Source organism: Tenrec ecaudatus, chromosome 15 (genome assembly GCF_050624435.1).
Source record: "Tenrec ecaudatus isolate mTenEca1 chromosome 15, mTenEca1.hap1, whole genome shotgun sequence".
NCBI classification, from domain to species: Eukaryota; Metazoa; Chordata; class Mammalia; order Afrosoricida; family Tenrecidae; genus Tenrec; species Tenrec ecaudatus.
In genome coordinates, this window is record NC_134544.1 from 174,653 (window position 1) to 315,539 (window position 140,887).

General features: G+C 49.7%; 6 protein-coding genes, 1 non-coding gene and 1 pseudogene across 10 annotated transcripts in view; 3 read left to right on the forward strand and 5 right to left on the reverse strand.

Moving 5' to 3' along the window:
• The window catches only part of RBFA (ribosome binding factor A), a 13,862-nt gene extending 9,894 nt beyond the window's left edge, over positions 1 to 3,968 (reverse strand). The window contains exon 1 of the mRNA XM_075532668.1: positions 3,756 to 3,968. Within this exon, the coding sequence (XP_075388783.1) occupies positions 3,756 to 3,925 (170 nt within the window). The 5' untranslated portion in view covers positions 3,926 to 3,968. The remainder of the gene's footprint in view (positions 1 to 3,755) is intronic.
• Positions 3,969 to 7,304: 3,336 nt separating this feature from the next.
• Positions 7,305 to 47,619, reverse strand: LOC142427307 (glyoxylate/hydroxypyruvate reductase B-like). 2 transcript variants are annotated; one of them, XM_075532545.1, is made up of 7 exons: positions 47,505 to 47,600; positions 38,649 to 38,711; positions 34,005 to 34,389; positions 28,244 to 28,415; positions 24,776 to 24,954; positions 23,739 to 23,835; positions 7,305 to 7,511 (listed from the first exon to the last, which is right to left on the reverse strand). In XM_075532545.1, the coding sequence occupies exons 3-7, from the start codon at positions 34,384 to 34,386 to the stop codon at positions 7,355 to 7,357; spliced, it is 987 nt and encodes a 328-aa protein (XP_075388660.1). In that variant the 5' UTR covers positions 34,387 to 34,389; positions 38,649 to 38,711; positions 47,505 to 47,600; the 3' UTR covers positions 7,305 to 7,354. The 2 variants fall into 2 exon arrangements, with proteins under 2 accessions (XP_075388660.1, XP_075388661.1); XM_075532546.1 differs by lacking the exon at positions 38,649 to 38,711 and having other exon boundaries at positions 47,505 to 47,619.
• Positions 47,573 to 58,861, forward strand: TXNL4A (thioredoxin like 4A). Of its 3 annotated transcripts, XM_075532548.1 has the most exons (4): positions 47,573 to 47,726; positions 48,149 to 48,377; positions 57,505 to 57,608; positions 58,449 to 58,861. In XM_075532548.1, exons 2-4 carry the CDS (start codon positions 48,225 to 48,227, stop codon positions 58,618 to 58,620), a joined length of 429 nt encoding a protein of 142 aa, XP_075388663.1. In that variant the 5' UTR covers positions 47,573 to 47,726; positions 48,149 to 48,224; the 3' UTR covers positions 58,621 to 58,861. The 3 variants fall into 3 exon arrangements, with proteins under 3 accessions (XP_075388663.1, XP_075388665.1, XP_075388664.1); XM_075532550.1 differs by lacking the exons at positions 47,573 to 47,726; positions 48,149 to 48,377 and adding an exon at positions 51,435 to 51,485; XM_075532549.1 differs by lacking the exons at positions 47,573 to 47,726; positions 48,149 to 48,377 and adding an exon at positions 52,222 to 52,287.
• On the reverse strand, positions 51,053 to 51,191 carry LOC142428380 (small nucleolar RNA SNORA70). The gene has a single exon (XR_012780294.1). It is a non-coding gene; the product is annotated as a small nucleolar RNA SNORA70 (small nucleolar RNA).
• Positions 58,862 to 59,007: 146 nt separating the features above from the next.
• HSBP1L1 (heat shock factor binding protein 1 like 1) lies at positions 59,008 to 65,071 on the reverse strand. The gene is made up of 4 exons (XM_075532716.1): positions 64,922 to 65,071; positions 63,890 to 63,956; positions 62,462 to 62,555; positions 59,008 to 60,799 (listed from the first exon to the last, which is right to left on the reverse strand). The coding sequence occupies exons 1-4, from the start codon at positions 64,967 to 64,969 to the stop codon at positions 60,772 to 60,774; spliced, it is 237 nt and encodes a 78-aa protein (XP_075388831.1). The 5' UTR covers positions 64,970 to 65,071; the 3' UTR covers positions 59,008 to 60,771.
• A 7,136-nt stretch (positions 65,072 to 72,207) lies between these two features.
• SLC66A2 (solute carrier family 66 member 2) lies at positions 72,208 to 84,306 on the forward strand. Its single transcript, XM_075532577.1, has 3 exons — positions 72,208 to 73,788; positions 80,247 to 80,463; positions 83,180 to 84,306. The coding sequence occupies exons 1-3, from the start codon at positions 73,548 to 73,550 to the stop codon at positions 83,385 to 83,387; spliced, it is 666 nt and encodes a 221-aa protein (XP_075388692.1). The 5' UTR covers positions 72,208 to 73,547; the 3' UTR covers positions 83,388 to 84,306.
• A 3,363-nt stretch (positions 84,307 to 87,669) lies between these two features.
• On the reverse strand, positions 87,670 to 103,181 carry KCNG2 (potassium voltage-gated channel modifier subfamily G member 2). The gene is made up of 3 exons (XM_075533200.1): positions 103,153 to 103,181; positions 101,932 to 102,625; positions 87,670 to 88,467 (listed from the first exon to the last, which is right to left on the reverse strand). Exons 1-3 carry the CDS (start codon positions 103,179 to 103,181, stop codon positions 87,670 to 87,672), a joined length of 1,521 nt encoding a protein of 506 aa, XP_075389315.1.
• A 4,396-nt stretch (positions 103,182 to 107,577) lies between these two features.
• On the forward strand, positions 107,578 to 107,808 carry LOC142428055 (MICOS complex subunit MIC10 pseudogene; annotated as a pseudogene).
• The last annotated feature ends 33,079 nt before the right edge of the window (positions 107,809 to 140,887 follow it).

Consider the following 140,887-nt stretch of genomic DNA (forward strand, 5'->3'; position numbering starts at 1 on the left):
TGGAAGCTGACATGGCAGGCAGCAGGGGTGGCACCAGGACTTAACATAGAGGCTCTGCTGAATGGACTGAACCCTACCTTGGAGCTGTCTATCCCCTTGGGTGAGGGCTGGGATACTTGGATTGGAGAAGAAGCAGAGAGTGGGTGTCCAGGATTTTGGAAGTGGCAATTTTGGGACGTTGGGGGGAACCCCCAAGTGGGTGTCTGGTGGAAGTGCCTCAGTGCTCTCACCCTGTAGTGAGTTGACAGGTTGAGATCTGTTGAACAGGGAGCTACACTTGGAGGAGTTGCCTATGAAGGCCCCCACTGGCATCAACCCTCAGGCTTAGGGTTAACAGAGGCCAAGAGAATCAGAGATCGAACCGTGTAGGACAAAACTCGTGGGCTGCGGCTCCATGTGAAACTGTACTTACATAGACTCCTCATACTGACAGTGTCTGGAATGCTGGGTCACTGGGAAAATTGTTAAGAGTGCAATTGACTTGTACCTCAGGGGGGGTGACTGACAATGCTGTACTTCTTTGTTTATATGGGTTTTTGCTTTCCTCCTTGTTGCTTGCTTGTGTGTGTTTCTTTTGTGGTATGTGTGTTGTTTGGTTGCTGACTGGCCTATGGCTGCTACTGATAGTTGGTCTTATAGGGTTTTGATTTTGTCATATTACACCTGCCAAAGTAAACCTGAGATGTGCAAACCCCAAGGACAAGTAGATGGAGTCTGGGCCCCTACTTCACTTTAGCCCAGTGTTTCTCAACCTGTGGGTCGTGACCCCTTTGGGGGCCGAACAACCCTTTCACAGGAGTCGCCTGATTATTAACAGTAGCAAAATGACAGTTCTGAAGTAGCAACGAAAACAATTTTATGATTGGGGGTGGCATGAGTCACCATAACATGAGGAACTATATTAAAGGGTCAAGGCATCAGAAAGGTTGAAAACACTGCTCTAGCCCAAATCCAAGAACAGTTAGTTCTGATAACATGGCCCTTCTCAGTGCTCACCTTCATGAAAGGATCCCTTAAGATAAGGGTGCTATAGCAAAGTGTGGTGAAGAAAGCAGATGGTGCCTATCAGTCAGAATAGTGTCTGGGGTCTTACATGCTTGTAGTCAAACAAGCAGCCATCTAAGCATGGAGTCAACTAAATCCACACGGAAGCAGCACACCAGCATGTGTGATCCAAAGATGGCAAAAAATTCTAATATGGCAGAGGAAAAAGTATGAGAGCTAAAATTATGAACACCCAATCTGTAGAAGACTACAGTGGACAGTGGGAGCACAAAACCCATCTGCAGAGTATGTGGTCAGACTGAGCCACTGGCTGACCTGCTCTAGCCACACGCAAGAGTCCTGAGCAGCCTTGCTGTCAGGCAGGGACCACTGTAATCTTGAACATGCTGAATGGAATGTTCCATTATACTATAGACCCGACCTGAGTTGATCCTGTGTGCAATTATCTCTTACTTGTTCCATGACAGAAATTTCTTCCCTGGCTTTTGGAATGTTGATGAGGATATTTTCTTTCTTACTTCATTTGTACTTGGTCTTCATCCTTACCACCTTATTTTGATTTGGGTTTTTATTATTTCTGTTGGGTTTCAGTTTGTGAACCACAGGAGGAGTGGATGCATAGTGATAATAGTTGAAACAGGGGTTGATGGGATGCTGGAGTGCAGAGTGGGTAAAGGGAGGGAAGATGGATTTCAGGAGTGGGAAATGAAGGCGGAAGGGGAGGGTGGGAGGATTAAAACTGACTGTGATTGCACAATTCATTTTAAATGCAATTTAACCATGGGGTGTAGGTGGGTAGGGTGTTCTAAAGTGGATATGGTAATTAATGATTGTACAATTCTCCTTGATATGATTGAATGGTTGAAATGTTTGCTATGTGAAATTTGCCAATAGAATTGTTAAAACATAATAATGTATAGACATTGGTTCATTCATTATAACAAATGTATCACACCAGCTACTAATAGAAGAAACTAGCTGTGGGGTATTCAGGAACATTATACTATCATTGTAATTTTTCTGAAAGTGTAAAGTTGCTCTAAAAATACAGTCTATTAAAAAAACAACAAAACAAAAACTGCATATATCCACCTTAGTAAAATTAAAACTGCTGTGGAAATAAATTGAGATGGTTGTTGTTGTGCCAACTGAGCTAGGTTATGATTCCCAGTGGTTTGGCTGACACTGTTTTTCCATAATGTAGTGTCATCTTTTGTTATATGACCTGATATGATCAGGTAGTTGAAAGATGAATTTCCCTGAGGGTGTGGCCTTCCTCCAGGATATAAATGGATGTTCCACAAAGCTCATGATCTCATTCTCCACCCTGCCTGCCCCTCCCCTCCTCTTATAGCCTCTGGTTCATGGTACATAAACCCACTGCTATTGAGTCTATTTCCACTCATAGTGATCCTATCCGACAGAGTAGAACTGTCCTTTTCAGTTTTCAAGGCTGTAAATCTTCTAAGGGAGAATAAAGCCTCATCTCCCTCTCAGTATGGCTGGTGGGTTCGAAACGGTGACCTAAGGGTTAGCAGCCTAACACATAACTTTCTAAGACACAGACAACCTGCTACCAGGCCTGCAGCTGAAACCAAGTGAGCCAGCAGGGGTCACTTCCCGGAGTTTAGGTCTCAGAACATTCATCATAAGTCAATTCCTTGATGTAACTTTCTCTCTATCAATCTATCTATATTTACACACACACACACACAAAGGGGCTTCGAAGGGTTTCAGGAGAAATGGAGTTAAAATATAGCAGAATTTTCTCATGGACTTTTTGTTGTTGTAGTTAGGTGCTGTGGAGTCGGTTCTGACTCAGAATGGCCATAAGCAGAACAGAAAGAACCACTGCCCAGTCCAGTGCCCTCCACACAATTGTCTTATGTTTGAGCTCTGTGTTGCAACCCTCCATCTCCTTGATGATCCTTCATCTTTCAGCAAACCTCCACTTGACCAAGCATGATGTCCTTTTCCAGGGATTGATCACTTTGGGTAACATGTCCTACATGAAATGAACTTTCACAATCCTTTCTTCTAATGAGCATTATGGATATACTTCTTTCAGGACAAACTTGTTCAGTATTTTCCACCAGCACCATAATTCAAAGGCATGGATTCTTCTTGGGCTTCCTCATTCAATGTTCAACTTTCACATGCATATGAGACGACTGAAAGTCTTTTTTGAAGTTCAGATACTTTATTGGCAAGCTCTTTGCTGGCTCTGTTCCTCTAGTAGCCCTGCTGGCACTGTGGGTTAGGCCGTTGGGCTGCTAACCACAAGGTGGACGATGAGGTGCGAGATTTAGTTTTGGGAACTCTACATGGGGTCTCTAGGAATGGGATGACGTTGTGATTGCTAAAAACTAAGGGATTTGATACCAAGCGTGGTTCCGGAGAAACAAAACCTTGAGGGTGAGCTCTGAATTGGCTCTCAATCAACAGTGTCCTGGTTAGTCTTCGGCTGCAATCCGCAAGGTCGGTGGATTGAAACCACTACCCGCTGCGGGAGCAAGACGAGGCTTTCTACTTCCATCAACACAGTATGGTATAAGTGGCAGTTTTAACCTGTCCTCGGGGGTCACTATGAGTAGGCATCGACTTGATAGAAAGTTACTAATTTTTTTTTAATTTAAGAAAATCTCCCACCCTCACGGGCATTGCCCGCCAGCCCCCGCCTTGTAAGCACGAACCGCTGGCACCGAGCCCTTTCCCCTCACCGTGGGAACCGCCCAGCCCCCCGCCATTACTTGGTTTTTGAGGCGAACTTCTTGAGCAGGTTCTTGTTGCCCCAGGAGACCGGGGAGCCGTGAAGACCTCGGGGGCAGCCCAAGAGGAGGCTGCGCAGCGCCGCCCAGCCGCCCAGCAACAGGCCGAACCTCGCGTGGGCGCCCCACAGACCCCCGGGCAACAGCCACATGACAGCCGTGTGGAATCCGGGTCTGCGGGGGACGACGGCGTCGCTCGAGATGTGCGTCAGAACTCGGGGTGGGGCTAGAAGTGGGCGGGGCGGGATGGTGGTCGCGGAGCTGCAGGTGGGCGGGGCTTCGCGTGAGCGGGCCGTGCGGGTGGGACCAGGGCGCCGAGCTAGGCCTGACGACGTTGGGCTTGCGCAAAGCAAGCGCGGAGCCGAATGTTGAGTGGACCACTCGACGCGTGGACGAGGGGTGAGGACGGTCGCCGCGTGGGTGGGGAGATTAAGCTGCGAAGGGCGGGAGCCTGACTTGCTGGGGCTGGGGGTGGACGGCGTGTGGGCAGTACCCGGAGGGGCGCGGCGGTAGCGGCTGCCCTCCACGGAGGCGTCGGCTCCCTGGTGGAGAAAGCCCGCCCAGCAGGCCTTTGTGGGAAGCACGGAGCGAGGGATTTAAACCCACAAAACTAATGTGTAAAGGTGTGTTGCACAGTGTCCCCTGAACATCTATTGGCAGCACTAAAACAGCTCTGTGACACTGCAGAGCGGCGCAGAAAGGGACCTGGCTGAGAGGCCTCAGACCAGACTAGAGGGAGGCATGCCTTCAGGCATGGCTGGAAAGACCAAAGACCATGGCTATCCCGACCAAACACATGTGTCTTGAGCATTTCCCTAATAGCGCCCATAACTTCAAGTATGGTCTATGCGTTCTGTGAGGCCATTGCAATGAATGCTCCAATCAAGCTGAGACGTTGAGCATGCTGGGGAACAGACAATTGGTGTAAGAATTGGTTAGGAAAGTTGGAGGATCGGGGCTTGTCTGACCTTAGCCTCAGGAATCAGCCTTGCACTGATGATTCTCCTTCTTCCACCTTGTGTAGTCAGAAGAAGTCAGATACTGTCTCCATGCCACTTATTCCAGGGATGACGGTAACAGAGCTGCCTTGTGAAATAATGGACTTAAAGTACTTAGTAAATCAAGAGAGAAATAATAAAAGAGGTACTCGATAAACTCAGTAAATATTAACTATGATCACTATTCTTAAAGTTTTTCAGCGAAAATAGTACCACACCAGCCTGTAAGTGGTCACTACTCATCTGTCATATGCCCTATTGTGGTGGCTTGCATCTTGCTATGATGCTGGAATCTATGCTGCCAGTGATTCAAATATCAGCAGAGTCAACCATGGTGAGCATATTGCAGCTGAGCTTGCAGATTAAAACAAACAGAAGAAGGGCCTAGAGATGTGCTTCTGAAGTTAGCCAATGAATAAACATCCCTCAGATCTCAGCAGAAGGTTGTCCACTACAGTGCTGCTGGAAGATGTGTCACGTGGGTTGAAAGACACTCAAAATACACAGTGCCTGTAACCACGAACTCATGCCCACCAACAGCCATGAACTCATGGCCACCACAATGAACTCATGTGGGAAACACACTGAGGGAAATATGATGTGGACTATATTCCCTAACTTAGAGGGAATCTGGAAAGCTCAGAAAGCCACCATTTTGGTAAGTTAAAGTCCAAGTACATTATTCTGCTTTAAATATCTTTCTCACAGTTTTTCCCCTAACAGTTATGCTGCCTTAAAGTGAGCACATAGTTGATTGTATCTGCCCACAGAAGCAGACATCCTGTTGCTATCTCCTCCCACTGTGGCACCCAGCCCCCCTCATACCTTTCCCCAATGGTTTCCTCACCTGTGAGCTCAAGGACCTTACTGTCGTTACCACCCACTTTGTGATGTGTGTAACTACTGAATAAGCATGTCTTGTAAAGACCTCTCTTCTCACACCTCCACGTGGACCATTAAGAGGGGCTGAGGTCAACCTGCCACGCACATCAGGGTCATGGAATGGCCTCCTGCGCCTTAGTCCCTCGTCTCGAGCCTCACCACCCGTGATCGTGCGCTGAGGCCCTGAGGGTCCCCACCAAGGTGAGGCGGGGCGTGGCGGTGAAGCGGGCCAGCAGTGGTGTGGGTGGATCGGGCCGGCTGGGATTGAGACAGGGCGGCCAGTACACAAAGCACCGGGGCTCCGCCCGACTCTGCCATCTCCGGGCACCCAGTAACCAAGCCCTGTGTGCAGGTCTCCTTCCACTGGAGCATGGCGGCCATCCCCTGCAGCAGCTCACTAGTGGCCACCATGACTACTATCCGTGCCTCCTGGGGTCCACTTCCAGTAACAGCTCAAGTAGAAGTGCTGAGTTCCCTGGGAAAGCCATCCCCCTCCCCCCGGGGCTTTCCAAGGCTGACCCTGGCCATTGGTGGGCCAGCTTCTTCGGGAAGGCTGCTGCTCCATTCATGGCCCCAGTGTTGGAGTCTCCAGAGCACCCAGGATCCCCGCAGGCCTGTGACCTGGCAAAGGATGCCATGGGGAAGCCCCCTGGCAGCCCAGCCTCCCCAGCACCAGGCCCCTCTTGATCAGCCAGCAGCACCACCAGCAGGGCCCCTCCTGCCCACCCCATAGACAAGGCAGGCTACAGTCGGAGAAGTGCCAGGTTCTTCTTATAGAAAAAACAAGACACCCAAAAGAAGCTGAGAGAACCCCCTCTGTACTAGCGATCACACTCACTTTCCCAACACCCACAGCCCTCGCCCAGCACTGTTGTGCGAAAGTAAACACAAAACCACTAAAAAAAAAAAGGCTGAGGTGAGCATGCTACCATAAAATGTGTCTGACCACTTTATTTTATTCTCCTATCTTTTATGACTTTACTATGATCTTTATATATTATAGCTAGACAATTGTGCTGACGGACCCTTCGGTTGTTAGAAGCTGGCTTCCTCTGACAAACTCATGCACACCAACAACCATAAAGATGGTGCCAGACCAGAAAACATTTCACCCCGTGGCACGTGGCGTCATTACGAGTGGGAGCCAGCTCAGCCAAGAGCGAGAACCTTCCAATGAGCTCTAACATCTAGAAGGGAGCCCTGGTGGTGTCATGGTTACACGTTGGGCTATGATCCCTATGGTCAGCACTTTGAAAGCAACGGTTTTGGAAGTTCCTCCTTGAGAGAAAGACTGGGCTGTCTACTCCCATGACCAGTTACAGTCTCAGAAACCCAGAGGGGGTGGCTATGAGTGGGCATTGACCAGCTGGCAGTGAGTGAGTCTGAGAACAGTTCTAGAAGGAGCCCTGGTGCGACAGTGTTCAGCACTCATCTGCCAACTGAAATGTGGACAGTTTGGACACACACACACCCTCACCCCCAGTGGGTACACAGCAGAAAGACCTAGGGATTGTCTCCCAGGAAGATGACTGATTTGGAACCCTGTGGAGGAGTTGTCCTCTTTTACCCGGGTCACTACACAGTTGGAATTGACTCAACATTGTCTTGCAATAGTAACAGCGGCATATATAAAGACACAAGATAACACAGTGGTATCTCTTGTTTAATCTGTCAGGTTTCATTCCACAAAGTTTTTATATTTCATTCAAGAAGTACTTCATTGGGAATGGGAAGGCCACTGAGAGAGGCAAGGATGCTTTCAACCATGTTTTCCATCATCTGGCGCCTGGATTGATGAGTTGCACTCCCAATGTGCAGGGTCAGGATGACATTCTTCAGCTTCAGCAGAGGATGATCTCTGAAACACAAGTGAATGGAAGACCACGCGTCAGACTTATTTGGTCTCTTTACTTCATATTCTTTCACCTCACATCCCTGCTAGGGAGACAAAGGCTCTGAGAGGCTGTAAGTTAATTCCAAATGCCTAGGGATGATCACCACTCATCTAATGTGTATGGTGACCAACATTTTGGGCACCTGTGTCCTAGCGTCATTGTAGGAGCTGTGGTGGCATAGGGTGTTATGAATTGAGCTGTTGACCACAAAGTTAGCAGTTAGAACTCAACAGCCGCTCCACAGGAGAAAGATGAGACCCTCTGCTCCTGTAGAGATTGAAAATCTCAGAAACTCACAAAGGCAGTTCTCCTACAGGGTTGCTCTCAGCTGGAATTGACTCGATGGCAGTGAGTTTGGCCACTGGTCACTCTGTTGGAGAAAGACCAGGCATTCTATTCCCATAAAGAATTATAGTCTTTGAAAGCCATAAGGACAGTTCTAGCTTGACCTGCAGAGTCACTGGGTCAGAATGGACACAATGGCATGGAGATACCCTAACTTCATGTGGGCCAGCATCCACCATGGCAACAACTTATGACAGGCAGTAGGAGAGCTAGATGCTGGTCTAGGAATCAGGATAAGTCATTAAAATGAGGAACATTATATAGAGGGGAAAACATTGCCTAGAATAGTCAGATGAAGTAGCAGAAGGACATTGGGCCTCCACTCAAGTACTCTCTCAGTGCAAGAATACTTTCTTCGATTAAATTGGTATTCTATGATGCTCACCTTCCCGACAACCGCTGAAGACAAAGTGGGTGAATAAGCAAATGTGGTGAAGAAAGCTGATGGTGCCCGGCTATCAAAAGATGTAGCATCTGGGGTCTTAAAGGCTTGAAGGTAAACAAGCGGCCATCTAGCTCAGAAGCAACAAAACCCACATGGAAGAAGCACACCAGCCTATGTGATCACGAGGTGCCAAAGAGATCAGTTATCAGACATCAAAGAACAAAAATTCATATAATTGTGTGCTCACCTCCCAGATCCGATCGCTGAAGACAAATGGCTGCATAAGCAAATGTGGCGAAGAAAGCTGATGGTGCCCGGCTATCAAAAGATAGAGTGTCTGGGGTCTTAAAGGCTTGAAGGTAAACAGGTGGCCATCTAGCTCAGAAGCAACAAAGCCCACATGGAAGAAGCACCCCAGCTTGTGTGATCACAAGGTGTCGAAGGGATCAGGAATCGGGCATCATCAGAACCAAAAATTATAGTTGGGTGGGGGGGATTGCGGAGTGGAGACCCAAAGCCTATCTGTAGGCCACTGGACATCCCCGTACAGAAAGGGTCTAGGGGAGGAGATGAGCCAGTCGGTACGATGTAGCAACGATGAAACTTATAACTTTCCTCTAGTTCCTAAATGCTTCCTCCCTCCCACTATCATGATCCCAAGTCTACCTTACAAATCTGGCTAGATCAGAGGATGTACACTGGTACAGATAGGAACTGGAAACACAGGGAATCCAGGACAGATGATCCTTTCAGGACCAGGGGTGTGAATGGCGATACCGGGAGGGTGGGTTGGAAAGGGGGAACCAATTACAAGGATCTACATGAGACCTCCCTGGGGGACAGACAACAGAGAAGTGGGTGAAGGGAGACATCAGATAGGGCAAGAGATGACAAAATAATTTATAAATTATCAAGGTTCATAGGGAGGGGGGAGCAGTGATGCCAGGAGCCTAAGTAGAGAGCAAATGTTTTGGGAATGATGAGGGCAATGAATGTACAGATGTGCTTTACACAATTGATGTATATATGGATTGTGATAAGAGCTGTATGAGCCCCTAATAAAATGATTTTTTTTAAAAGAGAAGCCAGGGGAGTCAGCTTGAAAGATAATGAGGCTTTAGACCTAACAAACGATGCTGGGTTGTGCTAGGACCCAACACTGAGAAAGGGCTTACTCTCTAAACCAGGCATCCTCAAACTGCAACCCACGGGCCACATGCGGCCAGCCAGGTATTTGCTCCATTTGTTTTTTTACTTCAAAATAAGATTTGTGCAGTGTGCACAGGAATTTGTTCATAGTTGTTTGTTTTTAACTATAGTCCAGCCCTCCAATGGGTATGAGGGACAGTGAACTGGCCCCATGTTTAAAAAGTTTGAGGACTCCTGCTCTAAACCAAGAGGCCTCTTGACTCTTAATACAAAGAAAGGCTGAAGTAGTCCTGGGGCAACGAGCCACTATCTTGGCTATTGAGGCCAAGGGGCGTGCCATTGTGAACCTAACCAACTTGCAAGCCTGTGGATGTTTCTGGGGGCACCTGTAATCTGTATTGAAGCATTGTGACTGCTCTCACCCCTCAAAGTAATTAAAAATAAGGCCTGTTCTAGAGGAGAGCGCACAGTGATGGGAGCAGTTCTGAATCATTCCTGTCCTCCCCATAGGAGGAGATGGCTCAGCTCTACAACAGCAGCATGTAAACTAGTCTCAGTAAAAGCTGATGAGATGGCATAGGACCACCAATTTCTCCAATTAACTGTAAGCTCGAAGATAACTGAATCATAAACAGTTGTGATGCCTGCTGATAACATATGTAGTACATGGGCAAGGGTAACGATTTCTGTAATTCTTAGATTTGTTCTCTAAGGAAACCGAACTGAACCACGACTCCGTTGTGATATGGTGTAACACTGGAGTCATTGTTAAGATTCAACTATCCTATGTGAGTCATATGATCACACGGATGACGGTGTTAAGGCTTCCCGGACGGAATGGCAGTGGGAAATTCTAGGCCTGAAGAACTGAGTTTAGCTAACGCTCAGCTAATTTCTATGCTAAATATTTCTGTACACATTTAGCATAAGGTAAAAATAGTGATAGATTGGGGGGCAGAAAAAAGTAATCCAAAGAGTACAAAAATATGAACATGTCTGTGCAGTGGGCTGGATTCCTTACTACAGCTCTTCTAGCCATCATCTTTGTAGCTTCCACCATAGGACTGGGTGGGAGCATGCAAATATGATGGCTTGGACTCTAGCGAGGGGACTGGTCAGTTTTGCAATTGGTCGTTTTATACTGTTAGGTATAAAATGAGGCATCTCAGGAACAGGATCACTGAGAAAGAAGAGCTAGGAGTAAAATGTGTCCGTTAAAGTCCCACCATCTCTGCACTGCACCTCCTTGACCAGAAGACAGAGCTGTGACCCCAGAGGTGGTGAGCAGGGGGAGAAACTTGGCAGGGAAGCGGCAGCACCAAGAGCACAGGGCAGAACATGGGCTTCCCTTCACGCGGGACCAGTCAAGTGGAGGGCTCCAGGTAGGAGGCTCCTGGTGGAGTGGGTTGCCTCTGGGCACTGAATCTCAGAAGTTAAGGTGAGTGCCTTCAGGTTGGGACATTTATCAGGAGCATGAAAGGAGCTTTTGTGACACTTGCCCAAGGGGCCACTTGGCTTAGGATCTGAGGGGCTGGAGAGAAATGTGCCGTTGGGCACAGCTGAGAAGAGATACTCCTTAAAGGAGAACTAATGTTTCTTATCCTGAATTGTAACCTGTCAACTCCCTGAGTAAACCCCATGATCTATGAGTTCTATGTGGCCAATACAATGGCTCACTGAATCCAGCAGATAAATAGAGTGCTGAGTTGGTTGGTTGGTGTCCTGATAGGTTGGGGAGTGGGGCATAACTGCCCCATTCCTAATTGGAATTGGCCAAGGGCTGCTGCTGACTAACCTTCTTCCCCTTGGTGAAGTCAGAGAAGAGCAGACCATGCTTGCAGAAGGGAATGGCTTTGTAGGACAATCAGTTGTTTTTTCAAGTCTATCCCTGTACTACATTGGCTCCTCCAAATGCTAGCAGTATTTATACTGACTGTTACTAAATCCATTGTACAAAGGCTATACTAACAAAGCCCAGGCCAAGGGCCAGCTGGATGATGTGTACAGAACATTCCAAAGGGAAGATTGGTCCTTGACCAGTTTCTGGGGGGAATAATCTTGCATGCTCTAGGGTATCCTGCTTGATAAGATTGCGTCATATGCATGAGGCCATGGTCCTTGTCAAATAAAATGTACTAACCATGTGTCTGACTTTGCTCTCCTGGGGCCCTGGGCCATGCTCTATCAGGACTTCCAGTACAGGCTAGAGGTTGAATAACTAAAACCAACCACACAGGGCTGAGACTAGGGGATGCTCTCCTGGCAGCAATGCTACATTGCTGCTGGAAGAGTAAGCTCCTCCTCCCAACTCCCCTGGGAGGTAGCAACTGGATGCTTTCTGCTGGCCGCCTTGCTAGGTGCCCTTTTCCGTGTTTAAATTGATTTCCTTCGCTGTAATACACAGTCACGGTGAGTACAACTGCTCTGCTGTTCCATGAGCTTTCTGAACTCAGTGACCCGGATCCCAGTGTGATTGGAAAGTGATATTTTTCCTTTTTACTATAATTTATTATAATCGAATTCTAAAGCATTTTGTACAAAGAAAATGTAATTTTACTGACAATCACGATAGCAGTACAAGTCTTTCAGTTGCCCCTTTCACCTAGGTTCCTCAGAAAAGCAGCTTAAGAAATTGTTAGCCAATAAATGATTAAAAAATAATAAGTTTTTAGTAAAGTCTAACTAATCAGTTTGTCATCTGATACCAGAAATAGTTCCAGTTTTTTTTTAATATGGAGTAATGCAAAATGACAATAATAAATTTTGACCAACTGGTAAAAAAAAATTGTTAGATCTCTCTCTTGTGGGAGATATACTCGTTCCTTGGCTTTGCATGAGAAAGAATTCACACCGAAGCCTGGTTCATGCTACAACTGAGTTTTATGAAAGTTAGAAGCAGTTTCAGGTTTTACAGTAAATGGAACACAAGCCAGAGTCCATGGCAGGAACCGAAGCCTGCCTGCACTACCCTGTGTGACAGCCGCTGAGAGAGAGAGAGAGAGAACACACACGAGCGAGCGAGCGAGCGAGCGAGCTAGAGAGGAAAACTTATGGCTATTCAGAGGCCCCATTAGGAGGCGTGGCTGACTAAGCCCACCAGGCCAGGATGGTTCCCACCCAGGTTTACTGGCTTCCTGTCTCAAAGACCTAAATGTGTGCATGCCTTCAAGCCTCAAGCAGCTTTCCACTTCCTGTAAGGGGTGAGGGAGGCTTCGGCATGTAGAAGAGGGACAACCCTTAGTTCTACCTCTAGCTACCTAACAAAATCACTGCCCCTCACCCCACCCCCAGCCCTGAGGAGTTATGTGTCTTTTGTGCTTGATTGAAATGTCCTTGGTAAATTGTTCACCATTTGTGATTTTATTCTTTTTGTCTGTTTTTTTTATTGGTATGCACCGTGCAGGGTTTGGTCAATAATTATACAAAAGAAGAGAGGATTGCTCAATTCATGACCAGAGTGGGAGGGCCGTGACTTGAAATTAAGGAGGAATTTGTGGATCTATGAAGCCAACCCCAGAGGTTTTTGATTGAGGAAGCAGATAGAAGCCTAAGGAAGTAGAGAGCAAAGAGGGAGAGACCAGGAACTGTTAGGCAAACTAGTGCAGGGCTAAAAGATGTCCATTAAAGCATGCCCAGAGAGCCAAGCGCGGGAACAAGGAGTGGTGCACTGCACATGCTCAGAGGCTCAGGTTTCCCGCCGGTAGGCATGGGTGGGCGCTAAACCTGCATTGGCCCACCTGGGCCAGGTGAATTCAGTCAGCCAATGGGGTGATCAGGGGTCGTCCAGCACACCTCCCCATGGAATCCTTGAAAAGACAGGAGCCTACATTTGTGGGGGGCAGGGGAGAGAACTTTGCCTGATGCTGAGCAGCTTCCACCAGGCTGCATGGTCGGGAGGAGTCCAATGGGTGCTGTGTAAACCTGAAACTTCTTTTAACTCTCATAAAACTCACTTGGATCATGAACCCGGCTTCGGCGTGAATTCTTTCTCACATGGAGCCAAGGACAGAGGTACAGCTCTATCTCCAGAGAGATCTAACAGACCCTTCTAACAGTTGCAACATGAGTCAGGGGCTGAAGAGAGCAATGGGCCTGGAAGATCAAAAGCACAGAGTACCAGGTTCACCACAAAGAGAAACTCAGGCCAGGCCTGAGAGAAGGAAAAGGAGAAGTTTATTCAGCAAGGAGTCAGTTGAAGTCACGCTGCCCACTGCCCGGAAGGGAGGAGGGAGAGACACGGGAGCCCTGAGCTCCAGAGAGGTTCACAGGCCCCCAGCAGGGGCCTGAGAAGGTGAGCCTCTTTGTGGTGGAGAGCAAGTTTTTAAGCTGGTCAGGAGGGTAAACAGGAAAGGGAGGGGGCAGAAGCTGCAGCTGCAGGGGCTAAAGCTGTCTCCATGAAATTCGGAGTTAGGGTGGTGCCTTGATAGTTCCACCTGATACCTAGGAGGAGATGGCTCATTGTCCTGGAGCCCTTTTGAAGCTAGCTGTCTTGGTTATAAGGGCAGGTCAAGCTGTTCCTAATACCACCACTCCCCGCACCCCCGCCAACTGGTACCTGACCCAACACAGAGGCTTATAGGAAAGGGGCCAAAAGGAAGCATGCCCTCTGGGGTGGGGAGGGGGCTTGGTGGGCAGAGAGGAGAGCTGCTTGTTTGCATGGTGCTGAGAGACTGTCCGGCAGAAAGGGAGAGAGGAAGGAGTGTGCTCTCCTCTGTAGGGCAGCCATCCAGACTTTGCATACCTGTTTCCTTATCCTGGGCTGAGTTGCTGCTTTCTGAATACATCACTGTCAGTATGGTGTCAGAAAAAAACAGACTCTAACAACTGAGGGGTTCGTAGGTACAATTGTACAGTTGTAATATATAAAGATAATAGTAAGTCATGAAGAATAGGAGAGATATGGAGTCAGACACACTTTATGGTAGCATGCTCACTTCAGCCCCTCTCTGGTCCACGTGGAGGTGTGAGAAGAGAGAGAGGAGAGGATGTCTTTACTAACGAGATATGTATAGGTTGCCATAAAATAAACATATTCAGTAGTTAAACACATCACAAAGTGGGTGGTAGCTACAGCAAGGTCCCTGAGTTCACAGGTGAGGAAACCTAATACCTGCATAGGGGAAGGTATGAGGGGGGTTGGGTGCCACAGCTGGAGGAGATAACAAAAGAATGTCTGCCTTCTGTAGGGAGATAGAATTAACCAAGTGCTCACTTTAAGGCAGCATAGCTGTTAGGAGAGAATCTGTGAGAGTGATATTTAAAGCAGGATAATGTACTTGGACTAACTTACTAAAGTGGTGGTTTTCCTACCATGGAATACTAGCTTTCCAGATTCCCTCTAAGCTAGGGAATCTAGTCCTCATATTTCCCTCAGTGTTAGTTTCCCACAGTATGGTCCAGAGTTCTGTGTAGCCATTGCAATAAACAATGAAACTGAGATCAGTAGAGCCTGTGGGTGGGATGACTGGGTGTCAGAAATGGCACAGAGATGAGGGAGGATAGCTATGTCTAACCTCCACCACATAAGAATCAGCTCTGGGCTGAGGGCGGTTCTCATTATTACCTCCCGCAAGGCAGATAGATTCTGGTGCCACTATGACCTGATTTTGATCCCAAATTTCATGCCTAAAACAATTTTTTTCATGGTAGAACACACGTAGTAACCCACAATAGAATTGCTGTCCAAAAAAATTAAGATAAAAACTCAAAAATATCGGATGAGAGTAAGATAGATATTAGAAATAAACTTGATTATCTAAAGATTAACTTATTCATTAAATAAGTATTAAAATTTGTTGGCCGCAAAATTTCTTCACATGAGATGTGCACTACTTATTAAGTTAAGCTAGGCTTTGGGAGCTATGTACTGTGACTGGATAGTGATAACAATAAAGCACACATTACAATAGCCATCAGTGATGATATCTCCGCATCCTTAGTTTTAGGAAAACTCCACTGCCCACTTATGAGAAAGGTGAATAACGTCAAGTTGGTTCAGACTCATAGGGACACTGTATAACAGATCCAGACACTCAGGGATACTGTGTAACAGTAGAACAGCTGCTTAAGGATTCTGAGACTGTCAGTCTTTATGAGAGGAAACAGTCTTAACTTTCTTCCTTAGTGCAGGTCATGGGTTCTAACTGTATGGGTTAAGCTAAAGCAGGCTGGGCCCCGCTTCCCTGCACGTCCCCGCTGGTTAGCAGATGCCCCCCTGAAATGAGGAGACAATCCCTAGAATGCCTGGCTCCTTAAGAACCAGTCAGCCTGCCTGCCAGAGCTGATAAACTGCATCCTGGGCCATAAATCTTCCCCTGTAGCAAGGACTTCCCTCTCTCCCTGCTTCCCTTTAAAATCCTGGGCCCCCAAACAGGGCCCGGGATTCCCCTGGACTACTTGCTAGACCCAGGAGTGCCCCCCTAATAAAGCTATTTCTGTTTCTGCTCTCCCTTTGTCCTGTCAGCTATCTTTGTCCATCTCCCTGTGCCTCAGTTTACCCCTCACACATCCTGTGCCTCAGTTCATCTTTACAGTTGGAGCTGAAGCCCGGGAGAGGTAGGGGTAAGGGGCTCTGTGCCGCCCTGGCCCTGCTTTGGCTAGGACACAGACCACCCCTCCTCTCCTCTCGAACCTCTGGAAGCCCACCTGGACTAGTGATTTTGGGTCAGTATCTCTCTGTGTATGTTCGTTCTGTCTCATTTGTCTTGTTTTTCTTTCTGGACACTGAGGACCAGCAAACTCACTAGGAGGAGCTGGAAATAACTGCCTTTTCCCAAAAGGGGTGCAACAATCAGGACAGTTTCTTGTGTCTATCTTACTTCCCTCATGTGGCTCCCAGTCCTTTGTCTTTATCTCTGTGTTTACTTTCTGGAACAGGACTCCAGACACTGGACCTGGCAGTCACTGTGCCTTCAGACGACTAAGGTGCCTAAGTTATTTCTGAACCTTTACTTATTTGTGTGCTTTGAGTCTGCAGCTCTGCAGTACCTTCTCTAAAATCCTTCTTTCCCTCCCCTTGAACAAAGGATTCTCACTAACCTCCATTTTATAGGCCATACAAGCCAGGCCCCTCCCCCTCCTCAGCCCCTGTTGTGTCCCTCTCACTGATCCAAGGTCCCTGTCTGCTGGACATAGCCTCTCTCCTGTGTCTCTAACTCTGACCTGGAGGCCTCTCAGGGGAAGCCCTTCTCCTCTGCCCATACTGCTGCAGTTTAAGACACCATGGGGATCCCCGGCCTCCTGGCCAACCCTACTGAATTGAGTTTGGCTCCTGATCTCTGCCCTAAGCACCTGGTCTTTTTCTGTAATCAAGTTTGGCCTCAGTACCAGTTGGACAATGAGTCGCGCTGGCCGGAAAATAGCACTTTTAATTCTAACACCCTCCGCAACCTCGACAATTTATGTCAGCAAACTCACAGTGGTCTTAAGTCCCTTATGGCCAGGTCTTTTCCTTTCTTCGCTCCTGTCCTTCACTGTGTACTACCTGTCACCCTGCTCAAGTTCTCTTAGCCAAACTCTCTTAATCACGTCCCTGACAGTACTCTCCCTCCTCTTTCTCCGAACCTCCCCCCCCCCTTGTCTGTGCTCCCAATAAAGCCTCCTCCAAATGCTAAGTGCCCCTCACCATCACCTCTCTCTGCTGCTACCCCCTCAACTCCCAAAGGCTGAGGAGACAGCGCCTCTGACTGCCATTCTCTCTCCCCGCCCCCCCTGCTCAGTCTCCTCTGAGGCAACACCCACAGTCTCTCAAGCCCCACAATTGCTGTCTGTAAGAAGCAGCTGGGTGTTTTCTCACAGGATCCTACTACACCTTTATCAAAAAGTTCCCATACCTTACTCAGGCTTAGGACCACACTTAACATGATATTTAAACTAAAAGGCTGAGGATGGCCCTCAAACCCCTATCCATGACCTGGTAAACATGGCATTTAAAATTTTTAATGCCCCAGAGGAATAGGCAGAAGCTGTGCACAAATCCTTGGCTCGCCATAAAGCTAATGAGCAAACCCAAGCCTTAATCACGGCTCTGAAGCTGGCCTGGAAGGAAGGACCAGAAGAAGACTGCTCGAAAGGACAGCTTTCAACACCCACCTTGCTTCAAGTGCGGCCAGGAAAGGCACTGGACAAAACACTGTCTGCAGCCCTGACCACCCAGTAAGCTCTGCCCGGTGTGCGGTCAGCAGGGCCACCAGGGAAGCGACTGCTGCGGAGAGACTGTCACCTCCGAACCCTGACCCACTACTGGAACTGCTGGGACTAGTGACTGATGACTCTGCGACCCCAGTGACACCCCCTGCCCCTCCAAACATACACACGCACGCGCGCCAAGCCCAGAGTGATGATCAAGCCAGCAGGTAGGCTGGTTTCCTTTTTGGTGAATGAGTGGGAATTGCCTCTTTAGCCCTTGCCACCTTCTCGGGTCCAATATCTCCTTCCCCAGTCACGGTTATGGGAATAGGCAGCCAACCCTCAAAACCCGTAATAATTCCCCCTTTGTTCTTGGACATAGGGGGCTCCCCTTTTCCCCACTACTTTTTAGTAATGCCTTCATGCCCTGTGCCGTGACTAGGTAGATACTTGCTTTCTAAACTAGGAGTCAGCTTTCAGTAAAACCACCTGCTACCCCTCTCCTTCCCCAACTCCCTTTTTGTTAATACTTTCCGTCACCACACCCTCCTTGACTCTACTGTCGCCCTGGGTAAACCTGAAAGTATAGAACACTTCCCCGCCCATCCTCACTAGCATCGCCAACCTGTCCTTATCCGCCTTAAAGACCCCTCCACCTTCCCATCCTGCCCCCATCATTCACACCTCCTTGCTAATCAGCTTCTTATACAAGTCTATTCTCCCTGCAACACCCCTATCTTGCCTGTTAAGAAAGCAGATGGTTCCTATGGCTTAGTGCAAGATTTACGTCTTATCAACGAAGCTGTAGTCCCCATTCACCCCAAAGTCCCTAACCCTTGCAACCTTCTGTCCCTTATTCCCCCTTATCCTACCCACTTTTCTGTACTGGATCTGAAAAATTCTTTCTTTACAATTCCACCAACTGCAACGAAGCAAATACTTTGCTTCCTTAGCTATGTAAAATTTTCAAACATTAAATCTCCAATTTCTCCCTTATAGCTAAGCCATTAAACTCCAGGAGGGTGGTCACAGCACCCTTTAGTGAGGCAGCAAAGAGAATTCCCAGCAAACCTTTAACCCTTTGTTGACAGTTAATACAATTCTCATATTCAGTGACTGCTTAAGTTTAAATGGAAACAGTAAGTTTCAGAATGTCAGGATAAGTTGCAAATAGTCAGAAAAAGAGTTGGATAACGTATTATAAAATGTCTGGCTGGCTGTTGTAGAATGTGGAAGAAGCTTGAAAGTTTGCAGAAAACTGCCGCGAAGTTAATGAAAAAGGAAAAGTACATGTGTTTATTGTAAGAGAAGGATTACAGTGTAGGAATACGAAAAACATCAAGCTGATGGTTCCCTCGTAACACAAAAAGGCGTCAGAGCAGCTCATCCCTGCCCAATGTCCAGCCACAACTAGTCTGTGACTTCACACATCTGGATGCACATGGCTTTTCTCTGCATGAAGTTTGCAGATATAACTGTTAATACTCAGATTCGCTCCAACCCCAAACAATTCTTTTCATGCAATGAAACTGTACATTTTGGTGCAATGAAACTTTAACTGTGTAAATTTTTCCACAGCAGGATTTCCTAATCCATCTTGGTTTCTTCTCTAGCCTCCCTGCAGCCATAGCACAAGAATACTGTTATAATGTTAATAGCTCTACACCACACCCGTCTCCCAGTTGCCATACTACTGCAACTCACCAGGTATAGGCAAACAGTTTGAATGGCTGTAAAATTTAAAAACTAGTTCTGTTTCCCACAACCTCAGGGCTGTATTCCTACCTGTCCTGGTGGGCCTTAGTTTTGCCTCCTCCCTAGCAGCAGCAAAGATTTCTTGCAGAGCATTGGAACACAGCATGCTCCAAACACAGAACTTTAACAAACTACTCCAGCTGGTCATGGACTCCACCTCTAAGTCTCTCACCCCCTTGCAAGGACAGCTTACATCCCTGACACAGGTTACCCTTCAGAACCGTCATGCATTGGATCTGTTAACAGCTGACAAAAAAAGGCACGCGCATGTTTCTAGGAAAAGAGTGTTGCTACTATATTAATGAATCAGGAGTCGTTAAGCAAAATGTCAAAGTGCTAAAAACCGTGGCCTAGAAATCAAAAGTTGCCGCAATGCAACTACCTCCTAGTCCCAAAACCCCATTGTGTCCTAAGTTATGCCCTGGTAATAATTTGTTTGCTGTTACTTTTAACTCGGTCTTTTTAAGTTCATTCAAAAACAAATGAGAAACATATCCAATCTGTTAACCAACTCTTGTTACATCCTTAAACCCTTGCCTGCTGATGCTGGTCCAAACCATTCTAGCCCATAGCCCTCCCCACTTCACCCCTGTACCAGCAAGCTAAAGCAGGCCTTGTTGTCCCTGCCGCCCCTCCCCCCCCCCAGGTCAGCATATGCCCCCCTGAAATGAAGAGACAATGCCTGGAATGCCTGGCTCCTTGAGAACCAGTCAGCTTGCCTGCCAGAGCTGATAAACTGCATCCTGGGCCATAAACCTTGCTGCTAACATCCTGGGCCATAAATCTTCCCCTGTAGCAAGGACTTCCCTCTCTCCCTGCTTCCCTTTAAAATCCTGGGCCCCCAAACAGGGCCCGGGATTCCCCTGGACTACTTGCTAGACCCAGGAGTGCCCCCCTAATAAAGCTATTTCTGTTTCTGCTCTCCCTTTGTCCTGTCAGCTATCTTTGTCTGTCTCCCTGTGCCTCAGTTTATCCCTTACTTGTTCTGTGCCTCAGTTCGTCTTTACACTAACCACCAACTTCACAATTAGTGGTGCAATGCTTAAACCACTGGTACCATCAAGACTCCTTGAATCGCATCTTGGAGTGTTATATAAAAACAGCTTTGGAAAAAACATTTTTTAATTAAAAAAACTGCCTTGGAGGGGTAAAAAATGCTTTGACATCAGAGAATTCAAATTTCTGTTCTAGATAAAGTAGGTTCTATTGTCACTCTTAAACAACTTGGATTTAAATTTGGTTTCCTTGTAAAATGTTCAGCTGAGAGTATTTTGCTGTCTGAGTAGAAATCAAAGTTAGGGGCTTTTTCATGAATGACAGAATAAAGACTCAACTTTTGATGGCTAGATCATGGGCCAAAACACAAAAACAAATGAAATTAAATAGAAACAGTAAAATTCTACATACAAAAGGTGTATTTAAAAACTTTAGATTTAAAAAAAAAAAAATAAAAAAATAAAAACTTTAGATTTTAAGAAATTTAAAAATCTATTGAGCAAATAATTTTAGTTTTAGCTGGCTAAAAACTTGAGTAAAAACTGTGGTGTGACTATTTGAAAACACATATTGCTAATGTAACTTTGGTTTTATTGTTCTACAACCATTGGGACACACGTGGATGCGTACAGTTCTGAAGATCACATTTTGAAAGGATCGGAACAACTAAAAGCACTGGGTAGGACTGACAACAATGAAAGCTTTCCTGGGATGCCAGCTCTGAGCTACAATGAAGGCTATGAGGTTGTTTAGCCTCATAAAGCAATACCAAGGAGAAACATATACGGTGTCTTCACCGTGGGCAGATCCATGAGATAAAATTGCTGAAGACACAATGGGTTCATAGCAAATGTGACAATGAAAGTTGATGGTGCCTGGCTATTAAAAGATAGAGTGTTTTCTGTTTTAAGGGCTTTAGAAGATAAACAAGCAGCCATCTAGCAGGGAAGCAACAAAGTCCACATGGAAGCAGCACACCAGCCTGTGTGGTCACAAAGTATCAATGGGATCAGGTATCAGCCATCAAAAGACTCCAAAAAAACCCCACAAAAAACCCACCCAATCATATTGATGAGAACAAGGGGGGCCCGAATAGAGACGCAAAGCCCATCTGTAGACAATTGGACATGCCCTCGCAGAAGGGTTACAAGGAAGGGGCAAGCCAGCCAGGATGCAGTATAGCACCGATGAGACACACAACATTCCTCTAGTTCTTTAATTTCTTTAATGCCACCTTCCCCCCACCCCAATTATGACCCCAGTTCTACCTTACAAACCCAGCTAGACCACAGCATGTACAGAGAACAGCACTCCACACGAGGATTCCTGGACAGATAAACCCTTCAGGAATAGTAACAGGAGTAGCCACACAGTTCCGTAGCTAAAGGCAGAACTCAGGGTTGTCCCTCTACATGCCAAGCCTCCCTCCACCTTACAGGTAGTTGGAAGCTGTTTAAGGCTGGCGGGCCTGTTTACAATCAAGCTCCCAGCCAGGAAGGGGTGGTACACCTGGGTGGTACACCTGGGTGGGACCCCATCCAGGCCAGGTGGGCTTAATTCAGCCAATTTAACCAGTATCATCAGCGACCATTCTTTTCTCTCCCAGCAGCTGACACACAGTTCAGCTTGGTGGGGCCTCGGTCCCTGTCTGGCTGTGTTTCATTTACTGTAATGCCTGAAACTGTTTCTAAGCTTTATAAACTCACTTGGATCGCAAACCAGGCTCCAGCATGAATTCTTTCTCAGGGGAAGCCAAGGAAGGAGATATTTCCCATCCTGGGAAATATAACAATACCATGAGGGTAGGGGAAAGTGGGGGAAGAAGGGGAAGAAAGGGGGAACAAATCACAATGCTCAACATATAACCTCCCCTGCCCCCAGTGATGAACAACAGAAACATGGGTAAAGGTAGCGGCATCATAATAATTTGCAATTTATCGAGGGTTGGTTCGGGGAGCGGGAAATGAGGAGCTGATACTGTTAGATCTCTCTCCTGGGAGAGATAAACCTCAGTCCTTGGCTCTGCACAGAAAGAATTCACGCTGAAACCTGGTTTGTGCGCCAAGTAAGTTTTATGAAAGTTAGAAGCAGTTTCAGGTTTTACAGTAAATGGAACACAGGCCAGACAGGGTTCGCAGCATGAACCGCAGCCTGGCTGCATTACCCTGTGTAGCAGCCGCTAGGAGACAGAGCTAAAGAGAAAACTTCTGGCCGTGCAGCCCCCACTCCCCCGAGTTGGGAAGGCGTGGTTGACGATACTGGTTGACCCCATTGGCTGAATCAAATTCACCTGGCTTAGATGGGCCAATCCAAGTGTACCAACCACCTAAGTATACCTCCCCTTCCTGGCTAGGAGCTCAAAGAAAACAATACCAAGGGCTCAAGTAGAAAATATATATATTAAGGAAAAAAATGTATTGAAGAGGATGATGGTAACATATGTACAAATGTGCCTGATACAATGTGTGGGATGCAAAAGGGTTTTTCCCCAGGTTGTCCCATATATTGTATGCCAGGCCTAGAACACAGCTTGCTGGGGCATGGTGGGTGGTCAGCTGCTTAGAGATTATCAGTCACCCAGGGCAATCAGACCCACCCTAAGTAGGGCCCATTCCCTGCTGATATGGAGGATCGAGGTTAAGCTGCCATCTTGAATCTAGGATCTGCCCATTATGTCACATGTATACCCCTAGTACTCCTAGTCCCTCCCCTTCCTATTGCATGTATACCCCTAGCTCATCCCATTCCTGTCACATGTGTGCCTATTGGACAGCCCCTTCCTGTTTCACATATAGTTACCCGTAATCAGCGGGGCTTACATGCCCACCCTACCCCCAAGTATATATAAGCTGTGATTGGAGATATACTCTCACTCCTCCTCTCTCTTCTCCCACCTCCACGTAGACCACCAGCAGGGGCTGAGGTGAGCATGCTACCATAAAATGTGTCTGACTCCTTTTTTATTCTCTCTCCTATCTTCTATGACTTTACAATGATTTTTATAGATTATAGCCGTACAATTGTGGCTACGAACCCTTGGGTTGTTAGAGGCCAGTTCCCTCTAACAATGGATGTATGGATTGTTATAAGAGCTAGAAGAGCTCTCAATAAAATGATTTATACAAATAAAAAAGAGAAAGAATATGGTCAGACTCATCCAGGGATGCTCCAGAGGCAGGCCAGGGTCAGTGGGCAAGGAGGCCTTTGGGTGCAATGTAACAAGTCAGACTGTGTGAAGAGTGTCTACAGTGAGGTGAGGCAGAGGACAGCTGGCCCACAGGAGGTGCACCTTCTCCCCTGAGCTGGACCAGAGGGCTCTTTAGGCCCGTCCAACTCCAGGGATCTCTAGTTCTACAACAAAGTAAGGTTGTAAAGCCCAAAGACTTGATCCTGCTCTCTGGAAAAGGACTCTAGATTTCATTTGTGGAGTCACCTTGGCAGGGGCTCAGGGTATGTCACATCCAATGCGGCAGCTTCGATCATTCCACTCTGCAGGGCTTCCACCAGCGCTTCCTGATCCACCAACAGACCTGAATCAAAACAGCTCCTCTTTGGTCATCACGCTGAGACAATCGACACAAGAGACTTAGCCACCCATTTAAATACAGCTTAGCTTTTCCCAGAACCATGTTTAAAGGCATGTCAAAGGTCTGAGAAAGAGTGTGTGAATGCCATAGTGCCTGAATGCCTAACTCCATCCTATAAACAGTCATGAGAGCCCATGAACCCTCAAGCAAACCATCGTTCATTGTAGAGAAGAGGCAACTGAGGCTCATAGCTTGTTCAACTTGCCCAAGATGACAGAATTCCTGAAGTACCAATGCCAGAGTCAAACCCAGGTTTGTCTGATACACAGCTCAGGCCTATCTTCCACCAAACCACTGCCCACCCCTGCCCTGAAATTGTCACAGCGTTTGTAGCTGGAGGACAAAGTCCCCAGTGGCACTTTGAGCTCAGGTAAGCAGCCGCTGTTAAGCCGTTTCAGATGCAAGGCGACCCCTGTGTGCCCAGGAGAACCCTGAGGGGATTTCCATGGGCTCCCCCAGGCTGGCATTGCGGAAGCAGATCCATCCCCAGGTCTTTCTGCAAGGCAGCTTTGGGTGGGTTCTGTCTCCAGGCTGAGAATGAGCAGCTGAGGCTGATAACCTTGGCACCACCTAGGGACTCCTGGTGTCTTATACGTGCAGCAGGAAACTAAAGGGGAACAGACATGACCCATAAATGACTGCTGTGTCACACGCAAACAGAACAGCAGCAGCCACCGAGGACAAACCCACGTGAGGAGCAGCTGCCCCTGCCACACTCTGACCCTACTCCCTGGCTGGGGATGAAGGCCCACTCCACAGCCCTCTCTGGAGTGTCTTCATTACTGAGACTAATGTCATCCCATAGTGCACCCATCCTCCCCATCCCCCGCAGGAATTGTTTCCAGCACCCTTTCTCCCAAAGACACATGCATGGGTTCCTAACCTCGGCCAATATTGATGAGGGTCCCCGTGGGCTTCATCAGTTTCAACTCCCTCTTCCCAATCAGGTTCTGGGTCTGGGGGGTCAGACTGGCCGACAGCATCACAAAGTCCGACTGTGCCAGCAGGTCATCCAGGTGCTCACAGTAAGTGGCCCCAACAGCCTCTTCCTCCACCGCATCCCTGCAAGGCAGTAAGGAGACAAAGCCCCTCATCTAGTCAGTACGTGGTCTAGTCGCCCCGGAGGAGGGCAAGCCCATCCGAAAGGAGCCTCGAGGGTGAGCGTCCCCTCAGTGCTGCCACGTGGCCCCAGCACCTAGATTCTGCTGACAGTGGAGACATGGGTCTCTCCAGCTACCTGTAATCTCCATTGACCCTGAGACACTCGCCGCGGCACCCCTGAGTTCTTGGAGGGTTGCCCCCAGAGCTCAGGGGCAGAGGCTGTTTCACGCCAGATCTGAGCTCCTTGGACAAAAGCTGTATCTCAGCACATTGGAGCCTGGGGCCCAGTGCAGTCAGAGCATGGTCTCACATTACAAAGGCCTTCAATGGTGTCTGAGGCTGGGAGAACACACCCAAGGGTCCCACAGAACCAAACAGCAGAGAACCTCGCTCCGCATGCTGTCATCTAAGGAGGAGGGAAAGAAGCTAACACAGTCAAGATGGTGTGTTTTCTTCTGGTTTGTGGCCCCATTTTAGTCTCTGCTCTGGCCACCCCATGCAGCTGAGTACAGAAGTGTGAGACCCAAGAATCCACCCCATTCCTGGGGAATTCCTGGGGAACCCCTGACTTATAAACCAGGAACCCCCAACGGTCCACATTCACTGCCACCACGTGGCCAGGGTGGCAGGGAGGAGGGAAACAAGGATCCCACCAGCTCACAGGACTACACTGTATGTTCTTGAATACCTAAAACTCCACTTCCACGTCATTGGTAATATCTGAAACAGTCCCACAAACTGTGTCTAGTCACTGTGAGGTGGAACTGACTCAATGGCAGGGGTTTGGTGTTTTCAGTGAGATGGAATACATAATACACTTCATGAATTTAACAACAGTATTCTGAGAAGGGGTCTGACAAGCTCCCTCGAGCTGCTGTAACAGAAGTCGTACACGTGGGCAGCTTTCACACTCAGAAAGTTGTGTTCTCACTGTTTCCAAGGCCAGCAGTCTGAATTCTGGGGCCAGCTCCAAAGGAAGACTTTCTCTCGTGACCCCTGGGAGCAGGTCCTTGGTTCAGTGGAGATCCTTATCTGGTGTGCCTCCCAGGCTCCAAATGGAAAAACAGCAAAACCCTACTGCATCCAGTGGGTTTGAACTCACAGTGACCCCTTGTGGAGCCTGAAACGGAATCTTTTGTAGAATTGATAAACTCATCTTTCTTCTGCAGAGCACCTGGTACGCTTGAACCACCAACCCGTCAGGAAATTGCCACCAGAGCTCCTACTCTCTGCTTTTTGATTCTGTGCCTGATCAACTCTCAAATCTCAAAAAGGACTCTGCTAGACACACCTGTCACGAAGAAAACCCATTCTCCAATGACAGAAAAACAAACATCGGGGATCACAGAACCAGCAAGGCTATATTACCTCAAAAGATGAAAATGCTCTGGGAGATGGCCATGAAGCCAGATATCAGGTTCTCTGTAGACTAGGCCTTGAGCTACTGGTCAGAAGCTGGGCTTTGCTCCATATGCACGCACTGGGCAGGCAATATACATACTGACTAGGCGCTATACATTCCAGGCATACACTACATGTCATGGACAGGCTACACACATATTGGAAAGACTACACACACACTGGACAGCTTCCACACAGATGGACAGACTCCATAGGCACTGGACAGAATCCATAGATATTGGGCAGGCTCCATACGCACTGGGCAGGCTCCATATGCACTGGGCAGGCTCCATACGTACTGGGAAGGCTCCATACACACTGGGAAGGTTCCATACGTACTGGACAGGCTCCATACGCACTGAGCAGACTCCATACGCACTGGGCAGACTCCGTATGCACTGGACAGGCACCAGAGGCTTCTCAGGCACTGTTGCTGTGGAGAAGGAATGGGTGACTCAAGAGTAGGTCTGAGGACTAGTACTGCTGTGGAACAGGTGAAAAATGATCCATGACATTCGAGGGAACCCAGCAGGTTCAAAGTCTACTCTGGAGAAAAAAGCAATCAAAATTGGTGTTGCATGGAACAGCTGGATCATGAAAGAAAGGAGAAACCAGGATGAGCCCTAGTATTTTTAACTAAATGAATGTGTGGGTGGTGATGCCATTTATGGAGACATTAGTGAGAACACTTAGACAGGTCTCATGGAGTCCTGGGGGTAGAGTGGTTTACACATGTGGTGCTGAACACGAGGTCAGTAGTTCAAAGCACCAGCCACTACACAGGAGAAAGATGAAGCTTTCCACTCCCATCAAGAGTTAGTCTTGGAAACGGACAGGGGCAGTTCTACCTTGTTCTATTAGGTCACTGTGAACTGGCATCGCCCAGAGGCCAGCGAGTTTGCTTGGAAGGCAATTTTGGGAGTCAAGGTCAGAAGGTCTCTTTGAGCATGAACATTTGTCTGTCAGCAAATCAAGTTTCAGAAGAGCCACTGGGTGTATGCCTGTGTGGAAAGCCCAGCGAGAGAGTTGGGCCCAAGAGGAAAGCAGTTGCTGAGGTAAAAGGTCCAGAGCCTTCACAAATCAGCCTGGCAACCTCTGAACGTGAGAAAAGTGCCCTGAAGCTGAGCTCACGTGAGGGGGACACTAGCTGTCACTTAACCCCAGCAAGCAGGGTACTGAGGAAGACATTTTCATGGGGACCCAGATGGGCCATTCTTGCTGCCTGGTTAGAGAAGCTGTGTAAATTTCACAAACTTTGGGAGAAACAACATGAGAATGTACAGGGGAGCTTCTAAAATTTGGTGGGAAATTTGTATTAACTTATGATTCCATTCTCCATGACTTGTTGAAGCCTCTCTCACACGTTAGTACTGAAGGAAGCAGACTGCACCATAGGGGTCCAAACCAACAAGATTTGTTGCTTTGGAGTCAATGCTGATTCTTTGTGGCCCTATAGGATAGGGTAGAACTGCCTCTGTGGGTTTCTGAGACTGTGACTCTTTATGGGAGTAGAAAACCCCATCTTTCTCCTGAGAAATGTTTAGTGGTTTTGAACTGCTTACCTTGTGACTCACAGCCCAATATATATCCACTACACCAAATAAAAAGAACACATACTGAGTTCTTTATCTTTTCTTCCTGGTGAAAGTTTTCCAATGAAAAGGAATTACAACTGTATTTCTAGGTAACCATTAAAATATCATAGGCCTTTCTTGATCAACAATTTCACTTGTTGGAGAGAAGCCAAGGGGCTTGTGAAAATGGAGGAACAAGAGACTCAGCAACAGTTAAGGCTGTGAAGCTACAAAGTCTACCCAGCTGATTCAAAAGTCCATTTTCTGAGTTTTACCTGCGGTTCCTATTGTGATACAGAATCTTCATTTTGAAAGCTTTGGCCCGCTGCGCGATCTTGTAGCCAATGGTTCCCATGCCAACGATTCCCAGGGTGGCCCCTGTCACTTCTTTACCCATCCAATTTATTGACATTACCTTTGTATCTGGTGAACAAGCCAACTCATGACCTAAAATGAACAAGGTATAGAGTGAACAGAAGAAATGGCACTAATCACAGCCCCACAATCCTCACGTGGACTTGTGCACAGAGTGCTCAATTAGAGAATACCCACTGTGCCCACCTGATGCACATGCATTTTTCCGTGGCAGTGAACAAATGTCTCAGCAAGTGAACACTGGGATTTAGTGGGAGTTTCTTCATGGTTGTTTGGGCCAGGTCTGGACCATGCAGCCCCTTTCCCCAGCCTCTCAGAAAGACAGGTGATCTGCTGGACTTTGCAGTCCCTGCCTCCAGCATTCCAGCTTTATCTCTCCGGGGCAGGGCCCACACAGCCTCTTCTCCCCCCCCCCCCCCCCCCCCCCCCCCGCGCAGCCTCTCAATACCAGAACTGGGCTGTGCAGCCTCTTGCCCCACATTCCAAGAAGCTGATCTGTGAAGGACTCAGACTCTGCCGCTGCACACCAGGAAGCCAACCTTCTCCTTATGGGCGGAGCAAGCACCAGCAGCTCTCTTCACCTCATTTGCATATTTCCCTGACCCAAATCCTACAAATATCCCACTGCCCCACCTGACAGGCGCAATTTCCCTGACTTAACTCATTGGGTCTCGGAACCTGCCCGGGAGCTCAAGATGCTCCTGTCTCTTTCTCTGTTCTCCCTTCCCTCCCGGGAGTTCTTTCCCTATCCTAATAAAGCCACTCTTAACCTCACATTCTTTGTCTCAATTCTATCTCCCTTCAGTGTCTCGGTGTTGACCTCTCAATAGTGACTTCAGAGTATCACAACCAATACTCACTGCCATTGAGTTAATTCTGACCCACGGTGACCTATACGACAGATAGAACTGACCCTGTGAATTTTTTGAAACTATAACTCTTTATGGAGCAGCTGGTGGTCTTGAACCACTGACCTTGCAGTTAGCATCCCAGTGAATAACCCATAACACCACTTTGAGCCTCAGGGTAGGGTACTTGAAAATAGCAACTTCTTTCCCATTAAGATAGGCTTTCTGAGCTGATGGTGCCCGGCTATCAAAAGAGATAGTGTCTGGGGTCTTAAAGGCTTGAAGGTGAACAAGCGGCCATCTAGCTCAGAAGCAATAAAGCCCACATGGAAGAAGCACACCAGCCGGTGCGATCACGAGGTGCCAACGGGACCAGGTATAAGGCATCATGCAAAAAAAGAAAAAAGAATATATATATGTATATATATGTGTGTGTGTATGTGTGTGTGTGTGTGTATATATATATATATATATATAATATATATATATATACCATAGTGAATGAAGGGGGAAGTGCAGAGTGGAGACCCGAGGCTCAAATGTCGACCACTGGAGATACCCTCATAGAGGGGTTTAGGAGAGGAGATGGGTCAGTCAGGGTGCGATGTAGTACCGATGAAGAACACAGCTTTCCCCCAGATCCTGGATGCTTCCTCCCCCCAACTACCATGATCCGAATTCTACCTTGCAGGACTGGATAGGGCAGAGGTTGTACACTGGTGCATATGGGAGGTGGAGGCACAGGGAACCCAGGGTGGAAGATACCTTCAGAACCAGGGCTGTGAGGGGTGATGCTGGGAGAGTGGAGGGTGAGTGGGTTGGAAAGGGGGAACCGCTTACAAGGATCTACATGTGACCTCATCCCAGGGAGATGGACGGCAGAGAAGGGGGGAAAGGGAGACTCCGGATAGGGCAAGATATGACAAAATAATAATCTGTGGATTATCAAGGGCTCATGAGGGAGGGGGGAGCAGGGAGGGAGGGGGAAAAAAAAGAGGACCTGATGCAGAGGGCTTAAGTGGAGAGCAAATGCTTTGAGAGTGATTAGGGCAAAGAATGTACGGATGTGCTTTATACAATTGATGTATGTATATGTGTGGATTGTGATAAGAGTTGTATGAGCCCCTAATAAAATGTAAAAAAAGAAAAGAAAAAAAACCAAAATGATTAGGGCAAAGAATGTACAGATGTGCTGTATACAATTGATGTATGTATATGTATGGATTGTGATAAGAGTTATATGAGCCCCTAGTAAAATGTTTAAAAAAAAAAAGATAGGCTTTCTGGAAGAAACAAGTTGTTGCTGGGTGCTAACTGGGAACCTAGAATAGAAAGAACCCAGTTCCCAAACTTTCATATCAAGTCTCCATTGGAAAGGATTGGAGAAGGCTTAATTGCTTGTGATCTTTCCTGGGTTTATGCACAGAGATGTCTCTCTATGAATAGGTAGGATTCCACTTACTCAATTGTAGCTGATACCCCAGGTAGCAAGTGTGACTCACTGATGAATGATCTCTATGGGCATTTCCCACCACTAAGCTATCAGTTCTTGGGCTGTGGTGGCTACACACTGCCATAATGCTGTGAGCTCCGACACTAGTAGTTCAAACACTGTCAGGGTCACCCATGGTGGAGAGGGTTCAGTGGAGTTTCCTGACGGACTCAAACTAGAAATAAATAATACACTTCTGAGAAAACTATCCACTGAACATGTTTTGAATAGCACATTGTCTGATATCATGCCAGAAGATGAGACCCGCAGGTTGGAAGGCACTCACAGGCTTTAGTCCACTTTAAGGATGTAGCTCAAGTGAAGCAAGTGGAACTTTCCATTGTGGATGCTACACTACTAATGAGAACACAGAGCTGCAGTACCCATAAAAAGCAAGGACACAACTCCCTGCCATCGACTCAGTGCTGACTCAGAGTGCTGACTTGGAAAAGGGTTTCCATGATGGTAACTGTCATGGGAGTAGAAAGTCCAGTCTTTCTGCTGAAGTGCTGCTGGGGGTTTCCAACTGCCAACCATGTGGACCTCAGCTCAACTTAGAGCGTCTACATCCTCAATCTGGGGGGTCATAACCCCTTTGGGGGTCGAACGAACCTTTCACAGGGTCGCCTGATTCATAACAGTAGCAAAATGATAGGAAGTAGCAACAAAAATAATGTTACGGTTGGGGAGGTCACCACAACATGAAGAACTGTATGAAAGGGTTCTGGCATTTGGAAGGTTGAGAACCTCTGCTCTCCATTATCAGGGCTCCCTACAAGCATCCATAGGTAGTCAATGTGAAATGCACATGTATGAATCTGGGGAAAAGTACAAGTCATCAAAAATTAAGTGGAATGTATAAAGATGCATATTCTATTCCCTAGGGAGTTGAAATGGAGTAGTAGTGGTCATTTTAAATCAGTGCATATATTCTGCTATGCTAGAAATGACAAATGACAAGGAATGGTGTCACACTCCTCATCAAAAAGAACATCGCAAGGCCACTCTTAAAGTGCAGTGCTGTGTTAGTACAGTATCCGTACAACTAAAGGGAAGACAATTTAACACAATGTTATTTCACATTTTGGCACCAATCACTGATGCCAAAGATTAGTATATTGAAGGTATTTAACAGATCCAGCAGTCAGAAATTGTTCAAACATGCAACAAAAATGTATTGGTAATTACCATTGATTGAAATGTGAAAGTTGGTAACAAAACAAAACAAAAACCAGCCATTGGAAAATATAGCCGAGGTAGCAAAAAGACCTCGAGAGATTGCATGATGGAATTGGGTAAGATAATTTTTTTTCAGCAACACAAATAATGATTATACATAGGCACTGTCAGATTATACAGGAATCATATTGATTACATTCGTAAAAATAAATGATGGAGAATTTCAGTATCATTAGTCAGAACAAGGCCACGGGCCAACTGTGGAACAGGTCAATTGCTCATGTACAAGCACAGGTTGAAACCTAAAGAAATTCAAACAAGTCTACGAAAGCTACAATATGCCCTTGAGCATATTCCACCAGAATTTACAGACCATCTGAATAAGAGACTTGACACATTGACCATCGAGGCCAAAGATCAGAGGAGTTTTGAGATCACACAAAGGACAGCAGACACAAGGAAAGCAAAATGTTATTAAAGAGACAGGAAAGAAAAGACCAAAGTGGATTTCAAAAGAGACTCTGAAAATTACTGTTGAATGTAGCACAGCTAATGTATAAGGAAGAAAAGACGTTGCAAAAGAGCTGAACAGAAGATTTCAAAGGGCCAATCCAGAAGACAGAGTCTTATAACAAAATATGCAAAGGCCTGGAGTTGGAAAATCTGCAGGATATAAATACACTCAGCATCACCCACGCTGAAAGAACTGAAGAAAAGCGCCAAGCCTCAAATCACATTGACAGGTTCTTTTGGTTAGCAAACTATTGGACAGTTCAGGAAAAAAATCTACAGAAGATGGAAGAAATATGAGTCACTGTACCATAAAGATTCGGCAAACATCCAGTCATTTCATGATCAATAGTAGGAAAGGAAGAAGTCCCAGCTGTACTTATACTAGTGAAAAACAAGGCTCCAGGAGTCGACAGAAACCTAAGAGAAGATTGAACAAACTGATCTCCTGTTAGAGGTGTCAACTCATCCATGCAAGGAAACCTGGCAAACAAAAAGGAAGAGCCTAATATTTGTGCCCATTCTAAAGAAAGGTGGCTCTTACCAACTACGTTGTAAGGCATGCTATTAGTAGGTTCTGGGAGAAAAATGTGAGACAAAACACCAAATCATAAGAAGGATCAAGCGTACTGGCTGGATAAACTGGTAGCTCCCCCAAAGCTATGGCCCTTTAGCCAACTTTCAGGCCTGGAACTAAACTCACCCATGCGTTAGAATAGTCGCTGTTTAAGATCAAAAGGTAGTAATCCCCAAAAAGAAAAAGTTTAGACTGTTAAGAGGGACACAAACAAGAAACAGGGAGGAAGCCAAACAAACAATGATGTACTGAGGGCACTGATGGGAGGTGTTGAAACATACTTATGAAATGTACATTGATCTGCCCTGCAAACCTTGACCTAATTCCCAAGAAAGAGATTTTAGAAATTGGTGGTGGTTATGTGTGTATCTTTGTGTGGGTTTGTGTGTGTGTGTGTGTGTGTGTGTGTGATTCAACAGAATGCAGAATTTACCAAACACCATTATTAACAATACACATAAGTAAAATATTGTTGAATTAGAGAACTGTTAGAGCAGTACGTTTACAGGCAACAGCCAGAAATTCAAGCTGGATCCAGAAGAGACTGTGGAAGGAAGGATATCATTGCTGATGCTCATTTTCTAAGCAAATGTATCGAAATACATGGATCATAATGAGTTCTAGATAACACTGTGAGGAATGAGAATTCCAGAATACTTCATTTTGCTCATGCATAATCTGTATAGAACAAGGGGCAGCTCTTTGAACGGAACAGAAGGGTGTGGCATCACTTAATATCAAGAAAGAGCTGCATCAGGGTTGTGAATCTTCACCATACTTCTCCGAGCTGTCAACTGAGTAAATGAGCTAAGAAGCAGAAACCATTAAAGAAAGATGCAAAGTCCGGATTGGAGGCTACTAAGCAGGCTGCAAATCACCAAAGAGGCTCAAATTCCCTGGGAAACAAAGTCACAGACATGGTGTGGGGAAACTAGACAAGCATTACAGGAGTAATCTGAAGATAGCCACATATTTAAAATTATTTGAACATGAACCTCAGCAAACGTTTATCAGTAAATTTCTTGGAAAACCAACAACTTAAGTAGGCACTTTACCTTCCACCAGTCTCCTGGCTGAAGCCAGCAACAGGGCCATCCCCATGTCCGCAGTGGGGTTGGAGACTGCCTGTGGTGTGTTGGCCACTTTCACACCAAAACGGTCAATGAGCTTCAAGTCCAGGTGATCCAAACCTACTCCTCCATTGGCAATGATCTTCAAGGAGGGCAGGCTCTGCAGCAGCTCCTGGTCGATGGCTGGCTGTCCGGCCCATATGTAGACAGCTTGGATCGTTTGGCTGAACTGTGCTTTATTTTCCAAAAATTCCTGCATGGTAATGAGATTAAAGTGTTTCTGCAGATATCCAACATGATCCTCACATATACTATGTGGTCCTTCAAATCCAGATACCAAAACCACAGGTAGTTTTTGATCTCCCATGACCTGTGGAAATAAGGAATATGATTTCTGCAGAGAAAAAAGGCACAGTTTTGAACCGATTCATTCCAGCTTGAGCTGCTGCTGAGAATTTGCATTTCCACTCCAGAATCTACCAAAGATCCCCAGGGATTCCTACATTTGAGGATCATGTTGAGATGTAGTTTCCAATTCAGTTTATCTGGGATGGAAATGCAAATTCTGAGCAGGGGTTGAACCAGAAGGAACCAGTTTCAAACCCCGCTTTCAGAGGCTAACTATATGTTCTACTCGTCATCTGATTTCTTCTGAGAGTGGAGCTTTCTTTACATCTGCACAAATTCTTATGAACTCTGAAAGGCAAGGCATCTAGGATTTTGACTGAACAAAGTTCCTTTTCATCGCACTCACTCACCTCTCTCTGTCTCTACTTTCACTACCCATGGGTGACTCAGCATCTGCCTCTGCTATGCAGTCTTGTGTGTGCCCTGGAGTGTGGGATGAAGGTCTGGGGAGTCATTCTGAGGTTTGGTCAAGAAAAGATTGGCCCTGTCTTGGACCCTCCCCCTTGGGTCACCTGCTCTGGGGTAGGTAGCTGTGGTGCTGTGAGGCAGCCGTGGGCAAAGACTCACAAGCCAGGAAGTGGATTTGCCCCTGAGTGGAGTGGCACCTCCAGGGGTCACAGCCCTGGTCCCACCTTGTCCTTGAGATCCTGAGCTTGAGGAAAGCAGCTAAGTTGCTTCCAGATTCCTGGCCCGCCAAAATGGAGAACAAATGTCCATGATTCCAGCCAGTAAGTTTTAGTAATTGGGCTAACCTTTGGGCAATAGTTTGTGTCCACACCATTCATTCACCAGATTGTGTAACTGAAAAAAAATAGCTGTCAAATGAATTTTTATGTCAAATGTACTTTATGTTCCTAATTAAAAGAGAGATGTTTCATATAGTGTATTTTTCCTCTCAGAAGCCCTGGGCATGCAGTGGTTGCATGTTGGGTTGCTAATACAAGGTCAGCCATTTGAAACCACTAATTGCTCTACAGGAGAAAGAGGAGGCTTTCTGCGCCTGTGAAGCTCTGCCCTGGAACCCATGAGGATACGTCTACTCTGTCCTGTGGGTTGCCATGAGTTGAGGTAGTAAGTTTTTTTAGTTGATTCTTCCTGTAAAAAGAAAAATGGTTTTCCAGGTGTTGAGGCTAGTAAATGCATTTTCTTTTTTTCTGGGGATAGCAAGGTTAAAGACATTTAATTGTTCAAGAGTCAAAGCATAATTGTTTTAAGAAATCTTGTATTTACTTTCTGAACTTTGAATAAAAGATAAAGATGATATTATTAACAAGGACAGGGAAAGGCACCTAACCAGTCTAAATGATTTAAAAATGCACAGCTTAAAACAAACAATACACACACACCAAAAAAAAAACAAAAACATACCCACAGCTGACTCATAGCTACTTCTGAGTGGGTTTCCCACGCTGTAAGTGTTAGGGGGAGTAGAAAGCTCAGTCTTTCTCCCAAGGAGCTGCTGGTGGTTTCGAACAGCTGGCCATGCGAACCTCAGCCTAACATGTAAACACTACACCATCAGGGCTCCTATATCTAACTGATGAGTCACCACATACCAGAAACAGGATTCTGGAAGCCATGAACCTGACCACCCAGAACCTTGCCAAGTGAGGACATTGTTGGGTCCCAGCCAACCAGGGATCAGTGCTGGTTTTTAACAACCCCAGACATGAGCCCAAGGGCCCTGCCAGATGTAAGCCCACATGGAAGAAGCACACCAGCCTATGAGTTCATGGATCATGAGGTGTCGAAGGGATCAGGTATCAGGCATCATCAGAACAAAAAATCATATCATTGTGAATGAGGTGTGGGGAGTGCAGAGTGGAGATCCAAAGCCCATTTGCAGGCCACTGGACGTCCCCTTACAGAAGGGTCTCGGGGAAGAGATTAGCCAGTCAGAGTGTGATGTAGCAACGATGAAACATACAACTTTCCTCTAGTTTCTAAATGCTTCCGCCACCCCCCCCATCATGATCCCAATTCTACCTTACAAATATGGCTCGACCAGAAAATGTACACTGGTACAGATAGGAACTGGAAACACAGGGAATCCTTTCAGGACTAGTGGTATGAGTGGTGATACTGGGGGAGGGAGGGGCGAGTTGGAAAGGGGCAATCGATTACAAGGATCTACATTCTTGGGGGATGGACAACAGAAAAGTGGGTGAAGGGAGACATCGGACAAGGCAAGATATAACAAGATATAACAAAATGATAATTTGTAAATTATCGAGGAATCATAAGGGAGGGAGGAGCAGGGAAGGAGGGGGAAAATGAGGAGCTGATGCCAGGGGCTTAGGTGGAGAGCAATGTTTTGAGAATGATGAGGGCAATGAATGTACAGATGTGTTTTAAAAAAAGCCACAGAATGGCAGAATAGATTTTTTTTAAATGAAGCATCGTCGTGGAGAGCAAATGTTTTGAGAATTATGAGGGAAATGAATGTACAAATGTGCTTTATACAATTGATGTACATATGGATTGTGATAAGAGTTGTATGAGCCCCAATAAAATGATTTCAAAAAATAAAAAAAGGATCTGTCAGCTCTGGGTGACATCTCACTACTTTTGCTCTTTTAGTGTAGACCCGTGAAAGGTCTGCTTCCACTGTATCCTGACTTTACTGCTTGATAATCCTGCTGTGTGGCCTCCTCCGACTTGCTTGTCTCGCCACCACTCTTTTAGGGAAGCTGGCAGTGTAGTCTGTTCCAAAAATGGTCTCCATACTCACATTACGTATTCGAAGGGTAAATGCATTTGTTTATTTTCACAAGGAGGTTTGATTCCTGTCCTCTTTTAACCATCAATATTGGTTAGAAGATATCACAACAATAATACAATAGTCACTGTCATAAATGGAGAGGAGCCAAAATTCCCTGTGCTCCTTGGCTGCCCCAAAGTTCAGGAGTAAGATTTCCAGTGTGGGGTATCAGCAATTGAGAGCCAGGTGGGTTCCAGGTGGGCCTCCTTTCTAGGATCCCTTCTCTTGCTTTCTAAACCCTTGCTTTCAACAAGAATCCAGATGTGGACCTACCACCAGTCCCAGGCTGGGAGCACAAGACAGGCTGTCAGGTCTGCCCTCTCCAGCATCGCCCTTGTGAATTACTCAGCAGTGTACAGTGGTAAGAACTGTGGGAAGGATGAATTGGGCTGTGAACTGTAAGGTTGGCAGTTCAAAACCCCAGCTGCTCCTTCAGAGAATCAGGCTTTCTACTCCCATAAGAGTTACAGTCTCAGAAACCCACAGGGTTAGTTCCACCCTCTCCTACCAGGCCGCTCGGGGTAGGCATGAACTTGATGGCAGGGAGTTTGGGAATGGTGGTGTCCTGCAGTACCCTGTGCTCAGAGGGTCTCAGAGACACTGCACCTGCTGCTAACGACCAGTCTGAGCATAGATGACGTCCTTTTTCTTTTTTTAAAACATTTTATTAGTGGCTCATACAACTCTTATCACAATCCATACATATACATACATCAATTGTATAAAGCACATCTGTACATTCTTTGCCCTAATCATTTTCAAAGCATTTGCTCTCCACTTAAGCCCTTTGCATCAGGTCTTTTTTTCCCCTCCCTCCCCGCTCCCCCCTTCCCTCATGAGCCCTTGATAATTTATAGATTATTATTTTGTCATCTTTCCCTATCCGGCGTCTCCCTTCACCCCCTTTTCTGTTGTCCGTCCCCCAGGGAGGAGGTCACATGTAGATCCTTGTAATCGGTTCCCCCTTTCCAACCCACTCACCCTTTACTCTCACAGAGATGACCTCCTTAAGCTTTGCAAGTTATAGCCTCCGTAACACTGGAACAGTGACACCAGGTTGCGGTTTTTATGCCTGCCATGGGGCTGGCACAGGAACATGCATCTCCCCTCACCCCCAAACGGCTGCCTCAGTGGAGCTAAAGAAGCACAAATAGTGGGCTCTGTAGGTGTCCCATGCTAGATAAAAGGAACACAAATGGACAGGCAGAGGACAAGAAGGAGCGCAGTACCAAGCAGGTGTACTGTTCACCATCTGAAATGCGCACCAAGTGGACGATGTGGAATACTCTTTAACACGGACAGCTGTTTTCAACAAACAGAACCAGAGGAGGATTTACCCTGCAGGCTGCTGTGTGCATTCTCCTCACACTATACAATCTCCGCAGCAAAATCAGATTCAACATGAGGGATTTTCTTCTACTTCTTAAACTATTGCTTAATTAGAGAAAACAGAACATTACCTTTGTTGAAATTGCCTTCAACAGACTCAGGATTCAAAATTCAGGGTTTTCTTCCTTCAGAGCCTTTGAAAAAAATGAGATCCAGAAAGTAGAGCAGAATGAATTCCAGCCTCTTCTTGAGTGAGACTGAAGTTCACCCAGTGATCTCTCAGGGATCGTCTAATGATAGGTGGCAGGGAGGGGCCAGAGGGGAGGAGTTGGTCCAGGTATCCCAGAGCTGCAAGGAGCTTCAATAGGGAAACTAAGCAAGATTCTGGGATCCAGAGAAGGAGCCCCTTCTTATTAGGGATCACCTAACCCACTAGGGTGGGGCTGGGAGGCAAAGCATCCTATCCCAGAGCCCTGAGGACTCGGAGGCTGTAATCTTTCACAGTCCAGCCCACATCCAGCAGTGCCCCCAGGGGTCCTTACCACAGGGGCAACTCACTCCCTCTCCCTGCCAGCAAGTTCTGGCTGACTCATAGTGACCCATTGAGGCGGTAACTGGTGAAGGGAGTAGACAGCCAGTCTTTCTCCCACAGGGTTGCCCTTGGTTTCCAACCATGTGGATTGCAGCCCCTCTGGTAACCACTACACCACCAGGGCTGCAATCACAAGGACAAGAAGTAATCTCATTTAAATGAGAGGAGGAAGGGTGCAGGCGAGAGAGGAGCAAATACGGCAACTTTAAAATGAAAGAAACAAAAATGAATGCAGTCTGTAAATGTTTTGTTTTTTTAATGTTTGGGAACAGAGAAAGAGGGGCAGAGAGTGGGAAGGAGAGAGAGGACGAAAGGAAGAGGACACGTCAGGAAAGGAGAAGAGAGAGCCTGCTGCAGATTCAGGAGGAGCGGGTTTTGGGTTCGGACCCAGCTGCTCCCAGTGTCTGTGTGATGGGACAGTTTGGTGGGTCTCTCAGGAACATGTTTTTTCCCCCGAATGTAAATGAGAAGGAAACAGGCTGACTGCATACATGGCTGTGAAAGTGAGAGAGATCAAATCATGGAGCAGGGTACTTGGTGAAGGTCAGCTGCTTAATGAACAGTTGTTACCCAATTTTAAATCTTTACCCAAGTCTCTGAAGCAAGGGCAAAGCCACAGAAAGAGACTGTATTCATGATGCACAATATTTTCTTTTTTAATCATTTTATTGGGGGCTCATACAACTCTTATCACAATCCATACATTCATCAATTGTATAAAGCACATTTTTACATTCATTATCCTCATCATTCTCATAACACTTGCTCTCCATATAAGCCCTTGGCATCAGCTACTCATTTTTTCACCCTCCCACCTGGCTCCTCCTCCCTCATGAACCCTTGATAATTTAGAAATTATTATTTTGTCATATCTTACACTGTCCAAAAATCTCCCTTCACCCACTTTTCTGTTGTCCTTCCCCCAGGAAGGAGGTTATATATAGATCCCTGTAATTGGTTCCCCCTTTCTACCTCACTCTCCCGATATCGCCACTCTCACCACTGGTCCTGAATTCCCTGCTTCCAGTTCCTATCAGTACCAGTGTACATCCTCTGGTCTAGCCAGATTTGTAAGGTAGAACTGGGATCTACCCTGACTGGATCCTATTTTATTATGTGACAGGGGGCTGCAAAATCCACCAAATCCCACTTGCATCTGGAGTGCCAAAATTTGCTTCCAACAAGTGACAACAGGTATGGGAAACAGAAGGATTTCTCCCAAGTCATCTCCCCCAAACAGATGTTAAATTTAGGACACTGCATGCAACTAATGGTAAATGAATGTCAAATTACCTTCCTGAAGGCAGTCAGTTGCCAGACTACTATCTGGGCCCACCACAGGTAGGGCCTGTTCCCTGCTGTTAAGGACAATGGGTTACTTCTCCCTAAAGGCTTGCGACCATTAGTCTGGTTCCTGTAGGTAGGGTTTACACCCTACTGACAATGGTTTCTATGGTGGGCCTGAGATCAGGTCAACCGGCTTAGTGACATCCAAAGTTAGGTTGCCATCCTGAATCTAGGATCTGCCCATCTTGTCACATGTGTACTCCCATTACCTCCCCTTTCCTATTGTGTATAGCCCTAGATTACGCCCCTCCCATTACTGTATTACCCTATAGCACAACCCTTTCCTGTGACATATGTCCTCACCTGTAATTAGGGGGCTTGCAGGTCTCCAGAGAATATAAAAGCCTTGGTTAGCAATAAAGATCTCTCTCTCTCTCTCTCTCTCTCTCCCCACGTGGACCACCAAGTGAGGCTGAAGTGAGCATTCTACCATGAAATGGGTCTGACTCCATTATTTCAATCCCTCCTGCTCTCTTTAACTTTACTATAATCTTTACTTATTGTTGTACAATTGCACCTACCAGACCCATGATGATGTGTTAGAGGCTGGTATACCCTGACAAACAGGTTCTTATCTCTGCTGCTCCACTCCCAGCCCAAATCTGTTCTCTCCAAAACCTCTGGACATCGATTTTTCTCTCATTTACTATTAATTCTCTGAACTTTCTAAGATAAAATCAAAGTGGTCTGCTTCTCTCTCTCCCCCCGCCCCCAGGGCCTGTTGTGCCCCCTGGGACAGGCCACAGGAGGCCTGTCCAAGGTCCTGAGGGTACCCTAGTCGTCTGCTTCTCTGACCTCCTCTAAACCTCCCCAAACCACTCACTGCCATTGAGTCAATGCCAACCAATAGTGACCACATAGGACAGGGTAGAACTGCCCCCATGGGTTCCCAAGACTAACTTTTGACAGAAGAAAGCCCCATCTTTTGCCCATGGAGAGGCTGGTGGTTTGACCTTCAACTCTTTTGGATCACAGTCCAATAAGTAATCACGGTGCCAACAGACTTAACTTCTTCCACACCAGTTCCTCATTCAACACAAAACAGACTCATAAACAAGCTCCTAAAAAGAATTCTCTTTATGAATCCCCCTTGAGGGGGATGTAGAGTCTAGCCCCACAGTCAAAAAGGCCCAAGGAATGACATGTGCAATTAAAGAAGACAAAGAAGATAGAAAAGGGGGCTCAACTCCATTCTCAGGTGAAGCAAGAAGAGGGGAAAGAGCCCAGAGTTTATTCAACAATGGGTTTTTGTAGCGTTTGAGGCACACAAGCCTCTTGGTAATCATATACTGTGGGGGAAAAGCCAGCCCCCCACAACTAATCGTGAGTTCCATAAGCACAATTGTATGGTCGAAATATATAGAGATTATAATATATAGTCATAGAGAGCATGAGAGATAGAAGTGATTGAAATAATGGAGTCAGACACATTTCATGGTAGCATGCTCACCTCAGCCTCATGTGGTGATTCACGTGGAGAGATGGGGAGGGGAAGGAAGCCAAGGGGAAAGGAAACAGGGGAGCGAGGACAGGGGAGAGGAAGGGGAAGCCAACTAGAGGTCAAGGGGAATCCTTATTGCTAACCAAGGCTTATATATCTTTGGGGGCGTGCAAGTCCACTCATTACAGGTAAAGACATTACAGGTAGACATACACCACAGGAAAGGGTTGTATTATAGGTTATACAGCAATGAAAGGGGACGATCTAGGGGTATACATGCAATAGGAAGAGGGATTGGGGGGATACATGTGACAAGATTCAGGATGGCAGCCTAACTTTGGAGGTCACTGAGCCTGGGGTTGACCTGTTCTCAGGCCCACCCTGGAAACCATTACCAGTAGGGTGTAAACCCCACCTACAGGGACCAAATTGATGGTCACAAGCCTTTAGGGAGAAGTAACCCATTGTCCTTAACAGTAGGGAGCAAGCCCTACCTGTGGTGGGCCCAGACAGTAGTCTGGCAACTGCCTTCATGGAGGTAATTTGACAATCATTTACCATTAGCTGCAAGCAGTGTCCGAAGTCTAACATCTATTTGGGGGAAATGACTTGGGAGAAATCTTTCTGTCTCCCACAATACACTTCAAGCAAATGGGTAGTGTACTAGTCTTGGTATTCCAAACATTCAAAGGGAGTACTGCAGGGGATTACAAGGCATACAAGAGACAAGAGGAACAAACTTTCTTAAGCATACTTTACCTGTGTATGAGGAGTCCAACCTCTGTAGAAAATACCTTTGCCTAAGCAGATGAGAAACGTGCTTCCTGCACTTTTGTGTACGGAGGCATTTCCCTATCTTGGACTGCGGAAGCGTACCTCACATTAGGGATGGCATACTGTGTCTTGTGGTCGGGAACGCTGGGAGCAGACCACGCACACTTTCTCCAGGTACTTAGTTTCCCACAGGAGGCGGTGACTTTTCTTTTTTTGTCTTATAACCCTTTTCTTTTTTAATCATTTTATTAGAGGCTCATACAACTCTTATCTCAATCCATATATACATCAATTGTGTAAAACACATTTGTATATTCATTGCCCTCATCATTCTCAAAACATATGCTCTCCACTGAAGACACTGGCATCAGTTCATTTTTCCCCCTCCTTCCCCAGCCCTACTCCTTCATGAATCCTTGATAATTTATAAATTATTTTGTCATATTCTGCACTGTCCAATGTCTCCCCTCATACACTTTTCTGTTGTCTGTCCCCCAGGGAGGAGGTTATACATAGATCCTTTTACCTGGTTTCCCTTTTCCCCCCTGCCTTCACGCCACCCCTCCTGGTATCGCCACGCTCACCACTGGTCCTGAAGGGATCATCCACCCTGGATTCCCTGTGTTTCCAGTTCCTATCTTCCTACCTGTACCAGTGTACATCCTCTGGTCTATCCAGATTTGTAGGGTAGAATTGGGATCATGATAGTGGAGGGGAGGGGAGGGGAAGCATTTAGGAACTAGAGGAAAGTTGTATGTTTCATCATTGCTACACTGCACCTTGACTGGCTCATCTCCTCCCCGAGACCCTTCCATAAGGGGATGTCCACAGATGGGTTTTGGGTCTCCACTCTGCAAGTCCCCTCATTCACAATGATATGATTATTTTTGTTCTGATACCTGATCCCTTCGACACCTCGTGATCACACAGGCTGGTGTGCTTCTTCCATGTGGGCTTTGTGGCTTCTGAGCTAGATGGCCGCTTGTTTACCTTCAAGCCTTTAAGACCCCAGATGCTATATCTTTTGATAGCCGGGACCATCTGCTTTCTTCACCACATTTGCTTATGCACCCATTTGTCTTCAGCGATCATATCAGGGAGGTAAGCACACAATGATTTGATTTTTTGTTCTTTGATACCTGATAACTGACCCCTACGGCACTTTGTGAGCAGGCTGGTGTGCTTCTTCCATGTGGACTTTGTTGCTTATGAGCTAGATGGTCGCTTGTTTACCTTCAAGCCTTTAAGAGCCCAGATGCTATATCTTTTGATAGCCGGGCACCATCAGCTTTCTTCACATTTGCTTATGCACTTGCTTTGCCTTCAGCGATTGTGTTGGGAAGGTGAGCATCATGGGGAGGTGACTTTTCACTTATGTTTTTCAAGACCTTAAGACACCTTTTGGAGACAGGAGAGACTCTTTCTTTCTCTGTTCTCTCCCTTGGGGGGGGGGGGGAAGACACCTTTTATGGTGACCAATCTTCCATCCCAAATGGCTAGCAGATATAGCACAGTCAGCCTCAGGGTCAATGCAGGTTAGCTCATTGAGAGGTTTGTTCCCCCTGGTGTAAAACCGAGGTGATAATTAAACCTGTATCCTATTAAAAATTAAATGTTGTCTTATATATAAAAAGCCTTCTCAATGCTCATCATAGAACTTCAACAGTTTCCAATGCCCTCCAACTCTGCATCAACATTCTTAATAAAGGGTCTCTTCCAACACTTCCAAGAACCTGACAATTCAGTAATTCAAAGACAAGCAACCCATTAAGCAGTAGACAAAATCCTGAATCTGAGCTATCAGGTTCATATTCTTTTTTCTTTTTTTTTTTTTGGGGGGGGTGTTGGCTTCTTGTTTAATCATTTTATAGAAAAGTATGAGAGATGTACAAAAATGATCCTCTGCTTATTCTTATACTTGAAAATTGTAAGAGCGTTGTTGCTAATGTTCCTTCACTTATTGTATGATAACACAGAGAGCTCCTTGGAAAAGAAGAGGGCCAACACCAAAAAAAACCACCTGCAAACCCTTAAATCACAGACAGCTATAATTTTGCTACTGTTATGAACCAAGTAACCCCTGTAAAAGGATCATTCAAACCCCCAGAGAGGTCGAAACCCACAGGTTGAGACAGGTTCATAGTCTTGAAAGGACACAAGATTAACTGGCAATACTTAGTTCACAAAGACAATGTTCTACATCCTACTTCAACGAGTAGCAACTGGGGTCCTAAAAGCTCATAAACAACCTTTGAAGGCGCAAGCCTTGGTCTCTCTCCATCCAAAGGATGATGAAAATCTAGACTCATGGTAACATTTAGTCCAATGGGCTGATGGACCATGCAAACATCAGCCTCTATGACCCTGAGGCCAGAAGAACTAGATGGTACCTGGCTGCCACTACCAACTGCTCTGCAAAGGACCACATTAGAAAGCGTTGGAGAGAGTGAGAGGTAAATGTGGAACAAAGTTCCAAACCACAGGAGGCCAGATGTACTCATCCGATAAGGACTGGTGGAACCAAGACTATGGTCTGTAGTCACCCTTGCGGAACAGAACTCACCCGAGTTAGAATAATCAGCCCTTTGAGATCCAAAGGGCAGTACTTGCCCAAGGACAAAGTCTCTACCCACTGACATCAAGCCATTTGAACTCATGGTAACCTAACGCTGTAAATCTTTACCAAGGCAGATAAACTCTTTTTACGGAAGAGCGGCTTGTGGGGACAAAGTACAGGGGGTCAGGATGTGACAGATAGAGGCAGGAAAGAGAGACAGTGGGGAGTGATGGCACAGTGCAGGGACTGCAATGGATGAGGTGAAACAAATGGTGACTAGACAAAGAGTACTGGTGGCACAGTGGTTGCAGTTAGGAGTTGGAATTCACCAGTTGCTCTACAGAAGAAACGTATACATCTGCTTCCACAGACTTCAGCATCTTAAAACCCAACGTGCAGATATGCAGGAGAAAGACAAGGCTCTTTACTCCTGTAAAAAGTTCTAGATTCAGAAACCCTCAGGAGTAGTTCTACCCTGCGCTGCAGACTTGCTATGAGTAGGAACTGATTCAATAGCAATGGGTTTGGGTGGGTGGAGGTGGCTAGAATTTTAAAGGAGACAATAACAAGTGTTGGCAAGAATGGCATGGCAAAATGATAGTCACCATAGTGGTTTTAAGCCATTTGTCTTATGGTTAGCAGCTCCATTCTTAAACCACTATGTCACCAGCACTCTTTACTACAGAACACTATATGGCCATAGAAAGGAATGAAGTACTGATACACGCTATGTCATGGAGGAATCCTGGACACATCATGCTAAGTGAACGCATTCAGTCACCAAAAGCCACATTTATAAGAATTGTATAAGAATGTATACAGAAATGTCCAGGATAGGTAAATCTACAAAGACAAAAGAATGTGGTCAATAAAAAAAAGAAGAGGAAGGCCCACAACAAGATGGATTAACAGTGGCTGCAATGAACTCAAATATAAAAACAGGTGCGCAAGATCGGGCAGTGCTCCATTCTTTTGGACCTACGATTGATTACTCAGAGTCAGAACAAACTCGATGACACCTAACAACTAGAGCTGGGTGAGAGGTTGGGTGAGAAGCTGGGTGATGGGGCTGGTGAGAAATAAGAAGAGATTTTTAAAGGATTTATTTGTGGAATGATGAAAATGCTGTAAAATGTGGTGATAGTTATACAACTGTGAACATACTAAAAGTTATTGAATCATACACTTTATATATATCTAATTTGAATAGATTGTCATGCAATAAAAATACAATTTATCAACGAGTTATACTCTATGGCTTCTTCTACTAAAGGTGGGGCTAGTGTTTAAACTATTAATGAATAGAAAAGCAGTTATAATGCCATATACTTCCCATTTCATTCCTCTGGCCAGTGTCTCCTAACTCTATTATATTACAACATGGTAACAAATTTTGAGCAATTATTCCAATAACTATAATCACTTTTAAATTTACATGTAAACGACGTTACACTTCTAAAATCAGAAGTACATGGTGTGTGCAAATACAGCAGTCTGAAAAGGGAGCATTATCTCAGTCTTAAAGTCTTGACACAATCTATGTTGAATCTTAAAGTTGCCTTTTTGGGCTTTTGACCTACCTAACCTAACCATCTCCCCTCAAGGAAACTTTTTCTTTTGTGTTCTTGCCGGTGCAGTCTGTCTCAATTCAGAAGCTCAGCATTAGCGCATGACTGACAATCAATTTTAATAGCAGGGTCCCGAGAAAATTTGTCTTCTTGTTGTCCTGTGACCATCCCGATACAAGGAAAAGCACCGAAGTTGCCCACCGATCCCTGCTAGGTCCCCACGCTCAGGTTGGTTTAGCTCATACTTCAATGGTACCACGCTTGCTTTTTCTGTTCCCGTCTGCTCCTCTGTGAATGTGGACTTTATCCCGGCCTAGACTGCCTTTCAACACAACTTGTTACTTAACTTTTACAGAGTGTGTGTCTTCACGCTTGGGCGGCACGGGAAGAAAAAAAAAAAGAAAATGGTATCTTAAGCCAATGTCCGTGTTGGTGACAAACTAGTTTAGCCCCCACTAAGAAGAGTCTAGCTAAAAGAAGAAGAGTCTAGCTAAAAGAAGAAGAGTCTAGCTAATTATTTTTTTGGAAACAATAGCCAAGGTGACGAAGGTGCCTGGTGGACCGGAAGGGTCGGCTTGAGGTGCCCGCCCAGCCCTCTCCTTCTGTTGGACGACAAATGACAAACGGCATGGTGCCAGCGAACTGGAATAACGGCAAATCCGGCCTGGCTTTTCCCACATGACTACGCCGCCGCTACTTTTTCCTTACCAAACTCCGGAAATCCACTCAAGATTCCAGCCCCCAAGAGTCGCTCCCCTGACGGAGACTTGGTCGCGCGGCCTCCGTCGCGCGGAAGCACGTAGCACGCACGCACGCGCATTACGTCAACGCGCGCCCAAGCCTGGCGGTAGCGAGAATCGTGGAGCGGCCTGCTGGGCGCTGCTCCCTGCTCCCTGCTCCCTGCTCCGGAGGCTGTAGGGAAGCGGAGAGGTTGGTGCGGGGCGCCGGTTCGAATGGCGGGTAGACAGGCTGAAGGCCGGGCACCCCAGGGAAACTAGGGGGCTCAGGCTCGGGCTGGAAGCCGGGCACCTAAGGGAGGCTCAGGTCGGGGCCTGGCGGCTGGACATCCAGGGAGGGGCGTGGGGGAGTTCGAGGGGCGCAGGTTCGGGCTGGTGGTAGGGGACCCGAGGGCGGCCCGGGAGCGCGGGTTCTACTTGGAGGCCCAAGTGGGGGACTGGAGGATGAGGACTCGGGGACGGTGGGGGTGGGGGAGCTCGGGAGTGGGGTTAGGTACCTGCTTGGAGCCGTGGTGAGTGGCAGACGGCCGCTGGACCGGCTGGGGCACGCCCTGCTCCCCCCGGGGCCCACTTGGGGTGATGGGGCCGCAGAGGTGATGGCCTGATCCGTTGCAGCTTCTGTATGGCATGGGGCGATAGTGAAGACTGAATCCCGCGGCTTCCTGTCTCAAGTCGCCATCCCGTGGCCAAGATGTCGTACATGCTCCCGCATCTCCACAATGGCTGGCAGGTGGACCAGGCCATCCTTTCGGAGGAGGACCGCGTGGTGGTCATCCGGTTTGGGCACGACTGGGATCCCACGTGCATGAAAATGGATGAAGTTCTCTACAGCATAGCTGAAAAGGTCAGTGTTTCTCAGGTGGTGCTGGGCACCTAGTGGTGGTCAAATTGAACAGGGAGGGTAAAAGCTGCACCCCATACTCCACGTAATCGCATTGACCAAGTAAAGGGGAGAAACCAAATGAACTGCAGATCCAGGTGAGCTTGTAATTGAGGGTGTAATTGCCCAACAGATTTAGGTCAGAGTATTCAAAATGTATTTAGCTGGTTTAGTTAGAAAGGATTGTCTTTTTCTGGACTCTTAAGGAGCCAGGTACATATGCATTGGACTGTTAACCTCAAATTTGGCGGTTCAAACCCACTGATCACTGTTTGGGAGAAGAATGAGGCTGGCACCTTCTGTAAAGATTTACAATCTCTGAAACCTCATCTAGGGTCTCTGATGGATGGGTTGGCTTGTTCTGTAAATAGTGCATGTGTAATAAGTCTTGGTGTTTTTCTTTCAGTGGCTGCTTCTCCCATGTTCTCTTTAAGTCGCTTTATTGGTCATTTGGAGTGATTTGAATTCAGATAACTTTAGGAGAAAGGCTGAGTTGTGCCTTGTTAGAACAAAGCAAACACCAGCGCATTGAATGGTCAATGGCACTTGTTAGTTGACCATTGTCTGGCCCTATTATATAACCAGAGATTTCCTTCTCTTCCTATCATTTCCTGGTGGATGACTTTGATGTGTACATTATAGCAGTTGAGCAAAAGGCAAAAATACTAAAGTATCAATAGTTCATAGGTAGACGTCAAAGCAACATCTTTCTGGGAGATAGGAGATATGCTAATATAGATTTGATTAAAACAACCCTTTGAGTAGTAGTAGTAATATAGTAGTTATATCAGGAACAGGAAACATTATCACTAATTTTCACTCTCATGGATGAGTCAGAAAGTCAGTTTGGGGTGTTTTGTTCTGTTGTTCATAGAGTCACTGTGGGTTGGAACGGCACCTGACAACCACAGTAGGAAAGGAAGTCCTGGTGCACAGTGGGCTGCTCACTGAATGTTCAGTAGTTTGGACCTACCAGCTGCTCCTGGGGGAAAGAGGAAGCTGTTTCCATGAAGCTTCACCGTCTCAGACACCCTGTGGCACAGCTCTGCTCTGTCGCGTAGGGTCCTTGGGAGTTGGAACTGACTTGGCAGGAGGGGATTTTATGTAGCAGGAAGGGCAGTGTGAGGTAGGGGTGGTTGCTGGATGAACTTTTGGGGCTGTGTGTGTGTGTATATGCATGAATTGTTCTTATATTTCTGAGGTGCTTATTAAAATGCTTCTCAGAACTTCTGGTTTCATGAGTCTGAGGTGGGGTCTAAGGATCCCTGGTGGTGCTGTGGGCTAAGTGTTGCACTGCTCACCACAATTGTGGTGGTTCAAACTGCCCCAAGGGAGACAGAGGTGTGTAAAGACACCCAAACTGGGAAACTGTGGATTTCTTTCAGTCGGAATGGTCCCAAGGACCATGGGTTTGGTTTGAGGTTGGAGTCTAGGAAACTGCTTTTAAAGACACTCCATCCTAGGGGATCTGGGCGGATTCCCAGGGAATCCAAACTCCAAAACACAGTCAGTGGAAGGAGGACCAGGGTAGTGAGTGCCCTACAAGCTGTGTCCCAGCTTCCTCCTGCAGCACCAAGAGGACGATGATGATGGAGGGGATACAAGAAACCAGCAGTTCTCTCCTTAGCTGAGAGCCCCCCAACTCGGATCAGAGCTAGTGAGTGACAGGTGTCAGGAGCTATTTACTTGTTGCTTCAGCCAGAGTGGGCAAGGGCAGACACTGTAATTTCGTGACAGATGAACTAGGAGTGATCTTGGATAAACACATCATTGCTGTATTGACTGAGACCTTTGGGATGTGTATTTTGGAACCTTTCCCTATTCTGCCCTGCAGGTGGCAGCATGCACATCAAGAGATATCCAGAACTCTGCCCTGTGGTGAGGCTAGGATGGCTGGGGAGGCAGGGCTTTCCAGACCTTGTTAGCTCGGACACACTGTGTGTGTTCATGTAAGTGCTAGGGACCCCGCAGGCTTCTCCTCTGTACCTTGGCTCCTCCCTGCAGGCTCTGGCCTTCTCCCCGTGTTCTAGTGGAGACCAAGCACCTAAAGTACTGAACCCAGCAGTGAGGACAATCTGATTCAGCTCACTTTCAGAAATTTTCTTTCTTTTAAAAAAGTTTTTAAATCAGGAAATTCAAGTTTTATTTGGTGGGTACAAGTGAGGCAGCATAGGGCTACCAAGGTCTTCATGAACCCTGCAGGGCCTGCCACGTGTCCAGGGGCCACGGTGAGGGATGTATCTGATTCCACAGCCATCCGGGATGAGGTCCTTCTCAGCCACCGTATCCTTAAACTCATCAGCATTAAACTTGGTGACGCCCCGCTTCTTGGAGATGTGGCTCTAAGGAGAGAGAAGAACATCAGACAGGAAGGTGGGGCAGGGGCAAGGCAGGCCAAGAAATAAAGGGATGGATGGCTCACCTTTTGGCGCCCAGAGAACTTGAAGTTGGCCTCCTTAAGGCGTCAATCACATGCTCCCTGTTTTGAAGCTTGGTGCAGATGGACATGATAACCTGGCCAATGTGGACGCTAGTCACCGTGCCTTGAAGTTTCCCAAAAGCACCTTGCATCCCAGTTTAGAGCCTAGTTTAGGGAGAGCAGAAATTATCCAGACCAGAGGCATTGAAAAACAACAAAGGGTTGTCTCCAAGGTCCCTTAGGGCAGCCTATATTTACCAGTAGGCTGCATACACTACCGAGGAGACTTGCTGTTTGTAGCCATTGCACACTGGCAGAAATTTTCTTTGTTCTCTTAAATTTCTCCTTTTTGTTTGCCTGAAATTTGGATTTCTTTTTAATCAGCTTTTGATATTATAGTTAATCAGTTTGCAAACTTGAAATGTATTCAAAGACTATTGGTGTTTTAATCTTTTTTAGCGTAAGGGCAAATAAAATTTTTAATTCTGGAAGCCCTCTCTGGGGAGTCTCAAAGGGAATTTTTGAAATTAAGGTTATCGTTTACAGAACAATATAACACTTTATTTAAAAATCTCCCTCTGCAGAAATGGCAGATAGTGGGGCGCATCCTCGTCATGTAACAAGTCCTGTTTGGACCTCACAGCTGTTTTAAAGTGAGTAAAAGTTGCAAATGGGAGGCTGGACTTGATTATGCTCTTTGTCCTACATGTGATACATTGACCAACCTCACCCCACCCCCATCGCGGGGTAGTTTGGAGCTGTCTGCTGAATAACGTCAGCCTGCAGGTGCAGGAGGCAGCAGATTACAGACCTGCTGTGTGTCTGGGGCAACTTGTTAGGTGGAATGAGGATAAAAACCTGTTTTCTTATTTAGCAGCTGCTTTTACCCACAGCTTTGAAAAGAGACTCTTGACTGTAAATTTGGACTCTCCGTTCTGAATCAGCACAGTGTGTAAACCAGCAATGCTGCAGGGCTTAGGGTCACATGATGAATAAGGGGAAATAGGACATTAACTTTTGTAAGCTAGTAAGTCTTTGCCTGTGGAACTTAAACTAGGTAGTGACTCGGGGATCTCATAGCCTCATGATCTGATCAAAGGCGTGAGTGAGGGGCATAAAGAGACTGAACTCAGGGACCCACCTGCAGCATCACATTAAGATTTAGTGGCCAAAACTTTTTTTTTTAAATACTGAGGTTTGGCAAGCAGGATGGAGTAATGAGGGCAACGACTCACTTTAGAAAATGCAGGTTAAAAAAAAAAAAATAAAGAAAATGCAGGTAGTGCCTGACTTCCTCCATAAGTCGGTTTTGCTGTAGTACACATAGAGATACAGGCTGGGGTTGTGTGGCAGTCGCTGTGACATCTGTCCATCCGTCCGGGCAGGAACCAGATCGATGCCCTGCATTTGGAGAGCAGCTGTCATCGTCCCCGAGCCCGGCGAGTCGTCACATCTGTGAGTCAGTCACCTTTCTCCCCTTACCTCCCAGCAGGTAGAAGTGCTCAGTGGGAATGTTGTAATTTAGAGCAAAGTTGGGCACAGACAGAATGTTTGATGGGAGAAGCAACCAGAGGCCAAACACACTACTATGAGGGGCAACAGGGAACAAAACTGCTGTAAATAATCCCATGTGTAGTTTTGTGTGGACCAAACTCATTTTGGAAAATATCTAGGCATGCAGTCGTTGGAATGTGAAAAGCCTACATTTAGCCCTGCAAAAGAGGAAACAAAACAAAACTCACTGCCATCGAGTTGATTTCCATTCAGAGTAGAACTGCCCTTGTGGATTTCTAAAACTGTAACTGTTTCCAGGAGTAGAAAGCCTTATCTTTCTCACTTGGGAATCCTGGTGATCTCAAACTGCTGGCCTGTGGTTAGCAGCCTAGCATGTCACCAAGGAACCAAGAGGTGCCCTTCCAGAGTAACTGTGCCGTTTGCCTTCCAGCAGCCTGCTCAGCAGTCTTGCCAGCATTTGGTCTTGCATCGGAGCCTCCTAGTGGGGGTGTGCTGGTCTCTTTGTTTTAATCGCACTTCCTGATGACCCGATGTGAGCATCTTTTTATCTGCTATTTACCATATCTGCGTTTTCTCTGAGGAGTCTGTTCGCATCTTTGTCCTTTTTTTTTTTTTTTAAGTTGGATTATTTGTTTTCTTAGTGATGAATCTTAAGAGTTCTTGTATCTGGAACATGAGCTCTGAAATTGACGATCACCAAACCTAGTGCCCATGGACTCTTTGCTTCTGTCTTCTACAGGCTTTGTAGTTTGATCATTTGGCAGCTTGCAATTAGGTCTATAGTTTTTTGAGTTGATTTTGTTAAAGACAGAGCTTTTTGTCTAGATCAGTGTTTCCCTAAGTGGGTGATACTTCCCCCAAATCCCCTGGGGACCCCTTGAATGATGGGGCAGGGGGAGGCTGTGAAAGCAGGTGCCCATAGGCTGTATTATAAAAGTGTTTCATTGCTAGGGGGTGCTAAATAATTCTTTTTTTCTGAAAAGGGCACAGTCGGCCAAATCCGTTTGGGAACCTGTGGCTTACATGGTGATTTCAAATGTGGATGTCTGCTTGGATGCCATTTGTTGAAAATAGTAGCCTTTCTCTGTTGAACGGCTTTGTCCCTTTGTCAAAGATCGGTTGATTCTATTTCTGTGGGCCTACTCTAGCACTTTTCTTGTATTTTGTTAGATTTATATCTAAGTGGTGGTGGTTTATATTTGGGGTGTTAATGTGAATGGTGGTTTGTTTATAATTTTGAATTCCTATAGTCTATTGCTGGTTTATAGGAAAACCATTAACTCTTGCATATTAACTTGTATCTTGTCCACCTTGCTGTGATTGCTTGTTACTTTCATCAATGCTTTTGTCATTGCTGGTTCTTTGGGATTTTCTGCATGGGTAATCATATCAGCAACAACTTCTCTCTCTTCCTTCCCAATCCAGAGAGCTCTGCTTGGCTTACCTACCTCATTACCTAGGACTTTCCTGTCATGGTTTTAAGTTCTATCATTTATTTAGCATCTTAAAGCCCTTGGCTGGGGTAAAGCAATGATCTTTCATTCCGGACTCCGAGGCATGGAATTGCTCCTGGTTTTCTCACTCAGGCAGTGTGTGTGAGCCAGAACTTGCGCCCCTGCGGGCCGTCACACTCCTTGGCTCCCCCGGTTATAACCCTTGGTGTGTCATCTCGGGGCTGGGCTGCCTTTTTCAGCAACACAAACTTCACTGTGTCTGCCTGCTCTCGCATCATGCTCTCACCCTTCCAGACCAGAGGGAGCCTGACTGGGCTTGGAGCCCCCTGACTTTCAGCATGTGCAGCAGGGACATGGCAACCCCATCACTATCAGTTTATCTTGCTGTGAGGTGGGAAGCTAGGCCACCTGCTCCGAATGCCAGTAGCGTCCACCCATCGTGAGCAGACAAGGCAGACTAAAAGGGGCTGACAATCTACTTTAAAAAAACGGCGGATGAAGACCTGCTGAGAGAGTGGTGGGGCACGGTCTGATGTAGGCTGGAAGGTGCATGTCTCGGAAGATCATTTTAAAACAATCACAGCAGTCCATCAGTAGAGAGCTGCCAGAAATTCAGCGTGGATTCAGAAGAGGACATGAAATGAGGGACGACATGGCTGATGTCTGGTGGATTTGGGTTGAAAGCAGAGAATATTAGAAAGATATTTACCGGTTGTATTGACTATGAAAAGACATTTGACCTTGCGGATCCTAACAAAGTAGGAATAACATTGGAAATAGTGAGAATTCCAGAATCCATACCTGCATGTCTGGTAACCCTTCTCTGTGCTTAGACCGAGAGGCAGTTGTTTGAACAGAATGAGGGAACACTACCTGGTTTAAAGTTAGGACTGCTGTCTGTCAGGGTTGTATCCTCTCACCATAGTTACTCAGTCTCTGCTGAGCAGATCCGGGAAGCTGGACTGTATGGAGCAGAATGCAGCATCAGGTTGAAGGAAGATTCATGAAGAACCTGCAATGGGCAGATGACACAGCCTTGCTTGCTGACAGCAGAGAGGACTTGCACTTACTGGTGCAGATCAAAGAATACATCCTTCATGTTGGGAGGATGGCACCTCAACATAAAACAGAAAGATAACAGGGCTCATAAATAACAGCATGGTAAATGGGGCAAGACTGAAGTTGTCAAGGATTTTATTTTACTTGGATCCATCATCAGCACTCATGGGAATAGCCAAGAAATCCAATTATTTCTTGAATCATTGCGTAAATCTGCTGCAGAAGACCTCTTTGAAAACGTAAAAATCAAAGCTGTCATACCCTGAGGACAAAGATGTACCTGACCTAAACCATGGCATTTCCACTTGCACCGTGTGCGTGTGAAAGCGGGGCGTGAGGAAGGAAGGCAAGCATGAGTAAGAGTGGATGCCTTTGCACTGTGGGGTCACGGACTGCCCAGCGGGCAGATCTGCCGTGCACAAGTGCATTTTCGCGAAGAGGGGGACTATCTCGTGCTCCGCACATGTCGCTAGAAGGGACCAGTTACTAGAGAGAGACGGCGTGTTAAGTAGAAGGTCAGTGGCGAAGCGGGAGAGCCTTGTCCAGATGGGTTGGCACGACATGGGGCTGCAGCAGTGGGCTCTGCCCTGCCGATGGCTGTGAGGGCACCCCAGGCCCTGGTGGTGTTTCATTCTGTTGTGCTTAGGGCCCCCACAAGTGGAAGCAAACTCGGGTGGCCTCTTTGGATGCTGAGACCATTGGAGTGGATGAGGGAGAAAGGTCTCGTTAGGGGTGTGTGGAGCTAGTCTGCTGATAGAGTGTGCTTGCATTCTGGCTGCAGGTGTTTCTAGGGCTCAGGTTGGAGCAGACACACAGAGGCAGAAGGGTTCGATGTCTGCATCTTTAAGCAAGTTAATTGACTCAGTTGCATTCTGATTTTCTCACACCCACAGAGTTAGTGGTGTGTTCTTATCTTTTGCACCCAGTGAACAAGTATAAAATGTATTGTGACTTTTATTCTGAAGTACACCATTTATGAGCCCCTTCCACTTTTAAGATCCTTCATATTTAGATGATGGGTCCTCGTCTGCTGTCTAGTGTAATTGTCACTGTTGGGTGGGTCTGAGCAAGGCAGCGAAGGTACAGAAACCATGTGAGGTTTGGCATCTCCCTCTTGCTGCCTGTGACCATTTTGTGGTCTCACTTTCTGTCTAGGGGTTTTGTTTTGAAGTAAAACCAGTGTTTCAGTTTATCAACTACCCCGCACTGGGCCTTGCAAGATTGCAGGGATTCTGAAGTGGATGCAGTCAGAGTGGTGCTCAGCCCACGATGCCTCGGGTCATTGTAAGGAGTGGAGGCACTGAACTCAGCCACTCTTGCATGACCATATTGCGGACTGAGGGTGTGTGGTAGGTGGGAGATGCTGCACAGAGACCCCTCTGACCAAGCCGCGGGCAGGGGTGGTTATAATGGACATAATCATTTTTCTAATAATTCCAAAGTATGTGGAAAGCCCTGGATAGCTGCCACTCCATTTCCATAGTTAGCAATATTTGCCAGTTTGGGGTCGTCTGACCGCCTCAATCACTTTGTTTACTGCTGTGTGTAAGGTACATCAAGTAATGCTGTTTCATCTATAAACTACAGTCAGGTTTTAAAATTAGTCTTGCTTGGAGGCGTTCTGCACGTAAATCGGTGTGAGCTTCCTGGGGAGCTGAGCACCTGGGGAGTTCATGGCCTTGGTTCCAGTGATGCTGGTACAGGTAAAGTGTGTGCAAGTCTATGTCACAGCTGGAAAATGTATGTGAATGGAAACCCCTTGACTGTCTATATTATCTATCCGAAAAGATCAGAACAAAAACTCAGTGCATAGCCACTGGAGATACTCATTGTGTAGCATTGTTTTTGGGAAAATGAATGTGTTTTTGCAGATACATTTGTGGACCTGCTCAGAGAGCATCAAGCTTCAAAGGCATAGATTAGAACACTGGATGTATTTGAATACATCAGTTGCTTCTGGGTGTGGTAGAGATAGCTTTATTTCCTTTAGTTTTTCTGGTTTTACTAACTCTCCAAAGAATGTGCAGTTAATGAAAAAAAAAAGAAGAGTTATTACGTGCAATATTGTTTTGGGTTATTATCAGTATTTATAAGCGTTCACACCTAGAATTTGGGAACTTCTTTTGAGTTCTGGTGTTGCAAAGTGCCAGCTCACCACAGCCTCATAACAGAACGCTGCGCTGCCCGTCTGCGCCTCCTACAACTGTTTGTTTGTGCCTGTGGTTGTAGTCGCTGTGTCAATCCAGCTTCTTGAGGGTTGTCATCTTCTCCAGGTCTGGAGGCATAGTTTTAAGCTTTTTTGATGCATACAACTATTACGTATTTACAGACGTACAAATATATAAACTTATGAATTATTAGATTAGAATAATATATGTGAAGGCATTTTCTGCCCAACTTTCATAACTTGCTGCTTAGTAGGGCTTAGCTCTGCTCCTAAATGGTTCTGAGGCGCCAAGAGTAAGCTGTGGACACTAGTTGACTGCGTTCTCTTCCTGAACATCAGTTTCACTGGTGAAAAGAGTTGGGAGCTAGTTTTAAAATGTTCCCTTTTACCCAAATAATAATAATTAAAGGTGGTGTTACAGATTGAAAGCCAGAATGATTTATTTTAGATGTTTGTTTTTATCTCCTTTATCTTTAGGTTAAAAATTTTGCAGTTATTTATCTTGTGGATATTACGGAAGTCCCTGACTTCAACAAAATGTACGAGTTATACGACCCTTGTACAGTCATGTTTTTCTTCAGGTACGGTACATTGTTGTAAAGTTTCTACTCAGCTAGAATAGTATTCGAACTTGAATCCTCATATCATAGTGTCTGCATTAACAGTTTATCCTTTTGTAAATAACTTTGTCCAGAAATTTACCTGTAGGGCAGTTAAACTGAAGAGCCACTTGCTGGCACTGACGATACCCTTAGATGTTCTCTCCGGATGAAAAGGTCTGTTTTAAGTCCTCCTCTGAAGGACGGGCCAGCTGGGCGGCGACTCTGAGACGGGAATAGCAGTAGTGGCGCAGGGGCACTAATCCGCCCTCGGCTCTTGGTCGCCCAGTTCTCAGGCAGGCCTGGGAGGCAATGCAGGGGTACATTAGCATCCCACTCTGCATGACAGGGCCCACACTTCGAAGCTTAACCGAACATCCGTGTGCTTGCGCTCAGAGCCCTGTGGTTCAGCCATCCGTGGCTGGAGCCAGGCTGCCAGCATCAGGAGGCTGCTCTGAGATTCCTCCCCCTGGGAGCTCTACCACCCTGGAACCATCATTAAAAGCCCAGCCCAGTCTGGACAAGGCCCCCAGGGTGAAGCCACTAACAGCAACTCCTGGGCTGCTGTGGGACTGGAAGAGGACTTGCTGTGGGACTGGGAGAGGGCTGGGACCACGTGGAGGGGAAATGCAATAGTAGGCATTCCCTTGGTTTCACTGTTGAGATCTCTCTCTCTCTCTCTCTCTCTCTCTCTCTCTCTCTCTCTCTGTCGCACGCACACACGCGCACCATGGTGCTTACACTATGGGAATAAGCACATGGTGGTTGCCTTAAGCACCAGCAACAAGGTGAACTGAACCCCCTCATCTTTCCCCTATGCAGGAACAAGCACATCATGATTGACTTGGGCACTGGCAACAATAACAAGATTAACTGGGCCATGGAGGACAAGCAGGAGATGATAGACATCATAGAGACCGTCTACCGAGGGGCACGCAAAGGCCGGGGGCTGGTCGTGTCTCCGAAGGACTACTCCACCAAGTACAGATACTGAGCCCTGGTGCCTCACCACCTGGAGACTATTGAGCCTCTGAGACTATTGAGAGCCTTGGGAAGTTGCTGGAGGGCGTGGGCAGCCCAAGGAGCTGGAGCTGCAGGGTCTTGGTGAAGTAAGGATTGAGTAGCCTTAAATTCTCAGTCTGCCTGTGTTGTATTTTTATATTGGCAAATATTTGTAAATTCCTAACTGAAATAAATAAAATACAAGGTTATGCTTGTTGGTTTCTAAGAATCTTGATGAATGGAGTACTGATTTTGGTCACCCAAACTCTCAGACATTGGCATAAATTCCTGAGTCTGGTAGGTTTTACATACTCTTAAGGGGAATCCAGAAAGAAGATACATTTATTTCCTGGTTCTTTTTTTTTTAATTAATAATATTTCCTGGTTCTTAAAACAAGGTGCTAAAAGTATTTCAGAACAGGACATGGAATGAGAGCGATCCGGGCTGTTGTCAAAGGAGACCAGAACGATGTTTTCCTGCGTTGTACAGACTGTGCCTCTTCACAAACTGGGTAACGTTGTGGAGGATGGGGATTCCAGAAGCTTTCATTGAGCTCTCCAGAACCTGGACATAGACTCGGGAAGCCAGGAGAGGTATGAGTCCGGGTGACAGCAGAGCAAGGTGTGTCCTTTCACTGGGCAGGTCCAGTTTGTATGCTGTCAGAGTTTGGGCCACTAGCCTAATGAACAGCGAGGCCTCAGAACCAGGGGAAGGCTCCTTCAGCAACCTGCAGTGAACAGGTGGCACAGTTCTTGCTGGGAGCATAACGGACTCTTGGAGGTACTTCCTTGTGGTCCAGTAAGCTAGCATGACCCTTCTACCATGGTCGTCCACTTGATGATGGATTAGAAATCCTGTCCTCTAGCTGTGGGTTAGGCTTTGGGCGACTAACTGAAAGGTGGGCAGTTTGTTGTGAGCAGGAGTCGCCTCTGGCAGTGGGGAGGGTGGGGTCTATGTATGTATGGAGGGAGTTGCCCCTTAGAAGCATGATGAGGTGGGACTGTCTTCTGTGCCTTACTGGAAGGTATGACTAACATCGACAACTTTCTTTTCCTTAGGGTGTGGTCTGCATCCAATGTGTAAGAAGTCCTGACAAAGAAAGGAGTCGGGTGTAATGAGCCAAGTACTGTGGTACTAACTGCCAGGTCTGGGGTTTGAGTCCACCTGCCACTCTTTGGGGGAAAGATGAGGCTGTTTGCTCCCATAAAGATGCACACACTCAGAAACCCTATGGACCAGTTCTCTGTCTTCCTGGGTTGCCGTGAGCAAGTCTGGCAGGGTTTTCTCGTGCTCTGAATACTGCACCTCACCTGGCTCATCTTGGCTCCGGGGCCCACCGTTTGACCTGGTTGCCCAGTTCCTGGAGCCTGTGAGCCTGCCGTCTGACCTGCAGGTTGGGGTCATTGGCCTTGTAGTCTTGTGGGTCGGCAGAACCCCCAGATTAACACTTGACCCATAGATATGGGAGGTAACAGGCCCCACAGCCACGTGAGCTGTCAGTTGTTAGAGATTGCTAAAACACAAGGTCCCACTAGGATAAATAGCAAGTGTTGATGCGGAAAAACTGCAACCCTCACTCACTGGCTGATAGGATTGTTAAATGGTAGAGATACTGCAAACGTTTAGTGGGCCCTCAAAACTGTAAGTGTAGCACTACCACGTGACCCAGCATCCCAACCCCAGGTGGGCACTGGGACTGGAACTGAATGGAGCAGAAACAAACATGAGCAGTGGTCTTCTTGGTACTTACTCACCAGAAGCAAAATGGGGCATGTCTTAAAACAGTCCATCACCCAGTCATACAGGGAATAAAGTTGATACATGCTACCACATGGATGAGCCTTGGAAACATGCTGAATAGAGTCAGTCTCAAGAGGACAAATAACTGTCTATCCCACTTCCATGAACTCTAGGCCAATGAATGTAGAGAGGCCAAGTGTGGTGTGAGTACCGGGGGTGAGGCCCAGGTGAGCCTGGCAAACATTCTTGGTTCGCGGCCTTGTTATGTGGTTCAAAGAATGACGAGGCCCCTCTGCAGTACCTTTGTTCTTTTAATCTTCTATGTCACTAATATGATTATTTCAGTTACTGAAAATCAGCCATATGACTGGGCCAGAAAGACTGTTTTCATTGATCCCATTCTCATATGACTGGTCTCACGTTGTCAGGTCTGTAAGAACAAAGTTTGAAAGACATGAAGGTTGGTTTCCATGCCAGTAAATGCAGTTTAAGTCAAAGCCAAAGCTAAGCCAATAGAGGTGCCCCAGGTTCCTGAAACGGAACATTCCCATACAGGGAGATTCAGTCTGCAGAGGAACAGAACCAACGTGACTGTCGTTTTAATAGGTGTGACGGGTGCCATGGTGGCTGCAAACTGTAGGTGCTCAGCAAGCATGCCGACCAGACGCTGTGTCTGGCCACTGAGCGGTGTCTAGGGAGACATGCCTCTTCAACATCAAATAGAAAAGGGAGTCTAGGTGTATCAGCCAGGAAACGTGAAGGGTCAAATCCAGTGGGATGTACTTGGTCAGCATCACAGAGTTTCCCAATCTCCCACTCCCACTGGCGTGCTCCGAATCCTTTGAGATCCCATTGGGAGGGAGCCCAGACCAGCAGCCAGCACAGGCTTGCCCAAGCAGATGAGAGCTCCCTAACGGCTTTTTACACTAAAAATCATTTTGACCTTTAAGTAACTTTTTCGATAGCTGATGCCTCATGCTGTTCTGTTTTATGTGCGTCTGTGAAAGTGAAGTTTTGACACCCAGTGGGCCATTTAATATGCCTGGGAGGTGAGTTTCTGACCACATAAAGCACCTGGAGTAGATTGGGGAGGCAAGTTGGCAGAGACTGGTCACCTCCTTGGCAGGAGCTGGCCGTGCAGGGTGGTGTGCGCAGAGGGAACTCCCTGAAGGCACCAGCTTAGGGCGGTGGGATGCTGACTGGAGAAGGGTAAGGGCTTCAGGACGGGTAGGCCTGCATGATGTAAGCTAGATGGTGCAGCTGAATTTCCCACGCTCCAGGGTCCAGATGCTTCTGCCCCCATTTGCAGTGCATGTGTAGTAGGCCATCTGATTACCTTCTTTTGGAGCACTGGGTCAGATACTGGTACGTCATTGATCTCAGAGCTAACTGGTTGAGCAGAGAAGGATGGCTAATTTGACGGTTGACTTAGGAAAGCAATCGTCAGTGCACAAAGCCATGGACATTGTTCATTGAAAGTCTGCTTCTATAGTCAGCATAGTACGTCAGGAAAATATGAAGCGGTATTTTAATAAAGTTCTGTGTTTCCACATGTGCACTTGGTCATGCACCCAGTCGCCGCTCTGGAGTAGCATTAATTTGATCGCAAAGTCTGAAATTCCCCTGGAAAAAGACACACTTCAGTTGTAAAGAAAGGGTCTTCAGGGCAACTCTTGGACTGAGTGAAGGGCTTACTGCACATAGGCCTATCTTAATGCACATAGTTGCACCAATATATTTTCTCAAACCATGAGCTGTCACCTCAAATCCACTGTGTTCTGTTTTGATTAATGACTGACTTATGCGGGGGGGGGGGTGGTGGTGGTGTCAAAACTACCTAATAAAGAATGATTTCTAAAGAGTACTGTTTTTCATTCAAAATGTTTGGTTCTTAAGGAGTTATGACCAAATTTGTTTTAGTTGGTCGATTTAGAAAATAACATTTGTAAGTATCTTATGATGCCTGAAAATGTCATGTGATACAGAATAGTAATTCCCTGAGCAAACAAATACGGGATTGTATATTTCAAGGGAAAGCAATCAAAAGCCAAGCAAAAGATCAATAGAGATAGTTTCTGAATAGTGATCTTACAGTAGGTTCTTTATGGGGCTTTCAATTCCAGCCTGCACCATCAGGTCACTTACATTCTTCTGTAAGGCGTCGATGCGAGTCCCCATTTCTGCCAGTACAATGTTAAGGAGGATTGGGGTAGAGGAAGAGCTCAGTCTGCAGGCAGGCCAAGCAAAGCCCCCAAGGTGCTGCCTCAGCATCCCCTGCACCTGCTGGTGTGAATGGAAAACTCCAGGGCAAAGGGGTCCACTCAGCCCCCACCGGTTACTGCCCATGAGGGCTATGGCTTTGTTCTTGATCTGTCCTTCGGTTTTCCTCCCTACAGCTCACTGCTGCCTTGGGTGCCTTGCACTCGGTGGATGGTGGCCTGGTGTGCACCTAATTCTAGTGAGTTGTAACTACAATGAAAGGTAATTACTCTTCAATGGCTTTGCGATACTACCTTTCAGAATCTCCCCACAGTGGGAACGTGTGTAACATCAGAGGTTGCAAATAAGTGGTCCATATGCAAACACTTTACACGGGTTACACACACACACACACACACACACACTAATGGAGTGGTTTTCCCCTTCATTTCTGTCAGTGACCTCTGCTGCACACGTCTCACGCACTGGGGTGCCTTGTACATGGGGGAACTGCACAATTGAGGCCTGTTTGTAATGCCGTGGGTCTGCTAGTTCGGTTTGGGGTGAATATGTCAGTAACAAAGTATCTGTTGGTCCATCAAGCCCCACTGCCACTGTGGACTCCCCAATGTCGCCATTATCCTCAGGTGCTCACTGTGCCGTGTCTCTGCTTTTAAGGGACACATGGAGCTGTGTAAACTAAACCTACTCCCATCGAGATGCTCTTAACTCATAGTGACCCTAGGACAGAGCAGAATGGCCCCCGTGAGGAGGAAGTCTCATCTTGCTCTCATAGAGCGATCCTGACCTGAGGGTAGCAGCCACACTTGTAACCTACTGGGACTCCGTTGTGTAAAATGAACTCAAACTGGACACTTGGGCGACTCATCACTGGATTTGCTCAAACTAAACAAATGCTCTCTGATTTCAGGTTCCCGTGACCAGCTGAGAGGTGCTGGAGGCAACACCTGATAGTGGGAGAGCTGTGGCTGGTACCCATTACAGACTTCTTGGTTAGAGAGCAACAAGCAGAGTGTTTGGGGGCAGATGGGCCCGTGTGAGCTTTGGAGAAAGTGCTTTTGGGTAGTAGTGTCTGCGGTGTCCCTTACACTGGGATTGACTGCTCAGTTGTCCCATCTAGTCTGCCCAACAGGAAGTCAAGTCGCCAGCTGGAGGTGAGGCTGCCACATAAAGATGCAGGTGTGCTTACCGGGAAGTCCTAAGTAAACCACTGTCTCCTGGTAGTGAAAAGAGGACCATGTCACTCGGTGGTCTAAGCAGGTGGTCTAAGCAGAGAGGCTTAGCTACAGGAAAAGGATATTGCTGAGGTTCAATGCTGTAGTCAGATCTTGGAAATGCTCTTGAAGTTCTTGGAATAGATTTTCTGCCTGAAAAACACAAAAATCAACAACTATACTGCAACTGGATTTAACACTGAGGAGGCCCAATGGCACAGTGGTTAAGCAGGCTGCTGACTGCAAGGCCAGTTGTTTGAAACCACCCACTGCTGCAGAGGAGAAAAACTTTCTCCCGCCATAAAGAGCTATAGCCTCAGACACTGGCAGCCACAGTCCTGCCCTGTGCTACAAAGTCACCGTGAGCTGGCATCGACTGTATGGCAGTGAGTTCGGTTTTGTTTGTTGATTTTTAGTTGTATAGGACGTTTAAAAGACATGGAACAGACCCCAAAAGCCAACTGAATTTTGACAATGGCAACAAGGGAAGCCTGCCAAGGCTCTGGGCTGGACCAAACAGTGAAAACGGCCTCTGCCCACAGGCTGGAACCACCAGGGGTCTTTGCGCAGGCAGCAGGACTTGGTTCTTAACAGCACAACCCCCAAAGCCTGCCCTGCCACTAAGGCTTTATGTTGGGAGGTGTCTGCGCTTGTGGGGAGCTTGCTGAGTCACCCTGACGCGTCCACCCTCTCAGTCGTGTGAATTGGAATGTCCAGTCTCCCAGGCAGACCTCTCCATCCCCGCCCACATGTTATCCACCACACCGGTTGGAGGGCGCAGCCTGGGGGCAGGACGGGACTCTTGACCCCTGCAGGGAGAAGCCAGAATCCCAAATCTGCTTCCTCCCTGGGTAGGAGCCCCTGCTCCCTCGGGGGTGGGGGGGGGGGGTAGGGTGGGTAGGGGGTGGTGGTGAAGGTGGGCAAAACCCCAGTCCTGGTCCCTAGTAGGGCAGGCCCAAATCCAAAATATGCGACCCGCTTGTCCGGAACCCCGCTGGCAGGATGGGGCGGGGGCATGGTGTCTGTCCAGGGAATGGAGGAAGGGACCCCAGGTCCCCTGCCCCGCATAACCATCAGGCCTGGGGGAAGGACCCTGCGAAGGGAGGGTCCCCACTCACGGCTTCGCCCAGCAGCTTCGCCACGGAGTCTGGCGTCCGCGCGTCCATCTCCAGCCGCCACAGGCGCCGCACCGCTCAGACTGACGAGGCCACCGGCCCGAGGGGAACGTTGGAGAGTGCGCGGGCGCGGCGGCAGGGAAGGCAGACCCGATCCCAGCGTTCAGAGATGTTTAGAATGGAATTTCTGGGCGGGGGCACGCGGGGCCTTCTCTGCCAGATCCCTGGACCCGCAAGTAGCTGGAAGGGGCCACGGCGGCGGTCCGAGAGGCCAGGGATACCTGCTGCACTGGGCGTGGGGTGGGGACACAGGTGTAGTCTATGGCGCTGGGTGGCAGGCGAACTCAGGCAGAGGGACCTTCCGCCTTTTCCTCCCTTGTCAGCAGTGGGTCTCACCTTGGGAGGAGCAGAGTCCCCAGCCCGGTTCTGCAGCTCATCGCACATTCCTTACCTGTGAACCTCGCACCACGCACACCTGCTCCTCGGGTCGGCTGGTTGCATGAAGAGACCGGCCTCGCCCAGCGATCCTCCCACGCCCAGGTGCCTCTCTGCTGCCAGCACCCAGTAGTCCTGGGGTCTGTTGCCCATGGGTCTTGCTATTGCGGTGGGTGTCATATTTGAAATTCAGAATAACCAATAGTAACCAACCTCCTTATAGATCTTGCAGCTTCTCCAGGACCTGCTGTACTTCTCTGTACTGGAGCCTCACAGCGAATCCTAGGGCCACCCCAGAGCCCCCAGAGCCCAGGCCAGAACAACAAGGGGCTAGCTGGCTAGTTGTGTACGGCAGGAAAAGATGTTTCTGGCATGTGCAAATCAAACCCACCAGGAACTATCACTTCACTCCACTGGAATGGCTGGGGCTAACAAGACACGCTGTGCCAGGTGTGCGAATAGGGGACCCTCTGGAACCACACTCCTGGAGCCAAGGCTCTGGGGAACAGCCTGGAACTCGTCAGTCACTTAGAGGGCCTACCATTGGGCCTGGCAAGTCCATGCCTAGGTACATTCCCAAGAGAATGAAAAAACACAAGTACACACAAAAAAGCTTCTACTAAGGTTGATGGCAGCATTGCTCACAGGAGCCAAAAGCCAAGCAAGCCCAAGGGTGCCTGGGTCCCATCCACAGCACAGTGAGCCCCGGGAGCACACCACGCTAAAGAAGCTAGAACAACTCGAAACTCAGTGCCATCTAGCCAGTGCCAACTCACAGCCACCCTAGAGGACAGGGAAGAACTACCCCCATGAGTTTCTGAGGCTGGAACCCTCCTGAGGAGCAGAAGACCCTGTCTTTCTCCTGAAGGAAGCTGGAGTGGGCAGATCTGTAAAAACAGAGCGGTGGTTGTCCAGCATGGGGATGGGGGATGAACAGTGACACCTAATGGCATTATGCTGGGGAGGGCACATCATTGCAAAATTAGATCATGGTAGTGAGTGGATTTGTTTACTAAAAAACCACTGAATTGCACATAGAAATGGATGAATCTTCTGGCATGTTAATTATGTTTGGTGCCATCAAGTTGATTATGACTGAATGATGAGTACCTCGGGATGACAGAATGAAACCTTGCTTGCTCTTGGCTGTCCTCCACAATTGTTACATTTAAGCCCGCTGTGGGATTAATGCCCACCGTGGGATTAATGCTTGTTGTTAGTAGGTGCCATTGACTTGGTTCCAACTCAGTGGCCCTCTGTAGAACAGAAGGAAACACTGCCTGGTCCTGGGCCATCCTCATAGTTGTTCTTATGTTTTAGCATCAATCCTCAATGCAGCCACGGTGCCAATCCATCTTGTTGAGAGCCTTCCTCCTTTTCCCTGCCCTTCCACTTTACCATGCATGATGTCCTTCTCTAGAGACTGGTCTCACCTGTCAGCATGTCCAAAATACATGACTTGCCATCCTCCTCCCTGAGGAGCATTCTGGAAATGTCAAATTTGTTTGTCCTCTTGGCAGTCCATCGTACTTTTGATATTCTTTTTTGTTTGTTTTAAACGTTTTATTAGGGGCTCATACAACTCTTATCACGTCCATACATATACATACATCAATTGTATAAAGCACATCTGTACATTCTTTGCCCTAATCATTTTCTTTTCTTTCTTTTTTTACATTTTATTAGGGACTCATACAACTCTTATCACAATCCATACATACATCAATTGAGCAAAGCTCCCTTATACATTTGTTGCCCTAGTCATTCTTTTTTTTTTCTTCGTTTGTTACATTTTATTAGGGTCTTACACAACTCTTATCACAATCCATACATATACATACATCAATTGTATAAAGCACATCCATACATTCCCCGCCCCAATCATTTTCAAAGCATTTGCTCTCCACTTAAGCCCTTTGCATCAGGTCCCCCTTTTATTTCCCTTCCCTCCCCGCTCCCCCCTCCCTCTTGTGCCCTTTGTAATTTGTACATCGTTATTTTGTCATATCTTGCTCTATCCGGAGTCTCCCTTCCCCCCCTTCTCTGCCGTCCCTCTCCCAGGGAGGAGGTCACATGTGGATCCCTGTAATCAGTTCCCCCTTTCCAACCCACTCACCCTCCACTCTCCCAGCATCGCCCCTCACACCCTTGGTCCTGAAGGTATCATCCACCCTGGTTTCCCTGTGCCTCCAGCTCCCATATGCACCAGTGTACAACCTCTGCCCTATCCAGCCCTGCAAGGTAGAATTCGGATCATGGTAGTTGGAGGGAGGAAGCATCCAGGATCTGGGGGAAAGCTGTATTCTTCATCGGTACTTCCTCGCACCCTGACTGACCCGTCTCCTCTCCTAAACCCCTCTATGAGGGGATCTCCAGTGGCCGACACTTGGGCCTTGGGTCTCCACTCTGCACTGGTGTGCTTCTTCCATGTGAGCTTTTTTGCTTCTGAGCTAGATGGCCGCTTGTTTATCTTCAAGCCTTTAAGACCCCAGACACTATCTCTTTTGATAGCCGGGCACCATCAGCTTTCTTCGCCACATTTGCTTATGCACCCATTTGTCTTCAGCGATCCTATCATGGAGGTGTGCAGCCAATGGTATGATTTTTTGTTCTTTGATGCCTGATAACTGATCCTTTTGGGATCACTCGCTCACACAGGCTGGTGTGTTCTTCCATGTGGGCTTTGTTGCTTCTGAGCTAGATGGCTGCTTGTTTATCTTCAAGCCTTTAAGACCCCAGTCACTATCTCTTTTGATAGCCGGGCACCATCAGCTTTCTTCACCACATTTATTTGTTCACCCACTTTGGCTCCAGCAGTTGTGTCGGGAGAGTGAGCATCATAGAGTACCAATTTAATAAACGAAAGTATTCATGCATTGAGGGAGTGCTTGAGTAGAGGCCCAAGGTCCTTCTGCCACCTTAATATTAAACCTATAAATGTAGACACTTAGATCTGTTTCCCCATCCTCATATATATGTTTGCATGTACATGTCTTTGTCTAGACCTCCATAAATGCCCCTTGACTCCCAGCTCCTTCCTCCATCTCCCTTGACTTTCCTCCTGCCCCACCACCATGCTCCGTCCCCACCTGGGCTACAGCTATACCTCTTCTCTACGCAACCTTACCCTTGATTGTTCCCCATCAGGCCTGCCACTCCCCCCTCACTACCATTTTGGGTCCCATGTTGTTCCCTTGTCCCTGTGTTTATTAACACCACTTCCTTAACCTCCTCCCCCTCCCCCACCCGGAACTGTCTGTTCCCCCGGAACTGTCTGTCCTATTGTTTTTCCTCCAGATAGTTCATCCAGCCTGTCCTATTCAGACAGACCTGTGGAGACACTAACATGCACGGAAAACAAGACAGAGGAAAACAAAGCAACAGTATACAACCAGACAATAAAACAACAAAAACAAACCACTGACAAAAGAACAAAACAAAACACTTCACAAAAGAAAGGCTTGTAGTTCGTTCAAGGATCGTTTGCTGGCCCTTAGGAGCGTTTTCCAGTCCAGTCTGTTGGGGCACCACGCCCTGGCCCCAAAGCCCACTTTCAGCATTCCCTGGGGACCTTGCCACTCCATTCCCTTGCTGTTCCACTGCACTCCCCCAGTGCTTTGCCTCGGTGTGGTGGGATCAGGTCAGGTGCAATTCCCACACTGTGTCTCCGGTGCTGTCCGCTGTATCGCCCTTAGTCACTGAGGGGCATCATGTCTCATAGTAGGGCCAGCCATGTTGTTCTCTCTGACTTTCGATATTCTTCACCAGCATCATAATACAAATGCACCGATTCTTTTTCAGTCTTCCTTATCCAATAGCCAACTTTCATATGCATATGAGACAAGTGAAAATACCATGGCTTGGGTCAGTGCACCTTAATCTTCAAAGTAACCTCCCTGCTTTTCATCACTTTAAAGAGGTTGCGTGCAGCAGATTGGGCCAAATGTAATGCATTGTTTGATCTCTTGCCTAATGCTTCCATGGGCATTGCTTGTGGATCCAAGAAAGACAAAATCCTTGACATCTTCCATCTTTTCTTGGTTTATCATGATATTACCTATTGACCCAGTTGTGAGAATTTTTATTTTATTTACATTGTGTTATTAATGATAATGTTAGATTGAAGTATTAATGGCAATGTTAGATAACTTCAAGGAGCTTCAGTGGCATAATGGAGCATGCGTTGGGCTTTTATCTGCAAGATCACAAATTTGAAAACACCAGATGCCCCTCAGAATAAAGATGAGGCTTCCTACTCTTGCAATGGAAATATGATGCTGGGGAATATGGAAAGTCCTGTGGACTGTGGAAAGCACAAACAGATCTCTCTTGGAAGAAGTACAGCCAGAGTGCTCTTGTGAGGCAAGATTTTGTCTCCTGTACTTTGGACATGTCAGGAGAGACTAATAACTGGAGAAAGATACCATGCTTGGTAAAGTAACAGTCAACAAAAAGGACGTAGACCCTCAAGGAGATGGATTGATAACAGTGCCTGCACTGATGGGCAGACAAAGCAGTGTTTCCCTCTGCTGTGCTCGGGGTCGCTGAGTTGGCGAGGCCGGAGCAGGGTCACTGTGAGTTGGAACTGACTCAATGGCATAACCGCACTACACTCCTGTACAGAGTTTGTCTTGGAGTCCCACAGAAGCAGTTCCACTCTGTCCTACAGGGTCACTAGGAGTCAGAATTGGTCGATGGCTATGACTTTTGAGGAGATGATTTTCACATGCTGTTTGGTCACTTTGGGAAGTGAGCACGAGTGGATCTCCTTCCTGTGTTGGTCACGTAGCTGCCGTCCATAACAGCTAGGCCCTTTCCTCACCTATCTTTTAACATCAGGCATTTCCCGTGCCCTGGCACCGTGATGGTCTGAGAGGCAAAGGGCCTGTGAATCGCACAGGGTAGGGAGGGGTGGGGTGGAGATGGGGGTGGTTTCAGCCTTGGTAGATGGACCATCTTTGGAGAAAGTGCACCAAAGCAGTGACTCAGCTGCGCTGCCGAGCCCTCTTGGCTCACCTCTATGAGACTCCAGCTGCCTGGTGGAGGAGAGGAAGGGGCCTCAGGAGAGGGAGGGGACTGAGGGGGCAGGGTCAGGAGTGAGTGGAGCTTCAGTGCCCCCATGATTGAGGATACCTTGCCTGAGGCAGAGGAGGGAGGCCTCACCAGGCAGCACATGAAAGCCCTAAGGCATGCCCATGGATGGCAGAGCAGATCCTCGTTTTGGACAAAGCCTCATGTGGGGTGCTCAGTACTGGAGCTCTGAGGGATAACCGCCACCCCCCCACCCCCTGGCAAACAAACAAACAACCTACATAGGACCAGGGTTAATTTATAACTGTTTCTCTACTTCTGTAAACTCCACAATTCTATTGATCCGTGTCTCAAATCCTATATGCAAAAATTCCAAACCAATCACATTTACATTTTCATTAGTAGCTGGAGAACAATTCTAACAAGGAACGGAGCTGTGTTGATGCTATCAGGTTAAGTGTTGGACTGCTAACTACCAAGTCGGTGGTTCAAATCTACCAGCTGCTCCCTAGAGGAAAGGTGAGGCTGTCAGCTACCATTAAGATTGACAGCCTAGCAGACCCTGGATGGGGCAGCTCTGAGTCAGAATCCACTTGATGGTGGTTGGTTTTGAGGTTTTCAGGGAGAACAGAGCTAGAGGGTGGGAGTGGGTGGGGGCACCGGTGACAAGGTCCAGGTCCACTCTTCCCAAACTGCCTTGATGGGAGATGTCTACCGGAAGTACCCCCTCCTCTGTTAATAACTGGCTGGGCAGCACACAGTCAGAACTCATTCCCACTCCTGTTTATAAATGGGGAGACTGCAATTGTCAGGCAAGCCTAAGAGTTGTCACTTTTGAGTGTGGCATTATTTATCGCTCTGCTTTCCACTTAGTATGTGTGCTTGACTGAGGAGCAGAGCAGAATATAAGCTTTCTCACTTTCTAGCACCAGGCCATGTGGGAGCCCTGCACAAGGGGGGCCTGCCCAGAATGAACTCCCCTTGGAGAATGTCAGAATGTGTGGGCAAGCTATGATAACAGACTTTCAGGGACAGAAAGCAGGGTGTGAGTGTGACCCCAGAGATATATTTGTGGAATCAAAGACATAGACACACAAAACACACAGACACACAAAACAGAAACTAAATGAAAAATTCATCCAAAGGACTAATGGACCATGCAAAAACACAGCTGCCTAGTCTACCCTGAAAGCAGAACTAGACGGTGTCCAACTTCTGCTGAGACTACCAAAGGTCCTGGACAGAGTGGGAGAAAAGAATGTAGAATAAAGTTCAAAGTCATAAGAAAGACCAGACTTACTGATCTGATCAAGATTGATGGTACCCTGAGACTGGCCTTTAGAGACTCTTCAAACCTGGGTCTGCACCCACCCCCAGGGCTTACCTTAGAGCCAAACAACAGACAGACCTGTAAAGGAACTAATAACACCCGTGAGGAGCATCCTCTACGAAACCACCCACCACACGAGTTTTCCCAAAAACGAAGTTGAATAGAAACTGGGGACCCAGGGAAGAGCGCTGCTGCAGTGAGGAAATTGCAACCAATGCCGGGGTGGGGGTGGGGGAACCTATTAGAATTGTTGGCTCTCAAGATGTAGGAAGTGGCTGGAATCTGCACTTTGCCTGAATATCAGCTTCCAAGGATGCCCACGCCCCCACTCCCCAGGACCATGCACACTCCATGCTGTGACCAGAGGAACTCAGGTGGTGGGCTTAATGAGTGGAGATTCCCCTGTGGGAGTGCAGGGGCCGGGGGTTGGGGGGGGGAGGAAGGCAGTCTCTTCTCAGGGGAAAGTGATGGTCACAGACATGGCGTGAGAAGAACTTGACCCTCTCTGGCTGGCACTGTCAATGGAAGGAAGAGCTGTGAGCTGAGGAATGCAGGGCCTCCCTCATCACACACCCCTGATCATCCAGGCCTTGGTCCTGCTGGGTTCTCCCACCACTGTATGACAGAAAGGAGTTCTCCCGGAGCCCCTGGGATGGACACATCCCTGCCAACCCCTCGCCGCTCTTAACTCTGAGAGGTTTATGACCACTTCTGACCCAGCCTGGGAGTCTGCAGACATTGGGGTGAACAATAGGGGATTCCTCCACTCCCCGTTTCCCTTATGGTCTCCAAGTGAGGGGCGTGCTTCTTTCAGTCTGCCGGATGATGCCGTGACCCCACAGCTCCTAGAAGTTGGGAGCTGCTCTCCTCGGATGCTTGTTTCATGTTCACCATGCAGCCTGTGGTGGTTGTATAGGACTCTTTCCCCGCCCCCAATTTGTATCAACTGAGAACTTCAGAATGTGGCTCAGGTGGAAGCAGGATCTTCACAGATGGGGTAGTTTAGGGACTTGAGATGGAGTCATCCTGGGTACAGGCGGTGCAGCCAATCAAATGATATGTGTCCCCACAAGAGGGGACAAGACCGGAGGCACAGAAGGAAGGTGGCCATGTGGAGACAGACACGGAGCCCAGAAGGGGCAGCATGGGCCTGTAGAAGCAGCCTCCATCTCTGCTGGGGGTAAAGGAGTAGTTTTTCAGGACCCAGGCCTGGAGGGGGGATGGATGCAGGGAGGTTGGTCTGTAGGATTGAAGTGAAGTAGAGACATGGGAGTGACAGTGACATGGAGCTGGTGGGAGCAGGGACAGGAGAAGGGCTGCAGTGCCCTCTGCTCTTGCCCCTGAAATCCTCGGCTCTCTGGGGACGCCAGTCCTGGGGTGCACTTTGCCTGGTTTTTGTTCTTAGCTGTTGGCTTGTGAGCAGTCGACCAGTTAACACACCTTTCTGTCCCATGTCTGCTTTTGGAGCCTGCTGGCAAAGGCTCTCTTCTTGAGCCAATGCTTCCCCTTGCAGACTGTGGCTTGGTCTCTGGGGGCTCTGAGCCTGGTGGGGAGGCGCAGGGGCCTGGTCACATGAGGGTCACTATGGCCACCACGTGCATTTGCTCCCCTGGTAGGAACAATCCTTGTCACGTGCTTTGTGCCTTGTCTGACCCTGGGCAGAGGCTCAGCGAAAAAACCTCGGGGGAGGGAGGCAGTCACACAGGTGAGTTTCTGGGCCTGCGGTGTCACTTGTCACAGCCCAGCCAAAGCATCACAGGTCACACGCCTATGACTTCAGACACCAGATGATACTGTGGGTACGCTTCCTCACCCCTACACTGGCTTGTATCGATGGAAGAAGAAGCTTTGACGACAGAGTGGGGAGAGTGGGCTTTCCAGTGCACGCAGCCCCAACCTGGTGCTATTTTTGTCCCAAGGGTTAAAATATTTTCAAAACACCTGGGAAACAACTGCTTGTCCGTGTTAAAACCAGTTTGTCTTGTCTTCTCTCCTCCCTCCCTCCCTGTCGCTAATGGACCTGCAGATAGTAAGGAAGAAGAGGTCAGAGCCCCCCTCAGGCGGTCCTACCTGGGTACGTACCGCAGTGTGCATTGCATGAGGCTGCCGTGTGGCTCATCTCACTCCCGAGGCTCTGCGCCTTCATCCTGCACCTGTGTGCCATGCCTGCCCTTGCCTCCTGTGCACAGGGACTAACAGCCTACCCTGCCCATCTGCAGCATGACGTTGTTCTCAAAGCCTGCTCCTGTCTTGTGTGTGTGTGTGTGTGCGCGCTCAGAGTACACATTTCACACTTTTTAGTTTATTCCAAAGTCACTTATTCCTTTTGATGCCTTTGTAAATGCAATTGTTTCTTTCATATGGTTTTAATTTATTCATGGCTCCTTGGTAGAACTGCACTTGGCTTTGGAATATTGATCTTGCTTGTGCAACTTGCTGAACTTGTTTATTTGAATAGCTCTTCAGTGGATTCCTTAGGCTCCCCCCACCCCCCCAAGATTATGCCATCTGCAAACAGAGGTGGTTTTTATGTCCTCTTTCCCAATTTGCTTAGCTTCCTCAGGCTGGAACTGCTGATGAAACATTGGGTAGAATGTGAGATGGATGCCCTGGGCTTGTCCGTGATCTGAGCTGGGGAGAAGGCGCCCAGTCTGCGTGATGAACTGAGGTGGATGCCTGAGAGGTTAAGGAAGTCCCTCTATCCCAGGTGTGCTGAGGGTTTCTATCAAGAAAGGACATGGGGTTTTAGGAAGTGCTTTTCTGTGCTCGTTGAGAGATCATGTAGTGTTTGCCTTTATTGTGGCTCATTTCTTTGATTCATTTCATTTATGGAACCAATTTTGCATTCTTGGAACTAAAGCCCACATGGTCATGTCCTATAACCCTTCTTTTTATGTTGTGGATTCTGTTTGGTAGAATTGTGTTGAGGCTTCTAGTTAGTGTTACTTATGAGCACTGTTGGTATGCCGTTGGCAATTTTATGACATCTGCCTGGCATTAGTATCAGGGTACAGTGGCCTTATAAAGAGAGTCAGGAAGTGTGTTCCCTTTTGTGAGGTGATAGCATGAAGCGCTCTGTAAATGTTTGGTAGAATTCCCTATCTTTTCTAATGTATGTTATTTCTCTCCTGTTTGCTTTGTGTTTAGCATGCGGCTTGTTTTCTGATTTATTGAGGTAGAAGGTTAGGGCTGTGGTTGGAGATACTCTTTCTCTCTTCTTTTTGAGTGTAGGTGCTGACAGCCACAGTGTGCCTAGATCTAAGTGCTGTTTCAGCAGCATCTAATACCTGGTAGTTTTTTTGTCCTATTTAACAGTATTTTATAATTTCCCTATGGTTTCTTCTTTGAGTCACTTGCTATTCAAGAATGAGTTGTTTAATTTTCACATATTGGTATATTTCCAAACTTTTCATTCATCTGTTAATTATTTCAAGTTTTTACATGATTGATTTATGATTATGTCTACCCGTGTTGCATACCTAATAATACATTGCTATAATTACTAATAGCGTGAAAAATAGAGAGCATTTATTCAGTTGTAGTCTGTAAGCTTTCATATTTCATGCTTGATGGTTTTCTTGACTTCTCAGTTTCTGTGTGAAAGTGAGTTACTCTCTGATGTCATCACCTCCCTCCAACACAGATCTCCCCACCTGCCTCCTTGGGGTTGTGTTTTCATTACAGTTCTATATGGTAAAGCTCATTAGTAACACAAACATAATACTGACTTTTTTTGCAGTTGTTTTTTAAAATCAGTTAAAAGAAAAAAACCAGGAAACTATATTTTAGAATTACTTATGTGATTATCTGTGCCTGTGCTCCTTGTTTTTTACACGTGATCTGAATTATTGTTTTGTGTCACCTGCTTTTCATTACGAAGCACTTACTTCATTACTTTCTGTAAGGTGGGCCCGTTAGCAACACACTCTCTGAGTTCTTGTTTCTCTGGAGTGCCTTTATTTTCCTTTGTTTTTGAAAGTTTTGCTGGATGTGAGACTCTTGGTTGACAGTTTTTTTTTTTCTTCTTTTCAGCACTTTGAAAATGTCCCACTGCCCTCTGGACTCTATTGTTTGTGATGAGAAGTCAGCTGTTAATCTTATTGCTGTTTCCTTGTAAGTGACAAGTTGTTTTTCTCTTGCTGATTGCAAGATTTTTATCTCTTTATTTGGCTTTCACCCTCTAGATTGTCATGTGACTGCATTTATCTCTTTGTTTGATTCTACTTGGGAATTTGTTGAGCTTCTTGGATGTGTGGATTAATATTTTAACCATATCCATATTTTTGTTATTTCTTTGAATGTTCTTCCTACTCCTTTTTCTCTCCTCTCCTTCAGGTATACATATGTATATCAGTACAATTCTTATTGCCTAACATTTTCTGAGACTGTTCAATTTTCTTAATTCTATTTTCTTTGTTCTTCAGATTTCATATCAACTGATCTGTCTTCCAGTGTGTAGATTCTTTCTTCTGCTAGTTCAAATCTGTTGTTGAGCCCCTCGAGTGAATTATTTCCATCAGTTCTAGAAATCTTCATCTCTATGTGGATGGTCTCTGTTTGATGAGACAGTGTCTTTAACTCTTTATGCGTGGTTTCCTTCTGTTTTGTGAACCTGTGCAATAATTATTTGGGAATCTTTGATAAGTCTTTACCCCCCAAATCAGTTTTTGTTTTCTGCTCCTTCTTCCCTTTCTGTTTGTGAGCCACACTTTCTTGTTGCTTTTTCATGTCTCCTAGTTTTTTGTTGAAAACCAAGCATTTTAGTGCTATATTATAGCAGTTTTGTGTATCGATCCCCCACTTTTGGGAAAAAGTTGACCTTTGCCTGTTAATTTGGATAAGCATTTGGCTGGACAAGTACAGAGGGGTCTGTGTTTCCACGGTGCAGTCTCTGACCTCCCCTCCCCTAAGGAATGACTATTGGAGCTGCATTTTCTCCAACTCTCCCTGACCCCTTGTGCAACTTCTGACGGCTCTTCCTCTACTGGTATCACACCCAGCTGTGGCACCCCAGCTGAACCCACTGCTGTTCAAATTCTAACTCAGTAACCCTATAGGACAGAATAACAGTGCCCTATAGGGTCTCCTACGCTGGCTCATCATTCATTCTCTTGCCCAGCTGCTGGTGGATTTGAAACACCCACCTTCTGGTTAGCAACTGAGTGCTTAACCATTGTGCCACCAGGGAGCCTCCACCAATGGCTAGCTGGTTGCTCTGCTGTTTTTGACATCGTTGTGGAGCATGAACTGCCCACCTTCTGGTCCAAGTAACGTTGGCTGCTTTGCAGATGGTCTTTGTGGCCATCTTTGACATACGCTATGACCCTGGGAAGGCTCCTCTTCCTGGTTCTCTGTTAAACTCTTAGGTGGTCCCAATTGGTTTGCTGCCATGAAGAGCTATCAAAGGAAAATCAAACTCACTGCCTTGGAGTCAATTTGAACTTGCAGTGACCCATACAGGCTGTAATTCCATAACTGCTCCCCAGCGACATCTGTGCCATCCCCTGATGCTCTTACAAAGGAAGCCAGCCCGTTAGGAAAGGGGATGGCTTGCCCTCCTCCCACTGAGGAGGGGCAGAAGAGCCAAGAGACTGCACAGCAGCTGACTTAAGTCAGTCTTCTGCTCTACAAGGGAGCTCTGAGGGAACTGTAGGATCTGATTGTGGCTTTCCCACGATCCCTCCCACCCTCACGTCACTAAGGTGGGCCTGGGAGCACTTGAGGGCTAGCAGTCCCTGTATGTCACCTGGGGTACAGCTTGTATCTGAGCAGAGGCTGGTGGAGGGAGGGAGCTCCAGGCGCAGTCATGCTGGCCTGGACCAGGGCTGAGAAATGCTGGCTGCCTGCCTGCCTGGGGGCACTGCCGCCATCCTGGGGTAGGGAGTGTGGGACCCTGAGCAGGCACCAAGGGCAGGGAGAGAGCTTGATGCCCCGGCTCCGACAGAGTGTGTAGATGTTCTTAAACATGCACTTCCCCGTGTGCTGCATGTCCTTTGAGCATTTCCAGAGCTGCTACATGACGTAAAAGTAGTAGGTTTCCTCATTATGTTGTTTGACTGGAGGGAGGTCTGTGTGACTCTCAGCGCCGTTCCTGAGCCACGACTGAGCCCCAGCAGCCCGGGGGCTGCAGAGATGATTCTGCTTCAGGCCCAAGGCTGGCTCCATTGGGCTTCTCTGGAGAGCAGCGCTGATGGGTGCAGCTTGCCGGGCTCTTAGCTGGCCCCTGGTGGTGGTGGGGGGGGGGGGCATGTGGAGGGGTCCAGACCCAGAGAGAGTCACGTTCTTTGTTCTTTGTGAGGTGGTCCGCAGCATGCCACCCTGAAGGCCATGTTTTACTTTTAAAGTGAAGGAGCTCTCCTCTGGGGTCGTTTCATTTATTCCCATGCCGCGTGGGCCTTGGTCTTTCTGGGGCCACTAATGCTTTGTGAGGCACATGCGCAGTGATCCAGTAATAGGGGTTATTTGGAACACAGCTCATTGTCACAGCCTCAGGATAGACCCTAGATTTGTGTAGGACAGCAAGGGACAGTGCTAATCACAGGAGGCCCAGCCAGGGGGTCATTTCAGACACTTACCTACCTCTGCTCATCCTTGGTGTCCCATTGAGCAGAGACCCAAACCACATCAAACCCTGCTGTCAAGCCCCATGTGACCTGTAGGGATCTCCCAGGACAGAGGAGAACTACGCTGGAGGTTTTCTCAGTCTGTAACTCTGTACTGGGGCAACCAGGCCCAACTCTCTCCTGCAGAGGCCCTGGTGGGTTTGAACAGCTGACCTGCTGCTTAGCCACTGCAGGGCCACCAGAGTCCTGTTATGGAGCAGAGTCCAGCTGGCGAAGATAAGAGCCTAGAGGGGCTATGTTAAGTTAGAGAGGTTCCCACAAGTCAGAACAGGCAGGGGCCAGTAGGCCAGGGGAGAGGGTCCCCTCCTGGCAGCCGCTGCAGCACCACCACCTGGGGGCCCTGCACTCAGCACCCAGACAGCTGTGGTCAGGGCCTCTTGGGGCCTTGCCCTCCTTGGAGTGTGTGTTCCTTGACATCCCTGTGAATCACTGCAGACATCCTTGGTAATTACCTCCTCCTCTACCACCATCCCTTCAGGTGCTCCCAGACACTCCGTGTCTGTCAATGACCAGGGAGCACTCCTCCCCAGGACCAGCCTCACTGTCCCACAATGGCCCACCAGGGGCCTCCCCGAGGTCACCAGCTCTGTGGGATCCTCACTCTTGCAGGGCCTCACTGTGCCAGCCGTGGGTTTATCAGCTCACACGCCCTGTGTGCTCCCAGTGCCCTAGGGGCTTGCTGGGGCTCCAGAGCTGCTGCCTCGCCTGGCTCTGGCTGCTTGGACACCAAGAGCTGCAGGGCCATCTGTCTGCTTTCTGTGGCTCGCAGACACTGGCACTGCTTTGAAGATCTAGGTGGCTGGTGGGCCCCACAGCCTGTCTAAGGAGGGTGCCTGTGGTGGGCGAGGTGCCTCCAGCTGCAGGGGATGGAGGGGCTAGGGCCAGAAGCCCAGCTGCATCTGTCCCTACCCTTCTCTGCTCTGCTGATTGGACAGCTGAGTGTTCCTGTGTGTGTCGGAGTAGGGGGTGGGGTGAGGTCTCCTTTCCAGACACTATCTGCTTCTCTCACCTTGAGAGCCTCGCCCCCATGGGGGACAGGGTGAGAGGGGGTCAGTCTTCATGCTCACTTGGGTCCAGGGGGCGGCTTCTGGCCGCCATGGTGAAGCTCCAAGGGCTTCTCAGAGGCACAGAATGGCACTCCAGGGAAGCATGTTAGTAGGGACTTCCAGGGCAAGACTGTCTGTTATCTTCCCCACCTTCTCACCAGACCAGGCAGGGAAAGGTCGTTTGGTGTGAGTTAGAGACTGGCTAGAAGAATCATTGCCCCTGCAGTCAGGCCCAGCGTCTCTTCTCCGGCCACCCACTCCTTTCAGCCTGCCTCCACTCGGACACCTCCCAGGACTCTGGTTTAGTTTGCTGATCAGGGTGAGTGACCCCGAGCTTGGGCCCCAAAGAGCAAGCAAACTCATCCTTGCTCGGCCACTTCCACTCCCCCACCATATTCCACATGGTGCTTAAGGTGACCAGTCACACTTTTTAACAATTTTTACCGCGTTCCACGGCATTTTAAAAAAGTCCCGATTTTTGGAAAGAATGCACGACAAGTTAGGGTATACGGTTTTCAGCTGCCATGTGACCATTTTGCCAGGATATGAGTTTTATCAATGGTGTCCCGCTGGTGTCCCGCTTTACCAATGTTAAAATCTGGTCACCTTATTTGGACCTCAGAGCCCACCACACTACCATGGTCATCTGAACAGCCCAGCACATGCCCAGCAGAGGCCAGCTGCCTGGGGCCCAGCACTGCCCACCTCATGGGGCTTGAGGGAAGGTAGCCATCACAGTCCTGCCATGAAGTTCGCTTGCCCTCTAACTCACTGTCCACTACAGATCAGGGTCACTGGTTGCTGGGCCTGAGCTGGCCTGCTGCGTGGTGGCCTCAGAGCTCACGTGGCACCTCTTGTCCTAGACTTCGACCCGCACCACTTCTGGTGCTGGAGCAGCTTCTCTGACTACCTGCAGTGCGTGCTGGCCTTCTCGGGCGTGGCGGGCTACATCACCTACCTGTGCATCGACTCGGCCCTCTTCGTGGAGACGCTGGGCTTCCTGGCCGTGTTCACGGAGGCCATGCTGGGCGTGCCGCAGCTCTGCCGTAACTACCACCACCGCTCCACCGAGGGCATGAGGTAGGCTGTGTGGCCGGCCGGCTGAGGGCCACGATGGGGGTTGGGAGGGGGCACCATCCTTGTGTGCAGTGACCTTAATGCAGGGCATCTGGAGCCAGACAGACCTGAGGGCCGTGTAGCATAGGCTGGCATGCCTCACTGGTGACCACACATGCCCCTCTGATGGGGGCCTGGCTGACCATACACTTCTCAGGACCTGGACCCTGGGGGACACCTGCTGGGTCCTGTAAGCCCTGACTCTCTGCACCTCAGCACCCAGGCAGTTTGCAGTTTGCTCCCACTTGAGTCTGACTCAGTGGGAGGGGACACAGATGGGTGTTTTCAGGAGTTTCTGGGGTGGCTTGAAGGTGACCTTTAGGTATCTCAGTAGCACCCTAATGGGCCTTCTGGGTCTACCCCTTTAGCTTGCAGACCCGCAGCACCCCTACCTGTTCCCAAGCTTGGGTGCTGGGCTCTGTGAGGGATGCAGGTGTGGGGATGTGTGTGTGTGTGTGGGGGGTGGGGGCATCATGTGAAGGATGCTAGGGTGGGGGGCCCTCAGCCATACAGGGATCGCCTAACTCCTGAGGAGACTGCTCCGCAGGCGAGGCTGGGGGCTGTCCAGTGTGGGAGTGGCCCTGCTGCAGTACCCAGCCCACTGGAGGCCGGAGCTCTAACTGGAGGCAGAGCGGCCACAATGACCGGAGGGAGGCGTGGCAGTGCATGGGTTGGGAACCAGTACCCTAGCCCGTCCTGCCCTCAGCCCTGCTCCTTCCTGGCTTCCACTCCCTCTGCTGAGCAGACGGGACCAGGGCCAGGGAGGCACTGGAGCAGGGACAAGTTCTGGGCCCCAGGTACCACCTGCACTTGCTGGGAGTGCAGGTTTGTGGTTTCTTCTGAAGGCTACTCCTTTGGGGTTTGTGGAGGTGCTGCTGCTCTGAATTCACTGGGGTTCTGCCTGGGGCAACAGCCTTTGCTGGCTACCTTGGGTAACCCCAGTCTTGACCCTGTGCCCAGCCAGCAGCTGGCATCTGAGCCGATGTGAGTTACCTATAGGCTGTTTGCTCACTGTTCTATCACATCGAGGTCCCCAAGAGGAGCTGCAGGAGAGGGGACTAGGGTCACACAGGAAAGGACAGCATGTGTCAGGCTGCTGTCTACGGGAAACCCGCTTCGCACAACCTTCCTGGGCAAGTGGGATTAAAGGATGAAATTTTCCCAAGAAGCCCCTCTGAATGGTATCAATAGGCAAACATTTGAAGGGTGCCCTGAAGAGCTCCCTGCTGTCACTCCAAGGATGCAGGTGAAAGGGAGTCATTCCGGGAAGGGCTGCTGTGGGCTGGCCTGTGTCTCCCTGAAGGTACGGTGATGGCCCTACTCTCAGGACCTCTGAACATGACCTTATTCACAGATGTAGCAAGGTGCTGTCATGCTCCGCCAGTGAGATGCAGGGAGAGGAGGCTACGCCTAGATGGAGGCAGAGGTGGGTGTGCTTCCAAGGAAAGCCCAGCAGCCACCAGGAGCCAGGAAGAGGCCCAAAGTGTCTTCCCAGGAATCTTCCAAGGGAAAGCGGCCCCGCCCACTCCTGGTTTCAGAGTTTCCACTTCCAGGCCGAAGAATCCTCTGTTTTACACCAGCTAGCAAGTGGTACTTTGTTTCCACAATGCTAGGAAATCAACACAGCCATCACCTACAGCACTGACCAAAGAACAAATGAACAATGAGAATTGCCTGTATCTAATAAGGAAATTGAATTCAGAGTGTAAAATATTCTGGAGAAAAACTTCAGGAAATCTTTCGTTTGCTTACATAGAATTAGTTTTCAACTAGCTCAAAAAGTTTTTGAGACATTTTAAATGATACAGCAAGTCAAATACAATGTGTCTAAAACACACTCATCTCTACCCCTTTTGAAACTCTCCAACCCTTACCTCCCAGATGGCATGGCAGGTGGCAGGTGCAGTGGTGGTGATGGTGGGGAGGTGACCTGTGCACGCAAGAGCCTCACCTAGGGATTCAGGGCTCCGTATCATGGCTGAGGCCTTGGCATCTGCAGCAGGCTGTTTGTTCCTTTTTTTGAGAACCTCCTTGTACAGTGGCACCTCTTTGAGAGTTCCTGTGTCCCTGAGACATGGGGACATATCCCTCTCCCCTGAGGGCTAAGAATCAGGCAGGCACCCCCCCACCCCCAGTGAGCTCTCTTGATCTCCAGCTCCACAGTCTCGTGTGATTTGCTGGGAAAGAGGCTGCCAGTGCAAGTGTGTCTAATTAAACACACTTGCTGCAGGAGAACAGGTCCTGCTTCGGGCACCTCTGGGGCTTGTCTGATGGAAGCGTTGTGGACACTGCCAGTAGTCCAGCTACCTGGAGTTATCTAGGAGTAGCTTGGTCTAGGTTTCTTGACTCCGCTGTACACAAAGGTGTGCTAGCTGCGGAAGTGCCACTGCCAGCGGTCTCATCCACAGCACCCTGTGTGTGGGGAGGGGGCACCCTCCCAGCTTCCTGCTCCTCTGGTTTCTGTGCCTTGTCTTGACCATGCACCCCCAGCCCAGGGCAGTGTTTTGATGCTTGATCCCCGCGGTTTGTGGGAGGCTGAGGCTGTTGCACCCAGGCTTGCCTTGGCTCCAGCCAAAACGTGTCTCCTCTCAGCCCCCACACATCACAGCCCAGCCCTCTGGTGGCGCGGCCCAGTGTGCCCACTTCCCCACAGGCCTCTGACCCATTTGTCTCTGCGCAGCATCAAGATGGTGCTGATGTGGACCAGCGGGGACACCTTCAAGACAGCCTACTTCCTGCTGCACTCAGTGCCGCTGCAGTTCTCCGTGTGTGGCCTGCTGCAGGTGCTCGTCGACCTGGCCATCCTGGGGCAGGCCTATGCCTATGCCCGCTGGCCCTCCAAGCCAGTACCCCATACTACCCACCCTGCCAGCGCTAAGGCCCTCTGAAGCCTGGGGCTAGACCTGACACCTGCTGTCTGCATGGCCAGGGGCCGGGATGGGAGAGGAGGCTGAAGTGAGCAGCTCCTGGGGTGCAGGCTCAAGGTGGTGGGGGGAACTGGGGGCCAGGTGCTCTTCATTTAGGGGGGCCCAAAGGTAGGTTTCCGCTGCCCTTCAGTGACTGGGCAAGTAAGCCTTCCCCAGGCTGTCAACACCGACTGGACTGTACCACTCGAGTGAGGGCCCTACCAAGCACCGGGCAGGGTTGGCAGCACGGCACCTAGGTGGGGTGGGTGAGAACAGGGGCAGACCTGGTGTTGGGGTGCAGCCTGAGGCCCTGCACAATGGCATGTGATGGAGGTGGCCCAGATGCTGCCTGAGTCCTTCTGGTCCTTGCTGTCTGTGGTGCAGAGCTGGCTCTCCCAAGACCCGGGGTGGGGTGGGGTGGGGTCTGGCCCGCCTTCGTGACTGCATGGCTTTGATGTTCCTGAGGGTGAGTGCGGGAGCTGACAGGACTGAGCCTCTTGGGAATGTGGGCATTGAACCTCTGACGGCTCTGAGCAGGACCCTGGACCTCGCTGTGGAGACAAGGCCCTGGTTAGGGCAGGTCCCACCCCCAGGAGTTCCCCATACCTCAGATCCCACTTGGGCTGAAAGTGACCTTACAGGCTTGGGCCCGCCTCCGCTCCCTGCTCCCCTGTCTAGTCTCAGGGGCTCACACAGGCTGTATCCACAGTCATCACCTTCCGCTGGGCGGAAGTGTGGGGACACTTCCGCTGGGGACAGTGTGGAGGCAACCCCAGGCTGGGGCGGGCCACGGAGGCTGTCCTCCGCTCTGTGGCTGGGCTGCATTCAGCCGCAGCCTCTGGGTGAATGTGCCCCGTCTGGCCACTGGGGCCTGTTTCAATCAATAAATGATTACAGACAATGTGTTGTGTGGATACATCTTTGTAAGGGGGTGGGGGGTGTCAGGACTCTGAGTCCCCCTTCTCTCTGCGCTACTCCCCATGGGGTGTGGGTGTCAGAGTACCTGACTATAAGCCATATGGGCAAGGGATAGCCCTTGGGGATGTTAGTCTACACCCCACTGCTCTGGGGCTGGCCACTGACAGGGCTGTACCTCTTGCAGCTGAGGTCTGACCATTTGCAGGAGGGGTGGCCCCACCTCGGGCACCACCTGAAGGACCCGTTGTTGCCAGTTCCCACAACCAGGGTCCCTGCTTCCCATCAATTCTACTGCCTTGGGTGGATAGGAGTGGGAGAGTGCTTAAAGTTCTAGAGACAGGATTTAGGGAAAACACTCAGGTGCTCGAGCGATTGGTGGTTCAACCCCATGGGGCAGCTGCAGAAGAAGAAGGACCAGTGACCTCCCAGAGCCCCAAACCTGCTGCGGTCCATCCACTCTGCTCCTGTGTACAGCGACCCTCCACACGGTTCCCAGGCTGGAATCTCCATGAAAGCAGACAGTCTCGTCTTTCTCCTTCGGGTGGGCTAGAGGGTTTGAACCATTGACTACAGTGAGTAGTTTGGGGAAAGAACAACCTGGAAAGTCTGGGGCCACTCCTCTGTCACCTGGGTCTCTGTGATGAGCCACACCAGCTGCTCGCTTTCTGGAGAAAGACAGGCTGGCTGCTGCCCTGGAGGATCCTGGCCTGGGATTGCCCCCTTGGTAGCTGCTCTGCCCTTGAGGGCACTGTCCTGGCATGGCTGAGGTCATGAGGGCATGGCTGGGGTCTCATCTGTTTGCTTCATTGGGGCATCTGGACATTATATGGGCTGGGTGCAAGGGGGGAAGGGGGGTGCGCATCTCTGGCAGAGCAGGTGGAGAGCTGAAAAGTGGTTAAAGGTTAGCCCCTACCTGCCACCCCCTGGCCCCAGCTGCTGTTGCCGCTACCCTCAGGGCTAGATGACTGGAAAGAAGCTGGTGTACCCTGCCCCTAGAATGGGTCAGGCCTGTGTGGCTGTAGGTGTGGGGGTTCAGACCCCAGTATAGTCAGTGGGACAGACTCACGCCTGTGCTGCCCTGCTCAGGCAGGCAGGCAGGCAGTCCCAGGCGCCCACTGAGGCAGGGGTGGAGGTTGGGGTTCTGTTGAAGGGTCTGTTTGGGCAGAGAGGGAGGAGGTGTGTGTGTGGTGGATGGTCATAGACCAAAGCTGCCACCTATCAAATGCTGAGCTGGTCACCAAGAGGACCAGGAAGGGTAAAGTCTGCAGGGGAGCAGAGCGGCAGGGGCAGACTGGGCACTGAAAAGAGCTTGTGTCCATACAGGCCCTGTCCTCAGACTTCAGATTCCAGTGACAGCACAAAGAGGGTGCTTTGTGTCCTGCATGCGTAAGGGTCCTGGAGTTCACCCACAGTAGGCAGGCAGGGGCTGAGGGATCAAGGTGGAGTACTCTGGGTCTGGGGGTGAGAATGGGTCCTGACACCCAGCCTGCCCTGCGTGGAGACTTGTTGGGACACACACAGGACCACTTGTGGTCAGTGTGCGTGTCACGTGCTGGCACGCCATGAGCTCAGCATGGGAAGGAAAAGCCACTGGGTCAGGGTGAGGAAAACAGGTCGTTTGATCAGCACGTTGGGGAAGACCACTGGGTCAGCATGGGGAGATAGGTCACTGGGTCAGTGCGAGTGTGGGCAGGCCACATAACCTTCAGGGAAGGAGGGGAAGACTGGGGGGCACTGGCAATCTTGGGCTCATCGTGCTTCTGAGGATGACTCCCCTCAGCCGAGGCCAGAGTATCTCTTTGTTGGACAGGAAACGGAAATGTGGCCTTTGGTGAACTTAGTCTCGAGAACTGGCAGGCAACAAGCACCCACTGCAGTGACTGAGTAGCCTGTACCTGGTCTGGAGGGGCTCCTGGCCTGTGGGCTGTCTCTGTGAGTCCCTGGGGGGTGGGGTGGGGGGTGGAGATGCATGGGTGAGTCCTCCCCTTCTGGTGTGGTCACCCAGTGGCAGTGAAAACTGAGGTCACTCACTAGCCACCAGGGAAAAGGCAGCAGATGCCTTGAGGGCAGCTTCTGGGATGGGAGTAGCAGAGTCACACAGGTCAGGTGGGGCATCAGGAGCCTGAGGGGTCAGCTGACCGTCAGCAGGCCAGCCTGTCTCTGGAGCCCTGGTCCCAGGTGTCCCTGGGGGCAGCAGGCTGAACCCTTGTCTGCAGGAATGTGCCACAGCTGCCCATCTCAGGGGTGTCAGCCTGGCCCTGCCCTCTCCAACTCCCCTTCTGATGGTCCCCACTGACCTGGGGAGGAGCCACCCAAGGACCGCAGGAGCAGATGAGCACTCCAGAGCCTCAGTCAGGAGGCCTGGCCCTGGGCATCTGCCTCCCCAGCTGAAATCGGTGGCCAATACACCCCAAGGACAGCCATAAGGACACCCCCCCCCCAAACCTGGGGACTGCTAGACACTCGGAGGGCCAGGGCAAGGGAGGCCCTTTGTGCTTGGGGCTCCAGGGAGCCCTGTATGGACCACCGGAGATGGCTTCAGGCAACAGGGAGACCCAGGATGTGGAGTCTGTGAGATGTACCAGGGCTGGAAGCAGGCCACACAGGAGGAGGGCAGGGCATCCTGGGGTGCCCATTCCAACACCCCCAGGACACTCCCTGCCTTCATGGTGGGGGAGGCAGACAGGGATATGGGGGGCCGTGTTCCGGCATGCTCACAGGTGTGCTACCAGGAGTGGGAATGGAGGGACTGGGGCTGGCAGGTCAGGAAGATGTTAAGGCTAGTTCCACTGTTGCCTGCCGCCTGGGCAGGTGGCCCCAGGTGCGTGGGTTTATTGCACAGCGGTGCTGCTGCTGCTGTTAGGCTGCTGCACAGGTCTCTGACAGCCCCCCTAGGGGTGCGGGGACCTTCTGCTGTGTCTGTGGCGGCCACCCCTGGGGCATGCAGAGTCTGAAGAGAGCGCTGGATTGCCCAGCGGAGTCTCCCATCGCCTCCTGGGCACTCCACGTTAGGGGCGCTTCCCCGCCTCGGCTCTGACCCACTGGGAAGATGGGGGCGCTGCAGGGGGCAAGATGTGGGCTGGGTGAGGCCTATCCAGCGCTGCTAGGCATGCACTGGAGTGGGGGCAGGGACCGCAGCTGTGGGGACCCAAGAGGAGCTGGCATTGGGATAAAGGGGCTGGGATACCCCACCCCCACCCCCAGCGGGCAGCGGCAAGGGCTGGCAGCAGAGGTCTTTGGCAGAGCCCAGGGGAGGGAAGACCCTCCTTCCCAGAGGGAAGCAGTGAAGCCTGGGTCCTGGTCTCTGGGTGGGCGGGACACGAGGGCAGCATCCAGGACGATGCACTCAGGCCCACTGCTCAGACCCTACGTCAGCACTGCCTGCCACCACGGTAGCCAGGAGGCCGTCGGGGCTGTCCTCGGTCGGGGAGTGCGTGCTGTCCTCCAGCGGGGTGGGCTCGAGGCTGGCGGCACGTCGCTGCAGCTCCTTGAGCTCCGAGTAGGAGCGCGAGAAGGTGTGGAAGATGGAGGTGACGGGGAAGGCCAACAGCAGGATGCCGCTGAGGATGCTGCTGAGCGCCACCACCTGGCCGGGCAGGCTGCGCGGCACCATGTCGCCATAGCCCACGGTCGTCATGGAGATGACGGCCCACCAGTAGCTGGCCGGCACGCTGGAGAAGTCGCGGCGCGCGCCCAGCTCGCGCTCGGCCAGGTGCACGAGGGGCGCGAAGAGCGCCATGGCCACGCACACGAAGAGCAGCAGCAGGCCCAGCTCGCGTGTGCAGCGCCGCGCCGTCAGCCCGAGCGTGCGCAGCCCCAGTGAGTGGCGCGCCAGACGCATGACGTAGAGCACGCGCAGCGCACGTAGCAGCCGCAGCACTAGCCCCGCGCGCTCCAGCAGCTTATTCCCGCCCGCGGGGCCCGCGGGGCCGACCGCGCCGGGCCGGCCACCGGCCACCAGGTCCACCAGCAGCGACACGTAGAAGGGCAGGATGGCCAGGATGTCGATGATGTTGAGCGGCGTCCTCAGGAAGGCGCACTTGCTCTCGGCCTGCACGGAGCGCAGCAGGAACTCGAAGGAGAACCAGGCCACGCACACCGTTTCCAGCACAAAGAGGTTGTGGCACTTGGGGGAGCACTCGCCCTGTGGGAGAGGAAGGGGCGGGGTTGGCGTGCCTCAGCCAGTGCAGCCTGCGGGGGCGTGAGGGTGGACCACCCAGGCACCCCCTACTCCCAAGAAGGAGAGGGAAAGGGGATCCACTCCTGGCACTGCTGAGCCAGTCCTGAATTACTGGGGAAGGGTACTTAAGACAAAAAATCCTGAAAGGAGCCAGGACTGCCCCTGAGGTCAAACAACCAAGGAAGTAACACCCACTCCTGAGGGTCTCAGAGACTTTCTGCTCCTGTAAAGATTGATAGCCTCAGCAGCTCACAGGGGCAAGTCTGCCCTGGCCTATAGGGTCACTATGAGTCAGAATCAACTTGAAAAGATGATCCAGTCACCTGCCTCACAACACACACACGTAAGCAATAACAAAACAAATCTCAGGGTGAGGCTATGACCAGAGTTGCTGCAATATTTTATCTAGAATGTTCAGTTTACAACAAAACTATGATAGAAGAATCAGGAAAGTGCGGCCCATGTGGCAGGAAAATACCAGACAAGAGAAACAGTGAAAGCAACCAGTTGTTAAACTTAACAGACGAAATCTCAAAAGTAGCCAAAACAAAACTGATTAAGAAAAGTAAGGTAGCAGATGTGAAGCCGACTACATGGACAATCACACTGGCTGTGAGTGAGCTACACAGACCAACCAATGGGTAGGGGCCTGTCAGACTGGATTTTAAAAATCCAATTATGTTGCCTCCTATAGGAGAAACACTTTAGAATCACTGGTATAAATAGATGGAAAATAAGATACATCATATTCCAGCAACCAGGGGAAAATGAGTGGCCATACTAATATACAACAAAATAAGCTATTAAATAAACAACATGCTGATAGAGACAAAAGACATTTTATGATAAAAGCCCATCAGAAAAATACTACAATTAAAACATTCATACCAAAATACATGAAGCCAAAATTGATACAGGTGAAGGGGGAAATGGACAATTCAATGACAATAGTTGAAGGCGGCAATGAACTGTTGATAATGGATCAAGCAATCAGGGGACTGACAAGGAAAATGAAGACTGGAACCCTGTAAGCCAACTCGACCTGACCGACACGGCTAACAATCAGCCAACAGCAACAGGGTCTAAAGGGAACATGGAACAATTCCAGGGTTAGGCTATGGAAAAACCTCAATCCACGGAGGACAAAAATTATACACGGAAGTTCTTTGACCACAATGGAATACAACTAATAATAACAGTGAGGCATTTGGGGGCTCACAGGTGGAAGTTAAGCAATCTGGGGATGAGTAGTAATCAAGAGGCAGCATGGAGAAACTGGCATGCAGCTAAAGTCATCCTTCCAGGGCAATTCATAGCTGTAAAGGTCTACATCAACAAAGTGAACAATTTCAAATCAACCTTCTAGCTGAAGATGGTGGGAAAACAAGAGAAAACTAAACCTAGAACAAGCAGAAAGAAGAAAAGAGTAATGATTCGAGCAGTGACTAATGGAAAAAGGAAACCCAATGAAACCAAGGTTTTTGAGATTTTTAAAACCTGACAAAACTTTAGCTAATTTGATCAACCCAGTATGCTACCAGAGCTCTTTAAGAAGGGAAAAAAAGAAAGAAAAAAAACTCAAAACCACCAAACTCACTGCCATCCAATTGACGCTGACTCATTAGCAAGTAGATTCAAACTCTTTAACTGCCGTAGAGTCAGTGTGGACTCATAGCGACTCTACAGGGAAGGGTGGAATTGCCCCTGTGAGTTTCCGAGATTTTAACTGTTTACGGGAGTAGAAAGTCCCATCTTTCTCCCAAGCAGCCACTGGTGGTTTCAAATGGAGATCTTTCGGATCACAGCCCAACATGTAACCACAAAGCCACCAGCGATCCAATTCAAATTACTAAATCAGAAAAAAGGAGACATCAATACTGATTATAGAGGGGAGGAAATTATGAAAGGATTAGAATTTGGTGTTCTCACTGCCATGACACAGGGTTAGATTTCTAGTCAGGGAAGTTTTTCTTTTAAGGAGGTGTGGTGGCATAGTAAAATGGGCATAGTAAAATGACCATCTACAAGGTCAGAGGTTTGAATTCCTCCCTTGTCCTGTGGGAGAAAGATGAGGCTGTCTGCTCCTTTAAAGATCTGATGTCTTGGCAACACAAAGGGGCAGGTCTACTCTGCCTTATGAGGTCACTGTGAGTTGGGATCTACTCAACGGCAGTGAGTGGTAAAGCATCATGGGTACATCGTCGGTACATACGTTGTACTCCTGTTATGTACTCTCGAGGTGGTTTTAACTCCTACAACAGAATGAAACATTGTTATTATATTTGAGCCCACTGTTGGAAGTCACTGTGCCAATCCATCTCATCTCATTGAGGAGCTTCCTCTTTTTCACTGACCCTCTACCAAGCATGATGCCCTTCCCCAGACACTGGTCCCTCTTGATAACATGCCCAAAGTACATGAGATGAAGTCTTGCCAGCTTCACTTCTAAGGAACAGTCTAACTACTTCTGAGGCAGATTTGTTTGTTCCTCTGCAGTCTATGACAAAGTATTACAATGATATGTGTAAGAACCTGAAGTGAGTAAACCAAAAAGGAGGAACACACTAGACATTTCTCAAGCTGAAAGAACTGACGGAGGAAAGTTCAAGCCTTGGGTTGTAATTCTAAAGTCGTCTGTGGACAAAATGTTGAATGAAGCAGAAAACATCAAAAGAAGATGGAAAGAATACACAGACCCACTGTACCCAGAAGAATTGGTCTACATTCAACCATTCATCCAATAGTATTGAAGAAAGATGGGCAAGTTGTACCCAAAAGAAATATGTGAGGTTCGTTCTACGAGGAGCATATGATCAACCGCTGAGGGTACTTGAAGAAAAAATGTCCAAGGAATTGATGAAAAGCATTCGTAACTGTCAGTGACTTAAATATTTTATAAGAAATGGACAGATTTACAGAAAGACACAAACTACTAAAGCTGACAAGAAGAAATAGACAATCTGAATAGATGGGTAACAAGCAAAAGATTGAGTTTATAGTGAAAAAAACAACAAAAACTATCCACAAAGAAAAGCCTTGACCCAGAGGGCTTTACTACTGAATTCTACCCAACATTCAAAGAGTCAAGACCAATACTTCACAAATTCTTCCAGAAAAGAGAAGAGGAGGGTATACTTCCCACATCATGCTATGTCAGTGACACCCTGATCCTCAGACCAGACAGTCACCAAAGAGAGCACACCGCTACAGCCCAATATCTCTTATAAACACAAATGTCCATATCTTCAACAAAATACTGAAAACGGCCGGATTCAGTTATACATCGTGCTACGTGGCATTAACCCTGGGATGCAAGACTGGTCTCACATGTGGAAAGCGATGCAGTACATCATATAAAGAGAATTAAAAGGACACAAATCACACGATCATCTCAGTTAACACAGAAAAAAACCTGACAAAATCCAATATCCTTTCACAATAAGAACATGCAGAAAACCAGGAACGGAAGGGCAATTCCTTAGCCTAATAAAGCCACCCCGAGCGGACAAATATGATGGTGACAGATGGGTGCTTCCTCCGCAGAGCAAGTACAAGGCAAGGCTGCCTGCTCCCCACACCTGTCACCAGGGCATGGGAGGTTCCCGCCAGGAAGGAGCCCAGGTTGGGAAGGATGAAGTTGACTATTGCTTTTCATTGATGACACTGCCTTGTCATTAAAAATCTGAAGCAATCCACTGAAATATTATTAGAACTAATACATTAGCTCAACAAGGTTGAAATAAAAAATCAATTATATTTCTATGCATTTGCAGTGAATCATCCAAAATGAAATTAACAAATGCACAACAGCATCAAAAGAACAGAACACTTCAAAACAAGGACGGAACATGCCCTCTCCTGGCTGTAAAAGATTGCTGAGTAGATGCACAGAGAATACCTGATGCAGTGCTTTATCCGGGAGGGTGGGCAGGGAGGGGAACTGAGGAGCCAACAATGAATATGGGAGGGGGAGGGAGCAACTCTTAAAAAGTGAGTTAACTATGGAAATATGATGTGAATTTTATATCAAGAAAACTACTGAAAAGAAAAAACAAAGTTGACCAATGGTTACCATGGGTGATGGAGGAAGCGTTTTTGCTTGGGAGCATTGAGGCTATGTTCATGAAGGTGGAGTGATTTGGAGAGGGATCTCAGTATAATTAGTGGTCCTGAGTATATATGTAGAGGTTGTTGAACTGGAGAATGTCTCCTTATGTCTATTTGTGCCAGAATTAAAAATAATAGCAAGCACACTATTAACAATAAGTACAAGGAAGAAGAAAATGTTCTAAAATGGACTGTGGTGATGACTGCACAGCTCTTCTTGAGATCATTGAACTACTGAATTGCATGATATGTGGATGAAGTGCTAATACAACTGCTTGTAAACAAGGTTGCTCCACAATTAAAGGACCCAGGGAAAGGGAGAGATGATCCCATGCTCGGGTTAGCTCTATGACAGTGGCCCTGCAGCTTGGACAGCTCAGAGACACCGCAGCTTATAGCTGAGAAGCTGATTCTAAAATTCACATGGGAACAGAAGGGCCCCAGGATGGGAAAACGAACCTAAAAGGGGGAATAAAGAGGGAGGACTCACATCCCCTGACTGCAAACTTACTATAAACCAGACAGTATAGTCAGACAGTGTGCTGCGGGCACAGGGATGGACACGCAGAACAATGGCCTTTCTCTGAGGGTTCAGAACAAACCCTCAGCTCAACTGGTCTGTGACAAGGGTGCCCACGACGTGCGATGGGAAGAGACTCCTAGTTTTAAAACCCAGCACTGGAAAAACGGGCTAGCCATGTGCTGACAAGTGAAGCTGGACTCTTAGCTCACCCCATGTGTCAAAGTGAACCAACACGGGCCAGCCTCAATCTAAGAACAAAGCCCTGAAAGAACTCTGAAAAGAAAACATAGGGGAAATTGTAATGATGTTGAATTTGGCTGATGATCGTCAGACATGACATCAAAGCAACAAAAGCAAAAACCGATCCATGAAACTACCCAAATTGAAAACCTTTGTGCATCAAAGGACAGAGAGTGAAACGACAAACCAGCGGGAAAGAGTAGCAAACAAATGAGGTGTCTCTAAAGGGCCTTGTAGCCAGAATATGTGAAGAACTCTTATAAGTCAATAATAAAAGAAAAACAACAACAAAACTTTTAAAGTAAGTCAGGGCTTTGAATTGAACATTCTCCCCAGATAGATAAACCAGCACCCTTGAAAAGACGCCAACTGCTGGTCTTCAGAGAATCAAGACCAGGACGAGCTGCCATGCCATCAGGGTGGCCCTCGTGGACGGACGCACAGTCAAGCTGCAGAGGGTCAGACCTCATCCTCACTGCCAGTGGGAGTTCCAAATGCACCTTCCCCTTTGGTAAAATGGGTTGGCAGATTTCAAACAAGGAAACATGGAGCGAGCATGTGACCGAGCAATCCCATTCCTGGTGCAGATCCCAAAGACAGGGAAGCGTCTGTCCCCACAGGAGCATGGCTTGGGTATCTGTGGCAGCAGGTGGACAGCATGCCAAGTTCCCCCCAAAGTTGTGTCTCTGATCAGAGTGACCCTGGAGGACAGAGTTGCCCACAGAGTCTCTGAGGCTACGGATCATTCCAGAAACAGAAGGCCTCATCTTTCTCCTGCTGAGCGGCTGGTGGGTTTGAACGCTAACCTGGAAGTGAGCAGCTGAATGCCCACCAGGGCCCCACACAGTGTGGGTCCATCACAAGAAAGGAGGTATTGAACATGCTCTACCATGGGTGAACGCTGAAGCAGACTCGGGAAAGAAGCCAGTCATCAAAAGCACAGTCTCATTCCATTCTCATACAATGCCCAGAACCAGTAACTGGAGCAACAGAAATCTGAAAATTCGCTAAGAGCTAGGGACTAGGGAGGGGTGATACCTATGGGATCTGGGAGTTTTTCTTCTTGAAGCCAGGAAAATATTCTAATGGTTCTGATGGTTGTACACCCTGTGAATATACAGAAACCCATCCAATTCTACCTTCTAAATGGGTGACTTCTCTGTCTGCACCAGCAAGTATTGAAACACACCCCACATGGCCACTTCTCTGGCCACCCTGGTCCTCTCCTGCCCTGCCACTCTAAGGGCCCTGACCTGTGTGCAAGCAACTGGCCTCCTGTGTCACTTTGAGCAGCTTCGGCATTTAGAGGCAGTGTTCTGAGGATTCCATGGATTCCCCAGCTTACTCAAGGCCCCCTAAGAGACACACTGCCCACCACCACACACACATGTGGGGTTATAGAGAATTTTCCCCTGCTTTGTCCCCTCCAAAGACATGCCAATCATTAGGGGCTTTTTGCTAGCATATGGGGGAAGGTCAGATGCTCACAGACATGCTCCCTGGAGACAGTCAGTCACCAGACTAGGGTAGGCCCTGCTCCCTGCTGTTAAGGACAATAGGCTACTTCTCTCTAGAGGCCTGCAGTCATTGATTTGGTTCCTGTAGGTATACTGAGTGGTGCCAGGGAACAGGTCAAACTGGCTCTGTGACATCCAAAGTTAGGCCGCCATCCTGTATCTAGATTCTGTCCATCTTGTCATATGTAAACCCACTAGTCCCTCCTCTTCCTATTGGGAGGATACCCCTAGATCACCCCCCTCCCACTACAGTATCACCTATAGCACAACCCCTTCCTGTGACGTATGTCTTCACCTGTAATTAGGGGGTTGCATGCCCCCATAGAATATAAAAGCCTTGGTTAGCATTAAGTCTCTCTCTCCACGTGGACCACCAAGCGGGGCTGAGGTGAGCATTGCTACCATGAATTGTGTCTGACTCCATTATTTCTATCTCTCTTCAATCTCTCATGCTCTCTATGTCTTTACTATAATCTTTACTTATTATTGCTGTACAAGTGTGCCTACCAAACCCGTAATGATGTGTTAGGGCAGGTACCCTGGCATATGGCACCCATTACGTGTGGCCCTGTAGGAAAAGGACTCTTTTGAGTTATATCCCGTGTAACAATTATATGGCCTCATCAGACGGTGAGGGTGAATCGGGAAAAATTTTTTTAATAAGTTTTTTTTAGTCCTACACACACCCCCCACACCCCACCCACCACATACACTTCACCCTGCATACACCTGCACACTGGACCTTATCTAAAATTACTCTCAGTACCAGAGCCTGGGTCTTGCATAATTCACCCTGTCACCAAGTTTCTGAAAATGCTACCCCACAGAGACCCCTCTCAGCCCTTGTATGGGTCCAGCTGGGTGGAAGGGGCTGGCTTGGGGTTTGCAATGGAGACCACCCCCTCTCCTGCACAAGCAGCAAAGCTGTGAAGGCTAATTGCTGGGACTGCGCCCTGGGACATCTAGCCTGGAAAGCTGCCTTTATCTCTCACAGATACAGATCTGTATCTGGCCACTGGCCAGACATGGTCAGAAATAGCTGTGCCGACCTTGGTCCTCAGGGGTGGGGTCCTCTGTGATGACGGCTGACATTTCCACACATGCTAGGTTTTCCAGTCCGACTACCTGGGCAGCCAGTGGCCAGCATCGAACTGTGGCCGCTGGCCCAGCCAGGATCTGCAGACACAGCTGCTCAGCTAAGGCCATTCTGCTCCTTCTCTGGGACGGGGAGGGCAAGGGTGGGGCAGGCGTGCTCAGTGCAGTGGGGAGCGTGGAACCCACTGGAGTAGCTGGAAGGATCCAGAGGGGAGGGGGCTTAGTCGCTCCTGAAAACGGGAGAGTTGACGGCTGGGCAGCTGTGGTAGGCCTTCGTCCAGGCCAGCAGAGAGGATGTGGCCTGACCTTTGGTGTCCCTTGACTCCTTTAGCAGTTCCTCAGGGAGGCATTGAACACCTCTCCATTCCTGTGGGGGTCTTGACACGGCAATAAGATCCCCTGCCATTCCACCATCCAAGTGGCTCTCTGACGCCCGGTCCACACTGTGACACACCTTCCCACTGCTCCCATGAGGAAGCCGCTCCTGTGCCGTGTATTCACAGGCCTTCCGCTCCACGGACGGACCTGTTGTGACGTCCTGTGTCGGTGAAGGGCCACCTCATCTGTGCCCCACTGGAAAGATATCCTGCAGGTGATATTTGGATCTATTCCAGACAGCCACCTGAACACCTTGATTCTTTTAAACACTTATTTGTAGCTAGTTAACTCTCGACTTAATTATTTGATCTGAAAATAATGAGGTAAATCAGATAATCAATATAAAACAAACAACTCAAAACCATTCAATTTGCACTTTGGGGGCAGACGTGGGTTGCAGCTCAACTACACTGGTTGCAAAGGACCTGATGATGTGGCGGCTGTTCTCAGTGGCCTCCCCATGGGCGTCCTGAGCAACAGGAGAGGCACGGCCCGGGCCTGCACCGGCCGCATGAAGGTTGGGGTGGGGAGCCCATTGTGCAGCCCCTCGTTGAGGCTGCAGTCGATCCAGCTCCCTGAGGGCCTTCCTCTCTCTTGCTGCCCCTTGACTTTACCTTATCCTGCTCTAGGACAAGTCTCTCTTGACGACAGGTCTGCAGGACATGAGATGAAGGCTCTCCATCCTCCCCCTCAGGAGCAGTCTTTTGAGAGGGATTTGTTGGTTCTTTCAGGTGGTCTTCCTTGATCACTGCCCAGCTTCCACATGCGCACAGAGTGGCTGAAACTACTGTCCCGGGCCAGGCACACTGCAGTCCTCCAAATGGCATCGTCTCCCTGTCACCCATGGAAGAGCTCCTGCGTAGCATGGTTGCCTGGGGCAATACACCGTACTGCCTCCGTGAGTGTTGACTGAGGACCAAGCAAAATGAAATCCTTGACAACGCCAACCTGTGCTCCGTTTCTCAGCATGTTGTCCAGTTAGGAGTTGTGGTTTTCCTTACATTGATTTTTTAAAAAAGTTTTACCACATACCATACAATTCAGTGGTCCAATCCCTTCCAGAAGAGCTGTACAATCATCACCACAACCAATTTTATTTTTTAAATTTTAAACAGTTTTATTACCATTTCATCCACATGTTGTACCATTCAATAATTCAATTATATCAAGAAGAGTCGTACAATTGTCACCATAATCAATTTCGACCATTTTCTTCTTCCTTGTACTCATTGGTATTCATGTAATTATATATATTTTTGTAATTGTGGCAAAAATATACACAAGACATTCTCCAATTCCACAACTTTGACTTGTATAATTCAGTGCCATTGAGTCTACTCCTCTTCTTCTTTTTTTTTTAAAAAAAAACACGTTTTATTAGGGGCTCATACAACTCTTATCATAATCCATACACACATCAATGGTGCAAAGCACATCTGTACATTCATTGCCCTCAGCATTTTCAAAACCACAACCAATTCTAGAACATTTTCTTCTTCCTTGTACTCATTGTTATTAGTGTAATTATTATTTTTTTAATTGTGGTAAAAATATACACAATAAAACATTCTCCAATTCAACTACTTCCACATGTATAATTCAGTGCCATTGAGGATACTCTTCATATTGTGCAACCACTATTGATATCCTTTTCCAAATTATTCCGCTACCATTAACATAAACTGAAAGCCCCCTAAGCAAAAACTCTTCCTCCTTGACCCGTGGGAATCATCAGCCAACTTTGGCTTCACACTTACATTGATTTTAGTTAGCTTATTCCCTTGGCTTATTATTTGATCTGCACTATCAGATTCACAGTGATGGCTGTAGCCTGTGACTCCCATCAGCAGGTGCTACAGGTCCTCCTCGTTCTCAAGTTGGGTCCTCGGCACGTCTCTGACTGTTAATGAACCTCCTTCCAATCCCGATGCCGGGTCTTCTTCAGGCTGCCCAGCTTCTTAGATTGCTGCTGACTGTACCGACAGAACAAGCATGCACCCTCGATGCACATCTTCCTCATTTCAAACCACGCAGATTCCTCGCGTTCTGTTCAAATGGCCGCTTAGGGATCCATGTGCAGGTTCCGCATGCGCACGAGGTATTCTAGAATACCCATTCTTTGCACTGTTATCTATGGTTTGTTATGATCCACAGTGTCAAATGTGCATAGTCAATCAAACACAAGTAAACATCTTTCTGGTATTCTCTATTTTGAGCCCCAACCCATCTGGTGTCAGCAATGATATCCCTTATTCCATGTCTTCTTCTGAATTGGGTTTGAATTTCTGGCAGCAACCAGTCAATGTACATCAGCTGGTTTTAAATCTTCAGCAGATTATTTCTTGCACCTGAGATCAATGGTATCATTAATTTCCATATTCTGTTGGGTGGCCATTCTCTGATGGGCGCATGTGTCCCCCCCTTCCACCTCTCCGCCCTCCCCCGACCCCCACCCCACATCAGCTGCTGTGCAGATTTCCTGGCATTGATATGAGGGCTCCCGGTGCTCCGTCAGCTTGTTGCCATATTGCATGTGGTGTTCAGTGCCGCCTGGCCCATGCTTTTCACTAGTGTCCTCAGCGCCGCCTGGGCGTCTTCCTTCAACACTGGTTCTTGATCACATGCTGCAGCTGGAAATGGCCAAGCATCGATCAACTCTCTTTGGCATTTTGGGTAGTGACTCTGCATAGTCCTTCTCTTCTTATTTTATTTATTTATTGTTTTATTCCTTCTCTTTCGAGTTATTTATTTATCTCTGTGTGCTTCCTGCATGGTTCTTTATTTTGCCCATTGAATTCATTGCTATTACAACTCAAGGCTTGATTTCCCCCCCCCCCCATTTCTTTTGACTTGAGCTCCACTGAGCATGCTATTCCTGGTTGGCTCCCTCTCACCAGGTCTTTGCACATTTTACTGTAACACGCTGTCTTCATGGGCTGCCCTTGGTTGCTTTCTCTTCGGCTCCTTTACTTCAGCGTGTCTTCCATGTGCCTTCCCTCTCTACGTCCAGAGCAAGTCTCAGAATCTCTCCCGCCTCCGCTTTGGTCTTATCATTCTTTCTGCCTGTTTAGTGTCCTGCTTCCATCAGGAGGGATGGTCTCCGTGGCTCCCGCAGCTCAGCAGTTCTGCTGTCATTAGTGTTCAGTGCAGACGGGCCTTCTGAGATGGGTCTAAACTCAGGTGGGAGATGCTCAAGGTCCTATCTGGGCTCTCCGGGGCTTGTTTAATTGTCCTCAGCTTCGACCTGGTAGCACACTCCTGTTTGGTAATCCTGCCGCAGAAGGGTCAGGTGTGTGTTGCCCCTGGTCCTGAGGGAATCGGGTCCAACACCTCGCAGTTATGAATAACACAGGCAGCTGCTGTGTATGTGTGCACTACGTCCACAGTTCTCATCACTTGCCACTTTTTATCTCATCCTCCAATGCTTACATTTATTTAACTACATGTATTTTATCAGATCACATTTGAAAAATGAAGAGCTTGTGTACGTCCACTTTAGTAAGAGTAAGATTTTAAATCAGAAACGAATGTTAAAATGTAAGCACTGCCTCCACAGAACTTGTTTCTTGATTTTCTAAGAAGCCAAGATTCCTCATGTAAATGACATGCAGGGAACAGTCCTACTCGAGACCCTGGCTGCTCCCTCAGCAGCAACACTGCTGGGGAGGGCAGGGAGATGGAGAAGAGAAAGAGGACAGAGGGGGCTGCGGAGGGGACATGCGGGGGTGGTGGGGGAAGGAGGAGGGGGAGGAAGGAAGAGGGGAAACGAGGTGAAGTGTTAGGTAGGCTAGCATGGGCTGGGACATCCATTAACGCATGCCCATTGGTCTGAGCTAGGGAAACAAAGGAGTGGCACCCTGCACATGCTCAGAGGTTCATGTTTCCCGCCGGGTACACATGGGTGGGCGCTGCACCTGGATTGGTCCACCTAGGCCAGATGAATTCAATTCAGCCAATGGGGTCGTCCACCATGCCTCCCGTGGAATCCTTGAAAAGGCAGGAGCCCAGAGTCACTGGGACCTTTTGAGAGACTCTGCAAGCAGCTTCCAGGCAGGCTGCACGTTTCCGAGGAGCCCTGCCAGGGCCAGTGTAAACCTGAAACTTCTTCAATTCTTTATAAAAACCCACTTGGATCACAAACCAGGCTTTGGCGTGAATTCTTTACCGTGCAAAGCTAAGAAATGAGCTATTTCCCACCTGAGAAACCGAACAGTTTCACACAGGAAACATGGGAGGAAAAAGCCAAGGCAGTGAGCTGGGCTCGATGGCACTTGCCTGCGGACATGCTGAGAGCCAGTGCCCTGTCCTCATCACCTGGGGGAATTGACAGCCACTGCCCTTCCCCTGGGGCCGACGACCATCTATTTCAGGCACCCAAACAGCAGTCTCCACTCAGGCCAAACTCGGCTCAGACCTCCAGGAAAAACCCAGAGTGTTCCATGGGCCCCCAACTCTCTCCACAGCACCTGCAGGCGCCCAGCTGGCTGGCTGTGAATGGGAGGGGCGCTGGGACACAGGCAGTGGGAGCTGTGTCTGCCAGCCCCCCAGCTGCCCTCCCCTTGCTCAGTAGCTGCTCAAAAAACATTCCAGACCACTCACTGCAGATTAGTAAGTAAGCACAGGTAAGCCTGTGCTAAACCTTGCTTCTTGAGTGATCTGACACTGCAAGTTGCTCTGTTTCCGAAGGTGGGTGGCTTAGAGCCCTGCCACCTCATCTCCAAGCAACTTGGACAGCACAGACAGAAGGACACACAGCTCTGCCCCCTCTGCATCAGATGGTCTCCCTTGGCGTCTCCTCCCCAGCAGCTTGAGAATTTGTGTGTGGCTCCAGAGCAGGGTAGTTCCAATTACAGGCTGCCCTACTAGAATATTCCCCGACTGTTCAAACACCACACCTTATTCCCAAGACTGGCATGCTCAGACCAGCCCCTCTGCTCACACCTCCATCAGGGCCAGTGTCCCCACAGTCACATGGCTTGCTTGTGAAGCATCTCTATCTGAATAGAGTCTTCCAGTTGGCACTGGGCACCCTGGCTAATGCAACGTCTCTCCAATTAGTACACTGAAGGGGCAGCACTGACCTTGCCTGGGTGCCACTTTTCTGGGTCATGTCTGGCTGTCATGCTGCTCTCTCTCTGACCAACTCTGGCTGTTACCACCACCACCCTCTGCCCTGCCAATGAGCCCATATTTGAGGCTGGCATAGGTGGGTATGAAGCAGGCAAATCCTTGGTTTGCCAAGGCACATGTGTCAGTGTGCTGCCCTGCTAGCAGTGGCTGGGCCTGGCGCCTGGTTGCCCAGGCTGTGCCCTCAGCCCTCTGGTCTGGAGTGGCCGAGGATGGCCCACGACCCAGACCCTTAGGCTGGAAGCCTTTCACTGGGGCCTGGGCTTGTGTGCCGCCTGGCTGAGCTCTGAGAGGCTCACCCTAGGCCTGGCCCGCCCGGCTTTCTACTCCCAAGGCCCAGGGTGGCGTCCGCAGGGACTTCTTTGGGTTCCCTAGAACAGAGTAAGTCAAGGGTCTTTCCCTCGGAATAGGCCCTCCTGTGCCCCAGCCCCATTCGCTCACCCGCTCCTCTTCAGCGCGGATGTCTGGCATGGTGCTCAGGCAGAGGCCTACGGCCGTGATGGCGACAAAGACGACAGAGATGCAGGCAAAGAGCTGGCCCGCCAGCCCTGAGTGCGGGTTCTCCACCACGTCGCGCAGGAGCCGTCGGCCGCGCGCCAGCCGGCCGCCGGCCGCCAGGACGCACTCGGGGGAGGCCTGGGAAGTGCGGCCCGAGCCGGCCCCGCGCTCGGCCGCCTCCTCCTCGAGGCGCCGCAGCCTCCGCAAGCAGCAGCGCTCCAGGCGCCCCTCGTCGATGCCCCAGTAGGCCAGCTCGTCGCGGAAGGCCAGCGCGCACGAGTCGCGCAGCAGCCGCAGCTTGCCCGCGCGCAGCAGCGCCGCGATGGTGCGGAAGGCGCAGGGGTTTCGGTCGAAGAAGAACTCATCGCGGCCAGCGTCGTAGTCGTCGCAGACGCGCAGCACTTCGTCTGGGCCACGGCAGGCGCGCAGGCGCTCCAGGCGGGCCAGGGGACAGTGGGCCAGCGCGGCCCAGGGCAGGCGCAGCCGGCAGCCGCCCACGTTGATGATGACGTGCCGGGCACCGCCAGGGCTGCCGGCGCGGGGTTGCTCCGAGGGCGCGGGCAGCAGGGCCATGGCCCCATGCGCGTGCAGGCCGGCCCGGGTGCAGGGCTCAGGGGCGGCAGTCAGGCGGCTGGACCTGCAAAAGGGAACAGACTGTGGTTAGGACAGGGACACCAGGACGCAGCTGGGGCCCATGCAGACCAGGAAGGCAAAGGGAGATTCCCGCGACCCTCTGTCACGCGCCATGCTGGTGATCCAGCTACAAAGACGACAAACCCTTCATGGGCATGGCTATGGGCAGGCCCCTGGGTCTTCCTGGCAGGCACTCTTCCCTGGCCACCTGGTCTTTGTGTGTGTCCTGTTAAATAGAGTGACAACCACCGGGCCCGGTGAACTGGTCATGCACCGCCTGCAGAACAGAGTGACCACCAACCTGTGACAAAAGGGGCTTTGCAGACAGACACCTGGCTTTGCAAGACAGACACCTGACTGCAACCTCAGTAGAACTGAGTGAGTGGCCCTGGGCGAATTAGGCACTGGTACACCCCAAGGACAGCACCCATCTGCCCTTCACCCAATGAAGGTCAAAAGAAAGGGGGTCGGGTCCTCAGACACTGGGTCCCCACACTGGAGAGTAGATGGGACAACCCCAAACTCCTATACCACATGCCCTTGCAGCACAGGGACGGCATTTCGGGATCTTCATCCAGCAGGTCTTGTGGGCAGGACACATGGAGGCATCCTGGCCAGAGGTCAGAGTTAGCAATGGGGACTCGGGTGCATAAGGCGATCCTCTCTACTTGGATGCACGTTTGAAAACTCATTAAAAAGCTTCCAGGTGATTCTGCTGCACAGTGGGGGTTGAGTACCCGCTGCTCTAGAGAAATAGAAAACTCCCAGTCTCTGACTTCTCCATGACTCAGAGTCACGCAGGGTCATGCAGACTCCACAGAGGGTCCATGAGCCTTCTAAAATGACAAGCAGACACCTCTGTCCAGGCCCGGTTTTGATGGCGGGTCCACAGTCTTCATCACATTCCCAGTGGGATATGTGACTCTCCAAAAGGCCAGGCACTGTGTGGAGCATTTGGAGTGGGGAAGCTCTCTTTTTGGAGACCCCAACTCACACGGAGCTGGGAAGCCCTCCACCCCCATCCCCGTGGCCACTCTGCAAACACCTACTGAGGAAGGCTCACTCAGGGATGGGGTTCCAGGAGCCCTTGAACAGAGCAGCCTGGTGGCAGAGTGGCTCTGAGAGGCGCTGCTGACTGCAAGATCAGGGGTTCAAAACCTCCAGCTGCTCTCTGGGAGAAAGATGGGGCTTTTTACTCTCAAAAAGAACGATCATCTTGAGAACCTAGAGGACATCTCCCCCTGTCCTGTAGGGTCACCATGCAGTGGCATCAACTCGATGGCAGTGACTTTTTTCTTGTAGAGTCTGGCCGACCCCTGGCATTTCACTCTGGAGCCTAGTTGGAGAGGCTCCGGGAGAAACCACACCCTTCTTCCTAAGATAATCTTGTCCTGACTCAGGACAGGCCAAGTCCCTAGACATTCTACCCAGCACTCCTGAGAGGATCTTTCCCAAAATGTTACTGAGGACAGATCATTTTTGTGCGAGTACATAGTTTTACTTTTAGGATGGATTGACTGTATATACTATGGTGGTCTGGAGCTCTGGTGGCATAGCCCTTGACCACATGGCCAGCAGTTTAAAACCACCAGCCACTCTGTGGGAGAAAGATGAGGCTTTCTACTCCCATAAAGAGTTACAGTCTCAGAAGCACACAGGTGGCAGTTCAACCCTGTTCCACGGGTTGCTGAGTCTGCAGGGGCTGGGTGGCAGGGAGCTGGTTGGTCTCATGCAGGTGGGTGGAGGAAGATACGCCCCCCCCACCCCCCAAGTCACAGGGGTCACATGTACTGTGACCTCCTCACGAGCCAGGTTCACAGGAAGGAAGTGACCAATGGCTACATTTCTGGTGTCCTCATGCCCCATGCCAATAATCAATGTCTACCGCTCACCGTGGGTCAGAGCCCTGATATTGACAGCTTGGGTTCACGGAATGTACACCCAGAAGTGCCCATGACCCGGGATGAGCACCATGCTGGGCAGACCCTGGCAAGGCTCCTAGAGAGAGCTGGGGAAGATGGGCCAGAGGAGGGACATCACAGTTGACTGAAGGTCCTGGGGCTGAGATGCCAAGGCCCTGAGCTGTGCCCTCAGATCAAGGATGCCAGGGGACGAATTGCTTAAAGAGTGCCAGCTTGTCCCCTCTCATCCAAGGCAGTGCTGTGTTGGGGCAGGTGCTTGGGAACCGCAGGGAACACGCGAGATCCCTGCTGACTTGTCAGGGAAACATGCTCCACACAGCAGCCTCGCAGGGACTGCGGGAAGGCACCAGGGGCCACCCTCCAGTCTCGGAAGCACGGAAGGCCAACTTGGGAGGAGCCCAGAGTCACTCGCAGGCCCTGAAGTGGCTCAAAAGCAGGGCCTCACACTCAGTTCCTGCAGCTGCCCGAACTTCCTTTTTCACTGACCCTCTACTTTACCAAGCATGATGCCCTGACTTATGCAATACCATTATGCCACGAAAGATTTTCCTGGCTGCTCCCTGCTTGGACTTCTCTACTCCTTCACCGCCCAGAGAGGGAGGCCCCACTGCAAGTGCCGCTGCTCAAGCAGCCTAGGGCTTGCCTGTGGCCTTTCTTGCCATGAGCTTCTAAGGCAGTGGTCCTCCACCTTCCTAATGCTGCGACCCTTTCATACAATTCCTCATGTTGTGGTGACCCCCTAACCATAAAATTATTTTTGTTACTACTACATCGCTGTCGTTTTGCTACTGTTATGAATAGGCGACCCCTGTGAAAGGGTTGTCTGACCCCCAAAGGGATCACACCCTACAACTTGAGAACCGTTGTCCTAAGCTCACCAAACGACTGAGTGGGGCCATGCAAATGAGGTGCTTATGAGCCACTGAGGGAGTGGACAGCTTGATAGCAAGGCAAATGAGGTGCATGGAGCCCTGTGGGCATGGGACCATGCAAATGAGGTGCATGGAGTCCTTGTGAGGAGATTGGTCAGCTTTGCCATCTGGCAGGCGTAGCAGAGAGCCAGTTGTGGAAGACAGCGGGTACCATGGCCACCATCAGGAGAAGAGATGGGAATGGAGCACATCCTTTGGGCCTAGGGTTTCTAGGCTGGGAACCTCCTAGACTCAGGATGCAGAGAGTTAAAAACCTGGAGATGGCGAGAGACGTGAGAAGTAGTGGCAGACAAGCAGCAGCAGCGGAGATGACAGAAACAGGACATGTGCAGTGGGGTGCCCAGGCCAAAGAGTGAGAGAGAACCGCTCCCCAGGGCAGGAGGCTTGCTGGTGGAGTGGGGTGCAACTGGATATTTCCTAGTAGAACCCATGGGCTTTGCAGCAATTTCCAGAACAGGAAGGAGGCTGGGCTGGCCCAGGAGATCTGAGGGACCAATGACTGGGAGGCGGCCTACAGTCATGGGTGGGAAGATGCAGTCCTGACTGTAGAACTGTCTCCTTAGCCTATCCTGATCCTGAATCGTAACCTGTTACTTCCCTAACAATCCCCATGACCATGAGTATTGTCCGTGAGTTCTGTGTGACCTTGCAATGAAGGCTAAACCCAGGCTGGAGAGGGAAGTGTGTCTGACCTTAATTTTCCTTCCCCTTGTGAAGTTAAAAGGGTCACGGGCCCCACCATTCCTGCCTATAAGTTGACTGGCTCCCTTTGCCGCTAAATCAAATGTGTGCTCTAAATTCTTTGTAAGTATGCATGGAAACTGATGAAAATAACTGTATAATAGGCTAGAACTTGGAAATTTCACCTCAAGTCCCTGCTGCTCCCAGAAAAAAAAACGCATTTAAAGATAAATTATAGTCCATTTAAAAAGGGTCTTTAATTCAACTTGAGGTTAACTTCAGAGTTTGCAGTTGGTCTGAAGGCCCTAATACATGCTCCATCCTCAGCAGATGGCAAGCAGGCATTTCAGAGCTGCCAACAGCCAGGAAAGGTAGACAACTGAAAATGTTTATAGGAAACTAAAATGAGCAGAATTCAGACAGAGGAAGAGATGCTGAGCTTCATTCACAGTACTGACAGTAAGCATGTTAACTTACCGTGGGACAAGCCCCGGGCTCCTCGGCCTCCCATCATACACTCGTCTGGTTCTGGCCCTGCTCCCACTCCCAGGGCCCCATCACGATCTCTGTTGTACTGATCTGCCGCCAGCTACGTTTACATGATGGATTTCTCTGGCTGCCGCGTCCTTTGTGAAGCTCTGTAGCAAAGGGTACCTTCGGACATGGTTATGGCCTCCTGCTGATGGTCTCCCACTGGGCTGAGCAGCGCCTGAAGCTGCCCTGTCCTTTGTAAACGCTCTCCTTTAAAGAAGCAGCAGAGGCTGATGGGGTCCAAGACCATGACCCTGAGCCACCCTCCGATCTGGCACTGAACCCCTCGGTGTTGGAATCACCAACCATTCAAGATCAAATGGCCAGCATTGGCCCTCGGACAAACTTCAATCATGCCGGAAGCAGTGGAAACAGGAGACCCTAGGGACACATGGGATGGGGGATGAGCACTGAGGGCATTGCAGTGAGTCAGTCAAGACAAAATATGGGAATGCTGTTGAACGCAAAACTCATCACGTGCTCTCCAAATGGCCACCCAATTCACAATGAAAAGAGAAATGCGTGCAGAAATTATCACCAATTATTGTACTGGTGTAAATCTGAGGACACACGTTCTTGTCAAAGATGTGGGTTCATAATGATACCAATGTGAATGAGTGGGGTTGGCGTGGAGACCCAAAGCCCATCTGTGGACACAGAAGGGTCACAAGGAATCAGCCAGGGAGCAGTGTAGCACTGACAAAACACACAACATTCCTCTAGTCCTTTAATGCTTCCTCCTCCCCACTCCCCCCATGACCCCTACCCCTATCACGACCCCAGTTCTAACTAAAAAACCTGGCTAGACCAGGGCATGCACACTGGTATAGATAAGTGCGCTCGACATGCGGGGCTGGCCGTAAGGAGAGCTGGAACTGCTACTGGGGCTCATGTTGGATTCTGAGCTGGGCGGCAAGTGGTACCGGTGCTTGGCCAATGCTGTTGTGAAGATAGGTCCTGGTTCTGGACTAGGAATTCTTTTCTCCCTTACCTTCTTTAAAAGAAGAATGTGGCCGTTAGCATGTGGTCCTGGCATGGGATTGAGGATGGCCTACTCCAGCGGTCAGCACAATTTCCAGGCTCCATGTCTTCTTCATGGAAAATGTGTCAAAGAGCCATGACCTGAGACCATCCCAGTGGGAGGAAAAAGAGAAATTGTGTGTATTCCTCAGGAATCTTGAGGTGCCCTGGAGTCAGCTGACATTCTTCCGAACAATGTGGTCAGTAATGTTTTCTACTCCAACACACAGTTTATGTCTTTGAAACTAAATCTGTTTTGTATTTTCTCTCTGGAAATTGCAGGGAAGTGGTCTTATGATCATGAAGGAAAATAAACAAAATAGGAAGACTAAAAAAAGCATGCTCTCAACGCATAGCATCCAGGATAGACAAACTCCTCAGGAACAGGAATGGGAGTAGCAATACCATGAGGGTGGGGGAAGGGGTAGAAAGGGAAAACTGATAGGAAGGATTTATGAATAACACCCGCCCCCCTTCCAGGGGATGAACAACAGAAATGTGGGCGAAGGGAGACAACAGACGGTGTAAGATATGAAAAGAATAATAATTTATAATGTATTAAGGGTTCAGGATGGTGGGGGGAGGGGAAAAAAGAGGAGCTGATACCAAGGGCTCAAGTAGAAAAAGAAAATGTTGAATATGATGATGGCAACACCTGTACAAATGTGCTTGATGCAAGTTATGTATGGATTGTTATAAGAGCTGTAAGAACCCAGAATAAAACTATTTATAACAAAATAAATAAATAAAAGATATGGGCCCCTTAGACTCACTCACTGATGATGGAAGGGGTCCTGGCACACCCATCACAGGAGCAAGTTGGCAGCGGTCATTAGCATTTTCAATGTGCACACCCTTTGCTTGGGCAAGTGCTTCAGAGAACTTGCCCTACAGGGTCATATCGTGTAAAACGGTGCAGTTCCGTGGCAGCCTGTGCTTAGCAGTGAAGGATTGGGAGCAGCCTAAATATGCATAAGTTGGGTATTGATGTGTTCATGGTGGAATGTGACACCCTTGTTGTGTAGGATGCTTTCCTGAATACTTTCTTTTATTAAATTGGAACTCTATGATGCTCACTCTCCCGATACAACGGCTGGAGCCAAAGTGGGCGAACAAGTAAATGTGGTGAAGAAAGCTGATGGTGCCCGGCTATCAAAAGAGATAGTGACTGGGGTCTTAAAGGCTTGAAGATAAACAAGCGGCCATCTAGCTCAGAAGCAACAAAGTCCACATGGAAGAACACACCAGCCTGTGTGATCGAGAGGTCCCGAAGGGATCAGTTATCAGGCATCAAAGAACAAAAAATCATATCATTGACTGCACACCTCCATGATAGGATCGCTGAAGACAAATGGGTGTATAAGCAAATGTGGTGAAGAAAGCTGATGGTGCCTGGCTATCAAAAGAGATAGTGTCTGGGGTCTTAAAGGCTTTAAGGTGAACAAGCGGCCATCTAGCTCAGAAGCAAAAAAGCCCACATGGAAGAAGCACACAGGCCAGTGCGATCACAAGGTGCCAAAGGGACCAGGTATAAGGCATCATGCAAAAAAAAAAGATATATGTGTGTATATGTATATATCTGTGTGTGTGTATATATGTATATATACCATATTGAATGAAGGGGGAAGTGCAGAGTGGAGACCCAAGGCCCAAGTGTCGGCCAATGGAAATCCCCTCATAGAGGGGTTTAGGAGAGGAGATGGGTCAATTAGGGTGCGAGGTAGTACCGATGAAGAACACAGCTTTCCCCAGATCCTGGATGCTTCCTCCCCCCAACTACCATGATCCGAATTCTACCTTGCAGGGCTGGATAGGGCAGAGGTTGTACACTGGTACATATGAGGGCTGGAGGCACAGGGAATCCAGGGTGGATGATACCTTCAGGACCAAGGGTGTGAGGGGCGATGCTGGGAGAGTGGAGGGTGAGTGGGTTGGAAAGGGGAAACTGATTACAAGGATCCACATGTGACCTCCTCCCTGGGAGAGGGATGGCAGAGAAGCGGGGAAAGGGAGACTCCAGATAGGGTAAGATATGACAAAATAATGATGTATAAATTACCAAGGGCACATGAGGGAGGGGGGAGCGGGGAGGGAGGGGAAAAAAAAAGAGGACCTGATGCAAAGGACTTAAGTGGAGAGCAAATGCTTTGAGAATGATTGGGGCAGGGAATGTATGGATGTGCTTTATACAATTGATGTATGTATATGTATGGATTGTGATAAGAGTTGTATGAGTCCCTAATAAAATGTAAAAAAAGAAAAGAGGAGAAAAAAAAAGAAAATGATTAGGGCAAAGAATGTACAGATGTGCTTTATACAATTGATGTATGTATATGTATGGACTGTGATAAGAGTTGTATGAGCTCCTAATAAATTGTTTTTTTAAAAAAGAGTTGTATGAACCCCTAATAAAACAATTTAAAAAAATAGTAAAAAAAAAAAAAGAAGAAGTAAGTAAGGTTCACTTCCGTTTCAGGCAAGCTGGGGGAGTAGGTCACCTGAACACTACCAGCTACAAAAAAATACTGAAAATGTATCTTATCCCTCATGACTCCTTCTGCTTTCTTAGGAACTTAATTAACATTTGAAAAGAATTAAAAATACTGAAGAATCTACTTAAAATGTAAACATTTAATTACTCCTTCAGGAAAGGGAGAGAAAGTTGCAGGGCCCCGAACACCAGGATTTCTGGTCCCACGGGGCAGGGAGAGGCCAAGGGTTCTGCTAGACATCCCACAGCAGAATCAGCTCCATGGTGAAGAATTATTTGACCTAAAATGTCAATAGTTTTGTTGGCCTCAGACTCCCACAGATAAAAGCCCAAGCAAGTTGAATTTCCAAACTCAAATCACCAAATACACAAGGAGAGAGCCCACTGTGAGTTAATATCTGCCGGGGCATTTGTGATTCATAGGATTCGTCCCTAGGAACTTTAGATAATAGAATTATCAAAAATGAGTAAAGACACAGAAAAAGAAATTGAGCATACAAGACAAGACATCATAAAAAAGACCAGGTATATCTGAATAAGAAACAAAACAATGTACATTCAACAGGAAGTCATACACATGGAGGATAAAAGGAACGTATCAATATTTGCTTACAAGGCATCCAAAAGAAGCAGCAGAAGCACTTCCAAGATAGTGTTTCAAGATTTAGAATTTGCCAGGGTTCATGAGACAAGGCTAAGCCTCAGGTGGGCAAATCCCTCAGAGGGCCAACAGTATAAGGGAAATCCAGTCTAGGGTCTCCCTCGTGCCTGGCCCCTCCACCACTCAACCCAAACTGCCCAAAGGACCCTGATGAGTCCCAATGTGGGAGCTCAGGGACCGTGGAGCCCAGGCTCCGAGGTGCATGACTGTCTGGCTGCTAATCTCAAGGTGAGACATCACCGGCTGCTCGTTGAGGGGAGACAAGGCTTTCTACGCCAGTACAGAGTGACAGGCTCCTGAACCCACAGGGAAGTCCTAGCCAGGGGCCTTTGAGTTGGAATAGATGCAATGGCAGTGAGTTTGGCCTGGTTTAGTGGTATGCCAAGGAGCCTGGGTGATGTGGTAGGTTAAGCGTTGGACTGCCAACCAGTACGCTGGGTTCAAACCCACTGACCATCCTAGAGGAAAAGATGAGGCTGCCGGCTCCTGGAGGAGCAGCTCCCTGCCCTCTAGGGTCTCCTCAAGTGGGAATCGGCTTGATGGCAGTAGGGTTTGGGTTGGTGAGTACTTCAAGAAGGCCTGGGGACTTAGTGTTGGGCTGCTAACTGAAAGGTCCGGGGTTCGAACCCCTCTCTGTGCAGAAAGATGAGGCAGTTGGCTTCCATAAAGATGGAAAACCTCTGGGGTCATTTTACTCTGCCCCCTGGGGTCGCTCTGAGTTGGGGTGGCGACCTGGGTGTGGCTGATGAGCACCATGTCCATACTGTCCAATGCTGACTCATAGCGACCCTGTAGAACAGGTGAAACGTGAGTTTCCAAGACTGTAACTCTTAATAGGAGTAGAAAGCCCACTTTTTCTCCTAAGGAATGGCTGGTAGTTTTGAACGGCTGACCTTATAGTTTGCAGCACAACATATAATCACTATGTCAACAAAAACAAATCCAAAACTCACAGCCATCGAGTCACAGCTGACTCACAGTGACCTCCTGAGGGTTTCTGATACTGCAACTGTTTACAGGAGTAGAAAGCCCAGTTTTCTCCTGCAGAGCTGCTGGTGGTTTCAAACTGCTGACCATGCAGATCGCAGCCCAGCGTGTAACCTCACATCAGGGCTCCCAATTGTAGCAGGGCATTGACAGAGAAAAATTCAGGTCAGATTCAGAAGAGGACCTGTAATAAGGCATCTCATTGCTGACGTCAGATAGATCTTAGCTCAGAGTAGAGAACACCCAAAAGTTACTTCCTGTTTTTCATTGACTATGCAGAGGCGTTATTAGACTATGTGGATCACAACAAACGATGGATAAAATTGGGAAGAGTGGGAATTATCCCAGAACACTACACTGTGCTCATGTGGAACCTGTACACAAACCACGAGGCAGTTATTCGAATGGAACTAGGGGCTATTGCATGGCTGACAATCAGACGAGGTGGGTGTCAGGGTTGGCTCCTCTCACCATCCTTATTCAATGCGCACACTGAGCGACAACCCAAGAAGCTGGACTCTGTGAAGAATGCAGCGTCAGGACTGGAGCAGGCTCATTAACCACATAAGATATGCAGGTGACACACCTGGCTTGCTGAAAGTGAGGAGGACTCGGAGGACTTGCTGATGAAGATCAAAGTCTACAGCTTTCAGTATGGAAGATCATTCAATGCAAAGAAAACAAAACCCCTCACAGTAGGCCAGGAGACAACCCCATGAGAAATAGTGAAAAGATTAAAGTTGCACTGGGCAGTTGTGCTCCCCAAGAGCCTTTCAGAGTGTTGAAGAGGTCACTTCAAGGACTGAGAGGCAGCTGACCCACGCCACGGCATTTTCCATGGTCTCCTATGCACGTGAGAGCTGGACCATGAACGAGGGACCCTCAGAAGGACAGGGGCCTCTGAACATGGTGCTGGTGAATCACCCTGGAAAACACCAGGACAGTCAGGAGAACAGGTACCTCTGCCACCTCTGCCAGAGGAAGAACACCCAGAACGCTCGTTTTAAGTGACCGCGGCCTGCTAGCAGGAGAGACCAGCCCCGTGAATGGACGTCATGTCATGCCTGGTGAAGTTGAGGGGCAGTGAAAAAGAGGAAGGCCCTTGGGGAGACTGTTGGCACAGTGCGGCTGCGGTGGGCCCAAGCACAGTGTGGAGAGCATGGTGCCTGGCTGACGTGCCCGTTCTGCTGAGCCTGGGTTACTGTGAGTTGGAATGGACTCCATGCACCTCACAACAGGTGTTAGGGCTGCCCCCTCACCCCCACGTTTCCATACTGATTTAGGTGGATCAATCCAGAAAGTCCCACCATCTTGGTAAACTTCTGGCCGTGTCTACTTTTTTTCAGATCAATTAACTGCTAGGATTTGGTGCGAGGATGGTTCATTCATGAGGGAACATGGAGCTCACAAACAACTCCCCCGCGATCCTGCGCAGGAGTCTGGATACACTTGCCACATTGCCCTGAGACATGGGACCCGGAGGAGATTCCCAGAAAGAGAGGCACCTGGGTCCCGCTCATTCTCTGTGACTCGCCACTTTGTAGCAGGTAGTGCTGTCCCAGAGAACATGGCTGTGTGTCTGTGTCGGGAGAGCGAGGGGGGGGGGGGAAGCAGGGGGGAAGCAGGGCGGTCTCAGCAGAATGAGAACAGCCTGTGCCCTTTAGGAATCTTCAGGATGCAGACTGGCTCCTGGTGGGTGCAGAGCAGTGACTGCAGAGTGCGGCCAGGCACGCTTGGCTGCCTCCTTAAAGTGACTCCCAGTAGTGGCACCACGTAAGGCCCTCTAGCCTCTCAGGACCACAGGTCCGAGCTTCTTATTCTGGGGTTTCAGGGGTGTTTGGGGTGGCCTCAGGGCTGCAAACCATCCCCTCCCCAGAGAGGGAGCAGCTGCCGAGCGCCTGGTAGCGCTGTGTTGGCACCCTGCGCTGCATCGAGCATTTGGGAAGGGTTTCTCATACTTCCTGGAAGAACGCAAACACGTCCTGGCAGCACATGGAGGCTATTACAGGAAAGGAGAGCTGGGGACCAAGGAGTGGGATGAGGGTCCCTAGAGCACAGGGGCTATGGGGCCCTACACTTGGAGGGCTCCTCTAAGGACCTTAGCCAGCCCATTTCATCATAATGTTCTGTCCTTTTAATCCAGGTCCCCGTTGTCTCTCAGCCTGCAGCACTGCCTGTAAGGTGGGTGCACACATGTGCAGACGTGCACACACATGCACACACGGTTCACACAGGCACACAGACACACTCACAATCTCTCTTCCTTGAAAACTCGAGGTGCAGAGCGGGGGCCGCTGGGCAGGTCCCAGAGTAGGCACAACGGGCACAGGTGGTTCTCAGGATGCAAAGGTGGGAATGGGCCAGGTAAGCTGCTTCCCGGAACAGAGCTTGTGCGGCATTCAGAAGAGATGGGAGCAGTCGCCTGAAGGCACGAGAGCAGACCCTGTGGCACGCCATGGGGCACAAACCGGGTCTGGTCGCTGGGTCTAGTTGTGGCCTGGAGACCACTGGGCCACAGGGCAGTGGTCCTGGTGGCCATTTTGTGGGCCACAGTGCCAGTGGGTAGCATGGTCTCCCTGTGTGGACAGCTGGTTGAGGACAGTCCCTGGGAGTCAGGTGGCGAGGTGCTAAAGGGAGCCAAGGGTTGTGGCAAGGGACTGCTGGCCTTAATTAATGTGCGCGCGCGCTCTCTCTCTCTCTCCACCCCTCCATCTCTCCTGCTCTCCTCTCTCAGCGAAGCTTCTATTGCAGACAGAAAGCAAAGGTTCCGGGTGAGACAAGCGTGTCGTCCCGGGAGCCAATTCTGCCCTGCTGGAGATGAACGACACATTATAGGCAGCAACACCACCAGCATTACCCCTTCCCTGGGGAACCACGCTCAAGAAATCAGGAGCAAGCTTATTTAAAATACTGGCATTAGGAGCGAGCACATCGCTTGTTTGGTGGTAATGAAATGTTACTTATCCCATCACCACCTGGTTCGGGCCAGCCTGGGAGCAGCGTTCTCCTCGCAGCACCGAGGCAGCTGAGTGAGCTTGATGCCCTGCCAGTGCCTCCAGGAGGGGCGGAACTGTCCCCACCCCATCCCACAAACGGAAGCCACGTCTAGTGCCTCGTCCAGCACTGTGGGGCTGGAGGTGAATGCTAGAGGCTTAGAGAAGGCCCTCAGGAACGTGGCCCACACCCTGCACTCAGCCCCTCCCTTTGGGATAGGCCCACAGTGACCCTGTGCGACAGGATATGGCTGCCCCAGCTTCCAACGGAGAGGATTACACCCTGAGCTGGGAACCGCAGTCAGTGTTGCGAATCTACCAGCTGCTTCCTGTTCTTGTAAAGAGTTACCGCCTCAGAAACCCAGAGGCCATTCTGCTCGGTCCTACAGGGCCCAAGGCGGTGGGCTTTTGGTTTGAGTAACAGGGTTTCCCAGGCTGTCGGTCCTCGTGGGTGCAAACCGCCACTTCTTTCTGTGTGAGCGGCGAACCTGCTGTTAACAGCCAAGCACTTTAATCACGAGGCCACCAGGGCTCCCGATAAACTGTGTGCCCCAAAGCCACCGCTTAGGGAGGGTCTCTGGGTCAGACTCACCTCTGCTTTTGTTCAATAAAACTGACGTGATGTTAACAGAAACACAAACTCAGATGGGATTCTCTCTGCCTTGGCGCCTGTCCCCTACCCCCCTGCAATTGTGGAAGACACACTGGCAGGAGCCCCTGCTGCTGAGGTGCTTCTGAGCTGCCCCGCAGGGTCTCCAGGCTGAGCGCCTACTGGACGCAGACGGCCACACTTCCTTTGCAGAGCAGCGAACTCCCATTAGCAGCCGAGCACTTGGCAGAGGTGCCACCAGGGCTCCTGTGTGGCTTCTCTTCATTTACATGAGGAAAATGTAAGCTCCCGGGAGACACCATGGAAAATTGATGGGTGTCCAGGCTCTGAGCCTCTCAGGAAGGCCTGAGAAGGAGTGGATGCCAGCTGGGGCAGGGGGATTGGGCGGGACGGGGCATGGGAGAGAGTGAGAACAGAGTTGGCTCCTGGGGGCAGAAATGCATATGACTCACCATTGTCCTGTGCTTAGTATCCAACCAACACTCAGGGAGACTTGGCAGGTGGCAACAGTGTGGGGGGTCTGAAAGGCTCATCCTAGCTAGCTGCCAGCCCTGGGAACGGAGGAGACTGCCTGCCATTCACACACAGCACCCCAAGACAGAGAGGTCAGACAGTTCCTGCACACATGTTACCCCAAACCAAACCAAACTCACTGCCATCGAATCCACGCCAACGCACAGCAGTCCTAAAGGACAGGTCAGAACTGTTCCCTCAGTGTCCTAGACTGTGACTTCTCTCTCCCACAGAGCCACTGCATTGCCCAGTACACCATGCTGCTAGGGCCCCTTTCGTACCTCTGCCTATAGCATGCTCAGGCCCAAGTGGCTTGCCTGGGTCACACACAGGGCAGTGGTAGGTCAGTTACTGACCACACAGCCCAGCTTCTGATCTAAAGTGTGCTGCCCTCGATGCCCACACACAGGGCAGGATGTTTCTTGGGTGATGGCCAGGGGCAGGCAGCCAATGCTGTGGGCTCCCAGCCCACCAGGCCCCACTGCCACATGGCTGCAGCCCAAAGGCAGCATTCTGCCATGTCCCCCAAGCAGCACACAGACACAGCCCCTGTGATGCACACACCGGAAGGCAGGCGAAGATATGCTCTTGCCCTGGAATGGCCACCAGAGGGGAGTGCTGGTCCTTTCCCTCTTCCATGTGCACGTGAATAGGCGGCTGGCTGCCGAGTGCACTCCATGGCCCTGACCCTACCCGCTCCTGACACGCGCCAGAGGAAACACCTGACTGGGCACACACAGTGGCCCTACGGCGTGAGGACACGCGCCCCTTGTCCCCACACATGAAAATCAGTCATGACTTAGTGCAGTGGGCCCATCAACGCAGAACCTGGCTTCCCACACTCGGAGCCAGCTGGGGACGCCGAGTTCAAGCGTGTGCCTATCGTCACATGGGTGTGTGCCTTAGAAAGCGGAGTGTATGACAGCCGTGCTACATAGCTTTCCAGTAAGAGTCATAAATAAAGAGAAGCTGGTTGGCTTCAAAATAGTGGCAATCATGAATTTCAACTGCCCATGGTTTCTGTATGCACACACTCACACATGCACGTGCACAGACACATTCACAATGGTATTCTTGGGTGGGTTGGTGCACAGATGTTTATAAAACAGACACTGTCCGCCTTCCCCTTAGAAAGAGAAGTTACGTTGAGAGTGAAGATTATCTCAGATGGTTTTCCAAAATGCTGATGATTGCCCAGCCCCAGGGTGAGGGTAGAAGGGCATCCAAGAGTCCAGTACTAGAGAGAGGCCGGAAGCTGCTCACTGCAGGGCACAGAGCAGGCCCCGGGCAAGAGGACACAGCCCAGCGGCCACATGGCTGATCTCCAAGAGGCACTCTGTGGGAGGCTCCAAGCCTCAGGCAGTAGCAGCTAGTTCAGACAGCCAGGCCAGGAAGACACAGCAGAAAGCAAGATATAAATTTAGACTTCGACCGGGGAGGGCCAGGCACAAGCAGCCCTCAGGATAGGGCAAGGAGCCGCCATCAGAGGAGGGACATCAAAGCACAGGGGAAGCTCAAAGGACTGGTTTTGATCTGAGCTTAAAAGCCAGCTGTTTGAGGATTTTAAAAAAAGTGATCCTACAGATGTTGCAAGATAATTAACCCAGTCAATTAATGGCTTTAATACACCGTCTCCTGCCTGTTTTGATCAAGGTGTCGTCATACGTCCGATTCACACTTTCCGCCTCTCTTTCTCGCTCCTAGCCAGGTGAGGGTGACACTGGCTCAGACCCTGACAAAGATGGATCTAGTCCTGTCTGCCCACCTTCCCTTCCCACCCCAGACCCTTGACTGTGCCATCGGAGTACCAAAGAACCAGCACTCAGAGCGGGGCTGTGAGACAGGGAGGGAAGGTGACTTGAGCAAGGTACGATGTCTTCAACCCGCCAACCAGTACCTGAGTGCACTGGGCACCTGGCCCACACGGGCAAGCAGTCACAAGTCAGTGTTGGACGAGCACTTTTCCTTCTCAAGGCTGACTTGTCTGATGAAGAAAACATTACATAAATTAAGATGAGCGTGAGCTATCCTTTAGCCATGAGTTAAAAAAGAGAACAGGCACGTACAAAGAAGTTATTTTAAATAAAAGAAGATTCTTAGGAGATGTTCACAGTCCCAAAAATAAATGCCATGACTTTCATTGCTATGATTTCTTTCTGATGGTTAATCTCTTCAGTTAATTTATGTTTTGCCAAAATTTTCTTTTTTGATGTCAAAAAATCACACAAATAGGTTCTTAAAGTGTCTATGTAAACAGAACTGCTAACATCTACTTTTAGCCAGGTTGACAGAGAGATTGAAATGTTTTCAAGTACAAGCCATGCATAAGCTTGAAGTCTATAAGACAGGTACTGGGTCACTAGTAATCTTATCATCCAATTTTTTTAAATCGCTGAGGTTTGTTTTATGGTCTATCTTAGCATACGTTCCAAGGCATTGCACAAGAAAGTGCATCCTGTTACTGGGGTGAAGTGTCCTATAGATATCAGCTCCTCTTGGCTCGTGCTATTGGTGTCTATTTTACCCTCAACTCCATCACTCTTTGCTTGATTTGTGGCAGTGTTGTTTGGTGCTTACGTATTTAGTATTGCTGTATTCTGTATCACAGTAACATCTCTCTCTGTGTGTCACTGGTAATTTTGATTACTCTGACGTCTACTTCCCCAAGTATTGAGGTGGTCACTGTGACTTTCAATTAGTACTTGCACGAGTTACCTTTTGTTATACTTGTACTTTTACCCTGCCTGTGTTATTATATTTGAAGTGAGTTTCTTATAGACAGCAACTCAAGATACAAGTCTATTGCACTTACTGTGTTACTACTTCTTGATGTTTCAATGTCCCATATTTTGCCATTTTATTTCTGTTTAGAGAACTTACATTACACCACCCTTAAGGACAGGTTGGCTCATAATAAAGTCTCTTTTCTTCATCTGAGAGGGTCTTGGTTCAAGTTTATTCCCAAAGGATATTCTTGCTAGATATAAACTTCTTTGTTGATAGTTATTTTCCTTCAACACCTGGGACCTGCTGTTTCACTTTATTTTAGCCACCATAATTTCTGATAAGAAGCTCACTGTTATTCAAATCATTTTCCATTGATAGGGTGTCCTTTCAAAAAAAAATTTTTTGCTAGTCTTGAGTTTTCAGAAGTTTGACTATGATGTGTCTTGGTATAGCTCATTGGCTTATCCCATCTGAGATTCATTCTGCTTTGTGAATCTTTAGAGTTTTGTCTTTTGTCAAATTTGGGATGTTTGGGGCCATTATTCTTCAGCAGGACAAAGGGTACTATTCCAACGATCTTCAGTCTGTACGCTGAGCAAAAGGCAGAGGGACTGGGCTGTGTGCACTAGAGTACAACATCCAAATGGGAGAAGGTTTCTTAACAACCTGTGATTCGAAGGTGATAAACCTTGTCTGCGGAAAGTGCAAAGGACTTGAAACCCTTGCTTATGAAAACCCATGACTACAGCTTTCAGAACAGATCACACTTCAATATAAAGAACACCCAAAACCCTCACAATAACTATCAGTGTGATGTGTGGAGAAAATATGGGCCAGGCTTTTGTTTTACTTGGGTCCACAATCAATGTCCATGGAACCAGCAGTCAGGAAACCACCCGGCACCGGAAAAACAGGCTGTCTTCAAAGTGCTCAGAAGCAAAGATGTCACTTTGAGGACAAAAGTGTGACTGACCCCAGCCTGGTGTTTTAATTCCCTTGTAGGCATGCAGAAGCCCAACAAGGAAGATGGAAGAAAAATGGATGCTTTGGATTATGGTGCTGGTAAGGGATATTAACTATATCAGGAGATCCCTGAAGGATGAGTTAATCTGTCTTGGAAGAAGGACAGCCAAAAGCCCCTCCAGAGAGGATGGTGAGATCCACACCATGCACTTTGGACCTCTCATCAGGAAGGTCCAGCCCCTGGAAAAGGACGTCATTCTTGGTACAGTTGGGGGAAGACAGATGTGGGTGCAACACACAGTGGGGACAGCCCTTATTCTCCACCAGGCACGTCTGGCACCGCCCCAGGTGAGGGGTCTCATCACCATAGGGTGGGGGTGCAGTCAAGCCCCCACTTGGCCAGTGCTGGTGGGCTACGGGTTTTCTGTGGCATTTGGTGACGTGGGCAGTGGCTGTCTCTGAGCCACTGCCCTGTGAGACTGCGCCTCTCCTGGGCCACTGCTTGAGAGAGCAGCTGGGGTGCTCTCACCTGCGCCTGTGGGGTTCCCAGAGCTGCTTTTCCTGCAGCACCTGGACCAGGCCCAGGCCTGACTTCAGCTCTCATCCTGGATTTGTTTTACATCTCGTGCCCAGCTGCTTGTAGCCAGAGGACTAGGGAAAGCAGGCCCACTCCTCCCGAGAAGCCCAAAGAGATTTTGAAGGCAAGCTGCAAAATGTTGGTTACTTTTGTGATTTATGATAAAGCCATTTTAAAAAGAAGCCCCACTTACTCTGGAAACAAATTACAGTGAAGTAAAAACCAAAGTAGGGCGGGGGGAGGGCGGCGGCAAGGGTGGCAGCAGGGCGTTTCTTCTCGATGCACCTAGTGGTGGGTCTCACTGTCCAGCTGTCTGGTGCTGTCCAAGGTTTGGGGAAGCTGTGTCTGAAGACTCGTGTGGAAGCTGGCAGAAGCTTCGGGGGCCCAGACTCTTATTTCTAAACAAATCATTTATCTAGCAGTATTCTTGGAACAATAGCCACTTAGATTAAGTGGTTCCAGTCTCTCGGGCTGACTCAGGCGCCCATGGGTTTATAAAGTGACTTCTATTTGCATCCCCTGCCGGTCCCACTCCTGTCAGGACCTGGACTCTGTCCGAGGCTCAGAGCCCCCACTGGCTCTGCTGGCCTGTGCCCGGCGGCTGGTGGCCCCCTGCTCTGACCTGCCTTCTAGGAACTCGGAGTGCTTTCCACGGGCTGGAGGACATCCCTTACACAGGGCTGGCAGAACACAGGGGAGACCAGACTCCATGAGGCCTTGCATTCTCAGCACCATAGCCAGGGGGCCTGGGGCAGACCTGAGAAACCCAGCACGGCGTCGACAAACATCCACAAGCCTTCAGTGAAGCTTCATGGGAGATAACAAGAGAGAGAGAGAGAGAGAGAGAGAGAGAGAGAGAGAGAGAGAGAGAGAGAGACACTTCTATCTGCCCTCGTCGGAGGGTAGCAGGTTCATCCAGGGCCAGCTCCTGGTAGTTTCAAAGGGGTCATGTAGCTTTTTGGAAGTTCCTCCCAGTGAGCATACCCCACATCCTACTGCAGACTTCACACACCATCCCAACGGGGACCCTGAGAGCAGACCTGATGCCCAGGTGCAGGAAGCACATAAACGGAGAGACACAACAAACGGGGGGGGAACCCCCAAAGTGACCTGAGCAGACCACTCCCTCCACCCCCGGCTGGAGCCCAGGCACCAGGGAGGCTGCTGCCTCCACAATTCAGAGAGTCTACAACGCTTGCGTACTGTGTCTATGAACAGCAAAGATGATCCTCTGTTTCTGTCTCTCCCATGAGCTTCATGGCCCACGAGTTGTCCCCAGTGCAAGGCTGGAGTCTCTCGGGGGGCAGGAGTGTGGGCACTGCTCTTACCAGCTTCGCTGGCTGCAGAACGGTGACTGTCTTGCTGCTCTTGGGAGCTGGTGCGGGGACTGGGCTTCTGGCATTGGCAGTGGGTGACAGCTGCTCGTCCCGCACAGACCTGCCCTCGCCTGCTGACCCTCCACGTGGTTGCTGGCCGGTGCCACTCCCCTGCCCTCTCACCCTGGCTGGATGTTAACTCCCAGAGACCATGACCCGCTGGGCCCTGTCAGGAAGGGCCTCACACCGACGGGACACGTGTCCTTCTCCCCCAATTCTGGGGCCAGAAGTCCTGAAGCAGGTGCCACCCGTGGGACGCCTCGGGGCCCAGCTCTGGTGACAGCTGCAGTCCTCGGCGCGTAGACGCCTCTCTTCAGCTTCTGCCCCCAGCTCCCATCTGCCAGTCCCTGTGCCTCCTCGCCTCTCTCACGGGGATCAGGACCCTCCTGGCTACAGTGTGATTCCGTGTGAACTGACATCCTCAATGTCCACCTAGGTCACACTGGCAGGACAGGGTGAGGACATGCCTTTCGGGGCACTGTGCACCCCACAAGGAGGACCCTGCATGTACACCTTGAAGGCATGAGGTAGGCAGGCTTGTTTGTGCGGCTCTAGAGCAACAGCCTGGCGAGACCCCACTACCCAGCCCAAAGTCTTCCCTCCGCCTCTTACCCTGGCTGCCCAGGACCTTGCTTCTGCCTGCCTGGGCCCTGGGGCTTCAGAAGGAATGCAGGAGCCATGACCATTAAACCCCAGAATGCCTGGAGCATCTGTGAGAGCACACACTCCCGCTCCTCCTCAGTCTGCCCCCCCACCCCCAGGAGCGCCGGAGCCACAGCCCACTCAGCTCCCGGCAGGCAGCCCCCTCGGCCCCTCACAGCAAGTCAGCTGCCCGGATCCTGTGGCGCCATGGCTCTTTCCTGCCTCTGATCCCAGTCATTGCTGTCCACACCCGCAGCCAGCCAAAGCCCCAGCCTGCGTCTAGCAGGGGCTGCCACCCCCGTGGGTCTGCTTCTCTTGGGTGTTATTCTATAAACTGGCGGGGTTTGCTTTCTCACTTCCCAAACACAACACGAACACTGTGGGCGCCGAGAGAAAGCAGCCATTAGAGTCCCAGTTCGGGTCCCCAGCAGGTGGTGAATTCCAGGCATGCTTGGGAGGGGTTCCTGTGTTCAGAGTGGAGGAAACACCATGGAGGGGTCCAGCAGGGGGGCCTATGAACGCCCCTCGATGCCCATTTGTCAGGGATGTCCTCTGGGCCCGTGGAAAGCACTCTGTTCACTGACTTACCGTGTCCGGTTGGCAGGAGTGTGGGGTGGGGGGTAGCGGGAGGCCCATGCTCACCATGGGAGAGGAATCTCACAGAACCTTACCCCTCCCAACAGAAAGAAGCAAGATCCCCAGAAAGAAGCAAGCTGCACCCAGAGGCATTCCCCCACACCCTGTGGGGAACCCAGCACAGCAGGGAGCCGGAGAGTCCTCAGCAGAGCTTTGGGCTGGCCCCAGCACCCTCACATCCAACTCAGGCTTGAGCAGCCCCTTGTTCTCTCAGAGTGAGGGGACCACGGAGGCCGCAGAGAGCAGACCAAAGGTGGACCAGAAGATGGAGGAGTCAGGAGTGACGGGAGAGAGGGTCCAATAGGACTCAGAACAGCTGGGAGGTCTTGCCCACAGCAGTGGAAGAGAGGAGGAGGAGGAGGGCAAGGAGAAGGAGTAGGTGTTGGGGTAGGGGACCCTGAGGGAGTCCCCTAGATTGAGCCAGCCCTGCGTCAGGCAGCCACTGAAGTGAGCAGCGGGGAGGGGGCGTGTGTTGCAGGCTGGGGGGCTGAGAAGCCCCAGCCACTGCAGGACCCCTCTGACACCCACCATGCAGCATGATAGGGCCCAGGGAGTCATCGTGGCCCAAGTTCGGTTTGCTGACCTGTGGCCCACCTACCACCACCCGTGCAGCAGGGCCCTGTGGCTCCGGAATCTACTCCTCAGACAGGAGATTCGATGCCTGTGAACCACACTGGCAAAGACGGAGCTGCCTGTGGCCAGCAGTCGGAGGCATGTGACCACGGCAGTGGAAGGGGAGGTAGACTTTGGACACATTGCCAAGAAAGACCATCTCTAAACAAGGCCATCAAGTCCGGTGAGGCAGAGGGAGCCCCATGAGCTGGAAAGCCACCACAGCAAGACTCACAGGGAGGAGGGAGGGGGGAAAAAAAAAAGAGGACCTGATGCAAAGGACTTAAGTGGAGAGCAAATGCTTTGAAAATGATTAGGGCAAAGAATGTACGGATGTGCTTTATACAATTGATGTATGTATATGTATGGATTGTGATAAGAGTTGTATGAGCCCCTAATAAAATGTTTTAAAATAAATAAATAAAAATTAAAAAAAAAAAGATTCACAGGGAGCAGAGACGGGGGTCGGGGGGCGGTGAGGTGTGTGTGGGCCGGACACGAGCAGGACACACCCTGCCCTGCCCTGCCCTGTTGTATGTCAGGCCACAGGGAATGACTCCCGACTAGATGGCTACCAGCAAGTGCCTTTTCCCCACAGGCACCCGTCTCCCACTGTCCCACGAGGTGGCCCAGGGAGCCCAGACCTGCTGCTTCGCCAGCCCCAGAAATGGCACCAGATTCCAGAGGGTCTCCCTGGCCTCTGTGGCTCACACACCCTCAGGAAGAACACATCAACACAGCACACAGTTTGGCCTCCCTTGGGGCCTCGGGGGGCACCCCACCCACCTGGGGGCTACTCCACTCCACCTAAGAGCACCCCACTCCACCAAGGGGGCACAGCCCACACGTTTGATTTCAGGGGAGTGTCTGCATGTTCCACCCCTGCCCTAGCTGCAGGGTGATGGCTGCTTAACCTGGTCCCCCAACGCTCACTTACCAAGCGCAGACTCCCCCCATCCCCCACCCCTGAGCAATATTTTGATGAGAGGCACCTCTTTCCACTCCGCTCCTTAGGGAGATCTCCTCTCTGTCACGCAGACACATGGACGTCTGACCACAAATTCAGCCCCAAGAGGAGGCTCCCCTCTTTCTGGCCACAAGGCACCTCTTCCTGTGTGGGAGAGGGCTCCCCATGTGCTGGTCCCTGTCCCCCCGAGGGCTGTCCTCCCGGATAGTTCTACCCGTCTGCCACACATCAAAAGCCCACGGGGTCTCTTCTCAGCAGGTGAAGGGACCAAATTGTGTCCCCAGGAGACACACTGACCCCTGTACCTGTGAAGGCGAGCATGTTGGGGATGCTGTCAGGGTAACACATATAGGACCCTCGGCCTGAACCCCACATCTGGGACTCTCGGCTGGTCACCACTTCCAGGGTGAGGTTTCTGAATGCTGTGCCTTGCTATGTGCTGGCAGAAGCCTGGTGAGGGACACCCCGAAGGTGGGTCCCGTTTGCCCCGCCCTGCGCTCTGCTCAGCTGGCTGCCGTCACCCCCCTCCCCTCGGCCTGAGACCACCGCCTGGTTACCAGGTGCCTGCCCGGCTGGCGAGGCCCACGAGGTGCAGGGCAGAGGGGACTTCCGGACGCCACAGAGTGCAGTGGCTCCTGCTCACCCTGCCAGGAGTGTGTGCATGGATTTTTCCAGAAGCTGCACACCACAGGAAATGGCCGAGGAGCAGGTGCCTCTGATTAGGCCAGGCTCGGAAGCATCAACACAACTTCTCTCACTAACATTTCTCGTTTGGGAAAATGGTTTGTTGTTTTTTTTTTTAAACAAAAACATGCTGTTTATATTATCGTGTAATATATAATGGGCTTGCAACTGTTATTTTAAAATGACTCAATTGGTGTGTTCAGTGTTTCCTGGTTTAATTTCCAGCACACAGTGTGGCTGGATATAAGCGGCATAAATGAGCTCTCTCAGCAGCCCCAGTAATCGCTCAGTGTGTAAAGAACATAAGCCCACGTGTTCGGAGCCCATGGCTCTAAGCTGCAGGGTCCTCCCCTGCCTGACCTGTGTGGTCTCTCTGCCAGTGGGGTGCCCGGGCTCGGGGTCAGCCTGCCTGGAATCCTGGCAACGTACCATCTGTGTGGAGGCTCAGATACTGAATTTCGGGGAAAGTAGAGGAGCCTCGATTTAAAGTTGTGGATACCAAGAAGTGTCCCATCCCTGCCGTCTGCATGGTGCCCTCAGGGGTGCTTCTCAGGGACTGGGGGTGGGGGGAAGGGGCCTCTGACAAGTCTTCATTGAGGGCCTGTAAGCTCCTGCCTCAATGGGGTAGGGAGGGCCCCACCTTGTCCCCACAGAGATACCCTGCCCCCTGCTGCCCAAGAGCTAACCTTCCCTTGGTCTCAGTTCATACCCTGCTCAGCTTTTCAGGTGAGCTCACCCCACGCAGCAAATGTTCCAGAGATTGGATTCTTAATTTTTTAATCACTGTGATGCATAATTGGGAATTTATTTCTGAGATCAATGTATTGAACAAGTGATTAATCATTTCCATAGTCTTTAGTGGCATGCAATGAGTGTAACTTCCTATCGTCATGGGAGGCTGTGATTGTGAGGGGACCTTCAGGGTGGTCCCCGATGAGAGCGAGGCCCGTCCTGGAGGACACGTTGAAGGACATTGGGGAAGAGTGGGAAAAAAGCAGAGACCCCCTCACAGAAGCAGGGACAGACTGGCACTGTGGTGGCAACAACAGGCAGAGCAGGCCCGTGCCAGTGACAGTGGTACAGGGGCAGGCCTGTGTCGTGCTCAGGTGGCCATGGGTCCAACTGACTGACCACCTTCTTGAGGGTGAGTGGATCCTGGAGACACTTTCTTATGCTCTGTCAGCTCTGCGCCGCAGTCTCTGGTTGGATGCTCCAGACTTCGGTACCCTCTGGGGTCAATACCAGCATCCTGGTAGATCAGGGGGACCCTGGTAGTAGCTCAGGGGGACGCTGACATTGCTGGTTCCTGAGGCTCAGGTACCAGTGTGAGGGTAGGGGTGTGTGTGGGATTTCTGGGCTCACAGTGTCACCCAAGATGGGTTCAGGTGCCAGATTCAGCTGGAGGCAGAGCAGATGCTCGGGGAGAGCCCTTGGGTGTGTGTGGGAGGGAAACATCCCTCAAGCCGGTGTGGGTGGTGGGGGTTAGGTGACTCTATGTCCTTTCTGTTTCCTCATCTACATCTTTAAGAAATAACACATGGGCCATTTTAATAATGAGAAAAGGGAAAACGTGGTTTACATTGAAGAGGGAAGTCACCACTCACAGTTGTGCATACGAGCTGGTCTCCTGGAAATCCAGAGTGTCCCTCTGCACCTCTCGGCACCAAGATTCCATACCCAGAGTGAGTCTCGGCCTCAATGGACAGCCAGGAAGTTGAGCAGACCCTCCCAGGACACCCAGGCCGCCCTCTGCCAGGGTACCCTCAGGCAGTCACACCGTGGCCTTGTGGGCAAGGCTGTAGCCAGCGGTACAAAATGACAGACAAGGTGCCCTAACTGGAGGAGGCCTGGCACATGTTCATGAATGTTTGAAAACAGCAGTGTTGCAGATTCCAGGGTGGTGCTGTTTTTCAGCCACTCCAAGCCTCTCCCCTTTCTCTGTTAACCACATTAGGCTGTTTGAGACATTTGGCTTTGGAAACAGGAATTTAAAAACATTTTAAGAGATAGTTTGCAGACCTTCATGCAGATCAACTTGAAAGCCTGGATGGAATGAAACACCTTGTGGGAAACACAGGTACAGGCGAACCAACTGACCCCATTTGAGGTAGATAGAAGGCGGGGTGGGGCTCATCTCCACGGGAGACAAAGAACAGAAAGCAGGTGAGCTCCTGCCCTTAGCAGCCCAGGGGCACAGATGGGCCAGGCCCGGGTCACTCCTGGAGCCCCGAGCTGCTCCCTTCAGGAGGTCGCAGAGCCTGATGTCCATGCCAGGGACACTCAGAACAAGGGGCACAGGCCAGTGTTCCTTGTTCATAAGGCCAACCAAAGCCCCTCCACACAAAACGCAACCCTGCTCAGCGGTCCTGGTGGCGCAGTAGGCTGGGTGATGGGTCGAGGTGGGGTCTCTACTCCAGTAACTAGTCAGTCTGGGACTCACAGGGGCATCTACATCACCCTACGGGGTCCCTGTGTGTTGGCGTCAACTCACTCCCATGGTGGGGCTTGTTTTGGACCCTCTTCAGGAGACCACGCTCTGGCAAGGTGAAGTCTACTTTAGGAACAGGTGCCATGCAAAGTAGGGCCATTCCCAAGTGTCTGCTGTCCTTGGACTTGGGCTGGGCACATTAAAGTGGACACACAGGTGAATGTCCTCAGGTGCTCAGTGACAGCCTTGTGTGGTCTGTGCAAAGGGCCCCCTAGGGACACAAACATCTTCCCAGCAAGATCAAGAGCTAAGCGGGAGCTTGGCTAGAGCTTGGGTCCAGCCCCGGCTGCCTTCCACGTGATAATGAAGCGTGGGATGAAGCAGTGGCCCAGGCCCCTCAGCCACAGCTCAGCCGCTTTGTCAGCTCCTTCATCTCCGTGCAGGGAGTCTTGGGCCCTGGAAAACCCTGCCTATGGGGATTGCCAATGTTTACACATGAAAACCCTGGCAAGTTCTGCCCTGCTGCAGGTTGGGACTTAGGGAGAGGGAGAAGGAGAGGGGAGGGGAGGGGAGAGGCCCAGGGCAGAAAGACATAAAGCCAGAGTGTTTGATTTCCTGATCCAGTGTGGATGCCAGTGGAGTGGTGCGTGGCCCTGTGTTTGCTGGGCTCATGCTGGTCTCAGGCCCAGGCTGGGGTCTTGCTGAGCCCGCAGCTGGAGAGGGAAGGACGCTGGTATGCAAAAGGCACCCAGAGACTCTTCTGCCCGATGGTGGAAAACCAACTCAGGTGGTTTGGCTGGTGTGGGCACTAACCGCTCCCCCACCCCACCCCCCAAAAAACCTGTTCAGGGCCACACAGGGGCTTGGGAGGCCTGTGGGTCCTCTCCTGCCTCCTGCTGAGTGACTAGTCCATTCATGGGGGAGATGCTCAGTGTGCAAACTCAGCTATTGTGAACAGCAGGGAAGCCAGGTGTCTGGGGCACGCAGGGGAACCCAGCTGCATGGTGGAGGCTGGTGGGGGCCTAGAGAGAGTTCCACACACTAGTACATTCGTTTCACCCATGAGCAGTTTGGCGTATCTTGGGGTCTCCGGTCCACAGTCAGTGCCCTGAACTGGTGGCCCATCATAGAGCTGTGGGTCAGAACCTTCTAGCCATCCTGTGACCCTTCCCACTATGGCCACCATGATGGTGTCTGCTCTTGGCACCACTGATTTCTTGGGCAATGCTGCCAGTGGTCTTCGTAGGCCTTCCATTGTCCCCTGTGCATATTTGTGTGTGAGTGTGTGTGAAAAAGTGACTGTGAGTAGTAATACAGTAACTGAGCATGTGAGTGGGTGTGGATGTGAAAATGTAGGTGTGTGTGTGAATGTAGGTGAGGGTGAATTTGCATGTGAGTATGAGTGTAGATGTCGGTGTGTGGGAAGGTTAGTGTGCATGAGTGTGTGTGAATGAGTGTGCATGCACCTGGGAGAGTGTGTGTGAGTTTGTGAGAAAATGTGTATGAGAGTTTGGGTGTGCTTGTGAATGTGGGTGAGTGTAAATGTGCATGCGAGGATGAGAGACTGAATGTGCATGTAAGCGTGTATGAGAGTGTGAATACAGATAGTGTATGTTCATGAGTGCGTGTGGTATACATGCTGTGTGAGTGTATGAGTGTAAGTGTGCATGTATTAATGTGAGTGTGTTAGTGTGAGTGTGGGTGGGCCCATCTGAATGTGTAAGTGTATGTGCACAAATCTCTCCCACAGCTAGACTGTGAGTGTGGAGGACGAGTTAGTGTTCTCATATGAATGTGTCACCCAAAGCACAGAGCCCAACTCACACTAGATACTCACAGACACATTCACACATCCAATGTGGAACGCCCCCCCACCCCAAACACAGTCCCCAAACAAAACCCACTGGCCTGTATGGGTTCTGACTCATAGGAAGCCTATTAACTACACGCAGATTCTTAAAACTCAACCATTAGAAAATAAACAACTCAAGTTAAGACCTGGGCAACAGATTTAAGCAGATGCCTCACCAACAAAGATGCTGTGAGTGCCAACAACAATGTGAGCTGCCTTCAGGTTGGCCCAGACCCACAGTGAACCACTACACCACCCTCCAAAGGGAAAAGCTGCCAGTCCCTGCCCCGACCCCCCGGAGGAAGAGCTGCCAGTGGAACCACGCCCATGCTCATTGCTGGCTACTGATTGGGCCATTGTGACCCACAGGCGTTCCTTGGCTTCTTTTCCGCAGCCATCTTCGTCCAGAAGCCCTACTGAGACCATGTCCAGTGTCACAGCAGACAGATGTGGGCTGCACACACAAAGTGGGCTAGCATGGAATTACACCTGGTTCTCCCACACGGAAGGCAGGAATTCTGCCCAGGCGCCACCACCAAAGTGCCCAAGAAGATGGACCCAAACCAAGCCTAGAGAACCTCTCGGGCCGAATCCCACTGCTCCCTAGGGCTTCTGAGGCTGTCATCTTCAGGGGGCAGACAGCCTCCTCCTTCTCCCTCACTGCTGACCTCCCAGGAACAGCCCAGTGTGGAGCCCCCCACGCCACCAGGACTCCAGAAAGAAGACACACAGGTGACAGATAAGCGCAAAAAAAAAAAAAAAAGGTACTGCAATTCGCACATACAGGGACTTGCAACCTAAAATAACAAGGTGCCACTACACCCTGATTGGAAGGGCTAACATCCAAACACCAACACCGCCAAGGCTGGGCGGCGGGTGTGGAGCAACGGGAACACTTGTCCACTGCTGGCGTGAACGCAGAGTGGTACCATCATGTTTGGAGACCATTTGGAAGTTCCTTGCAAAACCAAGCACAAGCTTGACACGCATTCTAGTAATGACAATGTTGAGGTGAAAACATATGTCTTCACACAACCTGCACAGGAATGCTTACAGTAGGTTTATTAATAATTATCCAAACACAGAAGCAACCAAGATGCTCTTCTGTGAACAGGTCAGGAAACAGTTGTCCGTCCATCCATGCCGCAGTGCAGTGTGGTGGGAAGCCTGGGCGCACTACTAAGGGAGAGGCCAGGCGAAAAGTGCGGTGACACAAGAGTACACAGGGGCTTCAGGAAGTTCATGGAAAATGGAACTCGAAGATGAGAGAATTTCTTACCTGACATTCTGGAAAAGGCAGAAACAGACGCAGTGGAAAGACCAGTGGCTCCCTGGGATCCGTAGGGGTGGGGGAGGGTCCACAGGTGGCACCTTGGTGTAAGTGTACCCGTCTTCTGGAGAGCGGGTCAAATGGGTATCCTGAGCTGAGACATATCTTTACGCTCCCCAGTCTTCTGCCAGTGTAACCCGGGAGAAGCCATGTCCCCCCAATCCTCCACTTCCCCCTCCCCGCTTCACAGCGGCTTCTCCTCCTACGTCCCTGCGGTGTCAGGGTGTCAGGTGACACCCCACCAGCTTCACTGAAGGCAAGTCAATCCAGATGATCAACTTGCAAGCCTCTGTGGGCCATCAGCACCCAGGCAACCTTCTCTCTGGCATGTTCCCTCACAGGCTCAACAGTAGTGTCCCCACAGTCCATACCGGGCCTGTGGGGTGGCCTCTTCAGACCCAGCTGTGCTGGGCAGTGACTCTGGCCAGAGGGATGCGTGAAACGCCAGCATCAGTCATGCTGCTGCTGTTAGACACTGTGGGGGCACGCTGACCATCTGATGCCACTCTCACAATCATTGTTCTGTGAGTCTGTCGTGGCATCACAGTGCCAACTCACCTCGTTGAGGGTCTTCTTGGTTGACCCAGTACGAAGCTCTTCTCCAGGGACTTCCCTCCTGATGACACGCTCCAAGTGCCTGTGATGGAGCAGAGCTCCAGCAGGACTGTTTGGGTGCATCTTTTGGCAGCCCGTGGGATGTCTGTGTTCTCTGCAACCCTCTAATCCACAGGTGTCGATTTTTCATCAGTCCCCCTGACTCCCTGCCGAGCTCTTGAGTCCCTATGAGGCAGCAGACAAGACTAAGGCTGGAGGAGGAAGGGGCACCTTAGTTCTCCAAGTGACACTTTAAAGAGCTCTTGGCAGAAGATTTCCCCAGGGTGATGATGCATCCTTTGATCTCTTGGCTGCTACTCCCATGGCCATTGGTTGTGGATCTAATCCTTAATGGCCCAGTCTCCTCTCCGTTTATCATGGCGGTACTTATCGGACCGCTTGCGAGGGCTTTTGTTGCTGTATATTGATGTCTGACCCATCGTCAAAGGAGGCTGTGCCACCTGCATATCGCAGGTTGTTGACAAGCCTTCCTGCAACTCTGATGCTGCGTTCTTCTTCATGCAGTCCAGCAGTAGTCAGATGATGTGCTCAGCATTCAGATCGAATACCTACGGCAAAAAGAGGGAAGCCACTTCCCCTCATTCTATGCAATGGTCTATGCATGAGCATAAATAAGTACGTGCTCTGGAATTCCTAATCTTTGACATTTTATCCATGGTTTATGATTCACACCATGGAATACCTTTGCATGGCCGGTAAAACACAAGCAAACATCTTCCTGGATTCTCGGCTTTCAACTAAACTCCAGCTACTGTCAGCAATAGCACCCCACATCCTTTCCTGATTCTGGCGTGGACTTCCAAAAGTTCCCTCTTGAAATATTGCTATCACCATTTTAAAAATTACCTTCTACAGAACTTTACTTGTGTGGGGTCTTAATGATATGTTCAATAATTTGGATCACTTCTCTTTGGAATGGGACAAATATGGATCTTCTTCTGCTTCCCCTGTCCGTTGGCCAGGCAGCTGTCCACCAGCTTGACACAGGTGCGTTTGCTTCCGTTTGTGGATGCCTGTCAGGTGGCATGCCATCAAATCCTGGAGCTAATGCTTCAGTGCAGCTTGAACGAAGGCCTTTCTCCTCCACCCTCAATTCTGGGTCACATGCTGCCACCAGGAATGGCTGGACACCAACCACTTCTTCTTGGTGCTGTGACTCTGTGTGCTCCTTCATCTTCTTTGGAGTCTTTCTGCATTGTTCAGTATTGTGATTGTAGTATTCTTGCATCTTCCAACTTGAAGCATGGTCTTTTTCTTAAGAATTTCTCAGACCAGTGATTTCCAGTTGATGTCAGTATTTGTGGCATATTCTCTTCTGAAACATCTAAGATGGCATTCAGCCCAACCACCTCCTCTGAGCAGGGCGCCTACTGCAGTTGCCCAGCAGAAGCCAGTCTGAGCCTGCGCCTGCCGTGGCTGTGTCCCATGTGTCCTAACTGGAATTTACACCCATCTGGCAGTGTCCCGGCAGCCTGAGAGTGGCTGCTGAACCCTATCTTCACCTTCCTTCACAAAATTCCTTGTAAACCTCCCCAAGTTTGAGGCCCTTCCTCAACTCTTCTCACGATCTGTGTCGACGCCTCATGGTGTGGAGTGTCTCCAATGGTTTCCTACTTGGGCAGAATAAGCAAATTGGCTTGGTAGGACAGCCAGGCTGACTGCGGGGTCCACAGTAAGTCACTGAGGAGGACCACGACACAGCTCCCTGGGCTCAGGCTGCTTCTGCCTCACAGGGACCTGCTGCTCCTCTGGGGAAGCCAAGCCTGCAGACTGGGCGTCCTTCCTGCCAAGGGACGGGAATGACTGGGAACGTTCTCATGCACACAGAGGGCCCCAAGCAGGAGAGGCACAGACTGACTCAGAGGGTTGATGCGGGAGGCTGACAAGCTTCAGGGACCTTGAGTCCTGGGGGAGCCCCACCTGTTCAGCTGTTAGAAATGCCAAGTCCCGGGCTGCACTGTGTGGTCTTTGCATGCTGGGCTTGCTCTAGCCGGGGACTTGTCTGTCTCATGTTGGCGGTGGTACCTGGGCAGGCCAGGCGGGCCAGTATCTGCTTGAGGAGTAAACGTCTCTCCTCCCCTCCTCACCTACAATGTGGTTACGGTGGGTGTTACCCTTCTGTGGACGTTGCTGCTGGCCGTGTGGGCAATGCTCAGTGATCTCTGGACACCATAACTCTGTATCCAATCTAGAAAGGCCTCACCCCGCACATCAAGGCTCCCCTGCCACCCTTCGGTTGCACCGTCCCTGAACCCACACACTCTGCCCCACCTCCTGTACCCCCTTGCAGCCTTCTTGCTCACTCCTTGAGTGGCCAGCCATCCTGCCCTCCCAATGCCTGAGTCGAACCCCACACCCTTCGGGCTCAGCAAAGCCCACCCAGGCACCAGGGCGAACCTGGGACTCTCTGGCTCCCTGCCAACCCTTGTATCTGTCCCACCTGTAATTATGGTGCATAAACCCTGCAATTAGCAGAGTCACTCAATTAGTGCTCCAGCAGCCCCGGCATTGTTCCCGGACCTGCACAGTCCTGTGCGGCTCCTCCAGCAAGGGCCTTGGGCTGGGTCTCAGGGCCCCTCCTGCAATCCCATCTTGCAAAACACTCAGTTTCCCCTTGAAATTATGGAAATCAAAAGCTTTCAAATAAGAGAATGTTGGCAAAGTGGAATGTATAATTGAAAGGGAGAGGGGATCAGAAGCACCATTTGGCATTGGCCACGGAAAGAATTGGAAAGTTGTTTTCATAACCATCCTCTAATTAAGCTACAGGCAGAACAGTCTTCTCTCGTAATATGGGCCAATTCTGTTTTCATCTATCTATCATCTATCTATTTAAAAATCATTTTATTGGGAGCTCATACAACTCTTATCGCAATCCATACATACATCATTTGTATAAAGCACATTTATACATTCGCTACCTTCATCATTCTCAAAAGCCTCTGGCATCAGCTCATTTTTTCACCCTCCCTCCCTGCTCCTCTCTCCCTCATGAACCCCTGATAATTTATAAATTGTTATTTTGTCATATCTTACACAATCCGACATCTCCCTTCACCCACTTTTCTGTTTTGTTGTCTGTCCTCCAGGGAGGAGGTTATATGTAAATTCTTATAATCAGTTTCCCCTCTCTACCCTACCCTCCCTCTGGGCCAATTCTTCATTTGTTAGTGAGAGCCCGAGCCCAGACCTCTGCGGGGCGCACGCACATGTGTGTCTGACTTTCCATAGGGTCCCTGGTAGAATTGAACCGCTGACCTTGAGGTTAGCCGGCCAACATTTACCATCCTGTGCCTCTGGGGTTCTAACAGAAGCAACGTCAAATAAATTCCATCCTCTGAAGGCACCACCACGTTTTAAAAAATTCAGCTCCAGCTACCTCATCACAATGACATTCGCCTTATCCAACTAGCTAACCATCAGGTTACCAGCAGTGGAGATGCTTACAAACCAGGAAGCCCACTGCCCTGTGGCAGATTCCGCCTGAGAGAGCCGGCCCAGCAGCAGCGCTGCCAGGCACAGCTCCGGGAGGCTGTGAAGCTATATGTGTCTCTCTCCCGCGGGGCAGCTGGCAGGGTGTATAGCCGAGTGCTTAACCACTGTGTCACCAGCACACTTTCTAAAAGGCCCTAAAACCCCAAATCCAAGCTAACAGCTATCTAGTAGATTCCAACTCGTGGTCTCTGAGGCTGTCAATATTTAGGGGAACTGGTGGGCTTGAACTGCCGACCTGTGGTTAGCAGTATAAAAGCTACCCCACAGTGCCATTAGGTCTCCTCAAGCAGCTGATCCAGGCCTTTCTGCCTCACCACACACAAGATGTCCACCTCAGTTCCACGTGCGTCCTCCTGGCCACCCCGGCCCAGTGCACGGAGGCGCTAACCCACTTTAGGGATCCCCAAGGCCACGTCCCTGCAATGTCAAAATCCATTATCTACATCACACCACCCGCTCCAGCGAGTGATGCGCGCGCACTCGGAGAGCCGCGCCTCCCGGCCAGAGGGCAGGACCCGAGGGTCGAGTTCCTGGAGCCGAAGGCAGGCGCACTGGTTCGCTGAGGCATGAAGCTAAGCCCGTCCACCGAGCCCAAACCGGACTTCTGGGCCCAGTTCCCAAGAGGTGAGGCGGTCCGGCCACCCGCGTGCTGCCCTTGGAGAGGGTGCAGGAACCTCTCCGAGGACCACAGGCTCGGAGCGCTGCGAGACTCCTCAAACTGCAGGGCGCATAGACGCCCCCTGGGGTGCGAGGGGAAAAACCCAGCGCCCGCTCCCGGTGTCCCGCAGTCCGCACAGCTCAGGCCCTCTCGTGCCCAGCCCTGTGTTCGCCCAGGGTCGCCATCAGCCCGAGAGCCGCGCCCCAGCGCAGGCCGCCCACACCGGGCTCAGTGACAGTAGGGACGTGTCACCACCCCCACCCCACCCAGGCAAGGGGCGCGCTCCGGCTTCTGCTTTCCGACTTGGAAACAGGCCCCTCTCTACGACCCCAGTTCAGCGCCCGAACACGTGTTCGCAAAGAAGGGTGGGAGTGCGTCACCCACCCATACTAGGGTGACCGAGGGGCTGCGGCGAGGCCCGGCGCGCCGCGCGGAGGACTGACTGCCCAGGAGCGACACTTCTTCCTGCGGCCACTGGCCCGGCGGGATCCGCGCGGACCGACGGGGAGGGCGCGGCGCACAGAGGGACCAGAGCTCCGACCGCGGCCGTCCGGGCCTTTCCTGAAGTGCGCGGACCTGTGGCCAGGACATCGCCTGCCTCCTGGACTGAGGGCGAGCCTCCCGAAGCCCTGTCCGGTGCCCGACTGGCGCGCCCCCTTCGCACCCTCCCCCCCACAACCCCAGTAGAAGCTAAGTGCCCTGGAGCGTCGCCCCGCAGGACAGGCCCGCTCCCAGAGTCTCCTGCCTGGACCCCCGGTGTGGACTCCGCTCCCCGCGGCCGCTACCGTCCCAGTATCCCAACGTCCCGCCTCTGCCCTCGGGCCCGCAGTCTCTCTGCCCACTCTAGTTCGGGACCCTCCCTGAAGAGCCCGCCCCGCCTCAGTTTCCTCCCCCGGGACCTCTCAGGCCCAACCCTCCTGCGGTCCGATGTAGACCTGGCTAGCCCCTTCCCCGGTTAGCGTTTCTGCTTGCTGGGGAGCTCGCGTCCCACTGACCACTGCTTCTGCCCCCGGACCCTACGGGATCCCCGTCCCCGCCCCGGCCCCCGCCGCGGGCGCCTCACCTGCCGGCTGCCGGTCCTCGGGTCCAGCGCCGGCCTGGCCCGGCAACCTCCCGCGGGCGGAGCGCGCTGGCTCGGATCGGCGCCGCCCGCGCCCGGCCCCGCCCCGCGCCGGCCCAGCGCTGGGCCCCGTCCCGCCGGCGGTGGCGCGTCGCCCCCTCACGCCAGGGCTCACCCAGTTCCAGTCCCAGGGCGACAACCCTCCGCGCGCGGCTGCGGAGGGCGAGAGCCGGGCCACCAGGCTGAGCGCAAGGAACACGCTGCGTGCACGGACCCCGCGCGCACCCACTCGCTCTCGCTGTGGCCTCCCAGAGTCACCAAGTCCCACCTCCTGCCGCCAGGCAAACCTCGGAGCGAAGGCGAGATAGGAGGTCCCGGACGCAAAGCGGGGTACGAGTTGAGGCTGGGCCTTCGTCGTCTCGTGCAGCGCCGGCAGAGGCAGCCAGCGGACACTGGGAATCACAGCACAGAGCACCATCCTGGCTCGCGCCGCTGGGGGCTGACCGTCTGCTCAGAGTTTGGATTTTCGGGGAGGAAACCTTCCCCAGTGTGCAATAGAGTCCTGGGAAGGTCCCTTCTTCGGAAAACCGGCTGATTTGTGCAGTTGGATCGGCCTTGGCGCCCAGACCAGACCAGGAGCGGTTACTGACCAGGAGGGAGGAGAGAGGCATCGCCCTGGAGGCCCTGTTAGCCCTAAGTAGCAGCGAGGGTTTAGCTAGCCACATGGGACTGGTCACCGAAAGTCTCAGGTTCAAACCCACCAGCCGATCTGCGGGGTGGGAAAAAGGAGGCTGTTGTGCGTTGATGAAGATACACAGTCAGAAACTCTATGTAACGTCGCTATGAGTGGTAATCCCCAGGCTGGCAGTGGGTGCGGGTATTCGATTTGATCAGAGAACTGGTTTCCAGGAGCACGTGCCCTAAAGAGGCGCCTTCTTTCCCTGCTCTCGCTCCCCAAAGCCCAGACTAGCCCTGCCCACAGCAGCCTTGTGAAGACCCTTCCTAAAAATAGAAATAGAAACCGGAGACTCATTGGTAGTGGGCCCTCAATGACCAGCGCTTTGTGTGCTAGTGTGTGTGCACATGTGTGCACGCACGCATGTGTGTGCATGTGTGCACGCACGCATGTGTGTGCATATGCATGTGCATTTGGATTTTCATCGCTGTTATGGGAGTCTTAAAACCTAGATGCCACATAATGCAATTTCTTCCTCTTAAACCTCATTTTGAGTGCTGTCACTAGCCATGTGAGTGAGCCTGTGGGAGAGTTCAGAATCTGAACCCTGTACCCCAGAGCATGAACTCCATCCCAACCCCGGGCCTCTGCAAGTGTGAAGGGAGAGTCGTTCCTGAGAACCTCATCTGACTGGACATGGGACTCAGAAGGAGTATCTGTGGGCCCAGGGGACTCACCAACCCCAATTCCTGTCTGCACCACTGGGAGCAATTCAACACTTCCCCATTTTGCTTAGAAAACATATGGGAGACTTAATCAAATACTTTTCCCAAGTGGAAATATAATCAATTAAGCACCACCTGATCTGATAAATTTGCAGGAGAAAAAAAAAGATAACAAAAATGTAGCTGATTTAATCTGCTTTTAAAATATATCTATTCATTTTCTCTTTGGAGCCCCCACACTAGAAACTCTGGTGGGCTCTCAGGGCTTGAAATCCTGGACCATGTCTGTCAGCTCTTGGTTCTTTTCTTCCCTGAGTGATGGAGGAAATGTGAGGCCTTGTGGAACACTGTGTGGCTGTGTTTTAGGGGAGGAGCAGCCACGTGCCCAGTGGCTACAATGCCACCCAAGGATGTCTTCTTACTTGGACCCACAACCAGCACCATGGAAGCAGTGGTCGAGAGGGAATGCACTGAGCACATCTGCTGTCACAGAGGTGGTCAGGAAAATGAAAATGTGGAGATGTTTCTTTGACGATGAAGCTGTGCCTCCTCATATGCAGGTGAGAGCTGAACAGAGAATGCCAAAGATCCTAGAAGGAGAGGTGCATTTGAAGTATGGTGCTGGCAAAGAAACTTCAAAGCATCACAGACTGCCAGCAGAACAAACAAATCTGTCTCAGAAGAAACACAGCCAGACGAGGTCTTAGAAACGAGGAGGGTGAGACCTCTTCTCATGCATTTTGGACCATGCTATCAGGAAAGACCAGTCCCAGGAGAAGGCCATGCTTGGTGGAGTACGAACGCTGGGCTGTGATCCTGGACTCAAACATAACGATTGTGAGGATGAAGCAGGATCAGGCAACTTTCTGTCCCTGGGTGGGGCATCGAGTGTCAGAACTGACCCCGCAGCGTCTGACCACCACAAAGCACACGCAGCACGGCGAAACTAAGACATTGCCAGTAGCAGTTCCTACCTCCACTCCCCAATCTTCATCACTGTGGATGTTTTGTACCTAGTCTTCTAATCTTTTGGTTTGTTTTTAATGTAGACTATGCATATTCATATACATAGAAGCTGTTGGATTGGTCTCTGGGCCACTGTGCATTTTCTCAGCCACAAAAATCTATACACACTGGCTCACAGGCACACACAATAGGAAATGAACATTTCCTTGGCTGGAATACAGCTATTTATTTGTGATTTAGCTAGATTTATCCCTTGATTAATGTATTCAGCTATGTTTACTTAACTAAAAGCCCACGGTTTGACATCAGTCCCGTTTTCACCATTATGAAGCACAGTGCCACACATTCTTGTAGACGTGGCCTGACCCACTTACTTGATGATAGTAACATCTTGCTGAACACAGTGGAATTTGTGGAAAATTCTTGTGGATGTCACCACAGCCTATAATAGAAAATTCCTATCTTTGAAGGAATACAAAACTTTCAGACACGTTGCTTGCCTCATTATCTGAGAGGAGGTGCTTAGCGCCTGGGGCAAGGGCAGATCTCACTTCTGCATCCTTGGTCCTTGCAGAGGCCTTGGCACTTAAAAAACCTTTCAGCAAACATCTACTGGGCGCATAAATTAGTAAATGAATCAGAGAGTTTAAAAACTTAGGTGTCATCTCAAAATAGAAAGTTTATTTACAAAAATAATAAACATTTTAATAAATGAATAAGAATAGAAAAGAAAAAAAAAACCTTAGGTGTCAAATTCGTTTCTTTAAACCAGCATTTTTCTAATTAGTAAGATCCTTCTAGACTTTCCGCTATAATTTTTATTTCAGGGCTGCTTTTCAAAACCAGGCGATGTGTTTCTTTCTTTCTACTTTGGGTAACAGCTTTCCGGAGATCTAACTCACACACCATACAGTTCACCCCCTTAAAGGGTACAAGCAATGACGTTTTTAGCCCCTTCATGCAGAGTTGTGCAAACATCACCACAGTCAATTCTAGAACATTCCACCGTCTCAGAAAGAAACCTGTACCCTTTAGCCAGCATCCTGCCCCTGGTGATCTGGAAGCCACATGTGTCTAAGTCTCAGGGAGTGACCCACGTCTTATCTTGGTCTTCTGGCTTGAAGAATTCCAGAAGAGGCCTGGGAGCCCCGTCCGACCTGGGGATGTTCACCCTGGGCTCATTTGCTGCCTGACAGTGTTCCTGCTCTTTGGTTCTGCCTTGTCTCATGGAAGAAACTGTTGTGACGCCTGTCACCCACTGTCTCTGAGTGTTGAAACAGAGGACGTGGTGCTGGTCACTGGTGGTCAGTTCGGCAGTCATGACTGGTGGTCAGTTTGGTGGTGGGGAGTCTGGCAGTCAGCTTAATGGTCGTGACTGTGTCAGTTGGTTCAGTGATAAGTCACCTGCATGGTCAGTTTTGTGGTGGTCATTCTGATGGTCAATTCAGTGGTAGAGACTCTGGCAGTCAGCTTGGTAATCATAACTGGTAGTCAGTTCAGTTGTTGTCTCTCTGGTGGTCAGCTGGTGGTGGTCACCAGTCAGTTCAATGGTGGTGACTTTGGAGATCAGCTTGATGGTTATCACTGGGGTGCTCAGTTCCGTGCTTGTGACTCTGGTGGTCAGTTGGTGGCAGTCATTTTGACAGTCAGTTCCATGGTTGTGACTGGCAGTCAGCTTGATGGTAGTGGTCACTCTGGCAGTCGGTTCAGTGGTGGTCACTGATGGTCAGTTACCGTGTCCTTCCCTACTGCTTGCCTTCTTCTGCCTCCGTCAGCTTTGACTCAAAAACCCTTATTTTCCTGCATTTTCTTTTCTCTGCTTTCTCTTTAGTGCTCACAGACCTTGCCACTTGCTCTGTCACCATGCAAGTCTTCCCCATGCCTCAAGATTGGCACCTCTTTGCAGGGCGCACACTATCCTAGCATCTACCTGCTC

Excerpts from the sequence above, each read along its gene's own strand:
- SLC66A2 (XM_075532577.1), top strand. The coding sequence starts at position 73,548 with ATGGAAGAAGAAGCTTTGACGACAGAGTGGGGAGAGTGGGCTTTCCAG. Across the intron at positions 73,789-80,246 it reads CCTCAGGCGGTCCTACCTGG|ACTTCGACCCGCACCACTTC; the intron begins GTACGTACCGCA and ends CTCTTGTCCTAG. Across the intron at positions 80,464-83,179 it reads CGCTCCACCGAGGGCATGAG|CATCAAGATGGTGCTGATGT; the intron begins GTAGGCTGTGTG and ends GTCTCTGCGCAG.
- LOC142427307 (XM_075532546.1), bottom strand. The coding sequence starts at position 34,386 with ATGGGAGATCAAAAACTACCTGTGGTTTTGGTATCTGGATTTGAAGGA. Across the intron at positions 24,955-28,243 it reads TATCACAATAGGAACCGCAG|GGATGCGGTGGAGGAAGAGG; the intron begins GTAAAACTCAGA and ends ACTGCCTTGCAG. Across the intron at positions 7,512-23,738 it reads TACCCTGAGCCCCTGCCAAG|AGATCATCCTCTGCTGAAGC; the intron begins GTGACTCCACAA and ends CTTGTGTTTCAG.
- TXNL4A (XM_075532548.1), top strand. The coding sequence starts at position 48,225 with ATGTCGTACATGCTCCCGCATCTCCACAATGGCTGGCAGGTGGACCAG. Across the intron at positions 48,378-57,504 it reads TCTACAGCATAGCTGAAAAG|GTTAAAAATTTTGCAGTTAT; the intron begins GTCAGTGTTTCT and ends CTTTATCTTTAG. Across the intron at positions 57,609-58,448 it reads ACAGTCATGTTTTTCTTCAG|GAACAAGCACATCATGATTG; the intron begins GTACGGTACATT and ends TCCCCTATGCAG.
- HSBP1L1 (XM_075532716.1), bottom strand. The coding sequence starts at position 64,969 with ATGGACGCGCGGACGCCAGACTCCGTGGCGAAGCTGCTGGGCGAAGCC. Across the intron at positions 62,556-63,889 it reads TACAGCATTGAACCTCAGCA|TGGCAGAAATGGGGACTCGC; the intron begins ATATCCTTTTCC and ends TTAACATTGTAC. Across the intron at positions 60,800-62,461 it reads AGCCCCATAAAGAACCTACT|ACCTGACAACGTGAGACCAG; the intron begins GTAAGATCACTA and ends TTGTTCTTACAG.
- KCNG2 (XM_075533200.1), bottom strand. The coding sequence starts at position 103,181 with ATGCCGTCCCTGTGCTGCAAGGGCATGTG. Across the intron at positions 102,626-103,152 it reads CTGTGCTGCAAGGGCATGTG|GTCCAGCCGCCTGACTGCCG; the intron begins GTATAGGAGTTT and ends TCCCTTTTGCAG. Across the intron at positions 88,468-101,931 it reads TCCGCGCTGAAGAGGAGCGG|GGCGAGTGCTCCCCCAAGTG; the intron begins GTGAGCGAATGG and ends CCTCTCCCACAG.